This window comes from Somniosus microcephalus, unplaced genomic scaffold (assembly GCF_052327205.1).
Source record: "Somniosus microcephalus isolate GS21.2 unplaced genomic scaffold, FLI_Smic_1.0 unresolved_chr6, whole genome shotgun sequence".
In the NCBI taxonomy this organism is placed as follows: domain Eukaryota; kingdom Metazoa; phylum Chordata; class Chondrichthyes; order Squaliformes; family Somniosidae; genus Somniosus; species Somniosus microcephalus.
In genome coordinates, this window is record NW_028225184.1 from 45,285,631 (window position 1) to 45,429,809 (window position 144,179).

A 144,179-nucleotide genomic window follows, 5' to 3' on the forward strand; every position below is an offset into this window, starting at 1 on the left:
AGTGTACATTTATTTTAAGACATTTAAGCATTCAACATACATTTGGCTTGTAGCATATTAACATAAACATAACCATAATAAAGTGCATTGGCAGATGTGCAGGCTTTAGAGTTTATTTGTAGAGTTATACTTGGGAGGGAGGGTTTGTGTGGGGCCCTCTTCAGCCTGTTTTGGATACCGGACCTCTTACCCCACTTCTGCTTGCGTTCCCTTCACGGTCTGCGCCGACTTCCGGCTGGGGAAGGACACCACGCTGGTCCCGGGGGTCGGGCGATGTCTGGAGGCAGATCGATGTCGCCGAGTGTGAGCCGCACACAGTCGGCCCCGATGTCTAGGAGCGTCTGCCGGCTGTACGGTAGGTCTGCCCTCAATTCCCGTAGCAGCAGAGTCCAGAAGAGACTCAGAAGGAGGGAGAAAACGCTAATTCTCGGGAGAGACAAAGCCGCTGCGTCCGTGCATGCTGCCATTTTTCCTGTACAGGTTGAGAACATTGGATCAGTTTCTGTGTGTTCAGTCAGGTTGTGTTCAGTGTGTCAGTTTCTGTATGTTCGGACAGCTTGTGGTCAGTGGGTAGGTTTCTGTGTGTTTGGTCAGGTTGCGGTCAGTGGGGCAGGTTCTGTGCTTTCGCTTAGGTCGTGGTCAGTGGGAGAGTTTCTGCATGTTCGGACAGGTTGTGGTCATTGGATCAGTTTCTGTGTGCTCGGTCAGGTTGTGGTCAGTGGATCAGTTTCTGTGTGCTCAGTCAGGTTGTGGTCTGTGGGTCAATTTCTGTGTGTTTGGACAGGTTGTTGTCAGTTGCCAGATTTTGTGTGTTGGGTCAGGTTGTCGTCAACATGTCAGTTTCTGTGTGATCAGTCAGGTTGTGTTCAGTGGCTCAGTTTCTCTGTGTTCGTTCAGGTTGTGGTCAGTGTGTCAGTTTCTGTGTGTTCAGTCAGGTTGTGGTCAAAATGTCAGTTTCTGTGTGTTTGGTCAGCTTGTGGTCAATGGGCCAGTTTCTGTGTGTTCGTTCAGGTTGTGGCCAGTGGGACAATGGCTCAGTTCCTGTGTATTCAGTCAGGTTGTGGTCTGTTGGTCAATTCCTGTAAGATCGGTCGGGTTTTGTTCAGTGGGTCAATTTCTGTGTTTCCAATCAGCTTCTGGTCAGTGGGTCAGCTTCTGTTTTTTCGGTCAGCTTGTTTTCAGTGGGTCAGTTTCTTTGTGTTCCGTCAGCTTCCGCTCAGCTGGTCATTTTCTGCTCTGCACCAATGGACTTTTTACATGCAGTGAACAATTTATTTGCAGGTAGCACCCTCTGGTGGTGTTTATTGTGTTAGCAGTTTGTATGCTGGAAAGGTCTTCTGATCTTTCAACCTTTCTTCCTGTGTGAGGTCATTTGACCTTTGATCCTTTCTTCCTGTGAGTTGTCATTTGACCTTCGTACCTTTCTTCCTGTGTAACACAGGAAGTAGAATTCCAGGAAGAACCTGGCAGTAATGGAGGATTCCATAAGGGTTTCACAATCCAATGTAATCTGATTTCATATGTTAGGCCAAGCGCAATATCTGTGAGTATCTTTGTTCCTTAGCATAATAGCAACGGTGTCAGAGTAGTATTTTGATAACACTATGTTTATAAAAGGTTAATATTTGATAGTTATAGAAGTTAGTCCAAATGTTAGTTAGTTATACAATTACTCTATTCTACTTTTGTAAATATGTTTATATCTTATGTAATATCGAATGTATAGTACTCAGTTATGTACAAAACATACTTTGTCTTTGTTTACAGTTTCACAAATTTGTTCCAGTAAAGGCTTCAAACAGCAAACGGCTTCACGAAGAATTATTTTGAATAGAGTGTTTAACTTGCTGGATAACTAGATAGGAACACGTCTAGCGTCGCCAGTACATTTTTTTGTGTCTTTGGTCTGGTTGTGTTCAGTATGTCAGTTACTGTGTGCTCGATCTGGTTGTGGACAGTGTGTCATCTTTTGTGCTTTCGGTCAGCTTCGTCAGTTTGGTCAGTGGGTCAGCTACTGGGTGTTCAGTCAGGTTATGGTCAGTTGTTCAGCTTCTGTATGCTCGGTCTGGTTGTGGTCAGTGTGTCAGATTCTGTGTTTTCGGTCAGCTTCTAGACAGTGGGTCCGTTTCTGTGTGTTCGGTCAGGTTGTGTTCAGTGGGTCAGTTTCTGTGTGTTACATCAGGCTGAGGTCAGTGGGTCAAATACTGTGTGTTCAGTCAGGCTGTGGTCAGTGGGTCATTTTCTGTGTGTTCACTCAGGTTGTGTTCAGTTGGTCAGTTTCTGTGTTTTCGGTCAGCTTGTGGTCAGTGGGTCAGTTTCCTTGTTTTCGGTCAGGTTGTGGTCTGTGGGTCAGTTTCTCTGTGCTCAGTTTGGTTGTGGTCTGTGGGACAGTTCCTGTGTGTTCTCTCAGGTTCTGGTCAGTGGACCAGTTACTGTGTGCTCGGTCTGGTTTTGGACTGTGTGTCATTTTCTGTGTGTTCGGAGAGTTCGTGGTCAGTGGGCCAGTTTTTGTGTGTTCGGACATATTGTGTTCAGTGGGTCAGTTCCTGTGTGTTCCGTCAGGCTGTGGTCAGTGGGTTAGTCTCTGTGTGTTCGTTCAGCTTGTGCTCTGTGGGTCAGTTTCTGCGTGTTCAGTCAGGTTGTGGTCAGTGGGTCAGTTTCTGTGTGTTTGGTCAAGTTGTGTTCAGTGGGTCAGTTTCTGAGTGTTCGGTCAGGTTGTGGTCAGTGTGTCAGTTACTTTGTGATCGGTCAGGTTGTGGTCAGTGGTTCAGTTTCTGTTTGTTCTTTCAGGTTGTGTTCAGTGGGTCAGCTACTTTGTGGCCGGTCTGGTTGTGTTTAGTGGGTCGGTTTCTGTGTTTCGGTCAGGTTGTGGTCAGTGGGTCAGTTTCTGTGTGTTCGGAGAGGTTGTGGATAGTGGTTCAGTTTCTGTGTGTTCGATCAGGTTGTGGTCATTGGGTCAGTTTCTGTTTGATCGGTCAGCTTGTGGTCAGTGTGTCAGTTCATGAGTGTTCGGTCAGCTTGTGGTCAATGGGTCAGTTTCTGTTTGTTCAGTCAGGTTGTGGCCAGTGGGTCAGTTTCTGTGAGTTCAGTCAGGTTGTGGTCAGTGGACCAGTTACAGAGTGCTCGGTCTGGTTGTGGTCAGTAGGCCAGTTTCTTTGTGTTCGTACAGGTTGTGGTCAGTGGGACAGATCCTGTGTGTTCCATCAGGTTGTGGTCAGTGGGACAGATTCTGTGTCTTAGATCAGATTGTGTTCAGTGGTTCAGTTTCTCTTTATTCGGAGAGGTTGTGTTCAGTTGGTCAGCTACTGTGTGCTCGGTCTGGTTGTGTTCAGTGGGTCGGTTTCGGTGATTTCGGTCATGTTGTCGTCAGTGGGTCAGTTTCTATGTGTTCGGAGAGGTTGCGGCTGGTGGTTCAGTTCCTGTGTGTTCTGTCAGGTTGTGGTCAGTGGGTCAGTTTCTGTGTGTTCGGTCAGGTTGTGGTCAGTGGGTCAGTTTCTGTGTGTTCTGTCAGCTTGTGTTCTGCGGGTCAGTTTCTGCTTGTTCAGTCAGGTTGTGGTCAGTGGGTCAGTTACTGTGTGCTCGGTCAGGTTGTGGGCAGTGGGTCAGTTTCTGTGTGTTTGGTCAAGTTGTGTTCAGTGGGTCAGTTTCTGATTATTCGGTCAGGTTGTGGTCAGTGTGTCAATTACTTTGTGATCTCTCAGGTTGTGTTCAGTGGGTCAGTTTCTGTGTGTTCTTTCAGGTTGTGTTCATTGGTCAGCTACTGTGCGCTCGGTCTGGTTGTGTTCAGTGGGTCGTTTTCTGTTTTTTCGGTTAGCTTGTGGTCAGTGGGTCAGTTTCCGTGTGTTTGGAGAGGTTGTGGATAGTGGTTCAGTTTCTGTGTGATCGGTCAGGTTGTGGTCAGTGTGTCAGTTCCTGTGTGCTCGGTCAGCTTGTGGTCAATGGATCAGTTTCTGTGTGTTCAGTCAATTTGCGGCCAGTGGGACAGTTTCTGTGAGTTCTGTCAGGTTGTGGTCAGTGGGTCAGTTTCTGTGTGTTCGGTCAGCTTGTGGTCAATAGATCAGCTTCTGTGTGCTCAGTCAATTTGTGGCCAGTGGGTCAGTTTCTGTGAGTTCTGTCAGGTTGTGGTCAGTGGGTCAGTTTCTGTGGCTTCGGTCAGCTTGTGTTCAGTGGTCCAGTTACAGTGTGCTCGGTCTGGTTCGGGTCAGTGGGACAGTTTCTGTGTGTTTGGACAGGTGGTGGTCAGTGGGTCAGTTCCTGTGTCTTCCATCAGGTTGTGGTCAGTGGGCCAGATTCTGTGTGCTCGATCAGGCTGTGGTCAGTGGTTCAGTTTCTTTGTGTTCTTTCAAGTTGTGTTCAGTGGGTCAGCTACTATGTGCTCGGTCTGGTTGTGTTCAGTGGGTCAGTTTCTGTGTTTTCGGCCAGGTTGTGGTCAGTGGGTCAGTTTCTGTGTGTTCGGAGAGGTTGTGGATAGTGGTTCCGTTTCTGTGTGTTCGATCAGGTTGTGGTCAGTGGGTCAGTTTCTGTGTGATCGATCAGTTTGTGGTCTGTGTGTCAGTTCATGTGTGTTCGGTCAGCTTGTGGTCAATGGTTCAGTTTCTGTGTGTTCAGTCAGGTTGTGGCCAGTGGGTCAGTTTGTGTGAGTTCTCTCAGATTGTGGTCAGTGGGTCAGTTTCTGTGTGTTCGGAGAGTTTGTGGATAGTGGTTCAGTCTCTGTGTGTTCGATCAGGTTGTGGTCAGTGAGTCAGTTTCTGTGTGATCGGTCAGGTTGTGGTCAGTGTGTCAGTTCATGTATGTTCGGTCAGCATGTCGTCAATAGGTCAGTTTCTGTGTGTTCAGTCAGGTTATGGCCAGTGGGTCAGTTTCTGTGAGTTCTGTCAGGTTGTGGTCAGTTGGTCAGTTTCTGTGTGTTCGGTCATGTTGTGGTCAGTGGACCAGTTACAGTGTGCTCGGTCTGGTTGTGGTCAGTAGGCCAGTTTCATTGTGTTCGTACCGGTTGTGGTCAGTGGGTCAGTTCCTGTGTGTTCCATCAGGTTGTGGTCAGTGGGACAGATTCTGTGTCTTCGATCAGGTTGTGTTCAGTGGTTCAGTTTCTGTGTATTCGGAGAGGTTGTGTTCAGTTGGTCAGCTACTGTGTGCTCGGTTTGGTTGTGTTCAGTGGGTTGATTTCGGTGTTTTCGATCAGGTTGTGGTCAGTGGGTCAGTTTCTGTGTGTTCGGAGATTTCGTGGTCAGTGGTCCAGTTTTTGTGTATTATGACAGGTTGTGGTCAGTGGGTCAGTTCCTGTGTGTACTGTCAGGTTGTGGTCAGTGGGTCAGTTTCTGTGTGCTCGGTCAGCTTGTGTTCTGCGGGTCAGTTTCTGCATGTTCAGTCAGGTTGTGGTCAGTAGGTCAGTTACTGTGTGCTCGGTCAGGTTGTGGTCAGTGGGTCAGTTTCTGTGTGTTTGGTCAAGTTGTGTTCAGTGGGTCAGTTTCTGATTATTCGGTCAGGTTGTGGTCAGCGTGTTAATTTCTTTGTGATCTGTCAGGTTGTGTTCAGTGGTTTAGTTTCAGTGTGTTCTTTCAGGTTGTGTTCATTGGTCAGCTACCGTGCGCTCTGTCTGGTTGTGTTCAGTGGGTCGTTTTCTGTTTTTTCGGTTAGCTTGTGGTCAGTGGGTCAGTTTCTGTGTGTTCGGAGAGGTTGTGGATACTGGTTCAGTTTCTGTGTGATTGGTCAGGTTGTGGTCAGTGTGTCAGTTCCTGTGTGATCGGTCAGCTTGTGGTCAATGGATCAGTTTCTGTGTTTTCAGTCAATTTGTGGCCAGTGGGACAGTTTCTGTGAGTTCTGTCAGGTTGTGGTCAGTGGGTCAGTTTTTGTGTGTTCGGTCAGCTTTTGGTCAATGGATCAGCTTCTGTGTGCTCAGTCAATTTGTGGCCAGTGTGTCAGTTTCTGTGAGTTCTGTCAGGTTGTGGTCAGTGGGTCAGTTTCTGTGTGTTCGGTCAGCTTGTGGTCAGTGGACCAGTTACAGTGTGCTCGGTCTGGTTCGGGTCAGAGGGACAGTTTCTGTTTGTTTGGACAGGTTGTGGTCAGTGGGTCAGTTCCTGTGTGTTCCATCAGGTTGTGGTCAGTGGGCCAGATTCTGTGTGTTCGATCAGGTTGTGGTCAGTGGGTCAGTTTCTGTGTGTTCAGTCAGGTTGTGGTCACTGGCTCAGTTCCTGTGTGTAGATTCACTTTGTCACCAATGTGTCAGCTTCTGTGTGCTCGGTCGGGTTGTGGTCAGTGGGTCAGTTTCTGTGTGTTCAATAAGGTTATGGTCAGTAGTTTAGTTTCTGTGTGTTCAATCAGGTTGTGGTCAGTGGATCAGTTTCTGTGTTTTCGGTCAGGTTGTGGTCAGTGGGTCAGTTTATATGTTTTCGGTCCAGGTTGTGGTCATTGGTTCAGTTTCTGCGTGTTCGGACAGGTTGTGGTCATTGGATCAGTTTCTGTGAGTTCGGTCAGGTTGTGGTCAGTGGGTCAGTTTCTGTGTGTTCCGTCGGATCGTGGTAAGTGGGTCAGTTTCTGTGTGTTCCATCAGATTGCGGTCAGTGGGACAGTTTCTGTGCTGCGCTCAGGTAGTGGTCAGTGGGTGAGTTTCTGTGTGTTCGGTCAGGTTGTGTTCTGTGGGTCAGTTTCTGTGTTTTTGGTCAGGTTGTGGTCAGTGGATCAGTTACTGTGTGCTCAGTCAGGTTGTGGTCAGTGGGTCATTTTCCATTTGTTCGGACAGAATGTTTTCAGTGGGTCAGTTTCTGTTTGTTCGGAGAGGTTGTGGTCAGTGGGTCAGTTTCTGTGAGTTTGGTCAAGTTGTGGTCAATGTCTCAGTTTCTGTGTGTTCGGTCATTTTGTGGTCAGTGTGTCAGTTTCTGTGTGTTCGATCAGTTTGTGTCAGTGGGACAGTTTCTGATTGTTTGGTCAGATTCTGGTCAGTAGGTCAGTTTCTGTGTGTTCGGTCAGGTTGTGGTCAGTGGGTCTGTTTCTGTGTGTTAGGACATGTTGTGGTCAGTGGTTCAGTTTCTGTGTGTTCGGTCAGATTGTGGTCAGTACATCAGTTTCCGTGTGTTCGCTGAGGTTGTGGTGAGTGGGTTTATTTCTGTGTGTTTGGTCAAGTTGTGGTCATTCGATCAGTTTTTGTGTGTTCGTTCAAGTTGTGTTCAGTGGGTCAGTTACTTTACTGCCCTTGCAGCACGTTCCTATGCAGAGCTAGACAGGTAGCTAACAACTTGATATATTCCCATAAAAATCACAAGGCTTGACTTTTCTTGTATACTTTACTGGAAGATTCTTATTGCGAAACTGAAATACAATACAGAAGTGGAAGCATACATTAGGACACAAGCACATAACTGATATGCATACACAAACATGGGTAAGCATGAGCAACACAGTACATTTGGCATGTAACTCACCAAAACACATGAAAACACAGCTTACTCTGAATATACCTTTAACAGACTGAAAGGCATACTCTTACAATCACTTTAAATTAGCCCTGTACATAGTGCATCAAAATACAGCTACAAGCTAACAAGCTAGATACAGAGAGCGCGCAATTCACGGCTAGCTGTGTAGGTTTGCTTCCAGAGAAAGGTTACAAAACTAAACATTTCCTGCAAAATATAGACTACACTAATCATCTATAACATTCTCAAGTACTTATAGACAAATAGTGTCCAAGGCCGAAATGTAAGAGGAAAATAACTTGCAACACCATGTGTCCAGCTGCATGTCTTGTGATCTACAGCAATTTACTTTACAGCACTTTACTTTACCGCACTTTACTGCGCTTTACTGCACTTGCTAGGTACCAAATATCCACTAGTTGGCGGCACACAATGGGAATCGACCCAAATTAATTAAAGCACTGAATTAACTTTAAAAATAACATAAATTCATAAAGGAAGGCAGCACACTCCCCGCTTGGTATAATTCCATTGTACCACTACAGATACAAAATAAAACAGAAAGAAAACGTCCTTTGGCTAGAAACATACTCAGAATACTTTCTCTAGGTTTCTTCAGAAAGGAGGACTTTCATCTCTGAGACTGGCCTCAGAAACACTTTGACAACCCACTCCTTGACAATCTTCACTTCCACCTTGCGGACCATCTTGCCCCTGCTCGGCAGAGTTTTGACAACCAGTTCCACTGGCCATTCATTTATGTTTGCTTGGCTGTCTTTCAGCAAGACAACATCTCCCACTTTGACATTTGGCTTGTCTTCTGTCCATTTCCTACGGCTCTGTAGGGTGGACAAATACTCTCCTCTCCATCTCTTCCAAAAATGTCTGCAAGACACTGGACTTGCTTCCACTGCTGCCCGTGCAGCTCAGCCATGTCGAAGATTCCAGAGGGGGCTGAAATAGCACTCATCTTTTGAGTCAGGAGCATCGCTGAGGTGAGGACTGCAGGCATGTCTGGGTCGGTGGACACCGGCACCAGGGGTCTTGCATTCATGATCGCCATGACTTCAGCCATGAGAGTGCTCAAGACGTCGTGTGTGAGACGAGTGGGTCCCGTCTGAAGCAACATAGCGTCCAGAATACGCCTGGCAACACCGATGAGCCTCTCCCATGAATCACCCATGTGGGATGAATGCGGGGGGTTAAGCACCCACGTGCATCCTTTCTTTTGGAGGTAGCTTCTTACCGCTGCATCGTCCGTGTGGATGTCCAACTCCTTACAGGCACCCATGAAGTTAGTACCTCTGTCGGAGCGGAGAATTTTGGCTGGACCACGGATTGAGAAAAACCTCCTCAGGGCATTGATAAAGCTGTCTGTTGACATGGATTCAATCAGCTCAATGTGCACAGCTCTGGTAGACATGCATGTAAAGAGCACCGCCCAGCGCTTGCTGCCTGCGCTACCTCTTCTTGTGTATCACGTCATGATGGTCCATGGCCCAAAGACGTCAAGGCCTACGCTGGTGAATGGAGGCTCTGGAGTGAGTCTTTCGGCGGGCAAGTCTGCCATCATTTGGTCCTCTAACCTCCCTCGTAGCTTCTGGCAAGTAACACACTGGTGGATAACAGAAGAAACCAGACGCTTGCTCCTGATTATAAAGTATCCGGCTGCTCGGATAGCTCCTTCTTTTATGTGCCGGCTTGGTGAGCCACTTGCTCATGATAGTATCTATCGAGTAGTTTGGCAATATGATGGGTGCGTGGGATGATCAAAGGGTGCTTTTCTTCTCTTGACAAGTCTACGGATGATATGCGACCTCCGACCCGAAGCAAACCATCTTCATCTGTAACTGGGTTGAGCTTTTTAAGTGGACTTTGCTTGGGGAATGTCTGTCCCTCTTCAAGACATTTGAATTCATCCTTGAAGACATCATGCTGGACAGAGCGAATGTTCACACCTTTGGCTTGTGAAAGCTCACTTGTGCTGGATACTTCTTTAGAACATTTCCATCCTTTGCATTCTACGTTGTCCGAATTCCCCTTGAAGGATGCTGCAACAGGAATGAGTCTGGCTGTGATTCGACAGAGTATTCTCCAGCTTGAGAATCGCTCGAAGCGTTGTGAACCCAACTGAGATTCTGAGGCTTTGGTGACCAGGGTCGTAACTTCAGGCCGAATCTCAGTCTCAGCTTCAGGCTCCACAAGGGTGAAGAGATTGGACTCAGGATTCCCCTCTGTGTTGACATGAGACAGGAAAGAAGGGCCCGAGAACCAACTCCTTTGCTGTAGGTATGCTGCTGGTAGCATGGTCTGCAGAGTTCAGATCCGTGGGGACGTAGCACCACTGGTCAGGGTGAGTGAATCGTCTGATATGAGTCATCCGGTTGGAAACATACACATAGAACCTTCTTGTGGAGTTGTGGATGTAACCAAGTACAATCTTGCTGTCCGAGCAGAACTTGACACCGCCCACATCGATGTCAATCTCGTCTCTGATCAATTCGTACAGCTGAACAGCCAACACAGCTGCACAAAGCTCGAGACGTGGAATGTTGTGGGCGGGCCGAGGGGCCAACTTGGACTTCCCCATAACGAATCCCACATGGTATTTCCCGTCGGTGTCAGCTGCTATCAAGTAGGCCACGGCTCCTATTGCTACTGTGGAAGCGCCTGAGAAGGTGCACAGCTCCCTTCTCTGTGTTGATGACAACGAGACGGGAATGTAGCACCTCTCTATGTGCACGTCTTCGAGAGCCTTCAAGGACTCCTTCCATAGGTTCCATTTTGCTTCTTTTTCTGGGAGGAGTGGAGCATCCAACTCACTCTGATCAGTTGAGAATTCCTGTACTAATGCTTTTCCTTGCATTGTTATGGGAGCTACGAACCCCAAAGGGTCGTACAAACTGTTGACTGTGGACAGGACACCTCTCCGTGTGAATGGCCTTTCTTCACGGGACACCAGGAATGTGAAGCTGTCTGTTTCCAGTTTCCAGGAGAGCCCCAGGCTCCACTGAAGGGGGAGAGTATCTACTCCAATTTACAAATCCTTCAGATCCTTCGCACGGTCCTCTGCAGGGAAGGCTTCCATCACCTGTCCACTGTTCGATGCTACCTTGTGTAGTCTCAGGTTGGACTCTGCCAACATCGCTCTGGTTCTTGTCAGGAGATCTATTGCTTCTTCAGGTGTGGTAACCGAGGTGAGACCATCGTCAACATAGAACTGTCTCTCAACAAAATGCTTCCCATCGGAGCCATATTCTTGCTCACATTTCTGAGCGGCTCGACTCATGCAGTAGATGGCCTAAGCAGGTGAAGTGCTGTTCCCAAATACGTGGACCTTCATCCTGTACTCCACCACATTCTTGTTGATGTCATTGTCCTCATGCCAGAGGTAGGGTAGATAGTCCCTGTGGTCTTCTTGGACGACAAAGCAATAGACATTTGCTGCACATCTGCTGTCAGGGCTACAGGTTCTTTCCTGAACCGCAGAAGAACTCCCAACAAGGTGTTGTTCATGTCTGGGTCGCTGAGGAGTACATCGTTCAGAGACACTCCTTCACATTCAGCACTTGAATCGAACACGACTCGTAACTGGTCCGGCTTTTGTGGGAGATACACACCGAATGTTGGCAGGTACCAGTGTTCTTTACCTTCCTCCAGAGGTGGAGCAGGCTTGGCTTGGTCGTGGTCCAGCATCTTCTGCAGGAACTCTATGTAATGGCCCTTCATTTCTAGCCTTTTCTCTAGTGTTCTCCTGAGTGAGCAGAGGCGCTTCATAGCATGTTCCCTGTTGCTCGGAAGACGGCGTCTAGGAGATCGAAATGGTAAGTGTGCCACCCAGCTGTGTCCATCGTCCTGGTAAACCTCCTCATCCATGATGGTTGGTAAAGCTTTGTCATCCATGGATAGTGTTGGCTTGTCATCATCCTTGGATTTTCAAACACTGAGCATCCTAGGCTGTCTATGCTTACAGTGAGGCCTGCCTCTTCCTCACAGGCAGAGGATGGACCTATGATGCTGCGTCATGCAATCGTAGTCTTCCTTTACCTGGATCCTGTTTGGGCCTGGGCTGAGAAAGGATGTGCGACCGTTGTGCAACACGTTTCCTTTATACACGTTGACATCCGCTGGTTTGTGAAATGTTCTCAGGCAAAATCCACCCACGAGGACCCATCCCAGGTCAAGCCGCTGCACATAAGGAGCATTGTGGGGCCCGTTGATTTGCTCACGCACGTTGTGCACACTTAAGATGTCTTTTCCCAATAGCAGGAGGATTGGAGCGTCCGGGTCCACAGCTGGAATCTTGTTGGCAACTGGCTGTAGGTGGGGCTGATGATGTGCGACCTCTGGGGAGGAAATTTCCATCCTATCATCTGGCATCATGTCACACTCAATTAAGGTGGGGAGGGGAAGCTGTAGTTTCCCATCCATGGACTCGATCATGAAGTTGCCAACTCTCCTACCCGTAGTCTCTGTTGTCCCTGAACAGGTGTTTTAGCATGTACGGAGCTGCGCTGGCCTTGACTTCAAAGAGATTGAAGAATTCTGTCTTCACTAGAGACTTGTTACTTTGCTCATGAAGCACTGCATACATCTTGATTGCCCTCTCCTTTCTCCCTGCAGGATATGCTTTAACCAGGCAGATTTTGTAGCATGAGCGTGGGCTGCTTGCATTTCCACAAACCTCTGTACACTAAAAGGTGACTGAAGAAGGTGTTCTTTTGCTTTGCTCCCCGCTATCCTCTTTGTCAACTGCAGCACTCTCGGTGGTCGAAGGAGGAGGACCTGGATGCAGAGCTGCGATGTGTTTTTCACTTTTGCACTCGAAGCACTTGATTGTCGCCTTGCAGTCTTTTGCCATGTGCAGAGTCGACCCACAACAACTGAAGCAGATGCGATTCAATTTCAGGTATGATTTGCGCTCATCAGTAGTCTTGCCTCTAAATCTTCAACACTTTTTGAGTGGGTGAGGCTTCTTGTGTATTGGACACTGACAATCTGGGTCAACCACTTTATTCCCAGCAGAACTGGTTTGGTTGACTGAGGGTTCGGCTGGAACATTTGTTTTGTGCACGCTCACAGAGGCTTTGTTGCTGTACTTTGTGGGTTTCTCTGTTCTCGAACGGGCGTGACAGCTGGAGGTGGAGAATGTTAAACTTGGATCATTCCTCACCTTTGCCTGTTTTTGGACGAAGCTGGAGAAGAGAGAGAAGGGAGGAAGTGCCACTCCGTAGTCCTCCTTTTACATGGATCCCTTAGCTAGCCATTTATCTTGAAGGTTGTAGGGGAGCTTTTCCACTCTTCGTCTTATGCCACGAGCTGTATCCAAATACGAGAGGCCTGTCAGGTAACCTTCTCCATTAGCACACTCCAGTTCGAGGCGAATGTCACCCAGTTCGCAAAGCTCGACGTTATCTTTGTTGGTTAGCTTCGGAATCTCCTCAATCTTCTTAATCAGTGCGTGTTCAATGACTTCTGGTGTCCCATAACAGTCTTCGAGATGTTGCCAAACCATGATGAGGCCTGTTGTGGGATTGCGGACGTGCACTGAGCGAATTCTCTTCGCCTGTTCTGACGACTCAGCTCCGAGCCACTTTTTCATCAAATCTAGTTCTTCTCTGGCTGACAGATTCAAGTCCTTGGTGGTACTCAGGATCGACGCTTTCAATGACCAATAATTTTCAGGACGGTCATCAAATTCTAGAAGGCCTGAACTTAACAATTCTCGGCGAATGAGGTAACTAGCGAGGTCTTGTGCACCTTGTGGCTAAGGTAAGGATTGCTTGGCTGGATTGGCCGAGTGCTGTGGAGGTCTCTGCAGGAAGTTTTACTTGTTTCTTCTCTTTTAAGCTCAGTTTCCCCAAAAACAGGCTGTTTGTTACTGTGGTGAGTAGTTGGTTCTGCGTCGAGATACCTGGATGATTTGTGTGTGTCTGCTGGCTTGTGTTTCGATGATGCTGCCTTGAAGAACAATTTGGAGTGTTGTTGGACATACTCACTTGTACGTTGCACTGGATTGTGGGCTGTTCTAGAACATAAGATTCATGGCTGTGCTCCCCGCCTTTGTTCTCCTCACCTTCTTCATAAGCTGCAGCTTCAGCTTCAGCGGCAGCAGCAGCTCGCTGGCTTTGGAGAATGTGGAGACTGGCATCGAGGTCAGCTCTCTGCTTCATCACATTAGCATCTTTTTCAGCGAAGGACAATTGAGCCTGGGCAGCTTTTGCCTTGACATGTGCTTTGGCGGCTGCAGAAGCTGTCGAAGAAGACGGTCTGCTGGACCACCGAGATGATCTAGAGGATGCTATAGGGGACTGTGACTTGGCATCATTTGCTCGAAGAGGCTCATGCTTCTCGGTTGGCTGGTCGACGTCCTCTATGGTATATTGTCTTCCTGAGCGTAGACTCATGGTAGCTGAATGGTATCCTCTTGCGCTTGAGCCCGCTGTGCTGTTGTCTTTTCACTATTCTGCCCTTGCAGCGCGTTCTTATGCAGAGCTAGACAGGTTGTGCTGCCTTCCTTTAGGAACTTATGTTAGTTTTCAAGTTAATTCAGGGGTTTAATTAATTTGGGTCGATTCCCATTGTGTGTCGCCACCTAGTGTATATTTGGTACCTAGCAAGTGCAGTAAAGCTAGTAAAGTGCTGTAAATTAAGTGCTGTAAAGTAAATTGCCGTACATCACAAGGCCTGCAGCTCGACACATGGTCTTGGAAGTTATTTTCTTGTTACGCTTCCGCCTTGGACACTATTTGTCTGTCAGTACTTGAGAATGTTATAGATGATTAGTGTACACTATATTTTGCAGAAAATGTTTAGATTGTAACCTTTCTCTGTAAGCAAACTTACACAGCTGGCCGTGAATTGCTCGCTCTCTGCATCTAGCTGGTTAACTTGTAGCTGTATCTTGATGCACTATTTACAGGGCTAATTTAAAGTGATTGTAAGAGAATGCCTTTCAGTTTGCTAAATGGATATTCACAGTAAGCTGTGTTTTCACGTGTTTTGGTAAGTTACATGCCAAATGTACCGTGTTGCTCACGCTTACCTATGTTTGTGTATGCATATCAGTTATGTGCTTGTGTACTAATGTATGCTTCCACTTTTGTATTGCATTTCAGTTTCAGAATAAGAATCTTTCAGTAAAGTTTACAAGAAAAGTCAAGACTTGTGATTTTTAAGGGAAGATATCAAGTTGTTAGCTACCAGTCTAGCTCTGCATAGAAACGCGCTGCAAGGGCAGAACAGTGAATAGACAACAGCACAGCGGGCTCAAGCACAAGAAGATACCACCCACCTACCAGGAGTCTACGATCAGGAAGACAATAAAACATAGAGGACGTCGACCAGCCAACCGAGAAGCATGAGCCTCTTCGAGCAAATGATGCCAAGTCACAGTCCGCTAAAGCATCCTCTAGATCATCTCGGCGGTCCAGCAGACCGTCATCATCGACAGCTTCTGCAGCAGCCAAAGCACATGGCAAGGCAAAAGCTGCCCAGGCTCAATTGTCCTTCAATGAAAAACAAGCTAGCGTGATGAAGCAGAGAGCTGATCTCGACGCTAGTGTGATGAAGCAGAGAGCTGACCCCGACGCCAGTCTCCACATTCTCCAAAGCCAGAGAGCTGCCTCTGCCACTGAACCTGAAGCTGCAGCTCATGAAGAAGGTGAGGAGAGCGAAGGCGGGGAGCAAAGCCATGAACCATATGTTCCAGAACAGCCCCTCACTCCAGTGCAAGGTACAATTGAGTATGTCCAACAACACTCCAAATTGTTCTTCGAGGAATCATCCAGGCATCTCGACGCAGAACCAGCTACTCACCACAGTAACAAATGTTGTGTATGTGCCTTTAAGAGAAGAACTGATTCTATACTGCAGTACCGGCAGTGACCATCCCTTTATATAAAGCCATAGCAGGCTTCTGTATTTCAGTCTTGAATTACTCTCTATTCAGTAAATATCTGTTTTATTGTTCTCCTGCAGTCTGAGTATTATTGATTCTCGGACACTACACTGGCGATGGGCAGGTTTGAACTCACCTGCAGTACTGCATCACCTCACGGGGATCTTTTCCCTGAAGAGAAGCTTCTTGGAGGTTGAAATCAGAACGGCGGGCGTCGACCGCAGGCAACCGGCCAGTGTTCCAACGGATAGTTGCAGGGAGGCTGTGGAGAGCTGGGCCTGGCTCCCGAGTCGAGGTATTCCAGTAAGTCGTGCTGGTAGCAGGTAGTGCGCTGACCCTTCCGGACTGCGGCGGCCTCGGGCTCGGTCGATCGGCTCTGCAAAGGGGCCGTGCAGCGTCGTCGGGAGGAAGAGAGAGAGAGAGTGTGGAGCGCACAGGGCAAGGTCAGTGCTCAAGAACAGGGCAGCGTGGAGAGGATAGAACACGGGGAAGGAAAAGTGAGATGCGCCGAATCCGCGGGTCGCCGCCATTACCCTGTAGAATGCGAGGAGCAGCGTGGCAGCAAGGGGAAGAAGGAAAAGCGCGGGAGGCGCCATTTTATTCCATTGGGGAAGAAAGAAAAGCACGGGAGGCGCCATTTTAAATCACCCAAGTTGAGAGATAAAGTGCCCAATGAGCTTCATGTGGTCATCTGGGAGGGGAAAAAAAGAAGAGCCTAGCCAGGGCGTTTGTGTGGTGGCCGGGAATCGATAAAGTAATCGAGGATATGACCAAGAGATGCACAGGATTCCAGAAGGTCCAAAACGCTCCACCACAGGCCCCGCTACATCCGTGGGAGTGGCCCTCATCTCCATGGCAACGGGTACACATTGATTTTGCTGGTCCACTTATGGACTCAATGTTCCTAATCGCTGTGGACGCCCATTCGAAATGGCCAGAGGTCATCAAAATGTCCTCTACCACCACAGAGAAAACTATTGCAGTCGTACGGACCATCTTCGCCACGAATGGCTTGCCAGAACAGATTTGCTCCGACAATGGGCCACAGTTTGTGTCAGAGGATTTCCGGAGGTTTCTGAGGAATAATGGGGTGAAGCATTGCACATCTGCCCCATATCATCCAGCCACAAATGGATTGGCTGAGAGGTTTGTTCAGACCTTTAAAAAGGCCATAAAGGCAATGCATAATGTCGACATACCACTACAACACAAGGTGGATAATTTCTTGTTTGCTTAACGGAATGCGACACATGCAGTCACCAACCAAGCTCCAGCCATAATGTTCTTCAACCTAAGGCTAAGATGTCGCCTGGATTTGCTCAAACCAAACAGAAGATGAGATGTTGAGGATAAGCAATTCCAGCACATAAATGAGAAACCAACCAGGAGCTTCAAGATAGGGCAACCAGCCTTGGCCCGCGACTACCGAACAGAAAAATGGCAGCCAGGAACGATATGCACACAGCAGGGACCACTAATGTACACAGTGGACGTTGGAGAGAGCATCTTGATACGCCATGCTGACCTGATTCTAGATTCACAGGAACAAGCCAAACACATACCACGAGCAGGTGCACCTGGTAATCAACCCGAAGTACAGATTGTGTCTACCTCGGAGGCAGTGGTATTGGAAGCTGACGAACCAACCAATGACAATGAGACAGAATCAACTCCGCTGCAAGAACAGGATACTGGAGAAAGGCGCTATCGAGTCAGGGTCAGGAAGCCTCCTCACAGACTGAACTTATAAATTATTATTTCAGTTGATGTATATAGTACAGAGAAAATTGTACTGTTTATCTAAAAGGGGAGGAATTGTTGTGTATGTGCCTTTAAGAGAAGAACTGATTCTATACTGCTGTACCTGCAGTGAACACCCCTGTATGTAAAGCCATAGCAGGCTTCTGTATTTCAGTCTTCAATTACTCTCTGTTCACTAAATATCTGTTTTATTTTTGTCTTGCTGTCTGAGTATTATTGATCATCGGACACTAAAATAAAGAGCCTGTTTTCGGAGACACTGAGCTTAAAAGAGAAGAAACAAGTAATACTTACCTGCAGAGACCTCAACAGCACTCGACCAATCCAGCCAAGCATTCCTTACCGAGCCACAAGGTGCACAACACCTCGCTAGGTTGCTCACCCGCCGAGAATTGTTAAGTTCATGTCTTCTAGAATTTGATGACCGTCCTGAAAATTATTGGTCATGGAAAGCGTCCTTCCTGAGTACCACCAAGGACTTGAATCTGTCAGCCAGAGAAGAACTAGATTTGATGAAAAAGTGGCTCGGAGCTGAGTCGTCAGAACTGGCGAGGAGAATTTGCACAGTGCACATCTGCAATCGCACAGCAGGCCTCAACCTGGTTTGGCAATGTCTCGAAGACTGTTATGGGACACCAGAAGTCATTGAACACGCACTGCTTAAGAAGATTGAAGACTTTCTGAAGCTAACCAACAAAGATAATGTCGAGCTTCGAGAACTGGGTGACATTCTCCTCGAACTGGAGTGTGCTAAGGGAGAAGTTTACCGGACAGGCCTCTCGTTCTTGGATAAAGCTCGTGGGGTAAACCCAATAGTGGAAAAGCTCCACTACAACCTTCAAGAGAAATGGATAGCTAAGGGATCCAAGTAAAAGGTGGACTATGGAGTGGCATTTCCCCCTTCTCTCTCTTCTCCAGGTTCATCCAACAACAGGCAAAGGTGAGGAATGATCCAAGTTTCACTTTCTCCAACTCCATCAGTTACGCTCCTTCGAGAACAGAGAAACCCGCAAAGCACAGCAATAAAGCCTCTGTGAGCCTGCACAAAACAGATGTTCCAGCCGAACCCTCATTCAACCAATCCAGTTCAGCTGGGAATAAAGTGGTTGACCCAGATCGTCATGTGTCCAATACACAGGAATCCCCACCCACTCAAAAAGTGTCGAAGATTTAAAGGCAAGCCTATTGATGAGCGCAAATCATACCTGAAAGAGAATAGCATCTGCTTCAGGTGTTGTGGGTCGACTATGCACATGGCAAAAGACTGCAAGGCGACAATCAAGTGCTTCGAGTGCAACAGTGAGAAACAACTCACAGCCCTGCATCCAGGTCCTCCTCCTTCAAACTCCGAGAGTGCTGCGGTTGACAAAGTGGATAGCGGCGAGCAAAGCGAAAGCACATCTTCTTCAGTCACCTCCAAGTGTACAGAGGTTTGTGGAAATGCAAGCAGCCCAAGCTCATGCTCCAAATCTGCTTGGTTAAAGCGTATCCTGCAGGGAGAAAGGAGAAGGCAATCCAGATGTATGCAGTGCTTGATGAGCAAAGTAACAAGTCTCTAGCGAAGACAGAATTCTACAATCGCTTTGAAGTCAAGGCCAGCGCAGCTCCGTACACACTAAAATCCTGTTCAGGGACAACAGAGACTATGGGTAGGAGAGTTGGCAACTTCATGATCGAGTCCATGGATGGGAAACTACATCTTCCCCTCCCCACCTTAATTGAGTGTGACATGATGCCAGATGATAGGACAGAAATTCCCTCCCCAGAGGTCGGACGCCATCAGCCCCACCTACAGTCAGTTGCCAACAAGATTCCAGCTGTGGACCCGGACGCTCCAATCCTCCTGCTCTTGGGAAGAGACATCTTAAGGGTGCACAAGGTGCGTGAGCAATTCAACGGGCCCCACAATGCTCCTTATGCACAGCGGCTTGACCTTGGATGGGTCCTCGTGGGAGGAGTTTGCCTGGGAACTGTCCACAAACCAGCGGAAGTCAACGTCTATAAAGCAAACACGTTGCACAACGGTCGCACATCCTGTCTCAGCCCATGCCAATACAGGATCCAGATAAAGGAAGACTACGATGGCATGACGCAGCATCATAGGTCAACCTCCTCTGCCTGTGAGGAAGAGGCAGGCCTCACTGTGAGCACAGACAGCGCAGGATGATCAGTGTTTGAAAGGTCCAAGGATGATGACAAGCCAGCACTATCCATGGACGACAAAGCTTTCCTAACCATCAAACCCCTGACGAGGTTTTTCTCAATCCGTGGTCCAGTCAAACTCTCCGCTCCGACAGAGGGACTAACTTCGTGGGTGACTCTAAAGAGTTGGACATCCGCACGGACGATGCAGCGGTAAGAAGCTACCGCCAAAAGAAAGGATGCACGTGGGTGTTTAACCCCCGCATTCATCCCACATGGGTGGTTCATCGGAGAGGCTCATCGGTGTTGCCAGGCGTACTCTGGATGCTATGCTGCTTTGGCCGGGAGCCACTCGTCTCACAGACGACGTGTTGAGCACTCTTTGGCTGAAGTCATGGCGATCATGAATGCAAGACCACTGGTGCCAGTGTCCACCGACCCAAACATGCCTGCAGTCCTCACACCAGCGTTGCTCCTGACTCAAAAGATGAGTGCTATTTCAACCCCCTCTGGAAACTTCGACATGGCTGAGCTGCACAGGAAGCAGTGGAAGCAAGTCCAGTGTCTTGCAGACACTTTTTGGAAGAGATGGAGAGGAGAGTATTTGTCCAGCCTACAGAGCCGTTCGAAATGGACAGAAGACAAGCGAAATGTCAAAGTGGGAGATGTTGCTTGCTAAAAGAGAGCCAAGCACTCAGAAATGAATGGCCAGTGGGACTGGTTGTCAAAACACTGCCGAGCAGTGACAAGAGGTTCCGCAAGGTGGAGGTGAAGATTGACAAGGAGGGGGCTGTCAAAGTGTTTCTGAGGTTGGTCTCAGAGATCGTACTCCTCCTTTCTGAAGAAGCCTAGAGAACGGACTCTGAGTATGTTTGCAGCCAAAGGACGTTTTCTTTAGGTTTTATTTTGTATCTTTAGTGGTACAATGGAATTGTACCAAGCAGGGAGTGTGCTGCCTTCCTTTAGGAATTTATGTTAGTTTTCAAGTTATTTCAGGGGTGTAATTAATTTGGGTCGATTCCCATTGTGTGCCGCCACCTGGTGGATATTTGGTACCTAGCAACTGCAGTAAAGCACAGTAAAGTGCAGTAAAGTAGGTGCTTTAAAGTTAATTGCTGTACATCACAAGACCTGCAGCTTGACACATGGTCTTGGAATTTATTTTCTTGTTACGCTTCGGCTTTGGACACTATTTGTCTGTAAGTACTTGAGAATGTTATAGATGATTAGTGTACACTATATTTTGCAGAAAATGTTCAGTTTGTAACCTTTCTCTGTAAGCAAACTTACACAGCTAGCCGTGAATTGCTCGCTCTCTGCATCTAGCTAGTTAACTTTTAGCTGTATTTTGATGCACTATGTACAGGGCTAATTTAAAGTGAATGTAAGAGAATGCCTTACCGTTTGCTAAATGTATATTCACAGTAAGCTGTGTTTTCACGTGTTTTGTTAAGTTACATGCCAAATGTACTGTGTTTCTCATGCTTACCTAAGTTTGTGTATGCATATCAGTTGTGTGCTTATCTACTAATGTATGCTTCCACTTCTGTACTGTATTTCAGTTTCAGTAAAGTTTACAAGAAATGTCAAGCTTTGTGATTTTGATGGGGAGATATCAAGTTGTTAGCTGCATGTCTCGCTCTGCATAGGAACGCGCTGCAAGGGCAGAACACAGGTAGCTAACAACTTGATATCTTCCCATAAAAATCACAAAGCTTGACTTTTCTTGTAATCATTACTGAAAGATTCTTATAGTGAAACTGAAATACAATACAGAAATGGAAGCATACATTAGTACATAAGCACATAACTGATATGCATACACACATGTAGGTAAGCGTGAGCAACCCAGTACATTTGGCATGTAACTTACCAAAACACGTGAAAACACAGCTTGCTGTGAATATATATTTAGCAAACTGAAAGGCATTCTCTTACATTCGCTTTTAATTAGCCCTGTACATAGTGCATCAAAATACAGCTACAAGTTAACCAGCTAGATACAGAGATCGAGCAATTCACGGCTAGCTGTGTAGGTTTGCTTACAGAGAAAGGTTACAAACTAAGCATTTTCTGCAAAATATAGTGTACACCAATCATCTATAACATTCTCAAGTACTTACAGACAAATAGTGTCCAATGCCAAAGTGTAACAAGAAAATAACTGCAACACCATGTGTCCAGCTGCAGGTCTTGTGACATACAGCAATTTTACTTTACTTTACTGCACTTTACTGCGCTTTACTGCACTTGCTAGGTACCAAATATCCATTGGTGTTGGCACACAATGGGAATCGATCCAAATTAATTAAACCCCTGAATTAACTTGACAACTAACATAAATTCCTAAAGGAAGGCATCACATCCCTTGTTAGCCATGGTTCAGTCACATTTTTAGATTTATTTTAAAACCAAAATGGGGTGAACAAATAACATAGTTCATCCATGCGGTCTTTGAAAGTTTGCCATTGCATATCCACCCTCAACCCTTTGAGTGACATTGCCCAATCAATCTTACCCAACTCGTGCCTCAGACCATCGTAGTTTCCTTTATTGAAATTCAGGACCTAGTCTCTGAGTCAACTATTTCATTCTCCATCTTAATGAAGAATTCGGTCATATTATGATCGCTCCGACCAAAGGGGCCTCGTACAACAAGATTGCTAATTAATCCCTTCTCGTTACATAATACCCAGTCTAAGATGGCCTGATCGCTGGTTTGTTCCTCGACATATTGGTCCAGGAAAACTTCCCTTAAACACTCAAGAAATTCCCCCTCCACAGTATTGTTACTAATTTGGTTAGCCCAATCTATATGTAGATTAAAGTCACCCATGATGACTTCTGTGCCCTTATTTCACGCTTCTCTAATTTCCCTTTTAATGCCATCCCCCACCTCCGCATTACTGTTTAGAGGTCTATATACCATTCCCACTAACGTTTTCTGCCCCATGGTATATCTCAGTTCTACCCATACAGATTTCACATCATCAGAGTTAATATCCTTCCTTACAATTGTGTTAATCCCTTCATTAACCAGCAATGATACCCAACTCCCTTTCCTTTTTGCCTATCTTTCCTGAATATTGAATACCACTGGATTTTGAGTTCCCAGCATAGGCCACCCTGGAGCCATGTTTCCGTAATCCGAATCAAATCTATTTGTTTACCTCTTTTTGCACAGCTAATTCTTCCACCTTATTACAAATGCTCCTCGTATTAAGACACAAAGCCTTCAGGCTTGTTTTTTAACGCTCTTAAACCTACTAGAATTATTATTCAGTGTGGCCATGTTAGATTTAAACCGTTGATTTCTCTGACTGCCACTTTTGTTTTCCTCCTTCCTATCTTTTGTTTTTATCCTTGTTTACCTTTCCCCTTTCCCCAGCTCAGGTTCCCAACCTCCTGCCATTTTAGATTATCCCCTCCCCCAGAGCACCAGCAAACACTCCCCCGAGGAAATCGGTCCCAGCCCTGTCCTGGTGCAAATATTCCTGTTTGAACAGGCCCCACCACCCCCAGAACCGGTGACAATGTCCCAGGAATTTGAATCCCTCCCCCTCCCACCTTTCCTCTAGCCACGTATTCAGCTGAAATATCCTTCTATTTCTACACTGACTAGCACGTGGTACTGGTAGCAATCCTGAGATCACTACCTTTGAGGTCCTATTTTTTAATTTACCTCCTAACTCCCTATATTCATCTTTTAGGACCTCATCCCGTTTTTCATCTATATCGTTGGTACTTATATGCACCACGACAACTGGCTTTTCACCCTCCCCTTCCAAAATCTTCTGCAGCCGCTCTCAGACATCCTTGACTAGCACAAGGTACTCGAAGTAAGCCAGAGATTAGTACCTTTGAGTTCCTGCTACTTAACATCTTCCTCAGCTCCTGAAAGACCTCAACCATTTTCCTACATACTTCATTGGTTGCAACATGGAACATGAATAATGGATGTTGCCTTCCCCACTCAAAATGATCTGCAGCTGTTCAGTGACGTCCTTCAACCTGGCAGCATTGAGGCAACACACCATGTGGGACTCACGTCAGTGGTTGCTGCAACACTTGTCTGTTCCCATGTCTATTGAATCTCCGTTGACCACCGAATTTTTACACTTTGCTGTGCCCACCGTGCATTATTTTGACCCACTGTGTTGTGGATGTGCTCTGGTCTGCAGTCCCCGAGGTGTTGTCATGCTCACTTGTATTCAGCTCAGGATACCGGTTTGAGAGTGGCAGACTCCTGGAGGATTCCTGCACTGCCTGCCTCTTCCTGCCCTGACAGATCGCCACACACTTACTATCCTCCTGTACTCTCTGTAGCTGCGGGGTGCCTAGCTCTTAGACCGTGTGTTCCAGGAAATTCTCAGCCTCCCACATGCCCTGCAGTGACTCCGGCCGCTGCTCAAACTCAGAAACCCTGAACTCCAGTTCGAGCAGTTGGAGGCACTTCCTGTACACGTGGTTAGCCAGGATTGATGCGTCCTGGAGTTACCACATGACACAGGATTTGCAGGCAACGGGTCTCAGCTTTCCCATCTTTTTAATTCAAAGGCGATCAGCTTATGGTATATAAATATGTATTTTTTTCTTTTCGTATCCCCTTATTCCTACATATTGTTTAATCATTTATGTATACCAGATTTGTATTTAATGCAATTCAGAGCCCTGTTAATTTTAGTATCCTCTATTTAGTAAATTTTAAGTTATTCTCTTAAATCTAACGAAATACTCTGATAATTTTCCAATTTATTGTTACTCCTTTGTTCAAATTACTGACTTCCTCCTTCCCCCTCTGTATCAAATTTCCACCTTCCATCCTTCCTGCCTAAAACAAATCTCCTAATTTCCCCTCTGGTTCTTTTGCCAATCACCAAAAATCTGTGTTTTGTTGTTACCGACCCTTCTGCAATGGAAAAAGTTTCCCTTTATTTACTATATCAAAACGGTTCATGATTTTAAAGACCTCAATCAAATCTCCTCTTAACCTTCTCCGCTCTTAGGTGAACAACCCCAGCTTCTCCACTTAGCTGATGTCTTGCATCCCTGGTGTCTTCCGATGAATCTGCTCTGCATCATCTCCAAGGCCTGGACATCCTTGCTGAAATGTGGTGCCCAGAATTGCCCACAATACTCCATTTGTGACCTAACCAGTATTTTATAGAAGTTCAGCAAATCTTCCTTGCTTTTGTAGTCTATGCCTCGATTTAAAAAAGCCAAAGATTTCGTATGCCGTTTTAAAAGTCTTCTCAACATGGGGGTGTTTGTTCTCTTTTCCGGCACAGAAATAAAGAATAGATTGGCCTTCCAATGCTAGGCTTTATTAACTTTTAAATCAGCAGCATATCTTTCCACATCCAGTCCCAACTAAAGCTAGAAAAGGACTGAATTTAAGGTAGCCTCAACATATCATGTGATCATCAACTACCAATGAGATTACAGCACATATCCCAAGGCAGTTAACAAACAACGAATCACAATACTTTTACTAATCAAGGAATAATCACCACATTCACCCCTCCTTTTAAAATATACTCCAACCTAATAACTTTTAAAATTTACAATTAATTATTTACAACTAAACTATGCACGAGAATAAAACTATTTACATAACACAATACTAAATGAACAACAACAAATAATAACATTACGCATAAGTATTAAGTATCTCTCAACTAAAACAATATACTATAATATTTCAACAATTTTTAAAACATTACTATCAATTTAAAAGTCCATTTTCAATCGGTCGACCGGATATCTTGTTCGTGTCGACCTTCTTAACCTTGGTGAAATTCCTTGCCCCCCCACGCCAGAAGGCACAGAAGTATCTTCAACAGGAAGGCTATCCATATCCCGATTCTCAACGGTTTCCAGATTAGAAATCCCATCAGAAGATGAACTGGGACGGTCATAAACATCTATAAAAGGCTGACTAATAGAAGTATGATTATCGGCAATCGGATTGGAAATATTCGTAGTATCTGTAACAGCATCCACATTATCCGAATCATGACCATTATTAATATCCTCAGAAGAGGGCGGCCCCCACAAGGAGCCAAGTCTTTAATTGAAACAGTACTTTCTTTCCCATCTTGGAATCGAATATGAGCATATTGGGAATTTGCCTCCAACAGCTCCACCTCCTCCACCAAGGGATCATATTTTGACAATCTAACATGGCGTCGAAGCAACACAGCTCCCTGCATAGTAAGCCATGAAGGTACCGAATATCCTGTAGTAGATCTCCGTGGATAGTTAAAGAGCCTTTCATGGGGGGTCACATTAGTAGCCGTTGAAAGCAATGATCTAATGGAATGCAGGGCATCAGGCAGCACCATTTCCCACTGTGTATTCTTAAGGTTCCCGGATGTCAACGCCAACATAACTGCCTCCCAGATCACCCCATTGTATCGTTCACACTGTCCATTACCCTGGGGATTATACGGTGTAGTTTTACTAGTAGAAATTCCCCGACTCTGAAGGTATTCCTTCAACTGGGAAGACATAAAAGAACTTTCCTTAAACCGAATGGATATACGCAGGCATCCCAAAGATGACAAAAAGTTGAGTCAAACATTTAATAACTGTAGCAGCTGATACATCTGCACAAGGAAAAGCAAAAGGGAACCTTGAAAGCTCGTCCACAGCAGTAAATATATATCGGTTTTGAGTAGTTGAAGGAAGAGGTCCCTTAAAATCGACACTCAAACGTTCAAAAGGAGAAGTAGCCTTTATAAGATGAGCTCGTTGAGGCTTAAAGAAATTCGGTTTACACTGAGCACAGATAGAACATGATGAAGTCATCCGCTTGACGTCTTCAACTGAAAAAGGCAAGTTCTTACTGCGTACAAAGTGCATCATCCTCGTAACCCCAGGATGACATAAGGCATTGTGAAGATTAATAAGCGTATCTCCGTGAATCACAGAACAATAAGTCCTCGACAGTGCATCAGCAGCAACATTATCCTTCCCCGGACGATAAACTATGTCAAAATGGTAACATGCCAACTCAATCCTCCATCCCATTATTTTATCATTTTTAATCTTTCCAAAATGTTTAACATCAAACATAAAGGACACAGATTTTTGATCAGTTACCAACGTGAAATGTCGCCCCGATAAATAATGTCTCCATTTACGCAATGCTTCTACTATTGTGTATGCCTCTTTTTCTATTGAGGAATGTCTTTTTTCACTATTATTCAAAGTACGTGAGAAAAAGGCCACAGGTCTTCCATTTTGGTTCAAAGTAGCCCCAGTTGCAAAATCCGAAGCATTCGTCTCAATCACAAAGGGAACCTGCTCATCAATGGAATGCACAACTGCTCCTAAAATATCCTTTTTAAAATTCTCAAAACATGTCCTGGCCTCCCATGATAGAGGATATGTCGTAACGCGAATAAGAGGCCGGATCTTCCGTAAAAAATTTGCAATCCAATTAGAATAATAAGAAAACTGTCCAACAACTCGTTGCAAAGCCTTAGAATTAGTAGGACAAGGTGAATCGATCAATGGTCGCAGACGTTCTTGATCTTGTATAATCTTATTTCCCGAAATAATATACCCCAATAGATTTACCTCAGTAGTCGAAAAGGTACATTTCTCTTTGTTAAAAGTTAAACCAACTTTTTCCGCAGCTTGAAGGAATCTTTTTAAATTAGAATCATGCTCCACCCTTGATTTGCCACACACTGTGATGTCATCTAAGTATGAAAAGGTGTCAGAGAGGGAGTTATCACTTATAAAAGCATCCATTGCCCGTTGAAAACAAGCAACACCATTAGTAACACCAAATGGTATTCGGCAAAACTGATACAGCTTTCCACCAGCCTCAAAGGCCGTATATGGTTGATCCTTCTTAACAATAGAAATCTGATGACAAGCACACTTTAAATCAATAGTGCTAAAAACTTTATACTGAGATACTTTATTGATAAGCTCATCAATCTTAGGCAAAGGGTACGCATCTAATCGAGTATACCTATTAATAGTTTGGGAATAGTCTATCACCATTCGTTTCTTGTGTCTCTCATTAGTCGTGACAACTACCTGTGCTCGCCAAGGCGAACAACTAGGTTCAATGATACCTTCCAATAAGAGACGTTGAACTTCAGAATTAATAAATTCTCTATCCTGACGACTATATCTTCTTGACTTGGTAGCAATTGGCTTACAATCCGATATCAAATTGGAAAAAAGTGATAATGGAGGAATAGATAAAGAGGTTAATCCACAAATAGATAAAGGTGGCTTAGACCCTCCAAATGAAAGACTAAGAGACTCGTGTAACTGAAGCACTTCATGTCCAATCAAAATATCCGCACAGGGATTAGGCAAAACAGATAGGCGTATATCAGTATACGAATTACCTAGAAGAACCATTTTCACAAAGCAACAACCAGCTATTTGTGAAGTAAGGGTCGCCTGAGCCATACACACCTGATACGTAACAGGCGAAATTTTCAAATGCTTCTCCTTCGCAAACTGAAGACTTATAAAGCTCTCAGTACTGCCCGTATCTATAAGGGTCTTCACTTCCAACCCATTAACTTGAGCCGTAACTATAGCTTTGTTTAGGCAATGAGCAAATGCAGCAGAAATTGATGCAATAAACGCCCTATCTAAAGGCTGAATAGTCACAGAAGAGGTAGTGGAGGAAGACTCTCCCACACCAGGAGAAGGAAAGGTAATTGAACCTGATGATTTGCACATACGTGCATAATGACCTCTCTTGCCGCATTTACTGCACACAGCCTCCCGAGCAGGACACTTCAGACGAGGGTGCCGGATATTCCCACAAAAATAACACTTCTGAATCCTAGAGGCAACGGCCGCCGAAGTAGAAACTGTTTCAAAATCTAGTAAAGCACTCCCATTAAGTCCACATAATTCCTTTTCATCCGAAACTGCCGAAACAAAAGTCGCAGGCCGATTAAAAAAAGCATAAGAATCCGAACTTCTCTGAGCCACAACCAATGTAGAAGCTTGCTCAAAAGCACTTTTAAGATCCAGAGTCTTATTTTCTAACAACCGCTGACGAATTGATCTAGACAGTAATCCATTAATAAAAGCATCCCGTACCGATTCGTCCTTATATTCTTCAGCCGTCACAGCCTTATAATTACAGTCAACACTAAGGCACCGAAGTGCTTGTAAATAAGTATCCAAATATTCTCCCACCTGCTGCCTAAGGGCAGATAGAAGATGACGTGCAAATACCTCATTCTTTGCTTTAACAAAAATCTTTTCCAATGTAGAAATAGCCTCTTCATAAGTTTTACAGTGCAAAATATATTTATATACATCCGGGTCAAGGTAGTTGATCAGCATATTCAGCTTATTTAGAGACTCTTGATCCAACACGCCCAAAAAGTTTTTAAATGTACAATACCAATGTTTCCATTTATCATCCACTCCAGCAGAATTCGGGTCAGCCTTGAATCGTTCTGGTTGAAGATATCGCTCCATTCTAACATAAAGTTAATAAATTGAAATAAAGAATAGATTGGCCTTCCAAAGCTAGGCTTTATTAACTTTAAAATCAGCAGCATATCTTTCCACATCCAGTCCCAAATAAGCTAGAAAAGGACTGAATTTTAGGTAGCCACAACACATCATGTGATCATCAACTACCAATGAGATTACAACACATATCCCAAGGCAGTTAACAAACAACGAATCACAATACTTTTACTAATCAAGGAATAATCACCACAGGCACCAACTTTAATATTGTACTGCATAGTTTATATTGCATTTCTACGTTCATCCTACCAAAATGAATCACCTAACTCTTCAGGAGAATAGATTGAAACTATGGAAAGTCAATTTAGGATCAATATCTGTCGGAACTTTACATGAAGTTAATCAATTCAATGTAATGGAATGGAATGGAGTGGAATGAGCAGGGTCGTGGAGGCAAACAGCCTAAAATTATTGCAGAAATGTAGATGCTGTGGCTTGGGAGAGGTATTGTTAGCTCTTTCTGGATGAATGAACAAAGATCAGTGGTGGTCATTATTTCTATCTATTCGGGGTATTATCTCCTGGGGATCTCCGTTATTGACACAATGAACCAGATAACGCAACTTGTGCAAAATGACCTGGGAACAATGCTTCCCATGATTATTTCTGGCACCTCCCCATACACCAAGCACTTGCTCTTCACGGAGCCCTTATCTACTGCTGCTCTAAAGCTTGATATTCTTTCTGGGGCTGAGCACGCATTGAAGGTAAACTTCAATCATTTACCAGTGAATCGCAAGTCTCCACTTTCTCCTCTACTTTCCCAGCTTTCTTCATTCTGTTGAGCATCTTCTTTTCGACAGCTCCAGTCTGATCTAAAGTGGAATCCTTGTCACTGTCGTGGACATCCTCTGCATCAAAGTGTTTAGATTTTTGCTTCTGTGAAACTGGTAAGAAAACAAATTGTGAGGCAATCACTCTTCGTTTTGGAGCGCACAAAAAATTACAGAATTTTCTACAAAAAATGAAACTACCTCCCTCTTAATCGCAATTACTAAAGATTCTGTCTATGTGAGTTTGCGCTTGTGCGTATTGTTGCAGTGATTTCAAATCACTCTATTGGCCTCGATATTCCTTATCTGTGCAATCTCCCCAAGCCCCACATCCCTCAGAAATATCTGCGCTACTCTAATTCTGACCGCTTGGGCAGCCCCGATTTTAATTGCTCCACCATTGATTGCAGTGCCTTCAGCGGCCAAGGCCCTAAACTCTGAAATCCCCTTCCTGAACCTCTCCACCTCTCTTTCCTCCATTAAGACGCTCTTTATAACCCACCTCTTTATCCAAGCTTTTGATTATCGACCCATATGTACCTACTCCTTAAGTGGCTCGGCGTCAAGTTTTGTTCTATATCAATCTTTTTAAGCGCCATTCAACATTTTATTACGTTGAAAGCACAACTTAAGTAAAATTTGTTGTTGTTGCAGTGTGAGCAGCGTGCGTTACCAAGGCAGGGACGACACAGTGCTCCCTCTATAGGAACGGAGGTTCCTATCCGAATAATGAAGTTCGTCACAGTGAAACAAAATAACAAAGTTTATTAAACAAACGACTTAACTGATAACAATACAGGAGAGGATGCACACAGGTCTGTGCAGCCTGCCAGCTCTTCAGATACTGCTGCAAAGATCTGGAAGCTGTCGTCATGACGTCATCACGTTCCCCGCGCCAACTGGTGGTCACGTATTCGGCGTCATGACGTCATCACGCAGAAGTGCAAGAAAGTACATACAATTTAAAGCAGTAGTCCACAGTTGCACGACACGGTAGTTAAAGGGATAATTACTAATTGCCCTGAGTCTCTTAGTGGCTCTGCCACAGGCGCCCCCTCCAGAATTCTCTTTAACAGACAGTGTCAGATGAGAAGGAGGTCTGATGATCCTGCCCGAACAACTACGGACTTCACGCAGTGGAACATTGGGAGACAAGCCGTTGCTTGGCTGTGTCTGAAGCAGCGCATCCGGGGTGGAGGTAACAGTATCAGAATGTGTTGGACAGGATGAGGCAGAATCAGGCAGTTCATTGGTGGGCTGTTGCATAACTGGTCTGGCAGTCAACGCTGGTCGTCCAGAGCGAGGTGGCTGGGCGGCGACAACTGGTTCACTCCGATCTAGATGGGCTGGTTTAAGTCGGTCGATAGAGATGGTTTCGGACTTGCCCCCCGCTTCGATTGTGAAAAATGTTTCTCCCGATGAGATGACACGAAACGGTCCAGCATAAGGTGGTCTGAGTTTATCTCTATGAGTGTGCTGCCGAACAAAAACGTAAGCGGAACTCATAAGTTCTGCCGGAACATGAGGCCTCTGTAGGCTGTGATGCGAGGTTGGAATAGGCAGGAAATTCTTTGCCATCTCGTGATGCTGAAGGAGCTGCTGAGCAGTCGACCATGGTTCTGTATGTGGAGGGAGGAAAGCCCCTGGTACTCGAAGTGCTTCACCATAGGCTAACTCAGCCGATGAAGCTTGGAGGTCATCCTTGGGGGCTGTACAGAGGCCTAGCATCACCCAGGGTAGTCTGTCCACCCAGTTGGGACCATGCAAGCTGGCACGGAGGGACGCCTTGAGAGACCGATGAAACCTCTCGCATAGACCGTTCGCTTGCAGATGGTAAGCGGTGGTACGGTGCAGCTTGGTACCCAAGCCCTGTGCAACTGCATTCCACAACTCTGACGTGAATTGTGGACCTCGGTCAGTGGAGATGTCTGAAGGCACCCCAAACAGGGCCACCCACGATGAAATAAACGCCCTGGATACGTCCACTGCAGTGGTAGCAACGAAGGGAATCGGCTCTGGCCACCTGGTAGTGTGGACCGCTATTGTCAGGAGAAGCATAAAACCATGCAAAGCGGGGAGGGGACCCACTAAGTCCACATGTATGTGATCGAATCGGCGTTCTGCACCGCGAAGATGGCCAATGGAGCCTTATCATGACGATGGACCTTTGATTTATGACAGTCCACGCAATTGTTTTTCCAGTCCCGAAAGTTCGAATGCATTCCCTTCCAAACAAATTTGCGGGACATGAGCCGTTGTGAAGCTCGCATCCCCGGGTGTGATAAGCCGTGTATAGCCTGAAAAACCTTCTTACGCCATTCGACTGGCACAATGGGCCGGGGCCCTCCCATGGATGTGTCACACAAGAGCGTGGTTCCTGCTGATTGGAACATAACATCGGCTACCTGCAAACTGGAAGGCGTAGTCCGATATGCCTGAACTTCGGGATCTGCCAGTTGTTCTTCCGCCAACCGACGAAATCAATTCTCAGGTGAACTGCCTGGACTGGGGCACGTGAAAGGCAAGCAGCCACGAGATTATCTTTGCCGGACACATCTCGTAAATCCGTCGTGAATCCGGATATAAATGTTAGGTGGCGCTGTTGCCGAGCTGACCAGGGATCCGCCGTTTTGGCCATTGCGAAAGTGAGCGGCTTATGGTTCACGAATGCAGTCAACGGGCGCCCTTCTAGGAGAAAACGGAAATTCTGGATGGCCAATAACAGGGCCAGCAACTCCCTGTCAAAATTGCTATATTTTCACTCGTTCTTGCACAGTTGGCGGCTAAAAAACCAACGGCTGCCAAGTCCCATTGACACATTGTTCTTTAACCACCCCAATGGCGTAATCGGAGGCATCGGTAGTAAGGGCGATGGTCGCACCCGGGAGTGGGTGTGCAAGCATAGTTGCATCTGCCAACGCCGCCTTGGTGTCAAGGAATGCCTGGTCCATCTGTGGTGTCCAAATTATAGCATCTTTGCCTGACTTCCCTTTGAGTGCTTCGTACAGCGGCTGCATCAACTGGGATGCCTTGGGGACAAAACAATGATAAAAATTTACCATCCTCAGGAACTCCTGAAGAGATTTGAGTGTGTGAGGCCGCGGGAATGCTGTAACTCCCTCTACCTTGGTGGCCAGTGGGACAGCGCCTTCTGAGGAAATCCTATGCCCCAGAAATTCAATGCTGGTTAACTGAAACTGGCATTTGGCTAGGTTTATGATGAGGCCATGTTGGCTGAGATGGGCAAATGTGTACGCAAATGGGCCATATGCTCCTTTGTATCCTTACTAGCGATGAGAATTTCATCCAAGTAAATGAAAATGAAGGGAAGGTCCCGTAACACAGAGTCCATGAGTCGCTGAAAGGCTTGAGCCGCATTTTTCAATCCGAACGGCATTTGGAGAAACTCAAAAAGGCCAAACACTGTGATGACCGCCGTTTTGGGGATGTCTTGAGTGTGCAGAGGAACTTGGTGATATCCACGGACGAGATCTACTATGGAAAATATTGAGTTGCCAGCCAGATGGGCCGAAAAATCTTGTATATGCGGTATTGGACACCTATCTGGCATAGTGGTTTTGTTAAGGCGTCTGTAATCCCTGCAAGGCCTCCATCCGCCACCTGGTTTCGGTACAATGTGTAGTGGGGAGGACCAAGGACTATCGGAGCATCGGACAATCCCAAGGCGCTCCATGGTCTGAAACTTCGCCTTTGCAGCTGCAAGATTTCCGGGTTCCAATCTTCGTGCCGGAGCGTAAACAGGTGATATCTTCGTGGTGATGTGATGTGCCACACCGTGCCTCGCGACTGCTGCCGAAAATGTAGGCCTGGTGAGCTCCGGGAAGTCACCAAGTAGGCGCATAAACACTTCCTGCGATGGAACGGCACAGGCGACCGACCAGGAGACAACGGTGCTGCGGTGGCAAGGCACCGTGTGGAAAGTGGACGCATTAATGAGTCGACAATGTTGAACATCGACCAGAAAGCCATTGGCACAGAAAAGATCAGCCCCCAGGATGGCCTGTGAAACTTTAGCCGTTATAAACGCCTACACAAAACGCCGACCTCCGAGAGTTAAAATAACTGTCCGTTTACCAAACGTGCGAATGGCCGCACCATTGGCTGCCTCGAGGGAAGGACCATGACTGCCGGATTGCAGATCCAGCTTTGAAATTGGCAAAATACTGCAGTGCGAACCAGTGTCACACAGGAATCGGTGCCCTTTAATGGAATCCGTAATGTAGAGGAGGTGTCCCGCTGAACCGACTGCCAAGGTGAACTGAGTGTGTTTTTCAGACCATGTCCTTCTCATCGCAGCTCGCGGGCCGGCTGGAGATTTGTTTTCAGCGAAACTGAATGGAGGACGGCAGCGTCGAGCCTTGGCGCCAAAACGGGCATGGTACACACATCAGCCTGCTGAAGGAGGGCTGGGCTTCGCTCGCATAGGAGAAAAGCTCCTCGTAGCTGCACAACTCTGCTGTGTGACCGTTAAAATCTTTTATGCCTCTGCAGCGAGATCGGCACAGTCCGTAATCGCAGAAATGTCCAAGGCTGCCTGAATTTGTTCAGGTAGCTGGCAGAGGAAGAGTTCTCGAAACAAAAAACATTGAGGCTCCGAACCCAAAAGCGTGAGCATCTGGCTCATCAGTTCCGATGGTTTTGAGTCCCCGAGGCCGGGCATAGCAATAAGCCTGCGTCCACGCTCCGACTTATTTAAACCAAACACCTGTAGCAAACGAGTTTTTCGAGCTTCATAATTGCCCTCTGCTGGTGGATTGCCAAGGACGCTAAAGACTCACGAGTCCATGGTGCTGTCGAGAGCGGAGACCATGTAATAATAACAGGTCGCACCCACTGTAATCTCCCGGAGTGCGAACTGGGCTTCTGCCTGGAAAATCCATGCTGCTGGTTGCTGTGCCCAGAACTGCGGCAATTTAAGGGCGACGGCGTTTGTGTTCATTATCAATCTCTCGACGAAAGTTGTCCGATGAGCTCGGGGTCACCAATATAGGAACGGAGGTTCCTATCCAAATGATGAAGTTCGACGCAGTGAAACAAAATACCAAAGTATATTAAACAAATGACTTAACTGATAACACTACAGGAGATGATCTACACAGGTCTGTGCAGCCTGCCAGCACCTCAAAGACTGCTGCAAAGTACTGGAAGCTGACGTCATGACGTCATCACGTTCTCCGCGCCAACTGGTGGGCAAGTGATCAGCGTCATGACGTCATGTCGCAGAAATGCAAGAAAGTACATACAGTTTAAAGTTGCAGTCCACAGCTGCACTGCACGGTAGTTAAAGGGATGATTACTAATAGCCCTGAGTCTCTCAGTGGTTCCGCCACACCTCACCATTACCCTGCCAGAGTACCCCTACTTATTACCCAGTGTCAGCATCGAGCACTCCCAGGGCAGGTACAATACTGACCTCCCTCTGCATTACTGTGACACTGTACCACCACTTTATACCCAGTGTCAGCATCGAGCACTCACAGGCCAGGTACAATACATAGCTCCCGCTGCATTACCGTGAGAGTGTACCGCCACTTTATACCCAGTGTCAGCATCGAGCACTCCCAGGGCAGGTACAATACAGAGCTCCCTCTCAATTACCCTGACAGTGAATCTCCTCCACTATATATTCAATGTTAGCATCGAACACTCTCAGGACAGGTATAATACAGCGCTCCCTCTACATTGCACTGACGGTGTATCCCCACTTTATATCCAGTGTTAGCATCGAGCACACCACGGGCACGTAAAATACAGAGCTACTTCTAAATTAGCCTGACAGTGTATCCCCACGTTATACCCAGTGTCAGCATTGAGCACTCCCAGGACAGGTAAAATATAGAGCTCCCTCTATGTTACCCTGACAGTGTGCCTCCACTTTATACCCAGTGTCAGCATCGAGTGCTCCCCGGCCAGTTACAATCAATTGCTCCGTCTACTTTACCCTGACAGTTTGCCGACATTTTATACCCAGTGTCAGCATCGAGCACTCCCAGGACAGGTACAATACAGAGCTCCCTCTACATTACACTGACAGTGTACCGCCCCTTTAAACCCAGTGTTAGAATCGATCACTTGCGGAGCAGGTGCAAGACCGAGCTCTCTCTATGTTACCCTGATGGTGTATCACCACTTTATACCCAGTGTTAGCATTAAGCACTCCCAGGGTAGGCACAATACAGAGCTGCCTCTACATTGCCCTGACAGTGAACCACCTCCACTTTGTACACCATGTTATCACCGAGAACTCTCAGGGCAGGTACAATACAGCACTCCCATTACATTACACTGACAGTGTAAAGCCACTTTAAACCCAGTGCCAGAATCGGTCACTTCCAGAGCAGGTACAATACTGAGCTCTCTCTGCATTACCCTGAGTGTGTACCACCACGTTATACCCAGTGTTAGTATTGAGCACTCCCAGGGCAGGTATAATACAGAGCTGCCTCTACATTGCCCTGACAGTGAATCTCCTCCACTATATACTCAATGTTAGCATCGAACACTCTCAGGACAGGTATAATACAGCGCTCCCCCTACATTGCCCTGATGGTGTATCCCCACTTTATATCCAGTGTTAGCATCGAGCACACCACGGGCAGGTAAAATACAGAGCTACTTCTAAATTAGCCTGACAGTGTATCCCCACTTTATACCCAGTGTCAGCATTGAGCACTCCCAGGACAGGTAAAATATAGAGCTCCCTCTATGTTATCCTGACAGTGTACCTCCACTTTATACCCAGTGTCAGCATCGAGTGCTCCCCGGCCAGTTACAATCAATTGCTCCATCTGCTTTACCCTGACACTGTGCCGACACTTTATACCCAGTGTCAGCATCGAGCACTCCCAGGACAGGTACAATACAGAGCTCCCTCTACATTACCCTGACATTGTACCACCACTTTATACCCAGTGTTAGCATTGAGCACTCACAGGGCAGGTACAATACAGAGCTGCCTCTACATTGCCCTGAGAGTAAATCTCCTCCATATTGTACTCAATGTTAGCATCGAACAATCTCAGGACAGGTACAATAGAGCGCTCCCTGTACATTGGCCTGACGGTGTATCCCCACTTTATATCCAGTGTTAGCATCGAGCACTCCCAGGGCAGGTTAAATACAGATATATCTCTACATTCGCCTGAACGTTTATCAGCACTTTATACCAGTGTTAGCATCGAGCACTCCCAGGGCAGGTTAAATACAGATATATCTCTACATTCGCCTGAACGTTTATCAGCACTTTATACCAGTGTCAGCATCGAGCATTCACAGGACAGTTAAAATACAGAGCTGCCTCTAAATTACCCTGATAGTGTACCCCACTGTCAGCATCGAGCACTCAATGGGCAGGTACAATACAGAGCTACCTCTAAATTAGCCTGACAGTGTATCATCACTTTATACCCAGTGTCAGCATCGAGAAATCCCAGGGTAGCAAAAATACAGAGCTCCCTCTACAGTACCCTGAGAGCGTAGCCTCAATTTCAGCATCGAGCATTCCAAGGGCGGGCACAACACAGAGCTACTTGTACATTAGGCTGACAGTTTATCCCCGCTTTATATCCAGTGTCAGCATCAAGCACTCCCAGGGCAGATACATAAGAACATAGCAAATAGGCGCAGGAATAGGCCATTCATATCCATGAGCCTGCTCCGCCATTCCATAAGATCATGGCTGATCTGATCTTGGCCTGACCTCCACTTTCCTCTCTGTTCCGCATAGCCCTTGATTCCCCTGTTGCTCAAAAATCTGTCTGTCTCCGCCTTGAATGTATTCAATGTCTCCGCCTCTGCAGCTCTCTGGGCTAGAGAATTCCAAAGATTTACGACCCTCTGAGGGTCGAAATTCCTCCTCATCTACATTTTAAATGGACGAGCCCATATCCTGAAACTATACCCCCAGTTCTAGATTCCCCCACGAGGGGAAACATCAGCAAATACCCTGTCAAGCCCCCTCAGAATCTTCTATGTTTCAATGAGATCACCTCTCATTCTTCTAAACTCCAATGAGTATCGGCCCAATCTACTCAAACTGTCCTCATAAGACAAACCTTTCATCTCGGGATTCAATCTAGTGAACCTTCTGCGCCCTGCCTCCAAATCAATAATAGTCCACCTTAAATAAAGACACGAAAACTGCACGCAGTGCTTCAGGTATGCTCTCACCAACCCGCTGTACAGTTGCTGCAAGACATCCCTACTTATATGCTCCATCCCCCTTGCAATAGTGGCCAAAATATGAACAAATATTTTGTATCAGTCTTTAAATTAGAGGACACTAAAAGTATCCCAACGCTGGACAAACAGGGGGCTATGGGGGGGAGGAGCTAAACACGATTAAAATCACTAAGGACGTGTTACTCGGTAATTTAATGGGACTAAAGGCGGATAAATCCCCTAGACCTGATGGTTTACATCGTAGGGTCTTGAGAGAAGTAGCGGTAGGGATTGTAGATGCATTGGTGGTCATTTTCCAAAGCCCCCTGGATTCAGGAAATGTCCCAGCAGATTGGAAAACAGCTAATGTAACGCCCTTATTTAAAAAGGGAGGCAGACAAAAGGCTGGAAATTATAGACCAGTTAGCCTAACATCTGTGGTTGGTAAAATGTTGGAGTCCATTATTAAGGAAGCAGTAACAGAACATTTGGATAAGCATAATTTAATCGGACAGAGTCAGCATGGCTTTACAAAGGGGAAGTCATGTTTGACAAATTTGCTCGAATTATTTGAGGACGTAACAAACAGGGTGGATAAAGGGGAACCAGAGGATGTGGTGTATTTCGACCTTAAAAGGCATTTGACAAGGTGCCACACAAAAGATTACTGCACAAGATGAAAAATCACGGGATTGGGGGCAATATACTGGCATGGGTGGAAGATTGGCTATCTAACAGAAAACAGAGAGTTGGGATGAACGGTTCATTCTCGGGTTGGCAAACGGTAAATAGTGGTGTTCCGCAGGGGTCAGTGCTGGGACCCCAACACTTTACAATCTATATTAACGATTTGGAGGAAGGGACCGAGTGCAACATATCCAAGTTTGCCAATGATACAAAGATGGGAGGGAAAGCAGTGAGTGAGGATGACTTAAAAAACTGCAAAAAGACATAGACAGGCTAAGTGAGTGGGCAAAGATTTGGCAGATGGAATATAATGTTGGATAGTGTGAGGTTATGCACTTTGGCAGAAAAAATCAAAGAGCAAATTATTATCTAAAAGGAGAGAAAATGCAAAGTGCTACAGTACAAAGGGATCTGGGGGTCCTGGTGCATGAAACACAGAAGGTTAGTATGCAGGTACAGCAGGTGATCAGGAAGGCCAATGGAATCTTGGCTTTTATTGCAGGGGGGATGGAGTATAAAAGCAGGGAGGTCTTGCTGCAGTTATATAGGGTACTGGTGAGGCCACACCAGGAGTACACTTTTGGTTTACATATTTAAGAAAAGAAATAGTTGCTCTCGAGGCAGTTCAGAGAAGGTTCACTCGGTTGATTCCGGAGATGAGGCGGTTGACTTATGAGGAAAGGTTGAGTAGGTTGGGCCTCCACTCATTGGAGTTCAGAAGAATGAGAGGTGATCTTATCGAAACATATAAGATTGTGAGGGGGCTTGATCGGGTGGCTGCGTTGAGAATGTTTCCACTGATAGGTGAGATTAGAACTAGGGGGCATTATCTTAGAATATGGGGCTGCCCTTTCAAATCTGAGATGAGGAGAAACTTTTTCATTCAGAGGGTAGTAAATCTATGGAATTTGGTACCTGGGAGAGCTGTGGAGGCTGCGACATTAAATAAATTTAAAACGGAGATAGGCAGTTACCTAGATGATAAGTGAATAAAGGGTTACGGGGACAGTGCAGGGAAGTGGACGTGAGTCTAACTTCGGATCAGGCATGATCCTATTGAATGGTGGAGCAGGCCCGAGTGGCCGCATGGCCTTTCCTGCTCCTAATTCTTATGTTCTTAAAATTAATTTTGCCTTCATCATCACGTGCTGTATGTACATAACATTTTGTGTTTCATGTACGAGGAAGTAGCGCGGCATTCAGTCTCTCTCAATTTAAATAATATTTTGCTTATATATTCTTCCTACCAAAATGGAAAATCTCCCATTTTTCCACATTTTGCTCCAGTTGCCAATTTTTCCCACTCATGCAACATCAAACCACGGTTTCCAAGACTGTCACTGACCTCATCTCCTCCGGATATCTTCCCCCCGCGGCCGCCAACCTCATAGTCCCCCAACCCCACACAGCCCGCTTCTACCTCCTTCCAATGATCCACAAACAGGACTGCCCTGGTAGACCCATCGTTTCAGCCTGTTCTTGCCCCACCGATCTTATCTCTTCCTATCTCGACTCTATCTATTCTCCCTTTGTCCAGTCTCTTCCCACCTACATCCATGAAGCTTCTGACGCACTCTGCCACTTTAACAGTTTCCAGTTTCCTGGCTCCAACCCCCTCCTTTTCACAATGGACGTACAATCTCTCTACACCTCCATCCCCCACCAGGATGGCCTGAGGGCGCTCCACTTTTCCTTGAACAGAGGCCCAACCAGTACCCAACCACCACCATCCTCTGCCTGGCTGAACTTCTTCTCACATTGAACAACATCTCCTTTGACTCCATGCATTTCTTCCAAATTAAAGGTGTTGCTATGGGTACCCGCATGGGTCCTAGATATGCCTGCCTTTTCGTGGGGTATGTGGAACTCACTTTGTTCCAGTGCTACTCGAATCCCCTCCTTCACCTCTTTCTCTGGTACATTGATGACTGAATCTGTGCCGTTTCCTGCTCTCGACCGAACTAAACAATTTCAGTCAATTTACATCCAATTTCCTACCTTTGCTCACTTTCACATGGTCCATCTCCGACTATTCCCTTCCCGTCTTCGACTTCTCCGTCTCCATCTCTGGGGATAGGTTATGGAGCAACATTCACTCAAGCCCACTGACTCCCACAGCTACCTGAACTACACTTCCTCCCAACTCGCCTCCTGATTTCTCTGAATCTGCCGCATCTGCTCCGATGATGCCACCTTCCACACCAATGCTTCTGACATGTCCTCCTTTTTCCTCAACTGAGGATTCCCCCCTACCGTGGATGACATGGCCCTCGATAGTGTCAGGTCTATATCCCACACTTCTGCCCTCACCCCTGACCCTCCCACCCAGAACCACGATAGGGTCCCCCCCGTCCTCACATTTCACCCCACCAGCCTCCACATTCAACAGATCATCCTCCGCCATTACCGCCACCTCCAAAGTGATCCCACCACCAAATGCATCTTCCCCTCCCCTCCCCTTTCAGCATTCATTAGGGACTGCTCCCTGCGAGACACCCTAGTCCACTTCTTTATCACCCAAAGCTCCCCTTACCCTTCGCCCGGCACCTTCCCGTGGAAGTGCAGGACGTGAAACACCTGCCCTTATATCTCCCCCCTTCCCACTGGCCAGGGCCACAAACACCCCTTCCAGGTAAAACAGCGATTTACTTGTACTTCTTGCAATCTAGTATACCGTATTCGCTGCTCACGATGTCGACTCCTCTGCATTGGGGAGACCAAACGCAGATTGGGTGACCGCTTTGTTGAACACATCGGTTCAGTCCGTGAGTATTACCCCGAGATTCCGGTCGCCTGTCACGTTAACTAACCACTCCATTCACACTCAGAACTCACTGTCCGCGGCCTCTTGCATTTTTCCATGGAAGCTCAGCTTAAGATCGAGGATGAGCACCTCACCTTCCCATTAGACACTTTACAGCCTTGCAGACTCAATATCAAGTTCCAAAATTTCAGATCATTTCCTCGGCCCCTATCATATTTTTATATATTTTTTTATCCACTATTTTGGTTTGTGCCTTTTCCTTTTATTCTCTCCCACATGGCAGCTGTCTCTGATTCTGCCAGCGCATTTCACACTTCATCTAGAGCCATCCTCTGTTTCTTTACCTGTCCTATTGCCATCTCCTCTCGCCTTGAATATCTCTTGATGTCTCTTCACCTCTCAGACCTTCCCTTTTGTTATTTCATCCACTCCCCTATTTCCCAGCCCTCAAACTTGCATTTTATTCTGTTTCATTTCCGGCTTTTTTCTCAGTTCTGTCGAAGGGTCTTCGACCTGAAACGTTAACTCTGTCTCTCTCTCCACGGATGTTGCCTGGCCTGCTGAGGTTTTCCAGCGTTTTCTGTTGTTATTTCGGATTTCCAGCATCCGCAGTATGTTGCTATCATACTGCAACCATCTTCTTTTGTGCTCGATATTACTCCAGCCAGTGAAGAGTTTTGCCCCCTGATTCCCATTGACTTCAGTTCATGTCGGTTTTTCCCTCGTGTTGGTTCTCTCACCACCTGTCGCAGGCCCAGATTGGCAGCTATATCTTTCTGGACTCGGCCAGCTCGGTCAGTATTGGTGCTATCGAGCAGCTCTTGGTGATGGACATTGAAGTCCCCTACCCAGAGTACATTCTGTGCCCTTGCTACTCTCAGTGCTTTTTCCAAGTGGTGTTCAACATGGAGGAGTACTGATTCATCAGCTGAGGGAGGGTGGTAGGGGTAAATCAGCAGGAGGTTTCATTGCCCATGCTTGACCTGAACCATGAGCCATCATGGGGTCCGGGTTCAATGCTGAGGACTCCCAGGGTCACTCCTTCCCGACTTTATACCACTGTACCGCCACTACTGGTGGGTCTCTCCTGCCAGTAGACAGGACATACCCAGGGATGGTGATGGATGAGTTTGGGACATTGGCTGAAAGGTATGATTCTGTCAGTATGACTATGTGATGCAGCTGCTTGACGAATCTGTGGGACAGCTCTCCCTATTCTGGTACAAGTCCTCAGATGTTGTGAGGAGGGCATTGCAGGGTCGACTGGGCTACGTATGCCATTGCCGTGTCTGGAGCCGGTGCCGAGTTAGATGCCAGGAGTTCCGTCCGGTTTCATTCTTATTAATGTATTTTGTAGCGGTTTGTTACAACTGAGTGGCTTGCGAGGCTGCTTCAGAGGCAGTTATGAGGCAACATCATTGCTGTGTTTCTGGACATCACAAACAGGCAAGACCAGGTAAGGACAGCAGATTTCCTAAAGGACATTAGTGAACCAGATGGGTTTTTATGACAATCCGATAGTTTCTTGGTTACCATTACTGGTAATAGCTTGCAGAAAGCCGGCACGGGCTCGATGGGTCAAATGGTCTTCATCCGTGCTTTAACCCTTCTATGATTCTATGCCTTTGTGACTGGCTCGATCTCTGGAAGAAGCCTTTGTGACTGATCATGTCTCTTTTAAAACCCAATGTGTTTAAAACCCTGTATGCTTAAAATGTCTGTGTGACTTGCCCTCTCTCTATAAAAATCGTTCATGACTGATCCTGTCTCTTTATGAATCGTTTGTGGTTGGTTTAGTATCTTTAAAAAGGCAGTTTGACTGGTTCTTTCTCTTCTAAAAACCTGTGTGACTGGTCCTGTCTCTTTATAAAGCCTATGTGACTGGTCCTGTCTCTTTATAAAATCTGTGTGACGGGTCCTGTCTCTTTTTAAATCCAGTGTGACTGGTCCTGTCTCTTTAAAAAGCCTGTGTTTCTGGTCCTGTTTCTTTATAAAGCCTGTGTGACTGATCCTGTCTCTTTATAAAGCCTGTGTCTCTGGTCCTGTCTCTTTATAACGCCTGTGTGACTGATCCTGTCTCTTTATAAAGCCTGTGTGACTTATCCTCTCTCTTTATAAAGCCTGTGTCTCTGGTCCTGTCTCTTTATAAATCCTGTGTCTCTGGTTCTGTCTCTTTATAAAACCTGTGTATCTGCTCCTGTCTTTTTGAAAGCCTATGTGCCTGGTCTGTCGAGTTAGAAAGCCTGTGTGACTGGTAATTTAAAAAGACTACTGAGCACTTGGTTTCAGTATAAAACAAGGCTTTAATCAACTGTTTCACAACCATGAGATTCTCGTTACATCAAAAGTTCCTGGTTACCAAAACTTCCTGGGCAAGCTGAGCACATGCTAAAGTATTTATACTCCATGGATGGCGCATCAGCTGGCTGCACATTGTAAATTCATGAGTCATTTCTTCATGAATGAAAAGATTCATGACATTCTTCCTGCCTAAAAGATTTGGAAGTCCGGCGACTTCCTTCTAGCGGATTAGGCTGAGCACAAATAGCCGCAGTCTTTTAGATCTTTGTTTGTGGCTGGAAGGCTCTTCTCCTCTTACCGTGTCTTGGTCCCTGTGTTACCTGGTCCATACTGGTAGAGCGACAGGGCCCGTGTTGCTCTGATTGACCTGAGGGAGAAGGGAGATAGAGTCACAGAGACATAGAGTCATACAGTTATACAGCACGGATAGAGGCCCTTCGGCCCATCGTGTCCACGCCGGCCATCAAGCCCTGTCTAATCTAATCCCATATTCCAGCATTTGGTCCGTAGCCTTGTATGCTATGGCATTTCAAGTGCTCATCCAAATGCTTCTTAAATGTTGTGAGGGTTCCTGCCTCCACAACCCTTTCAGGCAGTGAGTTCTAGACTCCAACCACCCTCTGGGTGAAAAAGTTCCTTCTCAAATCCCCTCTAAACCTCCCGCCCTTTACATTGAATCTATGCCCCCTAGTTATTGACCCCTCTACTAAGGGAAAAAGCTCCTCAGCATCCATCCTATCTATGCCCCTCATAATTTTGTACACCTCAATCATGTCCCCCCTCAGCCTCCTCTGCTCCAAGGAAAACAAACCCAATCTGCCCAGTCTCTCTTCATAGCTGAAGCGCTCCAGCCCTGGTAACATCCTGGTGATCCTCCTCTGCACCCTCTCTAACACGATCACATCCTTCCTGTAGTGTGGCGACCAGAACTGCACACAGTATTCCAGCTGTGGCCTAACCAATGTTTCATACAGCTCCATCATAACCTCCTTGCTCTTATATTCAATGCCTCGGCTAATGAAGGCAAGTATCCCATATACATTTTTTACCAACTTATCCACCTGTTCCGCCGCCTTCAGGGATCTGTGTACTTGCACACCCTGATTCCTCTGACCCTCCGTCTTGCCTAGGGTCTTTCCATTCATTGTGTATTCCCTTGCCTTGTTAGTCCCCCCAAAGTGCATCACCTCGCACTTTTCCAGGTTAAATTCCATCTGCCACTGTTCCGCCCATCTGACCAACACATCTATATTGTCCTGCAGACTGAGGCTACCCTCCTCGCTATTTACCACCCTACCAATTTTTGTATCATCCGCGAACTTACTGATCATACCTTTTACATTCATATCCAAGTCATTAATGTAGACCACAAACAGCAAGGGACCCAGCACCGATCCCTGTGGTACCCCACTGTCCACAGGCTTCCAGTCACAAAAACAACCTTCGACCATCACCCTCTGCCTTCTGCCACTAAGCCAGTTTTGTATCCAATGTGCCAAGGCACCCTGGATTCCATGGGCTCTTACCTTCTTGACCAGTCTCCTGTGCGGGACTTTATCGAAGGCCTTACTGAAATCCATGTATACCACATCCACTGCATTACCCTCATCCACACACCAAGTCACCCCCTCAAAAAATTCAATCAAATTAGTCAGACATGATCTTCCCTTGACAAAGCCATGTTGACTATCCCTGATTAATCCTTGCCTCTCCAAGTGGAGACAAATTTTGTCCCGCAGAATTTTTTCCAATAACTTTCCTAGCACTGATGTTAGGCTCACTGGCCTGCAGTTCCCCGGTTTTTCCCTACTACCCTTCTTGAATAATGGTACTACATTAGCGGTTCTCCAGTTCTCTGGCACATCCCCTGTGGCCAGAGAGGTCCTGAATATATGTGTTAGAGCCCCCGCAATCTCTTCCTTTGCCTCACATAGCAGCCTGGGATACATTTCATCCGGGCCTGGGGATTTATCCATTTTTAGGCCAGCTAAAACCGCCAATACCTCCTCCCTCTGGATGGTAATATGTTCGAGCATATCACAGTCCCCCCGCCCTATTTCGATGTCTACATCGTCCTTCTCCATAATGAAAACAGATGCAAAAAAATCATTTAGAACCCCTCCTACATCTTCCGGCTCCACACACAGATTTCCACTTTTGTCCCTAATGGGCCCTATTTTTTCAATAGTTATCCTCTTACCCTTAATATACTTATAAAACATCTTAGGATTTTCCTTTATTTTGCTTGCCAGTGTTATTTCATGGCCCATCCTTGATCTCCTAATTTCTTTTTTAAGTATCCCCCTGCACTTTTTGTACTCCTCTAGGGCTTCCTCCGTCTTTAGCCTTTTGTATTTACCAAAAGCCCTCCTTTATTTCCTAATCCATTCTCGTATATCCCCTGACATCCAAGGTTCCCTGTGGTTTTTGGAACCATCCTTGACCTTTATGGGAACATGTTGCCATTGTATGATCTCCATCTCCCTTCTGAAAGCCTCCAATTGCTCCGATGCGGATTTTCCTACAAGTAGCTGATCCCAGTCCATTTTGGCCAGATCCTGCCTTATCCTATTAAAATCGGCCTTCCCCCAATTTAGAACCTTTATTTCCGGCCCATCCCTGTCCTTTTCCATCACCACCTTAAATCTTACCATATTATGGTCACTATCACCAAAGTGCTCTCCTACTGGCACTTTTTCCGCTTGGCCGGCCACATTCCCTAGAATTAGTTCCAGTACCGCCCCCTCTCTTGTAGGACTTTCTACATGCTGGCACAAAAAGCTCTCCTGGATGCACTTTAAGAATTCTACACTCTCTGAGCCTTTCAAACTCTGACTATCCCAGTTAATATTGGGGAAGTTGAAATCCCCCATTATTATTACCCTATTATTTGCACATTTCTCTGAGATTTGCCTACATATCTGTTCCTCTATCTCCCCCTGACTGTTTGGAGCCCTATAGTACACTCCCAGCAAACTGCTTGCCCACTTTTTGTTTTTAAGCTCCACCCATATGGCCTCATTAGAGGAACCTGCTAATATATCATCCCTCCTTACTGCAGTAATTGACTCCTTAATTAATATTGCGACACCCCCTCCTCTTATACCTCCCCCTCTGTCTCGCCTGAAGATTCTGTACACCGGAATATTGAGCTGCCACTCTTGCCCCTTCCTCAACCATGTCTCCGTGATAGCAACAATATCATACTCCCATGTGTTTATCAACACCTTCAGTTCATCCACCGTATTTGCAAGACTCCTTGCATTAAAATAGATGCCATCCAGCCTTGCCCTTATATATTTGCCCTGTCTACCAAGCTGACTTGTTTTTTTCTCTATAATTGGCAGCACATCACCCCCTATTTCAGCTCCCCTCTGTATCGTGACTCCGGGTGCGGGTCCCCACAGGTGTAGAGCTGGCTACATCTTGTTTGATAGCCAGGGATTGACTAACGTGCTGGCTTCGGGTGGCGATCCCATTGGGAGCCATTGGATCCCCGAGTTGTTCCGGCGGAGTAGCTTGCAGATCTCTTGATTTCCCAGGTAGTGCGTCATCCTCAAAGGGGCGCAGAGTGTCGGCAACTTTAATATAGATTCCTCTATCGGCAGGGTCCGTGTGACTGGTTGGACAGGAGCCAGATCTCGGAGTGAAATGGTGGACTTCCGGCCATCACGGTACTGCACGGGTGCATATGTGGGATTAGCATCTGTTATTTCCACCCCGTCAACGTGGGGATCATTTTTGGTTGATCGGACAAATCATCAGACCAGCACGGTGCCGGGAGCTACCAACCATGATGGTAGGGACGTCCCATGAGTGGAGCGATGCTGGAACCTGAAGATTAGCTCCTGTGGAGTGATATTGGTGGATTTCGAAAGAAGAGACCTGATGGAATGCAACACGTCAAGGAGCACAGTTTCCCACTGCTGGTCTTGTAGGTTGTGTGACCTCAGTGCAAGACGACCAGCTTTCAAAATGATATCGTTGTATCTCTCACCCTGTCCTTTACTGATGGGATGATATGGTGTCGTTTTACATGTGCTGATTCCCCGTTAGGAAAGATAACTTTTGAGTTCGCTTGACATGAAGGAGGGACACCGATCAGAGGATGAAATTGGCCGTACCACAAAGGGAAAAGACTTGTTCGAGGCATTTGATCACTGTGGAAGTAAGGATATTGGGACAGGGGAAAGCAAAGTGAAAGCGGGAATACTCGTCCACCACAGTAAGTAAGTAAGTGTTTCGTGTTGAGGAAGGCAATGGCTCTTTAAAGTCAATGCTGAGTCGCTGCATAGGCTGTAAAGCGTGTATGAGCGAGCCATCTGATGGATGGAAGTACTGTGGTTTTAATTCCGCACAAATTCTACAGGTGCAGCATATTCATTTCACATCTTCTGTAGGAAATGGACGATTTTTAGATCGCATAAAGTGCAACATACGGGTAACGCCAGGATGGAATATTCAGTATCGTCAGAGCCATTGCAATTTCCCTTTCCGAGGGGTAAATATGCTGTTTTAATTTACTGAAAGCCCGCTCACTATTGAAGCTGTTAGAGCTGTATGAGTCGGTTAGTACACTCAAAATGTATCCATTTACCGAAACCTTTATGGCTGCATGGGACAGATTTTAGGGAAAAACAGCCATGATGGGAGGAGTGGCAGTTTTACCCTTGACAGCTGTAACCTCAGTAGTGGTTATTGGGGGAGGAGCAGTCTTATAGATTGCAGCTGTAACCTTAATAGTGGCTCTTGGGGGAGGAGCAGTTTAATAGATAGTAGCTGCAATACTAACAGTGGCTCTCGACTGTTATACCTGAGAAAAGTGGCCTTTCTTCCTAACAGAGGCTCTTTACTGGCATACCATAGAAAAGTGACTTTTCTTACTGCATTGATTGCACACTGCCTTACGAACAGGACAAAATTTCCTATAGTGGAATGCATCTCCACAGAAGAAACACTTCCTTCCAGATTGCCAAGATGCCGCTAGGGCAGGGTTTTCATCAGTGAATGCTTCTAGGGTAGGGTTGTCGTCAGCCAGGTTACAGTCATCATCAGTGAGGGCTTCGGCCCGAGGCCTATCGAAGGAGTCACTAAAAGTGTTAGCTGCAGCCCATACACGTGGTGAAAGATAGGTATCTGCATTCCTTTTTGCTATGTCCAGAGAATATGCCTGGTTAAAGGCAGCCTGTAACTTGAGGGTTTTATTCTCCAGCAGACGCTGATGTAGGAAGGGAGATGCAATTCCATTAATAAAGGAATCACGAATTAACTCCTCCTGGTACTGCGCAGCAATGACAGCTTTAAGATTGCGATCCTTGCTTAGCCTGCAAAGTTTCTTTCAAATGATTCCCCGGGTTGTTGTTGAGTTGTTGTCATTAGATGCCGAGCAAAATTTTCCTTTGGGCTTTTAACATATAGTTGCTGTAGTATTTGGATTGCGGCATCATAGTCTACACATTCTTCGATATAGTCAAATACATGAGGGGATACATAATTGGCAAGCACTCGTAAATTATTAGGAACGTTCTGACCACAATCCGCAAGGAAGTTGCTGAAGGTATGATAACAGTGTTTCCATACCTTAGCAGCTGTAAGTGAATTCGGGTCCAGGTCAAGACGGGCGGTTCTGAGTAGTTTCTCCATGAAGGATCGATTAATTCATCCGAGTTCTCTTCTACAGGTTGAGTCGTAGCCGTCTATTCCCAAGACCACTCAGAGCGTGGAGCAAGTCAGTTGATTAAATTGATGGAAAAAGACTACTGAGCACTTGCTTTCAGTATAAATCAAGGCTTTAATCAACTGTTTCACAACCATGAGAGTCTAGTATAATCACTATTTCCTGGTTACGAAAACGTCCTGGGCAAGCTGGTCCCACGCCCGAGTATTTATACTCCTTGGACGCCGCCACCAGCTGGCCACCCAGTGTTACTTCATGAGTCATTTCTTCACGAATGATAAGATTCATGAAAACTGGCCCTGTATCTTTATAAAGCCTGTGTTTCTGTGCCTGTCTATTGAGAAAGCCTATATATCAGGTCATGTCTATTTAGGAAGCCTGTGTGACTGGCCCAGTCTATTAGAAAGCCTGTGTGACTGGTTCTGTCTCTTTAGAAAGCCGCTGTGTTCCTGTCTCTTCAGAAAGCCTGTTTGACTAGTCCTGTCTATTTAGAAAGCCTGTGTGACTGGTTCTGTCTCTTTATAAAGCCGGTGTGTCTGGTCCAGCCCATTTAGAAAGCCGATGGCCTAGAAATTCGGTGGAGCCCCAAATGGGGCGCCAAGCTCGCCTCGGCGCTGGAATTACCGCTGCGAACGGAGCAGTTGCGCCCACCGGAAATTTATTCGGAGCACCCCAAGAGGGATGCGGGGTGCTGCTCGAGGTGCCCCGCATCCCTCTTGGGGCACTGAAACTGAATATCGGGAGGGGCCTGCACCAGCACGATGACTGATCGCACGTGCCAGCAAAAGAGCCCGGCAGCGAGGAGAAGTGCCGGATTCTCGGGACACAGCCGGCACTGCCCGGGGGGGGGGGAGGATCAGGAGGCCGGGGATGGAGGTGCTGGCAGGCGGCCACCGAAAAAATGGCTGCCCCGAACCTCCACCTTAATTTGCGCCACTACCACCACAGCTAGGCCCCGTGAACCGTGCGTGATTTGCGATTGGCGTTACAGAGGCGGGAGCGACCAAACACCACGATCGGGGCGGTAGCGGGGTGCTGCGCACACCGATGACGTTATCATTGCTGGTGCAGTGCAACAGGCAAACGCCGCCTTTAGCGCCCCGCTAAATATCGCGGGAGGCACGGCCAGTGGCGCTAAAGCCAGTGAGTGCCCTATTTAGGCGCTAACTGGTGGCGCAGCCCCCCGAATTTCTATGCCTATGTCTTGTCCAGACTATTTAGAATGCCTGTGTCTCTGGTCCTGTCTCTTTTATGGGGGAGAAATTCAGTTGTGAGCATCAGCAATTAGTGCCAAAAGAGGCCGAGAATTGGGGCGTTACCCATTTTTTGGCCGGGCGCAGTGAACCCAGCGCCTCATATTAAGTGGGCTTTTAGTATTCGACTAAAAACAATGGCATATAAGGTAGCCAAATCCAGTGGGAGGATAGAGGATTGGGAAAACTTTAAAAGACAGCAAAAATAACAAAAAGACTGATTAAGAAAGGGAAGATAGATTATGAAAGCAAATGAGCAAAAAATATGAAAACAGATAGTAAGAGTTTTTATAGTTATATAAAAAGAAAAAGGGTGGCTAAAGTAAATGTTGGCCCCTTAGAGGATGAGTCCGGGAAATTAATGGTGGGAAACATGGAGATGGGAAAAACACTGAATGAATATTTTGTATCAGTCTTTACAGTGGAGGACACTAAGAATATCCCAACACTGGACAAACAGGGGGCTATAGGGGGGGAGGAGCTAAACACGATCAAAATCACTAAGGAAGTGGTACTCGGTAAAATAATGGGACTCAAGGCGGATAAATCACCTGGACCTGATGGCTTACATCCTTGGGTCTTGAGGGAAGTGGCGGTAGGGATTGTGGATGCATTGGTAATAATTTTCCAAAACTCCCTGGATTGAGCAAAGTTCCCGGCCGACTGGAAAACTGCTAATGTAATGCCCTTATTTAAAAAGGGCAGTAGACAGAAGGCTGTAAACTATAGACCGGTTATTCTAACATCTGTGGTAGGTAAAATAATGGAGCCCCTTATTAAGGAGACAGTAACAGGACATTTGGATAATCATAATTTATAGGACAAAAGTCAGCATGGTTTTATGAAGGGGAAGTCATGTTTGACAAATTTGCTGGAGTTCTTTGAGGAGGTAACATATAGGGTGGATAAAAGGGAACCAGTGGACGTAGTGTATTTAGACTTCCATAAGGCATTTGACAAGGTGCCACACAAAAGATTAGTGCTTAAGATAAAAAATCACGGGATTGGGGGCAATATTCTGGCATGGATAGAGGATTGGCTATCTAACAGAAGGCAGAGAGTTGAGATAAATGGTTCATTCTCAGACTGGCAATCAGTAACTAGTGGTGTTCCGCAGAGGTCAGTGCTGGGTCCCCAACTCTTTACAATCTATATTAACGCTTTGGAGGAGGGGACCGAGTGTAACATATCAAATTTTGCAGAAGATAGTAAGATGGGAGGGAAAGTAATGAGTGAGGAGGAGATAAAAAACCTGCAAGGTGACATAGACAGGCTAAGTAAGTGGGCAGAGATTTGGCAGATGGAATACAATACTAGAAAGTGTGAGGTTATGCACTTTGGCAGGAAGAATCGTAGAGCAAGTTGTTATCTTAATGACAAGAAATTGAAAGTACTGAAGTACAAGGGGATCTGGGGGTCCTGGTGCACGAAAATCAAAAGTTAGTATGCATGTGCAGCAAGTGATTAAGACGGCCAATGGAATGTTGGCTTTCATTGCTAGAGGGATAGAATATAAAAATAGGGAGGTATTGCTTCAGTTGAAAAAGGTATTGGTGAGACCGCACCTGGAATACTGCATACAGTTTTGGTGTCCATACTTAAGAAAAGACATACTTGCTCTCAAGTCAGTACAAAGAAGGTTCACTCGGTTGATCCCGGGGATGAGGGGATGGACATATGAGGAGAGGTTGAGTAGATTGGGATTCTACTCATTGGAGTTCAGAAGAATGAGAGGCGATCTTATTGAAACATATAAGATTGTGAAGGGGTTGGGTCGGGTGGATGCGGGGAGGATGTTCCCGATGATGGGTGAAACTAGATCTAGGGGCACAGTCTTTGAATAAGGGGCTGCTCTATCAAAACTGAGATGAGGAGGAACTACTTCACTCAGAGGGTGGTAGGTCCATGGAATATGCTGCTCCAAAAAGCTGTAGAAGCTACATCATCACATAAATTTAAAACAGAAATAGACAGTTTCCTAGAAGTAAAGGGAATTAAGGGTTACGGGGAGCTGGCAAGAATGGAGTGAGTGGGCCATGCCCATTGATCCCGTCATGAAGCGTTCATCGAGTAACAAGCCAGGAGAACCGGGGAAGGTCCGCATCTGTGGAGACTTCAAGATCACAGTTAATCCGGTGCTTCACAAGGTGCAATATCCACTTCCGCGGATTGAGGATATCATTGCTTCATTGTCTGGTGGGAAACACTTCACCAAGATAGACCTGGCGCAAGCATACTTACAGATGGAAGTTGAGGAAGAGTCGCGCCAATATCTCACAATCAACACGCACAGAGGCTTGTATCGATATAATAGACTGGATTTTGGAGTGGCTTCGGCTCCAGCAATTTGGCAGAGGGCCATGGAGCAGGTATTACAGGGAATTCCAAACACTCAATGTTACTTGGACGATATCCTGATTACGGGAGAGGACGATGAGGAACACCTTGCAAACTTGAAACTGGTGCTCACCAGGTTGAAGGAATATGGCCTTCGAGTTAATCGCCAGAAATGTGAGTTCTTTCAGAAACGGATCTCGTACTGTGGTCATGTCATTGACCAGGAGGGGCTGCACAAGTCACCTGACAAGATCGAAGCTGTTGTGAAGGCTCCCGCTCCGGAAAATATATCCCAGTTGAGGTCGTTCCTAGGGTTGATTAACTATTACCATAAGTTTCTGCCAAATCTATCCACGGTGCTGCACCCGCTGAATGCTCTTTTGCAGAAAGAAGTACCATGGAAGTGGAGCGAGGACTGTAAGAAGGCCTTTCACAAAAGCAAGGCATTGATCACCTCAGAGGAAGTGTTGGCTCATTTCAGCCCAACGCTACCTATTCGTTTAGCTTGTGATGCTTCTCCTTATGGTATTGGAGCAGTACTCTCACACGAGTTGCCGAATGGCTCGGAAAGGCCAGTCGCATTTGCATCCAGATCATTGACCTCCGCTGAGCGCAACTATGCTCAGATAGATAGGGAGGCTCTCAGCCTTGTGCGGGGAGTAAAGAAGTTCAATCATTACCTGCAGGGCAAGAAGTATACACTGCTGACAGACCACCAGCCGTTGGTATCCATATTCAAACCTAAAAAGGGCGTTTCCATTATGACAGCGCAAAGGCTACGGAGGTGGTCCCTTTTCCTAGGTGCACACCAATATGACATAGAATACAAAGGATCAAAACAGCATGGGAATGCTGACGGATTATCGCGCCTACCGTTGCCAACGGTAGGAGAGGCGCCTACAGTGGACCCAGTGGAGATGTTTCACTCAACCATAGTGGAATGTCTACCAGTAACAAATTATACCATTGAAAAGGAAACGAGAAATGACCCGACTCTCTCACGAGTCTACGATTTAACGGTGAAGGGATGGCCAGCACATGGCGAATCACTGTTGCCAGCATTCTCACAAAGCAGAGAACAGCTGTCAGTGTGCCGAGGAACCTTGATGTGTGGATCCAGAGTGGTGATTCCACCCAAACTCCAGAGTAAAGTGCTAAAGGAGCTTCACGAGGGGCATCTGGGTGGAGTGAAAATGAAGAATCTAGCCAGAGCGTTTGTGTGGTGGCCAGGTATCGATGGCGACATCGAAGAATTGACCAAGAGCTGTCTAGGATGCAAGAAGGTCCAAAACGCCCCACCGCCAGCCCCTCTACATCCATGGGAGTGGCTCTCATCTCCATGGCAAAGGGTACATATCGACTTTGCTGGTCCATTAATGGACTCAATATTCTTAATCGCGGTGGATGCACACTCCAAGTGGCCGGAGGTAATAAAGATGTCCTCCACCACCACGGAAAAAACCATCACATTATTAAGGACCATATTTGTCAGGAATGGGCTGCCGGAACAGATCTGTTATGATAATGGACCGCAATTTGTGTCCGAAGAATTCAGGAAGTTCTTAAAAATCAATGGGGTTAAGCACTACACATCCGCTCCATACCATCCCGCCACCAATGGATTAGCTGAAAGGTTTGTCCAGACCTTCAAGAAGGCCATAAAGGCCATGGGTAATGAAGACATAAATCTACAACATAAGGTAGATAGTTTCTTGTTGGCGTACAGGAATGCAACACATGCGGTCACAGACCAAACTCCCGCCATGATATTTTTCAATAGAAGACTAAGATGCCGGCTGGATTTGATCAAGCCAAACATCAGAAGGGACGTAGAGAACCGGCAATTTCAAGGCATGAATGAAAGGCCAACTAGAACCTTCCAGATAGGTCAACAAGTTTTGGCCCGGGACTAAAGTACCGAGAAATGGCAGCCTGGAACTATTTGCACACGACTAGGACCGCTGATGTATACCGTGGACATTGGTGAAAGCATAATAAGGTGCCATGCTGACCAGAGCATAGCGTCATCCGGAAAAGGACAACCTACACCACCACTCTATACGCCTAATGATGAAGCAGAGATACCCATAGTATCTACCTCCGATCCGGTGATCATGGAACCAGATGAACCCGACACTGGCATTCAAGCCGAATCGACCTTGCCAAAAGAACCTACTACACCACCGGAAACTACTGCACCACCGAGGCGGTATCCGGACAGAGTCAGGAAGCCTCCAGAGAGACTGAATCTGTGAACTGTTTTTACAAGAATTTGTGTATATTTGTTATGATGTGGATAAATGTGAGGTTATCCAATTTTGTGGCAAACACAGGAAGCCAGACTGTTATTTGAATGGCAGTAGATTGGGAGAACGGGAAGTGCAAAGAGACCTGGGTGCTCGTGTGCACCAGTCGATGAAGGTAAGCATGCAGGTGCAGCAGGCGGTTAAGAAGGCAAATGGTATGTTGGCCTTCGTAGCAAGAGGGTTCGAGCACAGGAACAAGGATGTCTTGCTACAGTTGTACAGGGCCTTGGTGAGACCGCACCTTGAGTATTGTGTGCAGTTTTGGTCGCCTTACCTGAGGAAAGACGTTCTTGCCATGGAAGGATTGCAGCGAAGATTCACCAGGCTGATACATGGGATGGCAGGAATGACGTATGAGGAGAGATTGTGTCGATTGGGCTTATACTCACTGGAGTTTAGAAGATTGAGAGGGGATCTCATCGAAACCTATAAAATTCTGTCAGGTCTGGACAGACTAGATGCAGGAAGGATGTCTCTGGTGGACGGAGAGTCCAGAACCAGGGTTCATAGACTAAGGATATGGGGTAAGCCATTTAGGACTGAAATGAGGAGGAATTTTTTCACCCAGGGAGTGGTGAACCTGTGGAATTCTCTGCCACAGAAGACGGTGGAGGCCAGTTCATTAAATATATTCAAGAAAGAGTTGGATATATTCCTTAAGGCTAAAGGGATCAAGGGATATGGGGAGAAGGCAGGGACAGGCTACTGAATTTGGATGATCAGCCATGATTTCATTGAATGGCGTAGCAGGCTCGAAGGGCTGAAAGGCCTACTCCTGCTCCTATCTTCTGTGTTTCTATGTTTCTATGACTTAAATGCGTTAATAATTTGTACATGAAGGCCTACATCTTAGGGTTCTAAAAGAGGTGGCTGCAGAGATAGCGGATGCATTGGTTGTGATCTTCCAAATTTCCCTGGATTCTAGAATGTTCCCAGTGGATCCGAATGTAGCAAATGTAACCTCGCTATTCAAGGAAGGAGGGAGGGAGAAAACAGGGAATTACAAGCCAGTTAGCCTGACATCAGTCGTCAGGAAAATGCTGGAATCCACTATTAGTGAACTGGTATCAGGGCACTTAGGAAATCATAATATGATTAGGCAGAGTAAACATGGTATTATGAAAGGGAGTTCGTGTTTAACAAATGTATTCGTGTGTTTTGAGGCTGATACTTTCAAGTTAGATGTAAGTCAAGTAGTGGATGTAGCATATTTGGATTTCCAAAAGGCATTCGATAAGGTGCCACATAAATGTTTGCTATTCTTGGAAACGGCTCATGGCGTTGGGATAATATATGAGCATGGATAGAGAGTTGGTTAACAGACAGAAAACAGAGAGTAGCGATAAAACGTTAATCTTCCGGTTAGCAGGCAATAACTAGTGGAGTGTCACAAGGATCAATGCTTGGGCGTCAGCTATTTACATTCTATATTAATGAATTGATGAAGGGAGCGAGTACAATGTACGCAAGTTTGCTCATGACACAAGGCTAGCTGTGAATGTAAGCTTTGAGGAGAACACAAAGTAACTGCAAAGGGATATAGACAGGTTAAGTTAGTGAACAATAATTTGGCCGATGGAGAATAATGTGAGGAAAAGTTAGGCTATTCACTTTGGCATAAAATGGAAAAACTGGATATTTTTTACATGGTGAAAAGCTATTAAATATTGATGTTCAGAGAGAATTATGTTTCCTCGTACAGAAAACACAGACATTTGCATGCAGGCAGAGAAAGCAATTAGGAAAGCAAATGGCATGTAGTCCTTTATTGCAAGGCAGTTTTAGTAGAAGAGTAACGACGTCTAAATACAATTGTACAGGGCTTTATTGAGACCACATCTGGAGTACTGCACACAGTTTTGGTCTCCTGATCTGAGAAAGAACATACACACGATAGTGGCGGTGCAACAAAGGTACACTAGATTTATTCCTGGGATGAGAGGGTTGTCCTATGATGAGAGATTGTGTAGAATGGGCCGATACTCTCTAGAATTTAGAAGAATGAGCGGTCATCTCATTGAAACATACGCGATTCTGAAGGGGATTGACAGGGTAGATGCTGGGAGGTTGTTGCTCCTGGCTGGAGAGTCTAAAACAAGGTAGCAAAGTCTCAGGGTAAGGGGAAAGCCATTTTAAACGTAAATGAGGAGGAATTTATTGATTCAGAGGGTGTTGAATCTTGGGAATTATCGACCCGAAAGGGCTGTGGATGTTGAGTCGTTGAGTATATTCATGGCAGAGGATAGATAGAGTTCTGGACACGAGGGTAATCCAGTGATATGGAGATTATTTTGCTTTGATTGTCCTTGATCAGTACCCACTTTGTTTGATTTCTAGGGCGTTTACTACTTTAACTGTAGCTCTATGAAAGCTTTTCTGTCCAGAACCTTGTGTTGCTTCTCAGCATTTTTTTAAAACTGCAGTGCCCTTCCTAATTTGAAAACATCTGTCAAATTTATCCAGTAACTTTGAGCTTCCTACGTTTTAAAATTTTGGTAAATTGACAGTGTTTACTGTCCCACCACCGATCCCCGGGATGCTCACTCAGTTCACCCCCGCCCTGGCCTAACTCCTGTAATATTTACTCGTTGTTCTCCACCATTCTGCCTCTTTGTTGTCCAGTTGATCAAAAATATTATTCCAATGTGTGACGTGTCACTTTGAAACGTTAATTCCCATAACAGTATTAACCTGGGAGTAAAGCGGCTGAGGCAACCTGTTTGTTAACATGACTGTAACTAATATCAGTTGCCCCGGGATAGAACAGTACGCTGGAGATTTCCCTGCTGTATATATATGAGCTGCTTTCAATGTATGTCTTCACAGCTTCCACCGGGCCTGCTGAATCCATCAGAACAGGAGTCATCGCTTCTTATATTGGATGGGAGTCCCGATACTTCATCAGATAGAAGCTATTTACTATCTTATTCTCGCAGCCGTTGGTGTTCCTGGTAAGTGGTTATACACAAATACTAATCGTGTACATCTGTGTTTACTACATGGCTTCTCATGCTGCATGTCTGACAAAGCAGCAGATTATCTTAATCCTCTCTTGCACAGCTGTACTGACAGTTTAACCCTAATGACCCCTGTTTAATTAATGTGCTGTCTTCTTTCCCACTCTAATGAAGTAAGCGTGCTTTTTCTGATCTGAATATATTATAATCTGGTCCCAGATCAATCGTCATTATCAAGTGCGATTTAGGGTCGTCTGAGTTAACCTCTATACCGTGTTAATAACTAACAATATATATATTAATGATTCTCTTGGTGTTGGAAGGAAAGGACGCACTACCAATCACTTTATGTCTATTTCAGCGAAATCTCTTTTGAATGATCCACAGTGACAAGTTCCCATATATCACTAGGAGTCCTAAATCAGAATGTTACTTGCAGGCGATCAGTGCCAGCAATGACTCTCCTCCTGCTCCTAGACTTTCCCAATTAGTATGTCGTGCATCTTATTATTGAATACAAATCTATCATTTAACTTCACACTGCTTCATTATTGAAACGACTCCCACTGTAGATACGAGTTCTCATTAAAAGCTCTGATCCAATATGTATGTTTTGACTTTGTTTTCAGCGTTCCGGCATCTAATTCACAACGTTATGTGTTCAAGGATAATTCTGATATTTAAACCCTTCACATTTAGGTATTGCTGCTTTTTCAGCGATGTGCAGGTGGGACTGTTCTCCGAGTTCTTCCGTTGTTGTTGCCAGCGTGCCTGCCTTAAATCAGCAAAATTAAAATTGCTGTTCATTGGACCCTTTTGGTTGCGCCTTGCTGCAAAAACAGTGACACGTGTTCAGAAATTCATTGGTGCTTTGGAATGTCCTCAGAAAGTGAAAGGTGCCATACAACAAAGTGCTGCTACTGTGCAACACATTTGGATGTTAAACGGATGTGGACTTAGCTAATTCTGTGGTTTATCAAATTACGGTCATTTCAATAGTGAAAGGCCTGACTCGTCAACATGGCAATCAATAGGAACTGAAAAAAGGCTGTATATGGATAGAGCAGTGGCTAATGCAAAGCGAAATAATTTGGATATTTTAGTGCCAACTCAGCAGATAACTGAAGGGAAAATTCATTGAAATGTCCGTGTTTAATTCTGCAGCAAATTAAGTGTTGAATTATTTGAATCGTTCAGTGTTTATTATATTGAACAATTCAGTAAATGATTCTTTTGATGTTTCGGTATTTAATTCAGTAGATATTTGAGTGGATAATTTTTTGTATATTTTAATTTAATGCGATAAACCATTTCCACCACCTCCAGAGTGTTTCCACCACCGAACACATCTTCCCCTACCCTTCCATTTCAGCAGGCTGAAATGACCACTCACTCTTCGATAACCTGGCACAATCCTCAATCACCCCCAACAAACTCCCCCCTTCCCAGGGCAACCTACAGTGCAAGTTCAGGAGATGCAACACCTGCCCTTTCGCTTGCTTACTTCAGGGCCCCGAGCACTCCTTCCATGTGAAACAGTACTTCTTGCAATTTACCAAACCATATTCAGTGCTCACGATGCGGACATCCCCCTTGCTGCTTCTTGGAAATATTGTTGCAGAGAATTATTTAAAACATACTCAAGAAATTCTCTACCTTTTTGAAGTGAGCGTGTTTGTTTATCCCAATCTGTATGAAAGTTAAAATCTCCCATTTAAACACTCTGCCTTTACTACATGCTTGTCTAATCTCTGCATTTACACAAAGTGCGACTTCACTGAAGCTGCCAGGGAGCCTATGCACATCTTCCAATAAAGTCTTAAATCATTTTCTATTTCCTAATTCTGCTAATAACCTCTCCATTGAATGCTTACCTCTCTGCATATCTCCTCTTACCAATTAAGTAATTTCATCCGTAGTCATAATGGTTACTTCTCCCCGCTGCAGCAACATTCCTGTAGGCATTTAAACCTGTTTGTCTTCAGTTCCCAGTGCTGACCATCTTGCAGCCGTCTCAGTAATGGCAAATATTTCTTATGCTCTAAGTTGAATTTGCGCAATTCATTCAATGTGTTGCTGATACTCCGTGAGGTTGTATAAGGAACGGGTATTTGTCCCACACATCCTAACCTATCCTTTTGCTCTGGTCTTGTTTTCTGGCACATTTTTGTTACTAGTTCATGGGATGCGGGCTAGGTCAGTATTTATTGCCCGTCCCTAATTGCCCTTGAGAAGGTGATGGTAAGCCACCTTCTTGAACCACTGCAGTCGATATGGTGAAGTTACTCTCAGAGTGCTGTTCGGTAGGGAGATCCAGACTTTTGACCTACATCATTAAGGAATGGCGATATATTTCCCAGCCAGGATGGTGTGTGACTTAAAGGAAATGTGCAGGTGATGGTGTTCCATCACCTCCAAACTTTTGAATTTTCCTTCACCCGCAGTGCCAAAAGCACAATTTCTAACGATTACAATAGTCTCTTCCATTTCCTTTGTTTTAGATTGATAATTTATCCTACCTTTTCCATCTGAGATCCCTTGCACCCCGACTAACCAGGGCCCCCCACCCCGCCTCCAGCATTTAATAATCGAATGCCTCTGTGACCGCCCAATTCATCCTTAATGCTGGGATGCTGTTCACAGCATTGTTCAGCTGGATACTGTCCCAAATGATCAATTTCCCGTGAAATCAAATCGCTCTTTCCCACACCACAACCTCAGCCACCTGCTCACCTACCTAAACTGCTTATGACTATGCCAGTTTACCCATTGCACCTTCAACCCTCCCAGTCCCCATCACAGCTTCAAACTTCCTACTCCCCATTGCAACTTAATACATTCCAGTCCCCATTTCAAATTCTACCCGCACAGCCCCCATTGAACATTCACCTAGCCCATTCTACATAGCAGATTCAAAATCTCTGTTGCACTGTCAACCTGCACAGTCCCATTGAACCTTCACCCTTCCCAGTCCCCATTACTCCTTCACCACGTCCAGTCCTTATTGTTTCTTAACTCTGCATTGTCCCTGTTGTAATTTTACCCCGCCCAGCCCTCATTCTAACATTGACTGGCACAAATCCCATTGCACCGTTATCCCACCCAAACTTCATTGCACCTTCACTCTGTCCGTTTCTCATTGCATATTACACCTGCTCACTCCACATTGAATGCTCGCTCACACCAGTCCCCATTTCAACCAAACGTTCCCAGTTCCCATTGCGCTTTAACTCTGACCAGTCCTCAATTCTCCTTCACATAGCCGAGACCCCATTTATCCACCAAAGTGCCCAGTCCCCATTTCTCCTTCACTCTCACCAGCAGCCATTTCTCCTTCATTTTGACTGGTCCCTATTTGTATTAAATCTGACCAGTCCCCATTGCTCCTGTACTCTGACCAGTCCCCATTGCTCCTTCACTCTGACCAGTCCCCATTGCTCCTTCACTTTGACCAGTCCCCATTGCTCCTTCACTTTGACCAGTCCCCATTGCTCCTTCACTCTGACCAGTCCATATTGCTCCTTCACTCTGACCAGTCCACATTGCTCCTTCAATCTAACCAGTTGCCACTGCTCCTTCACTGTGACCAGTGTCCATTGCTCCTCACGCTGACCAGTCTCCATTGCTCCTTCACTCTGACCAGTTCCATTGGCCCTTTATTCTGACCAGTTCCCATTGCCCCTTCACTCTGACCAGTTCCCATTGCACGTTCACTCTGAGCAGTTCTCATCTCCCCTTCATACTCACTGCTCCCAGCCGTGTTTGAACATTCTTGCTGCCCAGACTACATTGCATCTTTACCCCGCACAGTCCCCAATGATCATTTAGACAGCCCAGTCCCCATTGCAACTTCAGCTAGGGTAGTCGCCATAATACCTTTATCCCCGAGAACCCTTTTTCCATCACTCTGTCCATTACACGTTTAACTGCACTCTTCTATGTCTCCATTGCATCACCAAGACGCCCAGTCCCCATTGCACCTTCACTTGTCCAGTCCCCCTTCTACATTTACCCTGCCCAGTCGCCATTGAACAATCATCCTGCCCAGTCCACAATGTAATTTCACCGTGTATATTCCCCATTGTACCATCACCCTTCCAAGTCCCCATTGTACCTTCATCCTAACTGTAGTGTCCGTGTGTAGATAAAGACACTGAAGACAGGAGTTGGTTCATAGGTATTTACTAAGCATGTCTGGGGGGAGTTCTAAAGGATATGCACAATACACAGGCTTATATAGCCCAAGTGGCAATTACCGGCATTACGCACACCTGGGGTTCTTAAAGGCACATACACCACAATTGCTCTTAAATGCACATACACCACAATTCCTCCCCTTCTAGCTAACTAGTACATCATATTTTAAGTAATTATTAATTACATGTTATATGCAAAATAATATACATTGCGGTATTAATTAATTATAAGTTACTCTCTCAGGAGGCTTCCTGACTCGGTCCGGATAACGCCTCGGGGGTGTAGTAGTTTCTGGTGGTGTAGTAGGTTCTTCTGGCAAGGCTGATTCGGCTTGAAGGCCAGTGTCGGGTTCATCGGGTTCCAGTATCACCGGATCGGAGGTAGATATGGGTATCCCTACTTCATCGTTCGATGTATAGCGTGGTGGTGTAGGTTGTCCCTTTTCGGATGACTTGATGATTTGGTCAGCATGGCGCCTTATTATGCTTTCTCCGATGTCCACGGTATACATCAGTGGTCCTAGTCGTGTGCAGATAGTTCCAGGCTGCCATTTCGCGGTACTGTAGTCCCGGGCCAAAACCGGTTGGCCTATCTGGAAGGCCCTAGTTGGCCTTTCATTCATGCCCTGAAACTGCCGGTTCTCCACGTCCCTTCGGATGTTGGGCTTGACCAAATCCAGCCGGCATCTTAGGTTTCTATTGTAGAACATCATGGCGGGAGTTTGGTTTGTAACCATATGTGTTGCATTCCTATATGCAAATAAGAAGTTATCCACCTTGTGCTGAAGTTTTATGTCTTCATTACCCATGGCCTTTTTTGCCTTCTTAAAGGTCTGGACAAACCTTTCTGCCAAACCATTGGTGGCGGGATGGTATGGGGCGGAGGTGTAGTGCTTTACCCCATTGTTCTTTAAGAACTTTCTGAATTCTTCGGACAGAAATTGCGGTCCATTATCAGAACATATCTGTTCCGGCAGCCCATTCCTGGCAAATATGGTCCTTAATACTGTGAATGTTTTTTCCGTGGTAGTGGAGGACATCTTTATTACCTCCGGCCACTTGGAGTGTGCATCAACTGCGATTAAGAACATTGAGTCCATAAATTGACCAACAAAGTCGATGTGCACCCTTTGCCAGGGAGATGAGGGCCACTCCCATGGATGTAGAGGGGCCTGTGGCGGAGCATTTTGGACCTTCTGACATCCTTGGCAGCTCTTGGTCATGTCTTCGATGTCTCCATCGATACCTGGCCACCATAAAAACGCCCTAGCTAGGTTCTTCATTTTCACTCCACCCAGATGCCCCTCGTGAAGCTTCTTTAGCCCTTTATCCTGGAGTTTGGGTGGAATCACCACTCTGGATCCACACATCAAGGTTCCTCGGCACACTGACAGCTGTTCTCTTCTTTGCGAGAATGCTGGCAACAGTGGTTCGCCATGTGCTGGCCATCCCTTCATTGTTAAATCGTAGACCCGTGAGAGAGTAGGGTCATTTCTGGTCTCCCTTTCAATGGCAGAATTTGTCACCGGTAGACATTCCACTATGGTAGAGTGGAATATCTCTACTGGGTCTACTGTAGGTGCCTCTTCTGTCGTTGGCAATGGCAGGCGCGATAAACCGTCAGCATTCCCATGCTGTTTTGACCCTTTGTATTCAATGTTGTATTGGTGTGCCCCTAGAAAAAGGGACCACCTCTGTAGTCTTTGTGCCATCATAATGGGGACACCTTTCTTAGGGTTGAATATGGAGATGAGGGGTTGATGGTCAGTCAGCAAGGTAAATTTTTGTCCGTGTAGGTAATGGTTGAATTTCTTCACTCCCCAAACCAGGCTGAGTGCTTCCCTGTCTATCTGGGAATAGTTACGCTCAGCTGAGTTCAATGAGCGTGACGCAAAAGCTATCGGCCGTTCCGAGCCATCAGGGAATCTATGGGACAATACCGCTCCTATGCCGTAAGGTGATGCATCGCATGCCAGTCTGATTTTAATGATGGGTTGTAATGAGCCAAAACTTTCTCGGATGTGATTAAGTCTTTACATTTATGGAAGGCACGTTTACAGTCTTCGTTCCATTTCCAAATCACTCCTGTGTGTAGAAGATCATTAAGAGGGTGTAGAATAGTTGATAAGTTCGGTAAAAATTTATGATAGTAATTTATTAATCCCAGGAATGACCTCAATTGTGAAACATTTTCAGGTGCTGGGGCTTTTACAACTGCTTCAATTTTTTCAGGTGACTTATGCAACCCTTCCTTATTAATTATGTGGCCACAATATGATATCTGATTTTGGAAAAATTCGCACTTGGGGCGATTTGCTCATAGGCCCCGTTCTTTCAGCCTAGTGAGCACCTGCTCCAAAATGGCAATGTGCTCGTTGTCGTTTTCTCCTGTTATAAGGATGTCGTCTAGGTAACACTGAGTCCCCGGAATCCCTTGCAGGACTTGCTCCATAGCTCATTGCCAGATAGCTGGAGCTGATGCTACTCCAAAAACCAGTCGATTGTACTGGTACAGGCCTTTGTGTGTGTTTATTGTGAGATACTTTTTAGAGGTCTCCTCAACCTCCATCTGTAGATATGCCTGTGCCAAGTCAATTTTTATGAAACGTTTTCCTCCGGATAGTGAGGCGAAAATATCTTCTTTCCTCGGAAGAGGATACTGTACCGTGTGAAGGACCGGGTTTACAGTCACCTTAAAGTCCCCACAGATGCGAATTTTTCTCTGTTCCTCAGAGTTATTTTTCAATGCTTTTTTCATGACTGGAACGATGGGTGTTGCCCATTCGCTCCAATCTATTTTGGATAATACGCCTGCCTTTTCCAAATTCTCCAGCTCTGCCTCGACTGCCGGACGTATTGCGTATGGCACCGGTCTTGCCTTAAAAATTTTTGGAATTGCTGCATCTTCCACTTTTATTGAGGCGGTGATGCCTTTCAAGGTTCCTAGTTTCTCTTGAAACACTTCTTTGGCGTTGTCCAAGATGTCTTTTAATCGTTCAGGTATGATGTCATCATTGTTTTTTTCCTTACTGGTCACCGTCAGTGCCTGAATGGAGTGTCAGTCTAAACGTATCTTCCTTATCCATTCACGTCCCAACAACGGTGGACCACCATCTTGTAGAATGTATAAATACAACTTTTGTATTTCTTTGCCGTTGTATACCACAGGCACCTTTATTTTTCCTTTGGGTAATACTTTCTGCCCCGTATATGTTTTTAAGATAATGGATGTGTCTTTTAGAGGTATATGCGAAAATAGCCTCTCGTAATCTCGTCGATTTATTGCGGTTAGAGCTGATCCTGTATCTAGCTCCATTTTAACTGGGGACCCTGCTATTATGAGGGTAACCCAAATGGTCTGGTAATCTTCATTGGCAATTACATTATGTAATTTGAGAGAGCTTAGTCTCTTGTTCCCGGAGTCGCTATCGCTCTTCTGGTCTTTGGATCTACTGTCCGTCATCATTTGTACCTTTCTGTGCTTTTCCTTATTGATTCTTTTCCCGTTAGTGGATTTTTTATTTTCAGATCGGCATACACGTGGAATGTGTCCCATCTTTCCGCATCGCCTGCATGCTTTTTCTTTGAACCAGCAATCCCTCTGGTCATGGTTGGATCTGCTGCAGCGATAACATCTCTCGAAACCCCGTGTCATTTCAAGGGTGCCGAAGTCCTGTGGCCTTTGCTGTATCTTTGCCGCTCCTATTGCACAGAAAGCCTTGTCCAGTGTTAAATCTTTTCCAGAAGATACCTATTTTTGTGTTTCTACACTTAGGGGATCGCAGATGAATTTGTCTTGCAGAGAATCTGCCAGTCCTGCCTCGAATTGGCAGTGTAGGGTATCAACAATCTCCTCAAAATTCTTGTCCATCGGTTCGGCTGGAGTGATTAAGTTCCGTAACAGCCTGTATGTTTCTGCGCCCATTAGATCCAGAAGTACTGAAGCTTTTTTTTCATCTTCTATTCCATTTGCGGCGCAAAACACCTCCACTCTTTCTACATATGTGGTCCAATCCTCTATCTTGTTATCAAAAACATCAAAATTGCCAAAGTTAGGCTCTGTTTCGTTATCAAAAGCATCAATATTGCCAGATTTAGGCATTTCAAAAAAAAAGATATGGCGCTTCCCGCGCTTTTTTTTTCTCTCTGTAGCAACGATATAGCGCTTCCTGCGCTTTCCCGCCGCTGCTACCGATAACAACGCTGTTTTACTGTGGTTTCCGTTTATTCACTGTTGGAGACTCATTCCCGACGGAGGTCTAAACGCTGACCTGCTTGCCGCGCCGGCCGTCTCCCGAGTGCACCCTCCCAGTCCGTTATTGCTTGCCTCAGATTTCGCTGCCTGTCTCAGCTGTAGAGCCCACCGCTGGAGCCCCAGCCTGACGCCCAGGAAGGATTAGCGCAGTACCTGCCACCAGCTTTGCCAGCTGGTGAAACCACAGTTTCTATTACTTCCTTGAGTCTTCTGGACGCTGGAGGAATCGATGTCCTTGAGGTGCTGCCGAATTGCAGGTAAGTCCGTTTCCACTTCGTCGCCACTGTAGTGTCCGTGTGTAGATAAAGACACTGAAGACAGGAGTTGGTTCATAGGTATTTACTAAGCAAGTCTGGGGGGGGGTTCCAAAGGATATGCACAATACACAGGCTTATATAGCCCAAGTGGCAATTACCGGCATTACGCACGCCTGGGGTTCTTAAAGGCACATACACCACAATTGCTCTTAAAGGCACATACACCACACTAACCATTCCACATTGTATCTTCAGCCTTCCTAGCCCCCTTTGAACAATCACCATGCCCAATCAACATTCTACACTTCACCCTGTATTGCTTCTTTTCTTCCTTTGCCATGACCAGTCTACATTGAACCTACAGCCTTCCACGTCCACATGAACACTTCATTCCACCCAAACCAATTGACATAGAACTTTCACACTGCCCAGTCGACATTGCAGCTTCAAACCCGCCCAACAACCATTGAACCTTCACCGTACACTCACCATTGCAGCTTCACATCGCCCAGTCCCCATAGGTACTTCACTCTGCCAAGCCCCCATTTAACAATCACGATGCACACTCCAGTCTCCATCGATTCAGCATCCCTCCCATTTCCAAGTTCATTTCCCACGTCTTGTACACGTTGGGCCTTCACGCTGCCATGTCCTCTTTGAACCCAAAGCCAGCACAGTCTATATTCAAATTTCACACTGCCCTGTCCTCATTTGAACCTCAGCCGGCTCAGTCTGGATTGAAATTTTGCACTGCACTGTTCACATTGGACCTGCACGCCGCCCAGTGCAGTCCCAATTTACCCTTCAGCCACACACTCCCCATTGCACATTCACCCTGTGCAATACCTATTGATAAATCGCACTGCCAAATCACTTTTAAAAATTGAGAAATTAACGGGACCAAAAGTCGACAAATCCCTGGACATGATGACCAAAATCCTAGGGGTCTATAATAAGTGGCTGCAGTGATAAAGCATGCACTGCTGATGATTTTCCAAAATTCACTAGATTCTAGAACGCTCCCAGCGAATGGGAGGGTAGCAAACATCACCGCTCTATTCAAGACTGGTGGGAGAGAGAAAACAGAGCACTACAGGCCAGTTAGCCTGACTTCCATCGTCAGGAAAATGCTGGAATCCATTATTAAGGTAGCGGTATCAGGGCACTTAGAAAATCAGAATGTTATTAGCAGAGTCATCATGGTTTGTTTTATACATTCATGGGATGTGGGCATCGGTGGCAAGGCCAGCATTTATTTCCCTTCCCTAATTGCCCCTGAAAAGGTGGTGGTGACAATTGAGTGGCTTGTTAGGCCGTTTGAGAGGGCAGTTCAGAGACAAACACAGTGCTGTTGGTCTGGATTCACATGTATGCAGACCAGGTAAGGAGGGTAGACTTTCTTCTCTAGAGGGCATTAGTATATCAGATGGGTTATGATCTTATGTTATCATTCACCCGCCAGATCCAGCTTCCATTCACCCTTCACCCCTAACATTTCCCACTGCATTTTACCCTCGCCCGGTCCTAATTGGACCTTCACACTGTCCTGTCACCATTCTACCGTCATCCTGCCTATTTCCCGTTGCCCCTTTACCAAACCTTGTCACCATTCTACCTTCACCCTGCTCATTGCCCATTGTCACTTTTCTTTGCCCAGCCCCCTTTGTCGCTTTTCCCTGCCCTGTCACCAATCTACCTTTACCCTGCCCAGCCCCCTTTGTCACTTTTCCCTGCCCTGTCACCAATCTACCTTTACCCTGCCCAGCCCCCTTTGTCACTTTTCCCTGCCCTGTCACCAATCTACCTTTACCCTGCTCAGTCCCCAATGTCACTTTTCCCTGCCCTGTCACCAATCTACCTCTAACCTGCCCAGTCCCCAATGTCACTTTACCCTTCCCTGTTTCCATTCTACCCTCACGCTGCCCAGCCCGCATTTTCCCTTTACCCTGCCATGTCAGCATTCTACTGTCAACCTGCCCAGTCGCCATTATCCCTTTACCCTGCACAACACCTTTGCACATTCAGCCGTCCCAATCCCCATTGAAACATCGGTTTCCCCAATCCAATCGTCATTAAAAATTCACCCCTAGGAGTCTGCACTACCCCAGCGCCCTGCCCAGTCTCATTATACCTTCACCCAGACAGTCCCCACTGAAACAAGACTGATACAGTCTCCATTGATCCTTCTCACCTCCCAGCCCGTGCTGAATCCTCACCCCGCCTAATCCTCATTTTACCATCACGCTGCACTTGCCTCATTACACTTGCACTCTGCCCACCCTCATTGATCCTTGATCCTGCACCGTCCCCAATGCAACTTAATCTTGCCCAGTTAGCATTCGTGTTCTGATTTGTCATAGGAGGACAGGCGCCACGTGATCCATGGCAAATATTTAAGGAATCAACTCATAATTCGCAATGAATATACATTCCTTTAAGGAACAAAAACAGCATGGGAATAATGGACAACCGTGGATAACAAGAGGAATTAAAGATAGTATTCGATTAAAGGAAGCGGCTTATAAGTTGCCAAAAGCTGTAGTGATCATGAGGATTCGGAGGATTTTAGAATTGAGCAAACGAAAACCGTTATATTGAGAAAGAAAGTGCAAATAGAATGAAAGAAAACTCACGAGAGACGTAAAAAACAGCCTGTAAAAATGTATATAGGTATGTAAAAAGGAAAAGATTAGCGAAAGTAAATATGGGTCACTTACAGGCTGAAACAGCATAAAGTATAATGGGGAATAAGGAAATTGGGAGGAAAATAAACAAATACTCTGTGTCTGTCTTCAAGGCAGAAAACGCAAAAATCCTAAAAGAAATAGATTCTGGAATATTTGCCGCAGATTGGAAGGTAGGAAATGTCACCCCACTATTTCTGAAAAGAGGGAGAGAGAAAATGGGGAACTACAGACCAGTTAGCCTGAAATCAGTAGTACGAAAATGGTGGAATCTATTTTTAATGACGTGGTAACCGGGCAAGTTAAAAATAATAATAGGGCAGTTCACACAGATGCATCAAAGGAAAATCATTTTTGATGAACCTGTTATATATTTGGAGTTTGTATTAGCAGAATATATATCGGGGAACCAGTGGATGTGGTGTATTTGGATTTTCAGAAGGCATTTGATAACGTGCCACACAAGAGGTTATTAAACAAAACGAGAGCTCAGGGGATTGTGGGTAGTGTATTAGCTTGGATTGTGGATTGCTAAATGGACAGAAAACAGAGAGTAGGAATAAACGAGTTATTTTCGGGTTGGCCGGCTGTAACTAGTGGGGGACTGCAAGGATCAGTGCTTGGGCCTCAGCTAATCACAATCATGATCAATTATTTGGATGAGGGCAACAAATGTATAATATCCAAGTTTGATGAAGATAAAAAGCTAGGTGACAATATAAGTTGTGAGAAGAATGCAAAGAGGATTCACGGGGATATAGACAGGCTAAGTTAGAGGGCAAGAACATGGCAATTCGAAAATACTGGCCCAGAACTTGGTGTCGGGGGCTTGCCGCGCGTGCAAGCCCCCGATGTGCGCTCATCCTGCGCGCCAACATCTGAAACCTGGCCCGCAGTGGATTTCCTTTCACAGGCCAGGTTCTGCTGTCGGCACGCTGTGCTAGCCTCACCCAGCGGCGTCGTTAGTGCGATGTGCCGGCTGGGATCAGGTGAGCACTGTTCAGCCAATCAGGGGAGGGGAAAATTCATTCATAAGTTTGAGGTTTGAGTACGAACTCTCAAACTCATGAGAAGTACTGCACCCCAACACACTACTTAAACTTTAAATAATTTTTTTAAAAACATGCCAATCATTAAATTAAGTATAAATAAGTTTAAAAAAGTAATTTAAATAATTTTTTTTTTTTTTAAATACATTTTTAATAAAAAGGGTCTAAAACTAAACTTACATAGTAACATAGAGATAGGAACAGGAGTAGGCCATTCGGCCCTTCGAGCCTGCTCCGCCATTCAATGAGATCATGGCTGATCCTCGTCTGAGATCATAGCTGATCTTATCAGTTCAGTACCCCGTCCCCGCCTTTTCTCCGTAACCCTTAATCCCCTTAGCCTTCAGAAATATATCCAATTCTCTCTTGAAAATATTTATTGAATTAGCCTTCACAGCCCTCTGTGGCAGGGAATTCCACAGTCTCACCACTCTTTGAGTGAAGAAATTCTTCCTCATCTCTGTTTTAAATGATTTGCCCGCTATTTTTAGACTGTGGCCCCTGGTTCTGTGCTCCCTGGCCATTGGAAACATTCTCTCTGAATTCAGCCTGTCCAGGCCTGCCATAATTTTATATGTTTCGATGAGATCCCCTCTCAATCTTCTAAACTCCAGTGAGTACAAGCCCAAACTATTTAATCTCTCTTCGTAGGTCATTCCCGCCATTCCAGGTATCAGCCTGGTGAATCGCCGTTGCACTCTTTCCATGGCAAGAACATCCTTCCGCAGATGGGGCGACCAAAACTGTACACAATACACCAGATGCGGTCTCACCAGCACCTTGTACAGCTGTAGTAAGGTATCCCTATTCCTATACTCGAACCCCCTTGATATGAAGGCCAACATACCATTTGCCTTCTTAATCGCCTGTTGCACCTGCATGCTCTCCTTCAGTGACTGGTGCACAAGAACACCCAGGTCCCTCTGCACTTCCCCATCTCCCAATCTATTGCCATTTAGATAATAATCTACCCTCCTGTTTTTACCCCCAAAGTGGATAACCTCGCATTTATCCACATTATAGTGCATCTGCCACGTATCCGCCCATTCCCCCAACCTGTCCAAATCGCACTGTAGCCTCCTGACATCCTCATCAGAGCCCACCCCTCCTCCTAGTTTAGTGTCGTCAGCGAATTTGGAAATATTGCATCCAATTCCCTGATCCAGATCATTTATATATATTGTGAACAGCTGGTGTCCCAGGACAGATCCTTGCGGCACCCCGCTGGTCACTGCCTGCCACTCTGAAAACGAGCCGTTTATTCCAACTCTCTGTTTTCTATCCGCCAGCCAGTTCTCTATCCACGTTAATACTTTGCCCCCAATCCCATGAGCCTTAATTTTGCATGACAATCTTTTGTGTGGAACCTTATCGAAGGCTTTCTGGAAGTCAAGGTACACCACATCCACTGGCTCTCCCTCATCTATTTTACCAGTTACTTCCTCAAAAAATTCCAGCAGATTAGTCAAACACGATTTACCCTTTGTAAATCCATGTTGACTCTGTCCGATCCTTTCCCCATTTGTCAAGTGCTCCGCTATTTTATCCTTAATAATGGACTCTAGCATTTTGCCCACAACCGATGTAAGGCTTACTGGTCTATAATTCCCTGCTTTCTCTCTACCCCCCTTTTTAAATATTGGGGTAACATTAGCTACCCTCCAATCCACGGGTACTGTTCCCGAGTCAATGGAGTTCCGGAAGATGATCCTTAGAGCATCTGCTATCTCCAGGGCCACCTCCTTAAGTACCCTAGGATGTAGTTTATCAGGCCCCGGGGATTTGTCGGCCTTCAGTCCCCTCAACTTACCCAACACCATATCCCTAGAGATACTAATTTCTGTCAGCTCCTCCCTCTCATTAGTCCCTATGTTTGCCGATATTCCTGGGAGGTTATTTGTGTCCTCCTTTGTGAATACAGAACCAAAGTATGAGTTTAATTGGTCTGCCATTTCCTTATTCTCCATTATATATTCTCCCGAATCGGACTGCAGGGGACCGACTTGGGATTTTACCAGTCTTTTCCTCCTGATATACCGATAAAAGCTTTTGCAGTCTGTCTTTATTTTTGCTGCAAGTTTACTTTCGTATTCTGTTTTCCACTTCCTGATTAATCCCTTTGTCCTCTTCTGCTGTATCCTGTACTGCCCCCAATCTTCCGGTCTGGTGCTTTTTTTTGCCAGTTGATATGCCCTTTTTTTTGATTTTATGCTGTCCCTAATTTCCCTCGTTATCCACGGTTGAGTCACCTTTTTAGGTTTATTTTTATGCCAAACCGGTATAAACATGTTCTGGAATTCTTCCATTCTATCTTTGAATGCTTGCCATTGTCTATCCACTGTCAATCCCCCCAGAAACACCACCCAATCAATCTTACCCAATTCCCGTCTCATACCCTCGTAATTCCCTTTATTTAAGTTCTGGACCTTAGTCTCTGATTCAATTTCCTCACTCTCCATCTCGACTGAGAGCTCGATCATATTATGATCGCTCTGACCCAAGGGGCCTCGTACAAGAAGATTGGTGATAAGTCCCTTCTCATTGCACAATACCCAGTCTAAAATGGCCTGATCTCGAGTCGGCTCCTCGACATATTGGTCCAGATAACCGTCCCGAAAACATTCCAGGAATTCCTCCTCCTCAGAATTTTTACTAATTTGGGTAGTCCAATCAATATGTAAATTAAAGTCACCCATGATGACAGCTGTGCTCTTATCGCACGCTTCTCTAATTTCCCTTTTTATGCCTTCCCTCACCTCCATATTACTATTTGGAGGCCTATATATCACACCCACTAACGTTTTTCTCCCCTTGCTATTTCTCATTTCTACCCATACAGATTCCGTTTCATCCGAGTTAATATCCTTCCTTTCCATTGCATTAATCCCCTCCTTTACCAGCAATGCTACCCCACCTCCCCTACCTTTTTGCCGATCCTTCCTAAATATTGTATATCCCTGGATGTTAAGTTCCCAGCCTTGCCCACCCTGCAGCCACGTTTCTGTAATCCCAATCAAATCATACTTGTTTACCTCTATTTCCACAACTAATTCATCCACCTTGTTCCTAATGCTTCTAGCATTAAGATACAAAGCCTTCAGGCTTGCTTTTTTCACACTCTCATTATGAATTAGTTTGGCCCTTTGTGTTTCTCTCCTTTGCTTATTGCTTCTCACCTTTCTACCATCTATTTCTGACTTCATATGACTTCCCTCTTTTCCACTACTTAGGTTCCCATCCCCCTGCCAAATTAGTTTAAATCCTCCCGAACCGTCCTAGAAAATATTACCCCGAGGACATCGGCTCCCTCACAGTTCAGGTGTAGACCGTCCCCTTGGTACAGGTCACTCCTCCCCAAGAACTGGTTCCAATGCCTCAAGAATTTAAATCCCTCTCCCTTGCACCACTGCTCAAGCCACGTATTTAGCTTATCTATCTTACTCTCTCTAATCTTATTAGCTCGTGGCACTGGTAGCAATCCAGAGATTACTACCTTTGAAGTCCTACTTTTCAATTTAGCTCCTAACTCCCTAAATTCAGCTTGTAGGACCTCCTCCCTCTTTTTACCTACATCGTTGGTACCTACATGTACCACGACAACTGGCTGATCCCCCTCCCCCTTCAGAATGCTCTGCACCCGCTCCGAGACATCCTTGACCCTTGCACCAGGGAGGCAACATACCATCTTGGAGTCTCGGTCTCGGCCACAGAAACTCCTATCTATCCCCCTTACAATTGAATCCCCTATCACTATAGCCCTATCCCTCTTTTTCCCTCCGTTCTGTGCAGCAGAGCCAATCATGGTGCCCTGAACCTGGCTGCTGGTGCCTTCCCCTGGTAAGTCATCTCCCCCAACAGTACCCAAAACGGTAAACCTGTTTTGGAGGGAGATGACCACAGGTGACTCCTGCACTACCTTCCTGCCTTTACCCTTCCTTTTGGTCACCCATTTACTGTCTGAGCTAGCCTTTACCTGCGGTCCTTTACCTTATTGTAGATTCTTTAAAATAATAAACCTGTGGAAAAAAATATTCTAAATTGCACTAAAACACCACTTACCTGTAAAAATAAATACGTACGTTTGCTTTTTACAAGCGTAAAGACCGGAGGCCTTTAGACATGCGCAAATCCCCCAAAACAGAGGAAATCCAAGACGCACGTGCTGCCCCCTACAGCGCACGCGCTAGCCTCTTCAACTCTTGGGTGAGAGGAGAGGAAATGCCGGTTTTCAGTGCATGCGCTGTGCATGCTGAAAACCGGCATTTCCTCCGGCCAGAGGCATGAGTGCCCCTTCCGTACTCACGCGTTTGGGGAGGAATTTCTGTCCCAATGTGGAGAATTGTGAAGTTATCACTTTGGTAGAAAAACAGAAAAGCAGGGTATTTCTTAAATGGTGAGAGATTGGGAAATGTTGGTGTTCAGAGAGACCTGGGTGTGCTTGTATACGAATCACTGAAAGTTACCGTGCAGTTACAGCAAGCAATTGGGAAAGCAAATTCTTTGTTGGCCTTTATTACAGGAGGGTTTGAGTATAAGATTAAAGATGTATTACTGCAATTATATAGGGCCCTGGTGAGTCAACACCTGGAGTACTATGTACAGATTTGGTCTCCTTACCTAAGGAAGGATACATTTGCCACAGAGGGATTGCAGCAAAGGTTCACCAGACTATTCCCTGCGAAGGGTGATATTGTCCTATGGGAAGAGATTGAGTAGACTAGGCCGATATTCTCTAGAGTTTAGAAGAATGACGGGTGATCCCTTTGAAATGTACTTAATTCTTACAGGGCTTGACACGGTGGATGCAGGGAGAATGTCTTCTCTGTCTGGGGTTTCTTGAATCAGATGTCACTGTCTCAGAATAAGGGGTCGGCCATTTATGACTGAAAATAGGAGAACTTTCTTCACTCGGAGGGAGGTGAATATTTGGAATTGGCTGCCTAAGAGGGCAGTGGCGGCTCAGTCGATGAGTATATTAAATACAGAGCTCAATAGATTTCTGGATATTAAGGGAATCAAGGAATATGTGGATAGTACAGGAAAGTGGTGATGAGGTCAAAGATCAGCCATGATCGCATTGCATGTCGGAGCAAGCTCGAGGGTCTGAATGGCTGACTCCTGCTCGTATTTCTTATGTTCTTATGATACTGAACCACTTGCATCCCTGAGACCTGTGGACAATTACGCTGCCCTCCGCCTCGAGGCCTGACACCGCAACTCGTCGCAGACTGGGCGCTGCAGGTTATTTTGTCGTTGCTTCGAGGTTCGGAGTCAGTGTCCAGAAGCACGCCTCCAACTGCAATTTATAGGCCATTAATCCATCATCCCATGCAGTTCCCATTTAAACTTTACTCCACACAGTTCACGTTGAATGTTCACCTAGCCGATTTCCCATTGAAGCCATCACCAAACCCCGCCCTCTTTGAACATTGATACCTCACAGCCCACGTTGAATCTTCACTTTTTCCAGCCCCTTGGAAAATTTCATGCTGCCTTGTCGTCATTGTATCTGCCGCCCCGCCAGGACCCCATAGAACCTTCACACCACATAATCACCACTTTATAGACACCCCGTCCATTCCCCATTGAAACTTCAACCGTCCAGGTCCCATTGAACTTACATTCTGCCCTGTCCAGATTACAGATACACCCTGCACCTTCGCTTCGTCTAGTTGCTATTGCAAGTTCACGCCACGCTGTCCCCATTGAAAATTTACTCTGCCCAGTTTCATTGCACCTTCACCCCGCACATTCCCCATTTTAGAATCACCCCGCCCAGTCCCTTTGCACCTTCACCACGCTCAGTCACTATTGAAGCTTCAATCTGCCCATTCCAGTCCGCAATGGAACATTCACCCCTTTCCATTCTAGTCACCATTGAGTCTTCATTGTCCCTTCACCTTCAGCCCTTCATAGAGTCATAACGGCCCAGAAGATTCCATGGCAGCCCTCTGCAGAGCAATCCAGTCAGCCCCATTCCCCCGCTCTATCCCCATAGCCCTGCAAGATTATTTCCCCCAAGTGCCTATCCGGTTTCCACTTGAAAACATTGATTGTCTCCACTTACACCACTTCTGTCAGCAGCGAGTTCCAGGTCCTCAGCACTCGCTGCACAAAACATGTTTTCCCTCACATCCCCCCTGTATCGCTTTGCCAAAACCTTCAATCTGTGTCCCTTGTCCTTGTAGCATCAACTAGTGGGAACCGCTTACCCCGTCTAGCATATCAAAACCCGTCATAATCTTGTACACCTCTATCAAATCACCCCTCAACCTTCATTGTTCTAATGAAAGCAAATCCAACTCCTCCAACCTGTCCTTCTAGCTAAAATCCCCCATCCCCGAAATCATTCTATGAATCTCCCTTGCACCCTCTCAAGTGCCTTGGCATATTTTCTAAAGTGTGGTGACCAGAACTGGAAGCAATACTCCACTTGTGGCCTAACCAGCGCTTTATAAAGTTTCAGCATAACCTCTCTACTTTTGCACTCAACACCTCTATTTATGAACCCAACATCCCATATGCTTTTTAACCATTCTCTCGATATGTCCCGTCAACTTCAGGGACAAATGGTCATTATTTCCCAGATCCCTCTGTCACTGCACACTCTTTGCCACATTACAACAGTGACTCCGCTTTAAAAGTACATCGTTGGCTATAAAGCGCTTTCAGAATTCCGGTGGTCATGAAAGGCGCTTTAAAAATGCAAGTCTTCCTTTCATTCCTCTTAATACTGTGGCATTAAATGTATATTGACTCTCCCTGCTCCGTGTGCCAAAACGCATCAACATACACTTCTCTGTATTAAATACGATCTGCCACTTGTCTACCCATTCTGCTACACTTTCTATGTCCTGTTGCAGTCGATTGATATCATCATGACTGTTTGCCACACCCACAGGTTTGGTGTCCTCAGCAAATTTAGAAATTCTACTCTGTATTCCAATATCCAGGTCATTTCTATGTATCAAAAACGCAGTGGACCCAGCACTGACCCTTGGGAAACACCACTGTCTACCGTCCTCCGTTTAAAAAACAGCTACTTACCTCAACTCCCTGTTTTCTGCCCTGAAGCTAATTCCTTATCCAAGCTGCCACTGTCCCACCTATTCCATGAGCCTCAATTTTGTTAACCAGCATTCTATGTGCTACTTTGTCAAACGCCTTCTGATAATCCATGTAGGCAACATCCATTGCATTCCCTTCATCAATGCCATCTGTTGCTTCATGAAACAAAAATTAATTGGATTAGTCAAACACGATCTGCCTTTTATAAATCCATGTTGGCCCTCCTTAATTAGCTTAAACCTCTCCCAGTACCCGTTATATTTTTCGTTGATTATTGTTTCTAAAACTTTTCCCACAACTGATGTTAAACTGACCGGCCTGTATTTACTGGGAACGTCCTTACTCACTTTCCTGAACAATGCAATCATACTTGCAACGTTCCGACCCTGAGGCACTTCCCTTGCATGAAGGGAAGATTGGAAAGTTATGACAAGCCTTTCTGCTTTCTCCTCCCCCAATTCCCTTAGCAACCTGGAAGCAAACCACCTGGACCAGGCGACTTATCCACGCTAAGCATACTCAGCATTTCTATTACATCCTGTCCATCAATTTTCACCTCTTCCATTGCTTCAAATATATCCACTTCTCTTCCGTCTTCTTAGGCAGCCCCTCGGAACCGAGGATGACTTGCTTCCACGTTGAAAATTGAGTTCACATGTGACTGATGAATCAAATGCGGGACTTATAGTCTCTGTCACAGGTGGGACAGATGGTGGTTGATGGTGCGGGTGGGTGGGGTGTTTGTGTTGCCCTGCGCTCCTTGCGTTGCCTGCGCTTGGCGTCCGGTGAAGAGATTCGAGGTGTTTGGTGCCTTCTCGGATGCTTCACCTTCACTTTGTGCGGTCTTGCGCCAGGGATTCCCAGGTGTTGATGGGGATGTTACACTTTTTCAAGGAGGTTTTGAGGGTGTCGGTGAAGCACTTCCTTTGCCCACCTGGGGCTCTTTTGCCATGCCGGTGCTCCGAGTAGAGCGCTTGATTAAGGACTCTCGTATCGGGCATGCAGACAATGTTGCCCGTCCATCGGAGCTGATTCAGTGTGGTGAAAGCTTCGATGCTGGGGATGTTGGCCTGAGCAGGAACATTGACATTGGTGTGCCTATCCAGCCAATGGGTTTGCAGGATCTTGCGGAGGCAGCGTTGGTGGTATCGCTCCAGTGCTTGAGGTGCCTGCTGTACATGGTCCATGTAATTGTGACCATCTTCAAGAAAGGTGACAAGTGCGATTGCCGTAATTATAGAGGAGTTTCCCTGCTGCCTGCCACAGGGAAAGTCATCACAAGAATCCTCTTCAATCGCCTTCTCCCAATGGCAAAAGAGCTCCTCCCAAGTCGCAACATGGATTCCGCCCACTAAGGGGCACAATGGACATTATCCTCACCGCTCTTTAATTACAAGAGAAATGCAGGGAACAGCACCAATCGCTGTACATGGCCTTCTTTGAGCTCACAAAGGATTTCGACACTGTCAACCATGAGGTATTATGGAGTGTCCTCCTCAAATTCGGCTGCCCTCAAAAGTGTGTCACCATCCTCCGCCTGCTTCACGATGACATGCAAGCTGTGATCCTGACCAATGGGTCCACCACAGACCCAATTCAAGTTACCACTTCAACTGATATTTTGTCAGCATCCACCTCCTTAGTATTGAGTTGCCCCCACTGTTTGGGCCAGCGGTGCAATGGATAACGCATCTGACTACTGGATCAGATAATGTTACCTTCGACTCCTACCTGGCTGGGCCATTTTTCACACTTGGCATTATGGCTTTAAATGCCTCGCAAGGGGATGTCCTTGGTCACGCTGCCCACCTGTTTGCCCAATCCCCAATGTACTTTCACTCTTCCCAGTCCACATTGAATCTTCACACTGCTTAGCCCACTTTTGCCGTCACACAGTGCAGTCTTCTTTGATCCTTTACCTCGCACAGTTCACATTGATCCTTCCATCTCCCAGGTCGCATGAAACAGACACTCTGCCCAGTCCCCATTTCAGTACAATTTGCTGTATCCCCATTGTGCCTGCACCTTGTCAATTCCGTATTGTATCTTCACCCTGCCCATTCACCTTTGTACCTGCACCTTGCCAGTCCCAGTTTTACCTTCACCCTGCCCATTTACCATTGTACCTGCACCTTGCCAGTCTCCATTGTATCTTCATCCTGCCCATTCACCGAAGTACCTTCACGTTGCCATTCCCCATTGTACCTTGATATTGCCCATTCACTATTGTACCTGTACCTTGCCCGTCCACGTTGTTTCTTCACCCTGCAATATCACCATTGTACCTGCACCCTGCTAGTCTCCATTGCTTCTTCACCCTGCCCATTACCCATTGTGTCTGCACACTTTCCAGGCCCCAATTCAGCTTCACACCACCCATTTTCCATTGCACTCAGCCTTGCAAATTCCCATTGAACCTTCACAACAACCAGTCCAGATACCATGAAACGTGACGTCGCCGAGTCCCCATTGCATCATCTCACTGACTAATCTCACAGCACCTTCACTCGGCACAGAGATCAATGAACCTTCACCCCGCCCAGAAAACATTGAAAGATCTCCCTACTCATTCTCCTGTGAGCCTTCACCCATCCCAGTCCAGTCACCATTGCACTTTCACCCCGCCCTTTCACCATTGGATATCTCCTGGCACATTTTCCTGTGAGCCTTCACCCATCCCAGTGCAGTCCACATTGCAGCTTCACCGCCCCATTTCACCATTGAAACATCTCCCGGCAGATTCCCCTTTGAGGCTTCGGCCATTCCAGTCCAGTCCCCATTACACCTTCGTCGCTTTGTGTCTCCATTGCACCTGCGCCCTGACCAGTTTCAATGAAACCTCACCATGCACAGCCCCCATTTAACCTTCACTCTTCCCAGTCCCAATTTCTTCTACAGCCTGCCCAGTTCCCTTTGCATCTTCGTTCTGACGAGTCCCGATTAAATCTTCAACACTCCCAAAAAACATTGAACATTAACCCCGGCCAGTCCACATTGAAACTTCACTCTCCAAGGTAAACATTGAAACTTCACTCCCCAAAGTCCACATTGAAGCATTACTCCGACCAGCCACCAAATAATCTCCAGTCCCCCAGTCCCCTCTTGAACTGTCTCGCCGGCCAATCCCACTGAACCTTCACTCCGCACATTCCCCATTGTAAATTTACCCCACGAAGTGCACATTGGATCTAAACCTCGACCTGGTCCCAATGAACGTACACTCTGCCCAGCCCACATTTTATATTCGCTCCGCCGAGTCTCCATTGGACTTTCAACCCGTTCAACCCACACCTTGCCATGTGAGCTTTGCAGCTTCGGTGTTCTTGCTCAAGTTGGGATGGCATTGTGCTCATGTCAGTTTATTCCTTTATTTCGATTCTCGGATTGGCAGTTCAATTATTGCCTCTAAATTGCCCCAACTACTTTCCTGTCGGTATTGCGCTTTTTTCTTTGCCCCCAGGTGAGTCTGCCTTCTGATAATTGCATTGCATTGCTTATTATCTCTTTGACTCTCCGTAAATAATTATATTAAAACATCTCTAAATCGAAAAACAGCGCGCAGATTAAGGAATCAATCGTATTTCGCCATACTACAATCGCAAATTATCACTGAAAAACCCATTGGAGCAAGGTTTTTGTGTACTTCGTGAATAACCTTTCCTTTGTTTATATCTCTTAAAGTTAACTTGGCGGCGATTGTGATCCTGTCCCGAGGAAAGTGTGGTCTCTCCAAATGCATCACTCGCTACCTGGTAGCCATGGCAACGGCCGATCTCCTGGTCATTATCACCCACGTCATATTAACGTCGATTGTCGGTATTTATTTCCCACTCTCATTCTTGTCCATTACGCCTGTGTGCTCTCTTAATACGGTCCTGCTGTGTGCAGCTACAGTGGCCTCTGTTTGGTTCACAGTGGGATTCACCTTCGATCGATTTGTGGCCATTTGTTGTCAGAAGCTGAAAACAAAATATTGCACAGAGAAAACTGCGGCTGTTGTTATTGGAGTGGGCAGTGCGCTGAGCTGTTTAATAAGCCTTCCGAGGTATTTTATGTTTGACCCGGAATATATAATAGACAATGTACCCTGGGGTTGCGCCATGAAACCGACGTTTTTTACTTCACCATCGTGGGCTGCATTTGACTCGTTTGAACTTACTTTAACCCCGTGTGTCCCGTTCTTGCTGATGTTGCTATTCAATTCTCTGACTGTCAGATATATTTTAGCGGTCAGTAGAGTGCGCAAGGAGCTCCGGGGCAGTAGCAATGGGGAGAATCACAATGACCCAGAGATGGAGAGCCGAAGGAAATCCATCGTGTTACTCTTCAGTATATCTGGCAGTTTTATATTGTTATGGAGCACAGTCGTTGTATATTTTGTATCTCTCCATGTACCAAATGCCCAGCAATATATGACCATTGAATTTGAATCAGTCGCATTCATGCTTCAAATTCTCAGTTCCTGCACAAACACGTTCATTTATGCAGTGACACAGACTAAGTTCAGAGCGGAGCTGATCAACGGCGTGAAATTCCCACTCAATCAAATTGTTAAATTAGTTAAATGTTAGAAACTGCTGAAGTCTTTTCATCCGAATTGAAATAAAAACCTCAGTTCGAGTAGACGTTCACTTACTTAAGTAGTCTAAAATGTGCCGCCGTATTTCGCTACCAGTGACGTCAATTAGTTCATTAAATTAACTGATATCTGTCCAAAATTTTATTAAGTTTGGAAATTCCAGAAATAAATTGTATTTTGCTCGAACTATGCCTTGTTGTGAAATGAGCCAAGATATTCAAATATGACCAGCTTTGTTTGCTATTAAACTTGAAATAAACATCATTAAAATCTATTTACGGCCAGTGACTGTTTCCTGACTCACTCAATGCTGCAGGGAATCACAGAATCACAGAAACCCCACAGTGCAGATAGAGACCATTTCGGCCCATCGAGCCTGCACCGACACATATCCCACCCGATCCCCTTAACCCCTACACCAACACATATCACACGCTATCCCCGTAACCCCACGTATTTAATCTCCCTAACACTAAGGTCAATTTATCATAGCCAATCAAACTAACCTGCACATATTTGGACTGTGGGAGGAAACCGGAGCACCCGGAGGAAACGCACGCAAACACGGGGAGAATGTGCAAACTCCACACAGACAGTCACCCGAGGCCGGATTCGAACCCGGGTCTCTGGCACTGTGAGGCAACAGTGCTAACCACTATGCCACCGGGCAGCACGGTGGCATAGTGGTTAGCACTGTTGCCTCACAGTGCCAGGGACCCGGGTTCGAATCTGGCCTCGGGTGACTGTCTGTGGGAGTTTGCACATTCTCCCTGTGTTTGCGTGGGTTTTCTCCAGGTGCTCCGGTTTCTCCCACAGTCCAAAGATGTGCGGGTTAGGATGATTGGCTATGATAAATTGACCCTTACTGTTAGGGGGATTTAATACGCGGGGATAGGGTGGGATATGTGTTGGTGTAGGGGTTACGGGGATCGGGTGGGATATGTGTCGGTGCAGGCTCGATGGGCCGGAATGGCCTCTACCTGCACTGTGGGGTTTCTGTGATTCTGTGAATTAATCTCAATAATTCCATTTTAATTCACGTCAATATATTATTAAATAAACACAATACAAAACATGAAAATTAAAACAGCATAAAACCTGTTGATACATACCAGCAAATTAATCATCATTCCTTGTCTGCCTTCAGCTATTTTAACAAATGACAGTAAAAATGTTGAATCTAACTGCAGAAAAAAAAAAATTTCAGTGAAAGACATCTTTAACACTCTTATCAAAAAGTGAAAAGAGAACAGAGCTTCACACAGCTTGTGGGCTCCTAACCATTCCAACAGGCTTTTTTAAAGAGAAATTGGTTGAAAACAAAATACCTCCTACAAGCTGTGACAGTAGAAAAGGGATAGATTCGTTCCATATTCTCCTTCTTTATTCCAGCATAAATTAACATAGATTTTTTCTCTCAACACAAATTAAAATTTATGATTACTTCTGAATTGGAAAAAACTTAGTGGTAGGAAAAAAATATATAATTCCAATTGTAGTTCCTGGAATTGCATTAATAGAGACCGGAATTTTAATTTCGAGGCGGGTAGGGAACGTAAGGGGTGATTTTCAAACGTTCAAATTAATTTAATTTATAACTTCGCCTTTTTAAAAAATGTCTAAGGCAATAAGAGATTTTTTTTAACTCTAACCCAATTTAAAACAAGTGTTTTGAAGAGTTCAAATTGATTTCCTATCAGACATCATAGCAAACATAACCTTAAAGCTGAAACTTAATTTTTAAAACAAAATCATTGGAGCATTTTACTGCGGATGTTGGAAATCCGAAATATCAACAGAAAATGCTGGATAAACTCAGCAGGTCAGGCAACATCCATGGACAGAAATTCCAGTTGACGTTTCGGGTCGACCCCTTCTTCAAAACTGGAAAGAAAAGATAGATCGGAGGCAGGGATGCGATCAGACAAAAGAGTAAAAGAAACAAAAGTAGTAAAAAAGAGACAATAAAAGGTGTTAGAAGCTAGACGAGATGGTAATAGGCTGAGATTGGGTGTAAAGTGTACTGGCAGGGCAAGGGATAGCTGCCAGGTGTGAGAGCGAAACAAAAGGAAAGGGGGGGGGAATGGAGTTGATAAATTACAAGAAAAAATGAATGGGGCCGAGGTTATGATCTGAAATTGTTGAACTCGATATTGAGTCCGGAAGGCTGCAGAGTGCCTAATCGGAAGATGAGGTGCTGTTCCTCGAGTTTACGTTGAGCTTCCATGGAACAATACAAGAGGCCAAGGATGGTGAGGTCCGAGTGGGAATGGAGCATTGAATTAAAATGACAGGCGACCGGAAACTCGGGGTCAGCCTTACGGACTGAACGGAGGTGTTCCGCAAAGCGATCACCCAATCTGCGTTTGGTCTCCCCAATGTAGAGGAGACCGTATCGTGAGCAGCGAATACAGTATACTAGATTGCGAGAAGTACAAGTAAATCGCTGTTTCACCTGGAAGGGGTGTTTGGGGCCTTGGACAGTGGGAAGGGGGGAGGTATAGGGGCAGGTGTTACATGTCCTCTGCTTGCACGGGAAGGTGCCAGGCGAAGGGGAAGGGCTGTTTGGGGTGATAGAGGAGTGGACTAGGTTGTCTCAGAGGGAGCGGTCCCTGCGGAATGCTGAAAGGGGAGGGGAGGGGAAGATACGTTTAGTGGTGGGATCACTTTGGAGGTAGCGGAAATGCCGGAGGATGATCCGTTGAATGTGAAGGCTGGTGGGGTGAAAGGTGAGGACAAGGGGAACCTTATCGTGGTTCCGGGAGGGAGAGGCAGGGGTGAGGGCAGAAGTGCGGGAGGTAGAACTGACACGGTCGAGGGCAGTGTCAATCACGGTGGAGTGGAATCCTCGCTTACAGAAAAAGGAAGACATGTCTGAAGCACTGGTGTGGAAGGTGGCATCGTCGGAGCAGATACGGCGGAGATGGAGAAACTGGGAGAATGGAATAGAGTCCTTACAGGAAGTGGGGTGGGAGGAAGTGTAGTCCAAGTAGCTGTGGGAGTCAGTGGGCATGTACTGAATATTGGTCGATAACCTATCCCCAGAGATGGAGACGGAGAAGTCGAGGAAGGGAAGGGAAGAGTCAGAGATGGATCATGTGAATGTGAGGGAAGGGTGGAAATTGGAGCCAAAGTGAATGAAATTGTCAAGTTCGGGACGAGAGCAGGAAACGGCACCGATACAGTCATCAATGTATCAGAAAAAGAGGTGAGGGAGGGGACCCGAGTAGGACTGGAACAAAGATTGTTCCACATAGCCCACGAAAAGGCAGGCATAGCTAGGGCCCATGCAGCTACCCATGGAAACACCTTTGATTTGGAGGAAATGAGTGGAGTTAAAGGAGAAGTTGTTCAATGTGAGAACAAGTTCAGTCAGGTGGAGGAGGGTGGTGGTGGATGGGTACTGGTCGGGTCTCTGTTCAAGGAAGAAGCGGAGCGCCCTCAGGCCATCCGGGTGGGGGATGGAGGTGTAGAGAGATTGTACGTCCATGGTGAAAAGGAAGCGGTTGGGGCCAGGATACTGGAAACTGTTAAAGTGGCAGAGGCTGTCCGAAGAGTCGCGGATGTAAGTGGGAAGAAACTGGACAAGGGGAGAAAAGATGGTGTCAATATAGAAAGAGATAAGTTCCGTGGGGCAAGAACAGGCTGAAAAGATGGGTCTAGCAGGGCAGTCCTGTTTGGGGATCTTGGGAAGGAGGTAGAACATTTCATCGTTGCACAAGTAAATCTTAGTCAACATTCTGCCCTTGCAGCGCATTCCTATGCAGTGCTAGACAGGTATCTAACAACTTGTTATCTTCCCATAAAAATCACAAGGCTTGACTTTTCTTGTAAAGTTTACTGAAAGATTTTTACTGTGAAACTGAAATCCAATACAGAAGTGGAAGCATACATTAGCACACAAACACATAACTGATATGCATACACAAACATGGGTAAGCATGAGCAACACAGTACGTTTGGCATGTAACTTAACAGAACACGTGAAAACACAGCTTACTGTGAATATACATTTAGCAAACTGAAAGGCATTCTCTTACATTCGCTTTGAATTAGTCCTGTATGTAGTGCATCAAAATACAGCTACAAGTTAACCAGCTAGACACAGAGTGCGAGCAATTCACGGCTAGCTGTGCAGGTTTGCTTACAGAGAAAGGTTACAAAACTAAACTTTTTCTGCAAAATATAGTGTACTCTAATCATCTATAGCGTTCTCAAGTACTTACAGACAAATAGTGTCCAAGGCCGAAACGTAACAGGAAAATTACTTCCAACACCATGTGTTGAGCTGCAGGTCTTGTGATATACAGCAATTTACTTTACAGCACCTACTTTACTGCACTTTACTGCGCTTTACTGCACCTGCTAGGTACCAAATATCCACCAGGTGGTGGCACACAATGGGAATCGACGCAAATTAATTAAACCCCTGAATTAACTTGAAAACTAACATAAATGCCTAAAGGAAGGCAGCACACTCCCCGCTTGGTACAATTCCTTTATACCAATACAGATACAAAATAAAACCTAAAGGAAACATCCTTTAGCTGCAACGATACTTAGAATCCTTTCTCTAGGTTTCTGCAGAAAGGAGGACTATGATCGCTGAGACTGGCCTCAGAAAGACTTTGATGGTCCCATCCTTGACAATCTTCACCTCCACCTCTTGTCCCTGCTCGGCAGAGTTTTGACAACCAGTCCCACTGGCCATTTATTTCTGTCTGCTTGGCTGTCTTTCAGCAAGACAACATCTCCCACTTTGACATTTGGCTTGTCTTCTGTCCATTTCCTCCGTCTCTGTAGGGTGGGCAAATCCTCTCCTTTCCATCTCTTCCAAAAAGTGTCTGCAAGACACTGGACTTGCTTCCACTGCTTCCCGTGCAGCTCAGCCATGTCGAAGTTTCCAGAGGGGGTGGAAATAGCACTCATTCTTTGAGTCAGGAGCATCACTGGGGTAAGGACTGCAGGCATGCCTGGGTCGGTGGACACCGGCACCAGGGGTCTTGCATTCATGATCGCCATGACTTCAGCCATGAGAGTGCACACGACGTCGTGTGTGAGACGAGTGGGTCCCGTCCGAAACAGCATAGCGTCCAGAATACACCTGGCAACACCCATGAGCCTTTCCCATGAACCACCCATGTGGGATGAATGCACGGGGTTCAACACCCACGTGCATCCTTTCTTTTGCAGGTCTTCGAGAGCCTTCAAGGACTCCTTCCGTAGTTTAAATGTTGCTTCTCTTTCTGGGAGGAGTGGAGCATCCCACTCACTCTGATCAGATGAGAGCTCCCGTACTAATGCTTTTCCTTGCATTGTTATGGGAGCTACGAACACCAGAGGGTCGTACGAACTGTTGACTGTGGACAGGACACCTCTGAATGGCCTTTCTTCACGGGACACCAGGAATGTGAAGCTCTCTGTTTCCAGGTTCCAGGAGAGCCCCAGGCTCCGTTGAAGGGAGAGAGGATCCACTCCAAGGTGCAAATCCTTCAGATCCTTAGCACGGTCCTCTGCAGGGAAGGCTTCCATCACCTGCCCACTGTTCGATGCTACCTTGCGTAGTCTCTGGTTGGACTCTGCCAACATCTCTCTGCTTCTTGTCAGGAGATCTATTGCTTCTTAAGGTGTGGTAACGGAGGTGAGACCATCGTCAACATAGAACTGTCTCTCAACAAAATGCTTTGCATCGGAGCCATATTCATGCTCACCTTTCTGAGCGGCTCGCCTCCTGCAGTAGATGGCCACAGCAGGTGAAGGGCTGTTTCCAAACACGTGGACCTTCATCCTCTACTCCACTACATTCTTGTTGATGTCGTTGTCCTCATGCCAGAGCTAGCGGAGATAGTCCCTGTGGTCTTCTGGGCCGACAAAGCAATAAAACATTTGCTGCACATCTGCAGTCAGGGCTCCAGGTTCTTTGCACAACAGCAGAAGAACTCCCAACAAGGTGCTGTCCAATTCTGGGCTGCTGAGGATTACATGGTTCAGAGACACTCCTTCACATTCAGCACTTGAATCGAACACAACTCGTAACTGGTCCGGCTTTTGTGGGTGATACACACCGAATTTTGGCAGGAACCAGTGTTATTTACCTTCCTCCAGAGGTGGAGCAGGCTCGGCTTGGTCGTTGTCCAGCATCTTCTGCATGAACTCTATGTAATGTCCCTTCATTGCTATCCTTTTCTCCAGTGTTCTCCTGAGTGAGCAGAGGTGCTTCATAGCTTGTTCCCTGTTGCTCGGAAGACGGCGTCTAGGAGAGCGAAATGGTAAGGGTGCCACCCAGCTGTGTCCATCGTCCTGGTAAACCTCCTCATCCATGATGGTTAGGAAAGCTTTGTCATCCATGGATAGTGCTGGTTTGTCATCATCCTTGGACCTTTCAAACACTGAGCATCCTAGGCTGTCTATGCTCAAAGTGAGGCCTGCCTCTTCCTCACAGGCAGAGGAGGTTGACCTATGATGCTGCGTCATGCCATCGTAGTCTTCCTTTACCTGGGTTACGTTTGGGCATGGGCTGAGACAGGATGTGCGACCGTTGTGCAACACGTTTGCTTTATAGACGTTGACATCCGCTGGTTTGTGGACTGTACCCAGGCAAGCTCCACCCACGAGGATCCATCCCAGGTCAAGCCACTGCGCATAAGGAGCACTGTGCACCCTTAAGATGTCTCTTCCCAAGAGCAGGAGGATTGGAGCGTCCGGGTCCACAGCTGGAATCTTGTTGGCAACTGGCTGTACGTGGGGCTGATGGCGTGCGACATCTGCGGAGGGAATTTCCGTCCTATCATCTGGCATCATGTCACATTCAATTAAGGTGGGGAGGGGAAGCTGTAGGTTCCCATCCATGGACTCGATCATGAAGTTGCCAACTCTCCTACCCATAGTCTCTGTTGTCCCTGAAGATATTTTTAGCGTGTACGGAGCTGCGCTGGACTTGACTTCAAAGAGATTGAAGAATTCTGTCTTCGCTAGAGACTTGTTACATTGCTCATCAAGCACTGCATACATCTTGATTGCCTTCTCCTTTCTCCCTGCAGGATATGCTTTAACCAAGCAGGTTTTGGAGCATGAGCAAGGGCTGCTTGTATTTCCAGAAACCTCTGTACACTTGGAGGTGGCTGAAGAAGATTGGCTTTTGCTTTGCTCCCCGCTATCCTCTTTGTCAACCGCAGCACTCTTGGTGGTCGAAGGAGGAGGGCCTGGATGCAGGGCTGCGCTGTGTTTTTCACTTTTGCGCTCGAAGCACTTCATTGTCGCCTTGCAGTCTTTTGCCATGTGCAGAGTCGACCCACAACACCTGAAGCAGATGCGATTCTCTTTCAGGTATGATTTGCGCTCATCAATAGGCTTGCCTCGAAAGCTTTGACACTTTTTGAGTGGGTGGGGCTTCTTGTGTATTCGACACTGACGATCTGGCTCATCCAGTTTATTCCCAGCAGAACTGGATTCATTGACTGAGGGTTCGGCTGGAACATCTGTTTTTGCACGCTCACAGAGGCTTTGTTGCTGTACTTTGTGGGTTTCTCTGTTCTCGAAGGACCGTGACTGCTGGAGGTGGAGAAAGTGAAACTTGGATCATTCTTCACCTTTGCCTGTTGTTGGACGAACCTGGAGAAGAGAGAGAAGGGGGAAAAATGCCATTCCATTGTCCTCCTTGCATTTGGACCCCTTAGCTATCCATTTCTCTTGATGGTTGTAGGGGAGCATTTCCACTGTTGGATTTACCCCACGAGCTGTTTCCAAATACCAGAGGCCTGTCAGGTAAACTTCTCCCTTAGCACACTCCAGTTCGAGAAGAATGTCACCCAGTTCCCGAAGCTCGACATTATCTTTGTTGGTTAGCTTCGGAAAGTCCCCAATCTTCTTAAGCAGTGCATGTTCAATGACTTCTGGTGTCCCATAACAGTCTTCGAGACGTTGACAAACAATGTTGAGGCCTGCTGTGGGATTGCGGATGTGCACTGAGAGAATTCTCCTCGCCTGTTCTGACGACTCAGCTCCAAGCTACTTTTTCATCGAATCTAGTTCTTCTCTGGCTGACAGATTCAAGTCCTTGGTGGTACTCAGGAAGGACGCTTTCCATGACCAATAATTTTCAGGACGGTCATCAAATCCTAGATGACCTTAACTTAACAATTCTCAGTGGATGAGGTACCTAGCGAGGTCTTGTGCACCTTGTGGTTCGGGTAAGGACTGCTTGGCTGGATTGGCCGAATGCTGTGGAGGTCTCTGCAGGTAAGTCTTACTTTCTTCTTCTCTTTTAATCTCAGTGTCTCCGAAAACAGGCTGTTTGTTATTGTGGTGAGTAGTTGGTTCTGCGTCGAGATAACTGGGTGTTTTGTGTGAGTCTGCTGGCTTGTGTTTCGATGATGCTTCCTTGAAGAACAATTTGGAGTGTTGTTGGACATACTCACTTGTACTTTGAACTGGACTGTGGGGCTGTTCTAGAACATATGGTTCATGGCTGTGCTCGCTGCCTTCGTTCTCCTCACCTACTTCATAAGCTGCAGCTTCAACTTCAGCGGCAGCAGCAGCTCTCTGGCTTTGGAGAATGTGGAGTCTGGCTTCAAGGTTAGCTCTCTGCTTCATCACACTAGCGCCGAGGTCAGCTCTCTGCTTCATCACACTAGCCTCTTTTTCAGCGAAGGACAATTGAGACTGGGCAGCTTTTCCCTTGGCATGTGCGTTGGCGGCTGCAGAAGCTGTCGATGACGAATGTCTGCTGGACCGCCGAGATGATCTAGAGGATGCTTCAGAGGACTGTGACTTGGCATTATTTGCTCGAAGAGGCTCAAGCTTCTCGGTTGGCTGGTCGACGTCATCTATGATATATTGTCTTCCTGAGCGTAGACTCTTGGTAGCTGGGTGGTATCTTCCTGTGCTTGAGCCCGGTGTGCTGTTGTCTTTTCACTATTCTGCCCTTGCAGCGCGTTCCTATGCAGAGCTAGACAGCTAGCTAACAACTTGATATCTTCCCTTAAAAATCACAAGGCTTGACTTTTCTTGTAAACTTTACTGAAAGATTCTTATTGTGAAACTGAAATACAATACAGAAGTGGAAGCATACATTAGTATATAAACACATAACTGATATGCATACACAAACTTTGGTAAGCATGAGCAACACAGTACATGTTGCATGTAACTTAAAGCACGTGAAAACTCAGCTTACTGTGAATATACATTTAGCAAACTGAAAGGCATTCTCTTACATTCACTTTCAATTAGTCCTGTACATAGTGCATCAAAATACAGCTACAAGTTAACCAGCTAGACACAGAGAGCGAGCAATTCACGGCTAGCTGTGCAGGTTTGCTTACAGAGAAAGGTTACAAAACTAAACATTTTCTGCAAAATATAGTGTACACTAATCATCTATAACATTCTAAAGTACTTACAGAGAAATAGTGTCCAAGGCCGAAACGTAACAGGAAAATAACTTCCAACGCCATGTGTTGAGCTGCAGGTCTTGTGATATACAGCCATTTACTTTACAGCACTTACTTTACTGCACTTTACTGCGCTTTACTGCACTTGCTAGGTACCAAATATCCACTAGGTGGCGGCACACAATGGGAATCGACCCAAATTAATTAAACCCCTGAATTAACTAGAAAACTAACTTAAATTCCTAAAGGAAGGCAGCACAGTCAATGTTAATGCAAAGAAGCGACTCCAACTTAAATTATAATTCAAAGTGTTCTTCAATTCTGGGAGCATAAGCCTCAATAGAAATGAACAACCACAGCAATCATGGACACACTTTCATGCACCTTAGAAGTATTGATCTCTGTGATGGATTATGAACTCAAAGTGCCAACATTTTGTAATATTCCCTGGTCGTGAGCTCAAGGAACAGTCACGCACACTGTTTGAAATTGATTCATTATTTAAATAAATACAAAGAACATGCAGAGAACGCTGATCCTATTTCATTCTCACAGCAACTTTAACTTTAGCTTTATAAGGTTTTCTCTTTTTCCTAAACCTTTCGTGACACATCAAGTCTTCAACCCAAGGGGTTTTATTAGCTGATATTTGCACTATTATCATCACACAGTTGGCCTGTCTCGTTTTGTTATGTTTTTCATTGGTATTACGATTAATACACTTCATTGTAAATGCGCCACGATGGTAATTGCTGTTCCCCTACACTACTTCTAGAAGTAACTTCCGGCTCACACCCGCCATGATAGGATTGTTTTATCATTGCTTTTCAGTTTAAATTTTTCTACAGCTTTCCACGTTTTGCCCTGTCCTTCCTGGACTCGGCCACTATTGAAAGTGATCAGTCTCCATTCTTTCCGCCTTTACAACAATCTTCCCTTTCTATAAGGCCTATGGAGCTTAAGGTCGCTATGACTAGTGCAGTTGTGTCCCGCCCACTGTCACATGAAATCACCATATAACCTGGTATCAGCTCTACTCCCTTAACACACTGATCACTACTCACACGTGTGCATTATTTACCCATGGCTTGCTGCTTCGTGGTCGCTGTGGGTGGCCAACGGTAGAAGTAGTCTTCCTCCTGTCCTCGGCCTCATCCGAATTTCAGATTCAGGTGTCACTTCAGTCCAGTGTCGAGCTTCCCCGCTTTCCGGGTCCATTTTTGTCTCGCCAGAATATTATTTTTGTTAACGTACGCTTTTCAGTTAAGCAGTAAGAAAAAACAGCTGGTGGTTCTGGTTACAATCAATTTGTTATTTATTCTAGCATAAAAAGCAATTTACAAGCTGATTATTATCAGCAGACAGAACACCATTTAATGTCGGCATTCGTTCTTCTGATTGCACTTCGTAAGAGAAAAATATTCCTTTTTGTTCACTTCATTTTTAGAAATCCTGAATGTTTTCCCTTCTTTCCCATGATTTTTCGCTTTAGTTCTTGGGCACCTTTGAATACACTAACTAAACACATTATATCGCCTGGTTGCTGGGTTAATCTCTAACTTCTCTCTCTCTCTTATGCATCAAATGTCTGGGACAAAATATTACATTGATGGACTGGAATCGCTAGGACCCGCCTCTGAGCTGTGCTTAATTGTCTGATTCTTAATTAGTTGAATAATTGAGTAACTGGATATTTCACCGCGCTCTTCACTTCCTCTCTGAAATTGGACTGGGTCACCCCATAAATAAATGCATTTGTACAGCAACTTAAACTCCGCAGCATTAATCCGAGTTGTTTAATTATATATAAAAAATAACTGTCATTGTGGTTATTTTTTTCTCAAATTATATAATATACGAAATCGATATCATCTATTAACCACGGTAGTATGAAGCTGCCAGATATGCTTTCTGCCCTCCATCTCTGGGTCGCTGCGATTCTCTCCCTTGCTCTCACCCATTTGTCACTTATGGATCCGACTGGCCACTAAAATGTGTCTGACTGTCAGCGAATTGAGCAACAATATTAAAGTGAATGAGAACAATGGGGATATAACTGTATCAAACCAGTTCAATGCCAAGCATCCGGGTTCAGAATAATAGTTTGGCTTTACCTTACAGAACCAATGTATAATCTCGATTATCCATCTAGGTTCATATATAAAGTAAAAGGGAACTTTTTTGTAACAGATCAGAATGCTGGTTGTGGCTAGCCCCACAGCCGCAGTTTTTTCAGTGCAATATTTTGTTTTCAGCTTCTGGCAACAAATGACCACAAATCGTTCAAAGTTGAAAATGATGTTGAACCAGACAGAACTGTCTGCGGCTGCATAAACCAGGACAAAATAACACTGCACACCGAGAGAAAGATTGCTCTACACACAGGGGTGATGGCCAGGAAAGATCCAGGGTAAAAGTAATAATGTGTCTACCACAGAAAGTCCTCAGTGATAATGAACAGTAGATCCGTCGCTGCCACGGCCATCAGGTAGTGAATGGTGCAGGTGGAGAGCCCGCACTTTCCCCGGGACAGGATCACAATCACCACTAAATTCACTGTAAACAGAGTATGGAACATATTTTTGAAATTACTGATCAAACATTCTCTGTGTCTGAGCCCAGAATATCAGGACTGGATTTTAATATCAGTAACACATGGGTTGGTGTCGGGTGTAGAGGTTAGAATTGTTGTATCTGTGTGTTAATGGAGACACGGAATGCAGGAGTTTGTTTCACAGGTGTTTACTGAACAAAGTCTGGAGGTGAACTAACAGAGACAAGACACTATACAGGCTTATATAACCGAGTGGCCATTACCAGCATTACAGTAGACAGGGGGGCTCTTAAAGGCACATACACCACAATTCCTCCCCTTTTAGACAACCAGTACATAACATTTTAAGTAATTATTAATTAACATGTTACAAGAACAATAATCTACATATTTGCTGCAGTTAATTAATTAGAAGTCAGTCTCTCTGGAGGCTTCCTGACTCGGTCCGGATAACGCCTCGGTGGTGTAATAGTTTTTGGTGGTGTAGTCGGTTCTTTTGGCAAGGTCGATTCGGCTTGAATACCAGTGTCGGGTTCATCTGGTTCCAGTATCACCGGATCGGAGGTAGATACTATGGATATCTCTGCTTCATCATCAGGCGTATAGAGTTGTGGTGTAGGTTGTCCCTTTTCGGATGGCTCGTTGATCTGGTCAGCATGGCGCCTTATTATGCTTTCTCCAATGTCCACGGTATACATCAGCGGTCCTAATCGTGTGCAAATAGTTCCAGGCTGCCATTTCTTGGTACAGTAGCCCTGGTCCAAAACTTGTTGACCTATCTGGAAGGTTCTAGTTGGCCTTTCATTCATGCCTTGAAATTTTCGGTTCTCCACGTCCCTTCTGATGTTTGGCTTGATCAAATCCAGCAGGCATCTTAGGCTTCTATTGAAGAACATCATGGCGGGAGTTTGGTTTGTAACCACAAGTGTTGCATTCCTGTATGCAAACAAGAAGTTATCTACCTTATGCTGCAGGTTTATGTCTTCATTACCCATGGCCTTTATGGCCTTCTTGAAGGGCTGGACAAACCTTTCAGCCAATCCATTGGTGGCGGGATGGTATGGGGCGGAAGTGTAGTGCTTAATCCCATTGTTTTTTAAGAACTTCCTCAATTCTTCGGACACAAATTGCGGTCCATTATCAGAACAGATCTGTTCAGGCAGCCCATTCCTGGCAAATATGGTCCTTAATACTGTGATGGTTTTTTCCCTGGTGGTGGAGGACATCTTTAATACCTCAAGCCACTTGGAGTGTGCATCAACCGCGATTGTGAATATTGAGTCCATAAATGGACCAGCAAAGTCGATGTGTACCCTTTGCCATGGAGATGAGGGCCACTCCCATGGATGTAGAGGGGCTTGTGATGGGGCGGTTTGGACCTTCTGGCATCCTAGGCAGCTCTTGATCATTTCTTCGATGTCTCCATCGATACCTGGCCACCACACTAAAGCTCTGGCTAGGTTCTTCATTTTCACTCCACCCGATGCCCCTCGTGAAGCTCCTTTAGCACTTTATCCTGGAGTTTGGGTGGAATCACCACTCTGGATCCACACATCAAAGTTCCTCGGCACACTGAGAGCTGTTCTCTTCTTTGCGAGAATGCTGGCAACAGTGGTTCGCCATGTGCTGGCCATCCCTTCACCGTTAACTCATAGACTCGTGAGAGAGTCGGGTCATTTCTCGTTTCCTTTTCAATGGCAGAATTTGTTACTGGTAGACATTCCACTATAGTTGAGTGGAACATCTCCACTGGGTGCACTGTAGGTGCCTCTTCTACCGTTGGCAACGGTAGGCGCGATAAACCGTCAGCATTCCCATGCTGTTTTGATCCTTTGTATTCTATGTCATATTGGTGTGCCCCGAGGAAAAAGGACCACCTCTGTAGCCTTTGCGCAGTCATAATGGGAACACCCTTTTTAGGGTTGAATATGGAGACGAGGAGTTGATGATCAGTCAAAAAGGTAAATTTTTGTCCGTGTAGGTAAAGGTTAAATCTCTTCACTTCCCTAACCAGGCTGAGTGCTTCCCTGTCGATCTGGGCATAGTTACACTCAGCTGAGTTCAATGAGCGTGACGCAAAAGCTGTCGGCCGCTCCGAGCCATCAGGGAATCTATGCGATAATACCGCTCCTACACTGTAAGTGGATGAATTGCACGCCAGTCTGATTGGCAGTGATGGGTTGCAATGAGCTAAAACTTCCTTGGACGTGATCAATCCTTTCCATTTATGGAAGGCACGTGTACAGTCTTCGCTCCATTTCCAAATTACTCCCGTTTGTAGCAGTTCGTTGAGAGGGTGCAGAAGAGCTGACAAGTTCGGTAAAAATTTATGATAGTAATTTATCAATCCCAGGAACGACCTTTTTGTGAGACATTTTCAGGCGCTGGGGCTTTTATGACCGCTTCAATTTTTTCAGGTGACTTATGCAACCCTTCTTCGTTAATTATATGGCCACAATATGATATTTGTTTCTGGAAAAATTCGCACTTGGGGCGATTTGCTCGTAGGCCCCGTTCTCTCAGCCGAGTGAGCACCTGCTCCAAATTGGCAAGGTGCTCGTTGTCATTTTCTCCTGTTACAAGGATGTCGTCTCGGTAGCATTGAGTCCCCGGAATCCCTTGCAGGACTTGCTCCATAGCTCTTTGCCTGATAGCTGGAGTGGATGCTGCTCCGATAACCAGTCGATTGTACTGGTACAGGCCTTTGTGTGGGTTTATCGTGAGATACTTTTTAGAGGCCTCCTCAACATCCATCTGTAGATATGCCTGTGCCAATTCAATTTTGGTGAAACGTTTCCCTCCGGATAGTGAGGCGAAAATATCTTCTATCGTTGGGAGAGGATACTGTACCGTGTGAAGGACCGGGTTTACAGTCACCTTGAAGTTCCCACAGATGCGAATTTTTCTTTCTTCTTCAGATTTATCATTATTCAACGTTTTCTTCATTACCGGGACGATGGGTGTTGCCCACTCGCTCCAATCTACCTTTGATAACACGCCTGCCTTTTCCAAATTCTCCAGCTCTGCCTCGACTGCTGGACGAATTGCGTATGGCACCCGCCTTGCCTTAAAAAACTTGGGAATTGCCGCATCTTACACTTTTATTGAGGCGGTGACCCCTTTCAAGGTTCCTAGTTCTGTTAAAACACTTCTCTGGCGTTGGCCAAGATGTCTTTTAATCGTTCAGGTATGACATCATCACATTTTTTTTCTTACTGGTCACCGTCGTTGCCTGAATGGAGTGCAAGTCTAAACGTATATTCCTGATCCATTCACGACACAACAGCGGTGGACCACCATCTTGCAGAACGTATAAATACAACTTCTGTATTTCCTTGGCGTTGTATACAACAGGCACCCTTATTTTCCCTCTGGGGTATACTTTCCCCATATATGTCTTCAAGATAATGGATGTGCGTTTCAAAGGTATATGCGAAAATAGCCGCGCGTAATCCCATTGACTTATGATGGTCAGAGCTGATCCTGTATCTAGCTCCATTTTAAATGGGGACCCCGCTATCGTGAGGGTAACCCAAATGGTCTGGTAATCTTCTTTGGCAATTACATTATGTAATTTGAGACAGCTTAGTCTCTTGTTTCCGGAGTCGCTATTGCTCTTCTGGTCTTCGGAGCTACTGTCCGTCATCATTTGTACCTTTCTGTACTTTTCCTTATTGATTTTTTTTCTGTCAGTGGATTTTTTGTTTCCAGATCGGCATACACGTGCAATGTGTCCCATCGTTCCGCATTGCCTGCATGCTTTGTCCTTGAACCAGCAGTCCCTCTGGTCTTGGGTGGTTCTGCCGCAGCGATAACATCTCTCGAAACTCCGTGTCATTTCATGGGTGCCGTAGTCATGTGGCTTTTGCTGTATCTCTGCAGATCCTCTTGCTGCTGCTTCGTATGATACAGCCACACTGAAAGCCTTGTCCAGTGTCAAATCTTTCTCAGAAAGTAGCCTTTTCTGTGTTCCTTCACTTAGGAGGCCGCAGACGAATTTGTCTCGTAGAGAATCTGCCAGTCCTGCCCCGAATTGGCAGTGCTTTGACAGCTTTCTTAATTCGGTGAGGTAATCAGCATTACTTTCATTCTTGTGCTGATTCCTCCTGAAGAATTTGAATCGTTCTGCTATCAGCAGCGGTGTTGGGTTTAAGTGCTCCTGTAGGGTATCAACAATCTCCTTAAAATTCTTGTCCATCGGTTTGGCAGGAGTGATTAAGTTTCGTAACAGCCCGTATGTCCTTGCGCCCATCAGATTTAGAAGTACCGATGCCTTTTTATCATCATCTACTCCATTCGCTGTGCAATATACCTCCACTCTTTCCACATGTGTGGTCCAATCCTTTATATCACTATCGAAAGCAGTAATATTGCCAGTCTTAAGTATCCTGAAAATCAAAAATTGGCGCTTCCCGCGCTTTCCTTCCCTCCCTGCCGAGAAAAAATGGCGCCTCCCACGCTTTCCCGCCGCTGCCGCTGCTGACAACGCTGTTCTCCGTGGTTTTTATTTACACAGATATTTTTAATAGTTGGAGAATCGTTCCCGCCGGACTCTCTCGGACTTTTCCCTCCCTCTGCTTGGTCCGAACGCCGACCTGCTTTGCAGCACCGGCCGTCTCCCGACTGCTCCACCCTCCGTCTCTGTTTGCCTCCACCTTCTGACTCACTGCTCGGCCCCGCTGCAGAGCCACCCGATCGAGCCCCAGCCCGCCGCCCAGGAAGGATTAGTGCAGTACCTGCCACCAGCCCGGCTAGCTGGTGAAACAACAGTTTTTTTTTTTCTTTTTCCTCCTTCTGAGGAATCGATCTCCTTGAGGTGCTGCCGAATTGCAGGTAAGTCCGTTTCCAATTCGTCGCCACTGTTGTATCCAAGTGTTAAAGGAGACACGGAAAGCAGGAGTTGGTTTAACAGATGTTTACTGAGCAAAGTCTGGAGGTAAACTAAATGATACAAGACACTGTACAGGCTTATATAGCTCGAGTGGTTACTACCGGTATTACAGTACACTGGGGCTCTTAAAGGTACATACACTACATTAGGCATCCTTAAAAAATGGCGCCTCACGCGCTTTCCCGCCGCTGACACTGCTGACAACGCTGTTCTCCGCGGTTTCTATTTATGTAGGTATTTTTAATAGGTGGAGACTCGTTCCTGCCGGACTCTCTGGGACTTTTCCCTCCCTCTGCTTGGTCCAAACGCCGACCTGCTTTGTAGCACCGGCCGTATCCTGAGTGCTCCACCCTCTGTCTCTGTTTGCCTCCGCCTTCGCTGCTCGGCCCCGCTGCAGAGCCAGCCGATGGAGCACCAGCCCGCCGCCCAGGAAGGATTATTGCAGTACCTGCCACCAGCTCGGCTAGCTGGTGGAACCACAGTTTTTTTTTCTTTCTTGTTTTTCTTCGACTTTCGTCTGAGGAATCGATCTCCTTGAGGTGCTGCCGAATTGCAGGTAAGTCAGTTTCCAAGTCGCCGCCACTGATGTATCCATGTGTTAATGGAGACACGGAATGCAGGAGTTCGTTTCACAGGTGTTTACTGAGCAAAGTCTGGAGGGGAACTAACAGATACAAGACACTATACAGGCTTATATAGCCCGAGTGGCCATTACCGGCATTACAGTACACAGGGGGCTCTTAAAGGCACATACACCACAAAATTTTAAAAGATCTCAACCCCAACCCGCCCACTTCCGGTTTTAACTGAGGTGGGACAGGAGGCGGGTTGGCAATTTTAATGTTATAATGTGGCTGGAAACTTCAGATTGACCCTGTTTTACAGGATTAGCTGTGGACAGCCGAATTTCCCAGACCTCGTTAAAACTCCACAGCCTATGGAATTCCGGGTTCACCGAACGAAATTCCAACCCACGCCTACGTAACCCGCCCCTGTTGATATCAAGGACTAAGTATTTGAGCAAAATCAAACTGAGGGGAAGGGAAGCTTGGAAAAAATGGCAAAGAGCAAAAGCCTCCCCTGACACTGGAATGTGATGGAGAAATGTGGTAGACCAGGAGGAGTGGGCCTGACCACCAGCCATGTACAGAGAGCGGATCCCCACCACAAGCACCAGCCCACAGCTCCTGCACTTCCACTGGCTATAGTGTAGTCATCCTCCATTACAAGCACATGCCAGCTGAGAAAATGGGAGACGTGGTTTTAAGCAGAATGTTTTAAGCTCAGTGCTGAGTCCAGATGCAAAGAAGTGCCTAAACGAAAAATAAGATGCTGTTCCTCAATGAGCTTAAAAGTGGAACAATGTAGAAGGCTGAGGATAGACAGGGCAAAGTGTGTGTGGGACATAGAATTAGTGTGGCAAGCGACCTGGAGCTCAAAATCATGCTTGTGGAATAAACAGAGTTGTTCAGACAATAAATAACTCAATCTGTATTTATTCCTCCTCAATTTAGCGGAGACTGCATCATGAGCAGAGAATATGGTTTACAAATTTGGAAGAAGTACAATTAAGTCGCCTTTTCCCATGGATGAGAGTTTCGATCCTTGGATAGTGGGAAGCAAGGAAGTGAAAGGGCAAGTGCCACAGATCCTGCGCTTGCATAATGTGCTGTTGGAAGGGGATCAGATGGTGCTGGTGATGGAGGAGTGGACCAGGGTGTCATGAGGTGCGAGTGGACAGGATGTGTTTGGTGGTGGCCTTAGCTGGAGGTGGCAGAAATGTCGGAGGAGGATCCGTTGCATGTGGAGGTGGGTGAGTGCAAGGTGTGAACAAGGGGGACCCTATCTTGCTTCTGTCAGGAAGGCAAATTGTAGATTGCAGTAACGCGGGAAATGGGAATCACATGGTGGAGTGCCCTGTCAACCACAGTAGAGGGGAATCCTCAGCTGAGGAAGAATGAAGATATGTAGGAAGCACTTGTGCAAAAACTGACATAATCGGAACAGATGCAGTGGATGCGGAGAAACTGGGAGAATCGAATAGAGTCCTTCCAGAAAGCTGCGTGGGAGGAACTATAATCAAGGTAGCGTTTAGAGTCGTGGGGCTTTCCCAGTTAATGGGGCAAAGCCTATCCACTGAAATATAGACCGAGAAGTCGAGGAATGCGAGGGAAATGTCAGAGATTGAAGATGAAAATACGAGGCAGGGGCGTAAATTGGAAGCAGAGAATGTTCCACGTTTTCCACTAAAAATAAGCCTAGTTCGGACTCAAAGGGGCTCCCATAGCGATACCATTTGAGTGTGGGAATATGCCAGTATTTACACTCCCGACCCAAGTGAGGATATAGAATGCAAAATATGGTAACAAAATCTAAAATGGAGGATCCTGTCAGCATAAAATGGTGGTGAAATGTCGACATCACTGAGTCACTTGCATATTGTAAGAAATGATCATGTTAACTCAAGAAACTGTGAAGGCAGCAGGAAGTAAAATAAAAGAAGCTAAACTGATCTGTGGCTGCTAATATGGCTGGCACCCACGATGTCACACCTTGCTGGTGTAAACAGTGTAGGGCAGAGTGCAGAGGTTATACAGACAATAGGCGATCAGAAAACACATTACCATGATTGCAAACGCATTACCATAATGATTAGGTGATCGTGAAACCATTACCAGGATATTTACTTAACTATAAACAATTCAGTGAAATGTGACTTCTTTGTTTCATACTGCCAGGCCAGGAAATCAAATTAAATGTATACGTGTACAGCTCGGGATTGGTGCAGACTGTACGATGTGTTAATGTCTTCTCAAATGCAAGTATAATAATGTGGCACACTGTATGAAAGATTGCTTGCTCTGGTTTAACCTGTCGGGACTCTTCTGGAGTCAGGACTGTGCTGTATCAGAGTAAGTCTCCCGGGATCACGGAATAAAAACTGTTGAACTCAACCAGTATTCGACTCAGTGTTTGTACTGAACCAGATTGAGGACCAAAAGAATCCGTTTCAACATAACTGCTGCCGATGCTGTGTTCCAACACAGGCCCACTCTAGTCGGGCTGCTCCTGACTCACTGCCGCCGGTGTAAATGCCGCCGATGCTGTGTTCCCACAAGGCCCGCTCCAGTCGGGCTGCTCCTGACTCATTGCCGCCGGTGTAATTGCCGCCGATGCTGTGTTCCCACAAGGCCCGCTCCAGTCGGGCTGCTCCTGACTCATTGCCGCCGGTGTAACTGCCGCCGATGCTGTGTTCCCAAACAGACCCGCTATTGTCGGGCTGCTCCTGACTCACTGCTGCCGGTGCAACTGCCGCCAGTGCTGTGTTCCCACAAGGAACGCTCTAGTCCGGCTGCTCCTAACTCACTGCCGCCGGTGTAACTGCCCCCGATGCTGTGTTCCCACACAGGCCCGTTCTAGTCGGGCTGCTCCTGACTCACTGCCACCGGTGTAACTGCCGCCGATGCTGTGTTGCCACACAAGGCCCGCTCTAGTCGGGCTGCTCCTAACTCACTGCCGCCGGTGTAACTGCCCCCGGTGCTGTGTTCCCACACAGGCCCGTTCTAGTCGGGCTGCTCCTGACTCACTGCCACCGGTGTAACTGCCGCCGATGCTGTGTTCCCACACAAGGCCCGCTCTAGTCGGGCTGCTCCTGACTCACTGCCACCGGTGTAACTGCCCCCGATGCTGTGTTCCCACACAGGCCCGCTCTAGTCAGGCTGCTCCTGGCTCACTGCCGCCGGTGTAACTGCCCCCGGTGCTGTGTTCCCACACAGGCCCGCTCTAGTCGGGCTGCTCCTGACTCACTGCCGCCGGTGTAACTGCCGCCGATGCTGTGTTCCCACAAGGCCCGCTCTAGTCATGCTGCTCCTGACTCACTGCCGCCGGTGTAACTGCCCCCGATGCTGTGTTCCCACACAGGCCCGCTCTAGTCAGGCTGCTCCTGGCTCACTGCCGCCGGTGTAACTGCCCCCGGTGCTGTGTTCCCACACAGGCCCGCTCTAGTCGGGCTGCTCCTGACTCACTGCCGCCGGTGTAACTGCCGCCGATGCTGTGTTCCCACAAGGCCCGCTCTAGTCGGGCTGCTCCTGACTCACTGCCGCCGGTGTAACTGCCGCCGATGCTGTGTTCCCACAAGGCCCGCTCTAGTCGGGCTGCTCCTGGCTCACTGCCGCCGGTGTAACTGCCGCCGATGCTGTGTTCCCACAAGGCCCGCTCTAGTCGGGCTGCTCCTGACTCACTGCCACCGGTGTAACTGCCCCCGATGCTGTGTTCCCACACAGGGCCGCTCTAGTCATGCTGCTCCTGACTCACTGCCGCCGGTGTAACTGCCGCCGATGCTGTGTTCCCACATAGGCCCGCTCTAGTCAGGCTGCTCCTGGCTCACTGCCGCCGGTGTAACTGCCCCCGGTGCTGTGTTCCCACACAGGCCCGCTCTAGTCGGGCTGCTCCTGACTCACTGCCGCCGGTGTAACTGCCGCCGATGCTGTGTTCCCACAAGGCCCGCTCTAGTCATGCTGCTCCTGACTCACTGCCACCGGTGTAACTGCCCCCGATGCTGTGTTCCCACACAGGCCCGCTCTAGTCAGGCTGCTCCTGGCTCACTGCCGCCGGTGTAACTGCCCCCGGTGCTGTGTTCCCACACAGGCCCGCTCTAGTCGGGCTGCTCCTGACTCACTGCCGCCGGTGTAACTGCCGCCGATGCTGTGTTCCCACAAGGCCCGCTCTAGTCATGCTGCTCCTGACTCACTGCCGCCGGTGTAACTGCCGCCGATGCTGTGTTCCCACAAGGCCCGCTCTAGTCGGGCTGCTCCTGACTCACTGCCGCCGGTGTAACTGCCGCCGATGCTGTGTTCCCACATAGGCCCGCTCTAGTCTGGCTGCTCCTGACTCAATGCCGCCGGTGTAACTGCCGCCGATGCTGTGTTCCCACACAGGCCCGCTCTAGTCGGGCTGCTCCTGACTCACTGCCGCCGGTGTAACTGCCGCCGATGCTGTGTTCCCACACAGGGCCGCTCTAGTCGGGCTGCTCCTGACTCACTGCTGCCGGTGTAACTGCTGCCGCTGCTGTGTTCCCACACAGGGCCGCTCTAGTCGGGCTGCTCCTGACTCACTGCTGCCGGTGTAACTGCTGCCGCTGCTGTGTTCCCACAAGGCCCGCTCTATTCGGGCTGCTCCTGACTCACTGCCGCCGGTGTAACTGCCCCCGATGCTGTGTTCCCACACAGGCCCGCTCTAGTCGGGCTGCTCCTGACTCACTGCCGCTGGTATAAATGCCGCCGATGCTGTGTTCCCACAAGGCCCGTTCTGGTCAGGCTGCTCCTGACGCACTGGGGCATAGATAGGATGGATGCTGAGGAGCTTTTTCCTTTAGCCAGCCTTGTTCTTTTTATATAGCTGTAGAAACTCTTGCTATCTGTTTTTATATTTTTTGCTAGCTTACTTTCATAATCTATCTTCACTTTGTAATTAATCTTTTAGTTATTTGTTGTTGGCTTTTAAATGCTTCCCAATCATCTATCCTCCCACTAGATTTGGCTACTTTATATGCCCTTGTTTTCAGTCGGATACTATCACTTATTACTTTAATAAGCCACGGATGGCTGTCTTTTCTTTTACTCCTCTTGATCCTCAGTGGAATATATTTATCTTGAAAGATGCAAAATCTCTCCTTGAATGTAGACCACTGCTGTTGTACTATCTTACACTTTAATGTCTTTTCCCAGTCCACTTTAGTCAATTCTACTCTCATACCTTCATAGTCTCCTTTATTTAAGCTCAGTACGTTGGTTTGAGATCCAAATCTCTCACCCTCAAACTGAATTTGGAAATCAACCATATTATGGTCACTCATTCCAAGGGGATCCTTTACTAGCACATTTTTTTATTAATTCTGTCTCATTACACAGGACCAGGTCTGTGATTCTGTGAAGATTGCCTGCACCCTGGTTGATTCAGTTACATACTGCTCAAGGAACCCGTCCTTAATACACTCTATGAACTCTTCCTCAAGGCTGCCATGCCCAATTTGATTTATCCTGTCAATATGAAAGTTATAATCCCCCATGATTATAGCTGTTCCCTTATTACAAGCCCCAACTATTTCCTGATTTATACTGCGACCAACAGCGTTGCAACTGTTAGGAGGCCTATAGACTACGCCCAGTAATGACTTTTTCCCGTTATTATTCCTTATCTCCACTCAAAGTGTTTCTCTATCCTGATCCTTTGATACAATATCATTTCTGACTATTGCAGTGATTCCATCCTTGATTAACATAGCAACCCCATCTCCCCTTCCTTCCTGTCTCTCCTTGCTAATTGTCAAATACCCTTGTATGTTTAATTCCCGGTCAAGATCATCTTGCAGCCATGTTTCCGTAATGGTCACCAGATCATACCCATGTGTATTTATTTGTACTGTCAACTCGTCTATTTTGTTACCAATGCTGCGTGCATTCAGATAAAGAACTTTCAAATATGTTTGATCATCATTTGCAATGAAATATCACTTTGCATTATAAAAGTCATTGCAATGCAATGGAACTTTGCTTTGGATTATCAGTTTGCAGCATAATTGTCATTTGCAATGCAATAGAAAATTTCAATGGAATGTCACTGCTGTATAATCGTCATTTTTAATGCAATAGAGCATTGCAATTAAATATCAACCTGCAATATAATAGTCACCTGCTTTGCATTTGTACATTGCAATGGAATATCACTGAAAAATAATTGTCATTTTCAATGCAATAGAACATTGCAATGGGTATCACCTTGCAATATAATAGTGGCAATGCAATAGCACATTGAAATGGAATATTGCCCTGCAATGTGCTCGTCATTTGCAATGCAACAGAACATTGCAATGCATTATCACTGCAATTTATTTGACAATTGTAGTGAAGTAGCAGATTGCAATGGAACATTGCTTTGCAATATGACCATCATTTGCAATGCAAAATACATTGCAATGGAATACCACTTTGCAATACAATATCCATTTGCATTGCAGTACCAGATTGCAATGGAATATCACTTCGCAATATAATAGTCATTTGAATTGCAATAGTGAATTGCAATGGAATATCGCCTTGCAAAATGATTGTCATTTGCATTGCACTAAAATATTGCAACGGAATATCACTTTGCAATAAAGTACTCATTTGCAATGCAATATAAAATTGCAATGGAATATCACTCCAATATAATCGTCATTTACAATGCAGTAGGTTATTGCAATGTAATATTATTTTGCAATATAATCATTGCAATGCAATTGTGCATTGCAATGGATTATCACTCTGCAATCTGATATGCATTTTCAATGCAATAGCATATTGAAATGCGACATCATCTTGTAATATGATCGTCATTTGCAATACAATATAAAATTGCATTGGAATATCACTTTGCGATACAATAGTCATTTGCAATGTAATGGAACATTGCGGTGGAATATTAGCTCGAAATATAAAACTCATTTGCAATGCAATAGCACATTGAAAAGGGAAATCGACTTGCAATAAGATCGTCATTTGCAATGCACTTTATAATTGCATTGGCCTATAACTTTGCAGCATACTAGTCATTTCCAATGCAATAGAGCATTGCAAAGGAATGCTGCTTTGCAATATCAACTTGCAATATTAATTTAATTTGCAATGCAATACAACATTGCAATAGAATATCGCTGCAACATAATCATCATTTGCAATGCAATAGAACACTGCAATGAAATATCACTCTGCAATATAATAGTCATTTGCCATGCAATTGTACATTGCAATGGAATATGACTGCAAAATAATCATCATTTTCAATATAATAGTAATAAATCACACAACACCAGGTTATAGTCCAACAGATTTATTTGCAATCACAAGCTTTCGGAGCGCTGCTCCTTTGTCAGGTGAAGTGGAGAGATGCACAGAAACACAACTTATATAGTCAAAGAATAATGTCAGATGTTTACAGGTAATCTTTCTAACTGCCATTTATCACACCTCGGCAGAGAGATAATCACAGCAATCAAAGGTGTAAATGGTGTCCAAACAGGTCGGTCAGGAAAACATTACATCAAAGAACAATGAGCTGGGGTCACAAGGGATCAAATGTTGCAGATGCTGGGGTCTGTATGAAAAACAAAAAAACAGACAAAAAACATTTTTTTGCTGGAAATTACAGCAGGTCCGGCCGCATCTGTGTGGAGAGAACAAGCCAATGATGATTAGTGTCTGGACAACCATCAATACAATAGAACATTGCAATCGAATATCACCTTGCAATATAATAGTCAGCTGAAATGCAATAGCACATTGCAATAGGAATATTGCCCTGCAATGTGATCGTCATTTGCAATGCAATAGAACAATGCAATGGATTATTACTGCAATACATTTGACATTTGAAGTGCAATGGTGCATTGCAATGGAATATTGATTTGCAATATGATCATTATTTGCAATGCAAAAGACACTGCAATGGAATATCACTTTGCAACATAGTAGTCATTTTCAATGCAACAGAACATTGCAAAGGATAAATGCTTTGCAATACAATAGTCAATTGCAATGCAATAGAAAATGGCAATGCAATAGAACATTGCAATGGAATATCACTTTGCAATACAATAGTCATTTGCAGTGCAGCACATTGCAATGGAATATCACTTCGCATTATATTAGTCATTTGAATTGAAATAGCGAATTGCAATGGAATATCGCATTGCAAAATGATCTTCATTTGCATTGCAATAAGATATTGCAACGGAATAACACTTTGCAATATAGTACTCATTTGCAATGCAATAGAAAAATGCAATGGAATATCACTCCAATATAATCATCATTTGCAATGCAATAGGATATTGCAATGGAATATTAGTTTGCTATATAAACATAGAAACATAGAAGATAGGAGCAGCAGTAGGCTATTCGGCCCCTCGAGCCCGCTCCGCCATCCAAATTAAGTACCCGGTCCCTGCTTTCTCCCCATACCCCTTGATCCCTTTAGCCTTAAGAAATATATCCAACTCCTTCTTGAATATATTTAATGAATTGGCCTCTACTGCCTTCTGTGGTAGAGAATTCCACTGGTTCATCACTGTCTGGGTGAAGAAATTCCTCCTCATTTCTGTCCTAAATGGCATATCCTTTATCCTTAGACCGTGACCCCTGGTTCTGGACTCCCCGACCATCGAGAACATCCTTCCTGCATCTAGTCTGTCCAGTCCTGTCAGAATTTTATAAGTTTCAATGAGATCTCCTCTCAGTCTTCTAAACTCCAGCGAGTACAGGCCCAATCGACTCAATCTCTCCTCATACTTCATTCCTCCCATCCCTGGTATCAGCCTGGTGAATCTTCACTGAACTCCTACCATGGCAAGAACATCCTTCCTCATATAAGGCGACCAAAACTGCACACAATACTCAAGATGTGGTCTCACCAAGGCCCTGTACAACTGCAGCAAGACATCCTTGTTCCTTTACTCAAAGCCACTCGCTACAAAGGCCAACATAACATTTGCCTTCTTAACCGCCTGCTGCACCTGCATGCTTACGTTCAGTGACTGGTGCACAAGGACACCCAGGTCTCTTTGCACTTCCCCTTCGCCCAATCTATTGCCATTCAGATAATAATCTGCCTTCCTGTTTTTGCCACCAAAGTGGATAACCTCACATTTATCCACGTTATATTGCATCTGCCATGCTTCTGCCCAATCACCCAACCTGTCCAAATCATCCTGGAGTTCTCAGCATCCTCCTCGCAGCACACATGCCCACCCAGCTTTGTGTCATCTGCAAATTTGGAGATGTTAAATCTAATCCCCTTGTCTAGATCATTAATATATATTGTGAATAGCTGGGTTCCAAGCACCGATCCCTGCGGTACCGCACTAGTCACTGCCTGCCACTCAGAAAAAGATTGTGCATTGCAATGGATTATCACTTTGCAATATGATATTCATTTTCAATGTAATAGCACATTGGAATGGACTATTAACTTCCAGTATAATATTCACTTGAAATGCAATAGAACATTGCAGCTGAATATAGCTTTGCAATACAGTACTCCGTGCAATGCAGTAGAGCACTGCAATGGAATATTGCTGCAAAAACATCGTGGTTTGCAATGCAATAGAACATTGCAATGGAATATCGCTTTGTAATATGATTGTCATTTGCAATGCGATAGAACATTGAAGTGGAATATCACTTTGCAATGTAATAGTCATTTGCAATGCAATAGCACTTTGCAATGGAATATCAGTTTGCAATATGATAGTGATTTGCAATGCAATAGCAAATTGAAATGGAATGTCACCTTGTAAGATGATCGTCATTTGCAATACAATATAAAATTGCATTGGAATCTCACTTTGCGATACAATAGTAATTTGCAATTTAATGGAACATTGCAGTGGAATATTACCTCGAAATATAATACTCATTTGCAATGGATAATCGACTTGCTATAAGACCGTCATTTGCAATGCACTTTATAATTGCATTGGCATATAACTTTGCAATATACTGGTCATTTCCAATGGAATAGAACATTGCAAAGGAATGTCGCTTTGCAATGTCAACTTGCAATATTAATTTAATTTGCAATGCAATACCACATTGCAGTAGAATAATGCTAAAATGTAAACGTCATTTCCAATGCAATAGAACATTGCAATGGAACATCACTTTGCAATATTGTAGTCTGTTGCAATGCAATTGCACATTGCAATCGAGTTTTACCTTGAAATGTGATCGTTATTTGCATTGCAATAGAACATTGCAATGCAATATCACTTTGTAATATGATCGTCATTTGGAATGCAATAGAAGATTGCAATGGTATTTTAAGTTGCAGTAATATATTCATTTGCAATGCAATAGCATTTTGTGTTGGAATAGCACTTTGCAACATAGTAGGTATTTGCACTGCAGCAGAATATTACAATTGAATATCAATGCAAAACAATCGGCATTTGAAATGCAGTAGGACATTAGAATAGAATATTTCTTTACAACAGAAGTCATTGCAGTGCAATGGAACATTGCAATGGAATATCAGTTTGCAACAAAAATGTAATTTGCAATGAAATTGCACGTTGCAATAGAAAAATACTTTGCAATATAATAGTCATTTACACTGCACTAGCACAATGAAATGGAATATCGCCTTGCAATGTGATCGTCATTTACAATGAACAAAACATTGCAGTGGAAAATCACTTTGCAACATAATAGGAATTTGCAATGCAATTGCATAATGCAATGGAATATCATTTTGCAATATAATAGTCATTTGCAATGCAATAGAACATTGCAATGGAATATCACTTTGCATATAATAGTCATTTGAAATGCAATTGCATAATGCAATGGAATACCGTTTTGCAATATGATCACCATTTGCAATGTAGTAGAACATTGCAATGGAATATCACTTTGCAATATAAAAGTCATTTGCAATGCAAGAGAACATGGCAATGGAATATCACTTTCCAATATAATATTCATTTGCAATGCAATAGACATTGCAATGGAATTTTAACTTGCAATATTATTGACATAATAAAACTCACTACGCAGTTGGTTTGAGCATAAAGCAAGGCTTTAATCAATTTGTTTCAGAACAACGAAATCTAGTTGTATTCCACTAGCTCCTTGTATTACTAAATGTCGCTGGAAAGCTGGGGCCAACGACCGAGTATTTATACTCCTTGGACGGCTCCAGCAGCTGGCCGTCCAGCGTTATTTCATAAGTAGTTGCTTCATGATGAGATTTATAACATTCTTCCTGCCTAAAAGATTTGGAAGTCCGAAGACTTCCTGTTAATGGAGTAGGTGGACCACGAATAGCCGCAGTCTTTTAGATTTTTGTTTATGGCCAGAAGGCACATCTCCTCGGACTGTGTCTTGGTCCCTGGGCCACTTGATACATGCCGCTGGATCTACAGGGCCCATGTTGCTCTGATCGACCCGAGGGAGGCTGGGGAGATCGTGACTCTGGGTGTGGGTCCCCACAGGCACAGAAATGGCTTCGTCCCAATTGTTAGCTGGAGATTGACCAGCTTCCTAGCCCGGGGTGGCCATCCCACGGGGAATGCTCGGCTCCCCGTGTGGATCCAGCGGGGCAGCCGGCAGAATCCTCGATGTCCCAAGTAGGGCATCATCCTCGGGTGTGCACACAGTGTCGGCCTCATCTCTGCAGGACCCTCCATCAGTCAGGTCTGCAGAACTGGCCGGACAGGGCACCAGGTCCCGGAGTGACACGGTGAATACCCAGCAATCCAGATACCACACTTGGGCTTACGTGGGGTTTACATCCGTAAGTTCTATCTCGTCGACTAGTGGATCGGTTTCCAATGATCATACAAATCTTCAGAGCAGCACGGGGCCAGGAGCTGCCAAACATGACGTTAGAGATGTCCCATGGGTGGAGCGATGATTGAAGCTGAATAATCGCTCATGAGGTGAGTCATTGGTAGAAGTAGAAAGGAGAGACCTGATGGAATGCAACGCGTCTGGGAGCATAGTTTCCCACTGCTGGTCTGGTAGATTGCGTGACCTCAGCACAAGTCGGACAGCATTCCAAATGACAGCGTTGTATCTCTCAACTAGTCCGTTAACAATGGGATAGTACGGTGTTGTTTTACTTGTGGCAATTCCTCGTTCGTAGAGATAACTTCTGAGTTCACTTGACATGAAGGAGGGACCCCGATCAGAGTGGATGAAATTGCCTGAACCGCAAAGGGAACAGACTTGGTCAAGGCATTTGATCACTGTGGAAGTACGCATGTTGGTACAGGGGAAAGCAAAGGGAAAGCATGAATATTCGTCCACCATAGTCAGTAAGTAGGTGTTCCACGTCGTGGAAGGCAATGGCCCTTTAAAGTGAATGCTGAGTCACTGCATAGGCTGCATAGTGTGTATGAGTGAGCCATCAGATGGACGGAAGAATTGCTGTTTTAACTCCGCACAAATTTTACAGCAGGTGCACGTTCTTTTCACATCTTCTGTAGAAAATGGGAGATTTTTAGATTACACAAAGTGCAACATACTGGTAACGCCAGGATGGCATAAGTCAGTATGAAAATCTGCCAGATTCGAAGTTGAAAGAGAGGAGCAGAATGCCCGCGTGAGGGTATCCGGGGCCACATTCTCTTTTCCGGGTCGATAATGTATGGTGTATCCAAAGGCAGCCAATTCCATCCTCCAGAGATGTATTTTGTTATTCTTGATCTTAGTGCATTTCCGGTTATCCAGCATAAAGGCCATGGAGCGCTGATCGGTTATAAGTGAGAAATGGCGACGTGCGAGAAAATGACTCCATTTACATACCGCTTCGATAATGGCCATAGCCTCCTTCTCGGCAGGAGGATAATGGAGATCGCTACCCTGCAAAGTTCTGGACAGAAATGCAATGGGTCAACCACCTTCATTCAAGGTAGCCGAGATCGCCACATATGATATATCGCACTCGAACACAAAAGGAAGATTTTCGTCAATGGAACGAAGCATGGCTTTTTCCAATTGTCGCTTGAGGAGGTTGAAAGCTGAAATAGCCATTGCCTCCAATGGAAAAGACTTTGCGTGAAGCAGGGGCTGGATCTTTTTGGAGAAGTGGGGCATCCATTTTGCATAATAGGTGAACATGCCGAGTGCCCGACGAAGAGAGCCGAGATTGTTAGGGGGAGGGAGCTCCAGAAGCGGACGAAGTCGCTCCGGATCTGGTTTGATGACACCATTGCCCACCCAGTAGCCAAGGATGTTGACTGATGGTACTGATTTCACAGATTTGGACTCACTTAAGGTTAAGTTGCGACGACGGAGAATGTCAAAAAATTTCTGGAGGTTGGCATCTTTCTCCTTCTGGTCACGACAAGCAATGGTGATATTATCCAGATATGGAAAAGTCTCCGTTAAGTTCTCCTGTTTGACTAGGCTATCCATTACCCATTGAAAGACGGCCACCCCATTGGTGACCTCAAATGGAAGGTGACAATTTTGTTAAAGCCAACCATTGGCCTCAATGGCTGTATACATTTTGTCAGAGTCCTTTAATGGTACTTGATGATATGCGCTCTTTAAATCAAAAGTTGAAATACCTTTTAGTTGGTAATATTATTGACCATGTCATCGATGCGTGGTAGTGGGTAGGCACGCAGGTCGGTATACTGGTTAATATTTTGTGAGTAATCAATGCAAAGATTGTTCTTGTGTTGCTTCAGAGGATTTTTAACAATGATGACTTGAGCCCACCAGGAAGATGAACATGGCTCAATTATACCGTCAGCGAGAAGGCGAGAGATTTCTGCCTCGATAAAGGCTCGATCATCTTGGCTGAAACGTCGTGATTTAGTGACTATGGGCTTACATCGGGGGGAAAGATGAGCAAAGAAGGAGGGCTCGTCGAGCGAAGCTGCCGAAAGTGCAGAATACGGTACTTTGGAAATAGTAAGCTCCGCATTTGACCCGCCAAACTCGAATGTGAGTCTTTTGTGTTGTTTCTGTAAATCCTGCCCCAGGAGCACATCACTGCATAGATTCTTGAGCACCCTGAGCTGGGTGGAGAAATAAGTGCAGCCATTGAGAATAAGGTGGACAAGACAAAAGCCAGAAGAATTGGTGGTCAGAGTCGGCAGAGCCATTGCAATTTCCCTGTCTGAGCGGTAAATACGCAGTTTTAACTTACTGACAGCCCGCTCACTAATAAAGCTGTCAGATCTGCATGAGTGGATTAGTGCTCTCAAAATGTTTCCATTTACCGAAACCTTCGTGGCTGCATGGGGCAAACTTTGGGGAAAAACAGCTGTGATGGGAGGAGGGGCAGTTTTACCCTTGACAGCTGTAACCTTAGTAGTGATTCTTGGGGTGGAGCAGTTTTATAGATTGCAGCTGTAACCATAGTAGTGGCTCTTGGGGGAGGAGCAGTTTTATAGATAGTAGCTGCAAAACTAACAGGAGCTCTCGACCTGTATACCTTAGAAAAGTGGCCTTTCTTACTAACAGCGGCTCTTGACTAGGCAAAACATAGAAAAGTGACCTTTCTTGCTGCAATGATTGCAGGTCGCATTATGAGCAGGACAATATTTGCTATAATGGAATACACCTCTACAGAAGGAACACTTCCTTCCAGATTGCCAAGATGCTGCTAGGGCAGGGTCCTCATCAGTGTAGGTGTCTAGGGTAGGGTTGTCATCAGCTGGGTTGAAGTCGTCATCCGTGAGGGCTTCTGCCCGAGGCCTATTGAAAGAGTCACCAAAAGAGATAGCAGCAGCCCGTGCACGTGGTGAAGGATAGGTGTCTACATTCCTCTTTGTTAAGTCCAGAGAACATGCCTGGTCATAGGCAACCTGTAATTGCGGGTTTTATTCTCCAACAGATGCTGACGTATGAAGCGAGACACAATCCCATTAATAAAGGAATCACAAATTAACTCCTCCTGGTACTGCTCAGCTGTAACAGCTTTAAGATTACAATCCTTGCTGGGCCTGCAAAGTTTCTGAAGGAATTCATCAAGTGATTCCCTGGGTTGTTGTTGAGTTGTGGCCAATAGATGCCAAGAAACAATTTCATTTGGGGACTTGACAAATAGCTGCTGTAGTAGTTGTATAGCGGCATCATAGTTGACACAGTCTTCGATATAGTCAAACACATGAGGGGATACATAATTAGCAAGTATCTCTAATTTATCAGGAACATTTTCACCACACACCCTGAGGAAGTTTCTGAAAGTACGATACCAATGTTTCGATACCTTAGCAGCTGTAAGTGAATTCGGGTCCAGGTCAAGACGGGCGGGGCTGAGTAGTTCCTGCATGATGGACCGATTACTTGTCTGAGTTATCTTTTACGGTTCGAGTCGTAGCTGGCTGATCCCAAAATCACCCAACGCGTGGAGTCGATATCAAGTTGATTAAATTGAGGTAATGAAACTCACTACGCACTTGGTTTGAGCATAAAGCGAGGCTTTAATCAACTTGTTTCAGAACATGGAAGTCTAGTTGTATCCAGTAGCTCCTTGTCTTTACAAAATGTCCCCGGAAAGCTGAGTCCAACGACCGAGTATTTATACTCCTTGGACGGCGCCACCAGCTGGCCGTCCAGCGTTATTTCATAAGTAGTTTCTTGAGGATGAGATTTATAACAATTATGTTCATTTGCAATGCAACAGCACATTGCAATGAAATTGCAGTTTGCAACATAGTAATCATTTGCGCTGAAACAGAACATTGCAATGGAATATCATTGCAATACAATCATCATGTGCAATGCAATAGAATAATGCAATAGAATATTTCTTTGTAACAGAATAGCCATTGCAGTGAAATTCAACATTGCAATGGAATATCAGTTTGCATTATGAATGTCATTTGCAATTCAATGGAACATTGCAATGAAATATCACTTTGCAATATAATAGTCAATTGCAATGCAATTGCACATTGCAATGGAATAACACTTAGCACTAAAATAGACATTTGCAATACAATAGCAGATAACAATTGAATATCGCTTTGCAATATGATCGTCATTTGCTATGCAAAAGCACATTGCAATGGAATATCGCTTGGAAATATGATCGTCATTTGCAATGCAATACGACTTTGCAATGGAATATCACTTTGCAACACAATAGTGATTTGCAATACAATAGAACATTGAAATGGAATATCGTCTTGCAATATGATCGTCATTTGCAATGAAGAAAACATTGCAATGGAATTTCACTTTGCAATGTAATAGGAATTTGCAATGCAATAGAGCATTGCAATGAAATTTCCCTGCAATATTATCGTCAGTTGCAGTGCAATAGCTCATTGCAATGGTGTGAGATTCGAATTTGGAGGAACCCGAGACAGAGACCGAATTGAGATCAAGTTGAGAATTTATGAAAACAACCAAATGACGTGTGCAAAAGGGAGAGCCACCCAGCATCCTCAAGCTAGGTGTGCACTCTCGAGGGACAAGTTGCGGTTCATTCAAGTTATGCAATTCTATAAGCAACACCCACCTACTAAAGAATGGGGGCATTCATATACAAACAGTGTCACAGCAGTTACTCTTTATTGGTTTATGTGGTTAGTCACTCAAATGTTGGGCCCACCCCTTGAACTCGGGTACCCTCTGACCAACATCCGCAGTATGTTGCTATTACACAGTGTCAGGGTTGCTGTTGCGGGGCCGTGTACTCACGGGGCCGTGCTGTCCGGGCGAGGCTGGTTCTGGACCCAAGTGCAGATAGACAAGGCAAGAAGCAGATATGCAGTCTTACATAACAGTACGTTGCTAGAATCAAACAGGTAATATAGTGGTATGGATACCCAAGGGGGGAAAATACTTAAAAGGCTCAAACTTGATGAATCCGAAGTCCCAGTCACACGTGTACAACAGTAGCCAGCCATACACCCTCCTGGGCATTTAGAACTAGAAGTCAAACATGAAAAAGTCTGCATTAGTACACATAGCGAATTTTCTTGGCTTTTCAAGCAATGATCTTTCCCATTTCAACTGATCATGAACTGCAGATGTTCAGAAATCTCAAGACAAAATCATCCTCCTCATCCACTAGCGGCAGGTGCATGTCATGGCGATCATATGATCATAATCTTTGTAAGCGAGCCATCGTTTTCCAGAGTTAGCACGCTCAATGGATTATATTCCAAAGGGATGCAAGAAGGGCGAGGAAAGCACCTTAATGGACGAGAATAGAACGAAATTCCTCCATCGCTGCTATATCCATACTGGCTCAGTCCTACTGTCAGGGTTGCTGTCGCAGGGCCGTGTAAACATCGGGCCGTGCTGTCCGGGCAAGGCTGATTCTGGACCCAAGTGCAGACAGATGAGGCGAGAAGCAGATATGCAGTCTTAAATAACAGTACTTTACTAAAATCACACAGGTAAACAGTTACGAAACATTGGAGCTCAAGACAAGCTGTCACATAGGCAAACGGCTTGTCAAGATAGGAACTCAGGACAAGCTACCATGAGGCAACCGGCTTGTTAAGACTGAGCTCAAGACAAGCTACCACAGGGCAACCGGCTTGTCCAAACTGAGCATCTTGTCAAGATTAAGCAACTTGTCAGCACCTTGTCAAGACCGAAATCAAAGGGAAGAAACCACAGAACTTAAATACAAACAAAAACAGGTGAAACCATTTAACCAGATGAAAGACAGTTAAGTAATAAACAGGAGAAACAAGTAACAATTAACAAAGGGAAACAAACAAGTGAAGGTGCCATCTAGGCATTACTGAAGGAACTGACCGTCACCCTCTCACACAGATGTTACTAGTTTCATCCTACTCCCCACAGTCCTGCTGTTATCTCTTCCCCGGTTTCGGCATAGTTTATAGTTTGAGAAAGCATATTTTAGCCTTAACTGTCGAACAAGCAGGATGGCTACAAGGCCGCAGTAATGCGTGTACCCTGTGACTGGAATAATGTTCGATGTTAATTGTACCATTATCTCCTGGGAAGACAGGCCGTGTTCAGACAATGGCTCTACTGAGGCTGTGAACACACACATTCCGAAGTTTGATAAGTAAATGGTGTCTTCCAGTCTGCCAATGTGCTTCAGTCAGCTAAACCTAAACTATGGCTAAATAGGGTCTTAACACAGTCAAGTATCCCAGCATTCATTGGGAACAAGCTGGACCTTTCAGTCCCCCCTTCCAAACCCCGGAAAGGACCCTTAAAGCGGGGTTGGAGGGTGTGATCTCTATGCTAGGACAGTGTGATAAGCTGGTGGGTTTATAGTATGTCAGAAATGCATATACGATTTCCCAAATAAAATAGCACGAATGATGAAGGTTTTCCTATAATATCCCCCATTTGTTCTATACTACCACCACCCCCCCAGGCCTTTGGCTATTCCAAGTAGGCCGCACAATTGTTGCATATGGTCTGGTGTGAATCCTATCGGGGTGGCCACCCGTCGAAGCACCAGATATGCATAAGATGAGTAAAGCGAATATTTAGGCAACCCCTGATTGATTATACGATTGCTTCATTATTCATACAAATCATTTTTCCAACAACTTGTTAAAGTCATCACCTGAAACGCTTGGAGTCATAGAGTCATAGAGTTATACAGCACAGAAAGAGGCCTTAGGCCCATCGCGTCCGAGCCGTCCATCAAGCGCTGTCTAATCTAATCCCATTTTCCAGCATTTGGTCCGTAGCCTTGTAAACCTCCTGCCCCTTACGTTTAATCTATGCCCCCTTGTTAGTGACCCCACTACTAAGGGTAAAAGTTCCTTTCTATCTACCATAGCTATGCCGCTCATAATTTTGTACGCCTCAATCAGGTCCCCGCTCAGCCTTCTCTGCTCCAAGGAAAACAACCCCAGCCTGTACAGACTTTCTTCATAGCTGAATCGCTCCAGCACAGGCAACATCCTGGTGAATCTCATCTGCACCCTCTCCAAAGCAATCACATCCTTCCTATAGTCTGGCGGCCAGAGCTGCACACAGTATTCCAGCTCTGACCTAAACAGCGTTTTGCATAGCTCCATCATAACCACCCTGCACTTATATTCTATGCCTCAGCTATTGAAGGAAAGTATCCCATATGCCTTTTTAACCACCTTATCCAATTGTTCTGCTGCCTTCAGAGATCTATGTACATGCACACCAAGGTCCGTCTGATCCTCTGTCTTTCCTAGGGTCTTACCATTCATTGTGTATCCCTTGCCTTTTTAGTACCTCCAAAATGCATCATCTCACACTTTTCATGGTTAAATTGCATTTGCCACTGTTCCACCCATCTGACCAACCCATCTATATCGTCCTGCAGGCTGATGCTACCCTCCTCGCTATTTACCACACCACAAATTTTCCTGTCAGCTGCGAACTTACAGATCATTCATTTTACATTCACATCCAAATCATTAATGTAGACCACAAACAGCAAGGGACCCAGCACCAATTCCTGCGGTACCCCACTGGACACAGGCTTCCAGTTAGAAAAACCACCTTCGACCATCACCCTCTGCCTTCTGCCACTTAGCCAGTTTTGGATCCAATGTGCCAAGGCACCAGGGATCCCATGGGCTCTTACCTCCTTGACCAGTCTCCTATGCGGGACTTTATCGAAAGCCTTACTGAAATCCATGTATACCACATCCACTGCACTACCCTCATCCACACACCTAGTCACCCCATCGAATAATTCAATCAAATTGGTCAGACATGATCTTTCCTTAACAAAGCCATGCTGACTATCCCTGACTAATCCTTGCCTCTCCAAGTGGAGACTAATTCTGTCCCTCAGAATTATTTCCAATAATTTCCCTACCACTGATGTTAGGCTCACTGGCCTGTAATTCCCAGGTTTATCCCTACTACCCTTCTTGAATAATGGTACTACGTTAGCTGGTCTCCAGTCCTCTGGCACATCCCCTGTGCCCAGAGAGGTTCTGAAAATTTGTGTCAGAGCACGTGTAATCTCCTCCTTTGCCTCACACAGCAGCCTGGGATACGTCTCGTCCGGGCCTGGGGATTTATCCACTTTTAAGCCTGCTAAAACCGTTAGTACCTCCTCCCTCTGGATGCTAATTTGTTCAAGTATATCACGGTCCCCCTGCCTGATTTCTATGTCTATATCGTCCTTCTCCATAGTGAAAACAGATGCAAAAATTCATTTAAAACCCCACCTACATCTTCTGGCTCCACACACAGATTGCCACTTTGGTCCCTAATGGGCCCTTCTCTTTCCCTAGTTATCTTCTTGCCCTTAATATAATTATAAAACACCTTAGGATTTTCCTTTACTTTGCTCGCCAGTGTTATTTCATGGCTCCTCCTCGCTCTCCTAATTTCTTTCTTAATATCCTCCAGCACTTTTTATACTCCTCTAGGGCTTCCTCTGTCTTTAGTCCTTTGTATCTGCCAAAAGCCGCCCTTTTTCTGAATGCATTCTCGTATATCCCTTGACATCCATGGTTCCCTGGGCTTGTTGGCCCCACCCTTGACCTTTACGGGAACATGTTGCCATTGTACTCTCTCAATTTCCTTTCTGAAAGACTCCCATTGCTCCGATGTGGATCTTCCTACAAGGAGCTGATCCCAGTCCACTTTGGCCAGATCCTGCCTTATCATATTAAAATCGAACTTCCCCCAATTTAGAACCTTTATCTCTGGTCCATCTCTGTCCTTTTCCATGACTACCTTAAATCTCACCGAATTATGGAGTAGGAGCAGTACAAACATTAGCAGTTTTAACTTTTGGTTTAGCAATTTGTTTCGCCTGAGTCCACTTACATTTCCTGCGTGTCATAAATAACAAGGTCAGGACAATTACGAACTGCACCACGACTAATACATGTGATTTCAGTCGGATCCAAGGATGCATCTGTATATTTATTCCCAACTGTCATCTACCCATGTGCTCACTTTGTTCGCATCGATGTCTTTCTTCATATCCATGTTCCTTTGTTGCAGAGTATAGTACACCTTTTGGGAGAGCTGTATCTCTTTCCGTAACTGCCTCAGGTGTTCGGGCAGTGGGGGCATAGAATACTCAAATGTGTTGATGTAGTTCCACAATCCATACTTGATGTCTTGAGACACTTGAAGGGAGGCAATATTAAACTGGTGTGTGTCCACCAACTCCTCGTGTCCAATCCGTACCAGAACTGCTGGTGTGAAGCAGAATGCTTACTGGGGATGTCGCAAGTTAGATTGGCATGTTCAAATGTCCCCAAGTTTGTCATGACACAGTATTCGCCTTTACCAGCGTCTGTCACCTAGGTGGGCTATGAGGCTGCGTCCAATGCCTCCATGGTGCAGTAAAACTCCATGCCAGTGTTAATTAAAACACATTGAGCTTGCGGGCTTTGGCTGATTGCATGCGGGCACATGATGATGGCATGTCTGGTGACACATCCTTCCAGCTTGGTACCCATCCAGTTTCCTTTCACCATCACTGCGTAAGGTAACATATTGTGGTAAGATATATGTATGCCATCTTTGTATACCTATATTTTGTACCTGATATACCTCCCGCCCTTGTGTCTCCACGGCCATCACCTGGATGACCAAAACTAAACCCAGGAACCCCCCGCGTCTGGGTTGCATTTGACATGCGTGGGGTATATCCATACCATGGCTCGGAATTGACAAACTGTCATATTGAGGCTACATAAGAGAAATTTAGGCATACCCGCCCCAGCATGTCCGTGAGTCAGTGTCCCTTTTAACTGTTGGTTGGTAATCCACAGGGATACCTCCCCTGCCTGTATCTGTTCCAAGTTTTCTCGGGTTTGTTCCACTCTCCAATTCCCATATGTACTGCAAGCATCGTTTGCTGCTGCCTGCTGTGAGGCATTGTATTCCTCTTTAATTATCGTATTTATAGTCTGCGCGTGTGTTTCTAACACAGTAGCTATATCCTGGAGGTTTAGAGTTGATATCTGGTCCTCCTTTAACTCTTGGCCCACATTCTTATTCTGCTCTTGTAAGATGGCTTTAATGTGGGAACCCAGAACCCGGACCTTCTGATCTATGGTAGACAGATCAGTGGTGTTAACAACCGATGTGCCGGTGTTAAAGACCGTCGCTGCATCATTAACTAAAGACCTCTTATGTCACCAAACCCGCCGGCTTTTCTGTCTGTATCTGCCTCTGCTATGATCCACGACTTGTTTCAATACCTGTGTTAGAAGGCGCTGGTATAACTGTTGAGTTTTTGGTGAACAGTAAGCAGGCAGGGCGGTGTTGATCAGGTTCAGCACCACTGACACTAATTCATGACGCAAGTTATCATACAATATAGCCCCAGTCCGTGTGAACACCAGCCCACTAGCAGGTCCCTCCGTCATGGGGGAGGGGCAGGTGAGTGGTTCTCACTCCGGGGAGGATGGTGTCATGGAAAACACTGGGGGCGTGTGTGTGGTGGGGTCACCCCAGTAGCAGCCAATCATAGGTGGTAGCCCGGGCCCCTCGTATTGTTCTGTAATCCCGAAAGTTTGACATCTCTTTAGGTTAGGTGTACATAAGGGGTCCCAATGCCCTGCATCATTCTGCCAGCATATCCTGTCCTTCCTTCCTGTGATTTTACTGGTACAGACGCCCTTGTGTGTTTTGTGTGGACCAGTGGTCATCTCACAAAGAAAGGGAGTTCCTGGCTGGTCAACGCAGAACCTCAGCGCCGTGGTAGGTGTTTTTATTCGCTAAACAGTAACCTTATCTTTCCCAAGATAAGCCACCCCATCGTTAATCTACACCACCGCCAGGCTAAAGGAGTCCAGTTCCTTTACGAGTCTTGGCACTAGTTTGTGGTAACTAACAGGCTCTCTCTCTCTCTCCCTCTGACCCTCTGTCTGTCTCCGACCCCCTTTCAGTGTGTCCTGCTATTAGCAGTGTGTGCAAGGATTGCAGCGGGGTTAAGGCTACTTCATTCATGGCATTGAGCTGGAGGCGGTGGCCTTGTGACAGTGGCTCAATGTGACTTAGCTGACTTAACTTAATCCGGTGAGGGTTATCAGCCGTCGTATGGGAATGTGTGAAGACAGGTTGCACTGTCCTCCTTCAGAGGTAGGAGGGCCTATAAAAGGGGGTGGATATCCCGCCGGGAAGATCCTCCAGTCCCGAAACCAATGGTTCCCAAAGAGCAGCTGTGTCTCAGAACCGGTCTATCTCCTCTGCACAAAGTAGGGTAAATAAAAGATTCTGTCTTCTGTTGGGATGTAGAACGAGGGGTCCGGTAGTCCAACCACAAAAGGGAGATAATCGGAACACTAGAGTCAAGGGGTGAGTCCCCCAGGAAGGTTAGGGTCGTATAGTAGTGAGAGTTCACAGGATCTCTGGTTAAGTCGAGAAACCGGACCATCGAAAGATCGACATCCCCGGAAGTGGTGGCAGTACTGATGTTGGGCCCGCACATCTGTAAGAAAGAGACAGTTAAAATAGCGACTCGAATAATTGACTTAGTTCTTCGAAGTCCGGTCCTGATCAAATATAGGAGAGAAAATAGAGTCATAGAATCATAGAGTCATAGAGTTGTACAGCACAGAAAGAGGCGCTTGGCCCATCGCGTTCGCACCGGCCATCAAGCCCTATCTAATCTAATCCCATTTTCCAGCCTTTGGTCCGTAGCCTTGTATGCTATGGCATTTCAAAAGCTCGTCCAAATGCTTCTTGAATGTTGTGAGGATTCCTGCCTCTACCTTCCTTTCAGGCATTGAGTTCCAGATTCCAACCAACCTCTGGGTGAAAAAGATTTTCCTCAAATCCCCTCTAAACCTCCTGCCCCTTACCTTTAATCTATGCCCCCTTGTTATTGACCCCTCTACTAAGGGGAAAAGTTCCTTTCTATCCATCCTATCTATGCCACTCATAATTTTGTATACCTCAATCAGGTCCTCCCTGAACCTTCTCTGCTCCAAGGTAAACAACCACAGCCTGTCCAGTGTTTTTCACAGCTGAAGCGCTCCAACCCAGGTATCATCCTGGTAAATCTGGTCTGCACCCTCTCCAAAGCAATCACATCCTTCCTATAGTGTGGCGACCAGAACTGCAAACAGTACTCCAGCTGTGGCCTAACCAGCGTTTTGTACAGCTCCATCAGAACCTCCCTGCTCTTATATTCTATGCCTCGGCTAATGAAGGCAATTATCCCATATCCCTTTTTAACCACCTTATCCACCTGTTCTGCTGCCTTCAGGGATCTATGTACATGCACACCAAGGTCCCTCTGATCCTTTGTCTTTCCTAGGGTCTTACCATTCATTGTGTATTCCCTTGCCTTGTTAGTCCGTCCAAAATGCATCACCTCACACTTTTCAGGGTTAAATTCCATTTGCCACTGTTCTGCCCATCTGACCAACCCATAATTATCGTCCTGCTGCCTGAGGCTTCCCGCCTCGTTATTTACCACCCCACTAATTTTCGTGTCATCTGCGAACTTATTGATCATACCTTTTACATTCACATCCAAGTTATTAAAAGACAGGGTATTATTTCGTTATTATTTCCTTTTAATCATAGGGTCCCCAAGAGATGGGGAAATCTCTTCCCCGGGCTCCATCACATGCTTGGTCTGGCTCCAGTGTCTCCATCTTATATCTAATTTTTCCTGTAGGCAAACGGAGGTTCCTGTATTTAGGAGGACCTGGAAGGTCCCAGCTCACCGGGGCTCATATGTACCTCGAACTGGTCGCTGAACCATCACACACTGTCCTACCGGAGGGGGCTCTTCCCAAATTCCCCTTTGTCTTTTGGCATCATGTGCCTCCTGTAAGTGCTGAACCCGAAAGTGTTTGGCCTGATTGGCCTCACTGATCAGGCGTAGTTATGTCAGGAGAGTTGTCTGGAGTTGTGACGTGTCCCCTCTACCCTTGGGGTAACATCATAGCTCGTCCAGGCATTAGTTCAAATGGGGTTAAGCCAGTGCCTTTGGCCGGCGTGGCCCGTATGCCCCAAAGAATGGCGGGTAGGACTACGTGCCACCTTTTTGCGGTCTGTAAAATGGCCTTGGTCACAGACTGTTTTACAGTACGGCTCATCCGTTGCACCATTCCTGAGGATTGTGGATGGAAAATGATTTGGAAGCGTTGTCGAACCCCCAGGAAGGCTAAAGCCAGTTTCATGGCCTTGCCGGTGAAGGGGGTTCCCTGGTCGGAATCTATCTGGTAAGGCACCCCCCATCGGGTAATGACTTCCATCGCTCGGATTTTTGCAGCTGCTGCGGCTGTATTCCTCCTAGTGGGGTAGGCCTCGACCCAACGGGTAAAAAGGTCGATGACTACAAAGACATGGTTATACCCGCCGTTGGGGGGTAAGGATCCTGTGAAATCCATTTGTAATTGCGTCCAGGGTCACCTTGGCCGCCGGGCGTGCCCTATACATAATCATATGTGACCCCCAATTCCCGTATGGAGGCAAGGTAGACATAGTCGCCCATACTCGTGGATCTCTCTGGCCATGCTGGGCCAGCACCAGGTGTCAGCTATAATGTAATATAGCTTATAACCTCCCAAATGCGCGGGCTCGTGGTAAGATTGTATCAATGAATGTCGAATGGACGTCGGAACCACGTACTGGGTGGTGTGATGCCAAAACCCACTAGGGTCTTTGTACACTCCCTCACGCACCCAAAACTGTATATTCTCAGGGTCTCAGAGAGGTACGCGGTTAGGAGCATATCGTTTGGTAAATCATCGGCCAGGGAAGCCTCTTCAGTTCGTATTACTTCCTTAGGACTAAGAGCCATCACAGGGCGAGCCAACACGGCCAGTCGGGCGGACAATTCGGCGGCTCGGTTACCCTGGATTTCTGGGGTCTCCCCTGCCTGGTGGGAGCGAATCTTGACTACCGCCCCCAGCGTGGGGCCGTCCGCTGCCCGAAGGCGTTCAGCGATCACGGACGCATGTTTAATAGTGTTGCCTAAAGTAGTCAAATAACCCTACCGCTTCCACAGGCCGCAGTAATCGGGGACGACGGAGTAGGCATATTGGCTGACTCTATAGATATTTGTGGTTGTTCCTTCTGCCAATTGAAGGGCTCTAGTGAGGGTAGTGATTTCCACCAGCTGGGCCCCTTGGGTGAGGGTCTGTCCTGATGGACCTACTACTGCCTTTCTGGCGACATGTCAGCCCTCATGGTAATAACTGGGCCCATCCACGTACATCTCTAGGCAGGCGTAGGCTATGGGTTCGGTTAGGAGGGGTCCCTGACTATCGAGATGTAAGATAGTGGTGCAATCATGGAGGGTCCCTTCGTCGATAATGAAGGATGCTGGATTCCTTCGAGTGTCTGTTAAAACCTCTATCCGAATACCCCTACCCAATAAACAAGTCTCCCATTTCGCACGTCTCAGTTTGGAAATAGTATTCAGGCTACCTGCATGAAGTTTCATGAGGCTGTGACGGGTGTGAAAGATTACCTTCCCGGGACCTACCATAGACACTATTGCTTCTATCGCCCAGGCTGCACAATCAGTGGGCGCCAGGCACGGGGCCTGTCCCGACATGGAGGACGGCACCGGGCACGAGTAATACCCTGCTGGTCGTATTCATTCATTCCGGGATTGCCCCAGTACCACAGTATACGCCGGATTGCCCACCCAATTCCACAGGTGGAATGGTTTAGCTGGGACCGGAGACCTAGGGCAGGTGCGTTGGCCAAAGTGATTTTGACCATCTCAATGGCTTCGACTGCCTCTGGTATCCAAGTCAGCCTTGCCTCTCCCGGGGCCCTCCCTTTAGGAGGTTGTTTAGTGGGCTTGCCAATTAGGTGAAGTCGGTTACGTAGGTGCAGCAATAGTTAAACAATACCATCATGCTTCGCAGGCCAGAGACAGTAACGGGTCACGGCATCTGCAAGAATGCTTGAACCCTCTCGGGGGTCAGGGTCCTACCCTCTGGGGAGATGATCTGACAAGGTAGGTAACCCGAGGAAGCCCAATTTGTGCTTTGATCGGATTCAGTTTGAACCCCCCTTGAACTAAAGTCTCCAGGATACACGTCAGGGCGTCCAGATGAGCTGAGGGCGAGGGATTGCCAATTCTCATGTCATCTACATATTGAAGACAGGCAGAATCTTGCATTCGGGAATCTGCTAATGCCGGCTGGAGAGCCTTTTCCAGGCTCTCATGAAAAATAGTAGTGGCATTGTGAAATCCCTGAGGCAACCGCGTCCAAGTATACTGGGTGGACCGGACAGTGAAAGTGAAGCGCTTTTGGGATCCGGGATCCAAAGGACATGTCCTAAGTCCGTTTTGGATGTCCAGTGCCGTGAATATTGACAGGGCTGTGTGGAGGCCGTTTAAAATAACAGCGGGTTTCGCCACTAAGACATGGATCTTGGTAGTGACCCAATTCAGTGCCGTATAATCAATGGTCATTCTCCAGGATCCATCTGGTTTCTGCACTGGCCATACCGCGGAGTTGGTACGGGAGCTGGTCTTTTTCACTATACCGGTTTCTAATAAGTCTACTACTATGTGCTTCTGATTGGAGGAGGTATTGTCGGTGGGCTCGTGGTAGGGACCGTGGACCCTCACTGGGTCCATCTCCGCTCTACCACAGTCTAATTTGTGGGTGGCCCATGCAAGAGGATGAGCCTTCCAAACTCTCCCCCATGGTCCTTTCCCCATCCATGCGCGCTTTACCGGGCCGAGGGCTTGTACTCTGCATTTTCGGGATTTATATCTCTGGAAGGGAAATCTCCTCCCTCAGGGCCCCCCTAAGTCTAAAGATGATCCCTTAGGAGCATATTTGCCTCTATCAATTGGAGAATATCCATACCTAAGAGCAGGCCCTCACCGTTGGGATCGACCCACAGGGTGATCCACCAGGTATGACCTCCTGGTGACAGCTGCAGGGAAGTGGAACACTCCGATGGAAGACCACCCTTTCTCCACTAACACTGGTTATCTGAATGCTTTGATATAAGGTGGGAAATTCTGTGTCAGTTATCGACACCGAGGCTCCCGTGTCCAAAGGGGCACAGTACTGTCGGCCTCCAAACTGTACATTTAGAGACGGGCCTTTGGACCCCGGCTCCCCGACCACGGAGACTGGCTCATCCTGGTAGCTGGCGAGGAAGGCTCGGAGCGCCTCCATCTCTTGGATTGACAAGCCTCTCTTGGTTTGTCGCTGAGGGCCTGAAGCGGGTTGGGTCGGTCCCTGCCCCTCTTCACCTCCACCCTGTTCGTAGCAGTCGGCCTGTAGATGCCCTGTCCGGCCGCAATTGGTACACTTAACTCTCGGATGTGTGCAATCCTTTGCCAGGTGGCCCGGTGCGTTACAATTGTAACAGAGTCGAGCCTCTTATATGACTGCTACAGGCTCTGTTTTAATGCCCGGGGCCGCTATGGTGGACCACGGCAGAGAATTTGGGGTGGGACCTTCACTGGTGGGATAAAGGTCCGCCTGGTGGAGCCTAAAACGTCGACCAGCCCACTTCCGGATTCCAGCTTCCATGGCCTGGGTGCTGGCCCCCATTCGGAGGGCAGTTTGGTAGGGCATTTCCAATCCCTGGAGTAGACTCTCTACAAACCGTGGGTAGTCATGATTAGCGGGAATGTCATTTGTCTGGCCCCAGTGTTCATACTACTCGATTACTCGATCAATGTACACATTGGGGTTTCCCCCGGGACTCTGGAGCAGGGCGGTGAGCCCCATCCAGGTAGCGGTGCCGTTGCCTATTCTGATCTGAACCTATCTTTTCAAACCATCGAATTGGATCTCATGCTCCGCCACTGTGGCAGGGGCATTTAGGGCATGGTGTCCCAACGACCCATAAACCATAGAGGGGCATTTCACCTCGATAATAGCTTTTATGTCTTCTTGGACAAATTAAAGTGCCGAGTAGCACTTCGTATTTTTGCCAATACTTCTACATTAGGATTGTGTCTTTTGAGGCCGGGAATGAGAGAGATGACGCTGGATCTCTGGGGCGTAAAAGACTGTGCCTCGCCCATCGTACCTCATCCACTGATCTCCTGCTGCCTCATTAACTCGGACGGGTGCCACGGAATTGGATTTTTGAGCCCCAGACTGAAGCAGTAAGGAGGGGGTAAATACGACTGTATTCGGGAGCTCACGTGGTTGTGTGGCCTCGACTCGTTGAAACTCTATGATCCCCGACCGGGGCACGGGATGTAAGGTCGACATGTCTCGAGTCTCCTTTTGTAGAGCCTCAACAATTTCACCTCAGCTTTTTATGTCGTCCAAATTCTCAGTCCCTGGTGGCTTGAGGTGCAGGAGACTACTGAATTGGACTATAGTCTCCTGCACGGGTCTCAAGAATTCTTGTAACGGGGTGAGACTCCCCCCCTTTTCCATGATTATGGGTCCCATCTGTTCCATCCAACTAGCAAAGAAAACCGCCCCATAATTAGCTTTTTTGCCGTCCATTGTTCCTCCCACCACTTTATTTGGTTAACTACTGGGCTTGTTTCGTTCCACCCGTTTTTAATCATCTCACTTTGAAATTTCAAATTAGCCTCTCGGACCCGTTGTACGACAGTGACACTGGTGGCCATAGCTGGAATGTTCGGTGAAAGAAGTCTACCCTCGTCATACATTTGACCCGTATTAATTGTTACATATATTGTTATAATCTATCTTATATTTTATCAGCACAAAGGTATCACCTTATAATCTAAATTGGAAATACACACTTATGTCTAATCAATTCCGTCAGTCCGTGGTCTCCATGAGGAATAATTTACTATGTGGGTAATTTAATACTGACTGGCCCATACATGGTTTTAGCCACACTGGTGAACGAGCGAGTCCTTGTTCCTCCTAAAATACTTACTGTGGCTTCTTCCCTCAGGACACGACACGGTTCTCGCCTCAGCCGTCAATTCCAGTGTTGGAATTCCCATAGTCCTTACCTGCAGTATCCCACTTCCGACACCAACTATTAGATTCTAATTTGTAGAAACTCCAGACGGAGACAGAATTGAGGACAAGTACAGAATTTATTAAAACAACCAAAAGACTTGCGCACAATGGAGATCCACTCAGCTTCCTCAAGCTTGGGGTGCACGCTCGGCAGACAAGGAGTTGTTCATTCAAGTTGTACAATTATTTAAGCAATGACCACCTACTACAGAATGGGGCGTACACGTAGAAAGAGTGTCACAACAGCTATTCTTTATTGGTTTATGTGGTTAGTCACTCAACTGTCGAGCCTACCCCTTGAACTCAGGCACCCTCTGACCATGCCAGTCACAGATGTTAGTCGTTTCACTCTACTCCCCACATTCCTGCTGTGATCTCTTCCCCGTTGTCGGCATAGTTTATAGTTTGAGAAAACTTGTTTATCCTTAACTGTTGACCAAGCAGGATGGCTACAAGGCCGCAGTGATTCATGTACCCTGTAACTGGAACAATGTTGGTGGTTAATTGTACCCTCATCTCCTGGGAGGGCAGGCCGCGCTTAGAAAATGGTTCAACAGAGGCTGTGAAAAAAAGCATTACAAAGTTTGTTAAGTAAAGTGGCGTCTAGCAGTCTGCAAATGAGCTTCAGTCAGCTAAACCTACACTATGGGTAAAGAGGTGATACCATAGTCAAGTATCCCAGAATTCATTGCGAACAAGCTGGCTCTTTCAACTCTATCAGTTCCACTGAATACCGTGAATACTTCAATCAAATCATCACTTAAACTTTTAAAATGCTACCTATCTTTTTTGTCATGGTCAAACTTAGAATATATCTCCCATTCAAATCAAGTAAGTCGTTAATAAAATCGGTGAATAGTTGAGGCCCCAAAAGTGATCCCGCAGAGACACCATACGTCATATGCTGCCAATTAATGTACTTGACCATTATCTGTAAATGGTCTCTCCTTTCGAGCAATCAACTTCCTAACCAGGTCAATAACTTGCGTTCACTTACATGAGTTTCCAATTTAGCAAAAAGTTCTTTATGCCGGACTTTATCAATTGTCTATTGCTCCATGTCTACTAGCTAATAATGATTTTTAAACTGGGACTCATAAACCTCTTTGCTCCTCAACAGTTAATAGCTTTGCATTATTTAGAAAATACTCAGCACTCTCTTACTTTGTTCCACAGTGGATGGTGTCACACTTGCGCACAGTGAATTCGATTTCCTTTTGTTTTGCAGGCTTACTTCATCTGTCTCTGTCCCATTGGTTACCTCCCTTTCCCATTTGCACTATGAATGGACCGCCTAACTTAGTGCGATCTTGAAAATTCGATCTACAGCGCTCTATTGCTCCATTCAAGTCAATCATAAATACGGAGAAAAGTTGAAGATCTAATACAGATATCTGGGCGACGGCTCTTGTCACATCTGATGTCACTGCTAAAGAGTATGTCGTCTGTGGGAGGGATAATATTTCTGAACTGATGGCGGATTGAGGCAGACATTCTGGATTTGTGGGAGAAATGCGCTCTACAAGCAGGATTATTGACAAGAGAATTGACTTTGTAGGAGGTGCAATGATGCACTGCTCCCAATGAAATTACTTTTGTGAGATTCAATTAGCAAGAGCCTGGATAGCTCAGTCGGTAGAGCATCTTGCATTTAATCTGAGGGTCCAGTGTCCAAATCCCTGTTTGGGCGTTGCTTTTAAATCACGATACTCATCTCTGCATTCGTGCTATGGTCCTTTAACAATGAGAATAACAACAGGAGTCGGCATTTTAAACCCTCGAGCCTTTTCGCCATTCAATTTAATCTGTGATCGAACTCAATTTGCATCTCTTTGCTCCAGATCCCTTAAAACCTTCGGATAAAAAACATCTATCAATCCCTAGTTTAAAATTGAGAATTGATCCAGCTTTAACTGCTGGTTGTGGAAGTGTGTTACACATTTCTGCCACACTAACTTCTCCCTGGAAAGGCTTGAATCTTAAGCTTCTAAATTCCAGGGAATAAAAGCATAGTTTGTGCAGTCTCCCATTGTAATTTATCTCTTGGTCTCTATGTATCCTTCTGGTAAATCTACGCTTCACTTTTTATATCTAATACTACATTCCTAAGATGTGATTCCAAGAACTGAACACAGTACCGCAGGTGTGGTCTAACCAGTGCTTTGTATAGCTGTGGCATAAAGTCTCCCTCTTATATTGTAATCCTACAGATATAAGTATCACCTTTCAATTAGCGTTTTTGAATCATTGCTGTACCAATCCATGACCATTTAATGATATATGTACAGGGACCCTTAAGTCTATTTGGATCTCAACTGTTTCTGGCTTAACATTATATGGAGTGTATTCTTAATACCCCTATTTAGATCCGTAGTGGATGAAGTCACACTTGCTAATATTTAAATCAATTTGCCAAATATTTGCCCATTCAATTAATCTATGAATATTTGGTCAAATTTCTTGCTTCCATCTAAACTACTTATAAACCTGCCAATATTTTTTGTCATCGTCAAACGTGGATGACTGTCTCTCAATCCCATCAAGGAAGTCGTTAATGAAATTGGTGATTAGTTGAGGCCCCAAAAGTGATCTCTCAGAGACACCACTCGTCATATGCTGCCAATTAATGTACCTGATCTTTAGCCATAAACTTTGTCTCCTGTCGCACAGCCAATTTCCCCATCAGGTCAATAATTTGCCTTAACTTAAATACGGTTCAAATTTAGCTATATGTCTCTTATGCGGGACTTCATCAAATGTTTTTTGCTCCATGTCTACCAGCTAATAAAGATTTGTGAACTGGGACTCATGAGCCTCTTTGCTCCTCAACAGTTAATAGATTCCAATTATTTAAAAAATACTCAGAACTATCTTACTTTGTTCGAAAGTGGATGGTGTCACACTCTCGAGGAATTATTTGAATGAGTGGTTAGCTGGCTGGATAACCAGATAGGAGCACGTCTAGCGAGACCAGTACAGTGAAAAGGCAGCAATACAGCTAGCTGTGAAGAGGTGAGCAGCAGGAACTCAGAGTAGGCCATCACGACAGAGCCAGCTTAAGACTTCATCTTGTACACCACACTTACCTCACATCAACATGTCAGAAGATAATACCGAAAATGCTATTCAGCGAGTAGAAGACCTTAAACAGTTAGATGAAACTGTAGAATGTGACAATCGGTCTATAAGCTCCGGTTACTACATATCGCAAGCTGGTTCACAGTCATCAGCTGGTTCACGGTCATCAGCTGTTTCTAGATCGCAAGCTGGTTCACAGTCATCAGGTGGTTCTACGGTAAGCATGGCCATTGCCAAAGCACGGGCTAAGCTAGAAGCAGCTCAAGCCAGAGCTGCGCATGCCGACAGAGAAATAGAAATAAAAGTAGAAGAGGCCCTCCTCAAAGCTGAACTCCAAGCTGAGCAGGCCCGTCTCCAAGCTGAACAGGCCCGTTGCCAAGCTGAACAGGCCCGTTGCCAAGCTGAACAGGCCCGTTGCCAAGCTGAACAGGCCCGTTTCCAAGCTAAACTCCTAGCTGACCAGGCCTGGCAACAGGTTGGACGCCAGGCTGAACAGGACCGTCTGCAAGCCACATTAGAGGCACTGCAGCAAGTAAAAGAGATAGATGCTGCATTAGCTGAGGCACAAGAAATCGAGGCAATTTTAGAGGAAGCTGATCCCGAGACAGCTAACCAACGTTTAAATCCTGTTCCATGGCAGAGTCCACGACTGCACACCACAGATTACGTGAGTGACGAAGCCGACATACAGTTTACGGGAGAGAGGGATGAAGACCCGCACATCTCTATAGACGCAATCACTTCATATAACATGCCCCAAGTCGCCAACTAATGTCAAAATAGACAGCGTGCCTCAAGGCACAGGATCCTCCCCTGCAAAACCGAAGACGCAGTGCAGAGGAATAGAACGCTGAAGAGAGAAAGTCAGCAGCAAATCCCCTTTCATTTCTGTAGTGTATGTGCCTTTAAGAGCCCCCTGTGTACTGTAATACCGGTATTGGCCACTCGGGCTATATAAGCCCGTATATTGTGTTGTATCAGTTAGTTCACCTCCAGACTTTGTTCAGTAAACACCTGTGAAACGGATGCATGGTGGCATAGTGGTTAGCACTGTTGCCTCACAGCGCCAGGGACCCGGGTTCAAATCCGGCCTCGGGTGACTGTCTGTGTGGAGTTTGCACATTCTCCCCGTGTTTGTGTGGGTTTCCTCCGAGTGCTCCGGTTTCCTCCCACAGTCTAAAGATGTGTGGGTTAGGTTGATTGGCTATGATAAATTGACCCTTAGTGCTAGGGGGATTAAATACGTGGGGTTACGGGGATAGGGTGGGATATGTGTTGGTGTAGGGGTTACAGGGACCGGGTGGGATATGTGTCGGTGCAGGCTCAATGGGCCGAAATGGCCTCTATCTGCACTGTGGGGTTTCTGTGATTCTGTGAAACCAATTCCTGCCTTCAGTGTCTCTATTAACACACGGACACAACAGTGGCGACGAATTGGAAACGGACTTACCTGCAATTCGGCAGCACCTCAAGGAGATCGATTCCTCAGACGTCCAAAGTCGAAGAAAAGCAAGAAAAAAAAAAGGCTTTGGTTTCTCCAACAAGCCGAGCTGGTGGCAGGTACTGCAATAATCCTTCCTGGGCGGCGGGCTGGGGCTCCATCGGCTGGCTCTGCAGCGAGGCCAAGCAGCGAAGGCGGAGGCAAGCAGAAACAGAGCGGGGGAGTACACGGGAGACGGCCGGCGCTGCAAGCAGGTCGGCGTTCGGACCTAGCAGAGAGAGTCCGGCGGGAACGAGTCTCCACCTGTAAATAATTTTTTTTTTAAAACGCGGAAAACAGCATTGTCATCAGCAGCAGTGGCAGGAAAGCGCGGGAAGCACCATATCTTTTCTGCAGGAAAGGAAGAAAAGCACGGGAAGTGCCATTTTTTTTCCAGGATGCCTAAGTCTGGCAATATTGATGCTTTTGATAACGATATAGAGGATTGGACCAGATATGTGAAAAGAATAGAGGTATATTGCACCGCAAATGATATAGATAATGATAAAAAGCCGTCAGTACTTCTAAATCTAATGGGCGCAAAGACATACGGGCTGTTACGAAACTTAATCACTCCAGCCAAACCAAAGGACAAGAATTTTAAGGAAATTGTTGATACCCTACAGGAGCACTTAAACAGAACACCGCTGCTGATAGCGGAACGATTCAAATTCTTCAAGCGGAATCAACACAAGAATGAAAGTAACACTGATTACACACCGAATTAAGAAAGCTATCAAAGCACTGTCAATTCGGGGCAGGACTGGAAGATTATATTCGAGACAAATTCGTCTGTGGTCCCCTAAGTGAAGGAACACAGAAAAGGCTGCTTTCTGAGATAGATTTGACACTGGACAAGGCTTTCAGCATGGCTGTATCATACGAAGCAGCCGCAAGAGGTGCTGCAGAGATACAGCAAAAGACACAGGACTTCAGCACCCATGAAATGACACAGGGTTTCGAGAGATGTTATCACTGTGGCAGATCCACCCATGACCAGATGGACTGCTGGCTCAAGGACAAAGCATGCAGGCAATGCGGAAAGATTGGACACATTGCACGGGTATGCCGATCTGGACAATAAAAAATCCACGGACAGGAAAGAAAAAATCAATAAAGAAAAGTACAGAAAGGTACAAATGATGACGGACAGTAGCTCCGAAGACCAGAAGAGCAATAGCGACTCCGGAAACAAGAGACTAAGCTGTCTCAAATTACATAATGTAATTGCCAAAGAAGATTACCAGACTATTTGGGTTACCCTCACGATAGCAGGGTCCCCAGTTAAAATGGAGCTAGATACAGGATCAGCTCTGACCGTCATAAATCGACGGGATTATGAGCGGCTACTTCCGCATATACCTTTAAAAGACACATCCATTATCTTGAAAACATATACGGGGCAGAAAGTATATCCCAAAGGAAAAATAAGGGTGCCTGTTGTATACAACGGCAAGGAAATACAGAAGTTGTATTTATACATTCTACAAGATGGTGGTCCACCGCTGTTGGGACGTGAATGGATCAGGAAGATACGTTTAGACCGGCACTCCATTCAGGCACTGACGGTGACCAGTAAGAAAAAAAATGAGGATGACTTCATACCTGAACGATTAAAAGACATCTTGGCCAACGCCAAGGAAGTGTTTCAAGAGAAACGAGGAACCTTGAAACGCATCACCACCTCAATAAAAGTGGAAGATGCGGCAATTCCCAAGTTTTTTAAGGCAAGGCCGGTGCCATATGCAATTCGTCCAGCAGTCGAGGCAGAGCTGGAGAATTTGGAAAAGGCAGGCGTATTATCCAAGATAGATTGGAGCGAGTGGGCAACACCCATCATCCCGGTCATGAAGAAAACGTTGAATAATGATAAATCCGAAGAACAGAGAAAAATTCGCATCTGTGGAGACTTCAAGGTGACTGTAAACCCGGTCCTTCACACGGTGTAGTTTCCTCTTCCGAGGATAGAAGATATTTTTGCCTCACTATCCGGAGGGAAACGTTTCACCTAAATTGACTTGGCACAGGCGTATCTACAGATGGAGGTTGAAGAGGCCTCTAAAAAGTATCTCACGATAAATACACACAAAGGCCTGCACCAGTACAATCGACTGGTTTTCGGAGTAGCATCAGCTCCAGCTATCTGGCAAAGAGCTATGGAGCAAGTCCTCCAAGGTATTCCGGGGACTCAATGCTACCAAGAAGACATCCTTGTAACAGGAGAAAACGACAACGAGCACCTTGCCAATTTGGAGCAGGTGCTCACTAGGCTGAGAGAACGGGGCCGACGAGCAAATCGACCCAAGTGCGAATTTTTCCAGAATCAAATATCATATTGTGGCCACATAATTAATAAGGAAAGGTTGCATAAGTCACCTGAAAAATTGAAGCGGTCATAAAAGCCAGAGCACCTGAAAATGTTTCACAATTAAGGTCGTTCCTGGGATTAATAAATTACTATCATAAATTTTTATCGAACTTATCAACTCTTCTGCACCCTCTTAATGAACTGCTACAAACAGGAGTAATTTGGAAATGGAGAGAAGACTGTAAACGTGCCTTCCATAAATGCAAAGACTTAATCACGTCCAAGGAAGTTTTGGCTCATTACAACCCATCACTGCCAATCAGACTGGCGTGCGATGCATCCCCTTACGGTGTAGGAGCAGTTTTATCACATAGATTCCCTGATGGCTCGGAACGGCCGATAGCTTTTGCGTCATGCTCATTCAACTCAGCTGAGCGTAACTATGCCGAAATCGACAGGGAAGCACTCAGCCTGGTATGGGGAGTGAAGAAATTCAACCATTACCTACACAGACAAAAATTTACATTTTTGACTGACCATCCACCCCTCATATCCATATTCAACCCAAAAAAGGGTATTCCCATTATGACAGCGCAAAGGCTGCAGAGGTGGTCCCTTTTTCTAGGGGCACACCAATATAACATAGAATACAAAGGATCAAAACAGCATCGGAATGCTAATGGATTATCGCGCCTACTGTTTCCAATGGTAGAAGAGGCACCTACAGTAGACCCAGTGGAGATGTTCCAATGTATCATAGTCGAATGTCTACCAGTAACAAATTCTGCCATTGAAAGGGAAATGAGAAATGACCCGACTCTCTTACGAGTCTACGATTTAACAGTGAAGTGACGGCCAGCACATGGCGAACCACTGTTGCCAGCAGTGTGCCGAGGAACCTTGATGTGTGGATCCAGAGTGGTGATTCCACCCAAACTCCAGGATAAAGTTCTAAAGGAGCTTCACGAGGGGCATCTGGGTGGAGTGAAAATGAAGAACCTAGCCAGGGCGTTTGTATGGTGGCCAGGTATCTATGGAGACATCGAAGAAATGACCAAGAGCTGCCTAGGATGCCAGAAGGTCCAAAACGCTCCACCACAAGCCCCACTACATCCATGGGAGAGGCCCTCATCTCCATGGCTAAGGGTACACATCGACTTTGCTGGTCCATTTATGGACTCAATGTTGTTAATCGCGGTTGATACACACTCCAAGTGGCCGGAGGTAATAAAGATGTCCTCCACCACCACGGGAAAAACCATCACAGCATTAAGGACCATATTTGCCAGGAATGGGCTGCCTGAACATATCTGTTCTGATAATGGACCGCAATTTGTGTCCGAAGAATTCAGGAAGTTCTTAAAAAACAATAGGGTTAAGCACTACACGTCCGCCACATACCATCCCGCCAGCAATGGATTGGCTGAAAGGTTTGTCCAGACCTTCAAGAAGGCCATAAAGGCCATGGGTAATGAAGAAATAAATCTTAGGCATAAGGTGGATAACTTCTTCTTTGCATACAGGAATGCAACACATGTGGTTACAAACCAAACTCCCGCCATGGTGTTCTTCAATAGAAGCCTAAGATGCCGGCTGGATTTGATCAAGCCAAACATCAGGATGGACGTGGAGAACCGGCAATTTCAGGGCATGAACGAAAGGCCAACTAGAACCTTCCAGATAGGTCAACAAGTTTTGGCCCGGGACTACCGTACCGAGGAATGGCAGCCTGCAACTATCTGCACACGACTAGGACCGGTGATGTATACCGTGGACATTGGAGAAGCATAGTAAGGTGCCATGCTGACCAAATCATAGAGTCATCCGAAAAGGGACAACCTACTCCAGAACTCTATACGCCTAATGATGAAGTAGAGATACCCATAGTATCTACCTCCGATCCGGTGATACTGGAACCAGATGAACCCGACACTGGCATTCAAGCCGAATCAGCCTTGCCAAAAGAACCTATGACACCACCAGAAACTAATACACCACCGAGGTGTTATCCGGACCGAGTCAGGAAGACTCCAGAGAGACTGACTTATAATTGATTAACTGCAGCAATGTGTAGATTATTGTTCTTGTAACAGGTAATTAATGATTACTTAAAATATTATGTACTGGTTGGCTAAAAGGGGAGGAATTGTAGTGTATGTGCCTTTAAGAGCCCCCTATGTACTTTCATACTGGTAATGGCCCGTATATTGTGTTGTATCAGTTAGTTCACCTCCAGACTTTGTTCAGTAAACACCTGTGAAACCAACTCCTGCCTTCAGTGTCTCTATTAGCACACGGATGCAACAATTTCCTTGAGACCCCCATCAGAGCCCCTATTCACGGCAAACCTGGCACAGGTCCCACCACCTACGACCTTGCCAAATACCTTGCACGCAGCCAGCTGGTGACTACAGGATTAGCAACGTTTGATGACAGGCCAGAGAATTATCGGGCTTGGAAGTCCTCCTTCAACGGTGCCATTTCGTGCTCAGACCTGTCTGCAGGAGAAGAGCTCGAGCTCTTATCAAATGGCTCAGCCCAGAGTCCGCCGGACAGGCACGTAGGATAAAAGCGGTCAATGTGGGGCATCCGCCAGCGGGGTTGAAGACCGCTTGGGCGAGGCTGGAAGAAAGCTATGGTTCACCTGAATCCATTGAAAGGGCTCTCTTTGACAGGTCGGAGAACTTTCCAAATTTGACAAATAAGGAACCCCAGAAGCTCCGCAACCTTGGAGATCTGCTGTCGGAACTCGAAGCGGCAAAGAAGGACGGCTATCTACCCGGCCTATCGTACTTAGACACTTCCAAAGGGGTAAGTCCCATCATTGAGTAGGTTCCATTCAATCTGCAGGAGAAGTGGATATCGTTCGGGTCAGAGTTCAAGCTAAAGCACGAGCTTACCTTCCCCCATTCTCCGTGTTTGACAACTTCATCCATAAAGAAGCCAAAGCCAGGAACGACTCCAGCTTCAGCCTCTGCTCCTCCCACACAGCACTTGCCAGATGAGACAAGTTTGACAGACATGGAAAGACACCAATATCTGTACACAAAATGCAAGTGTCTTCAACCGAGAACACAAGGGATCAGAAGATATCTGAGGATATGAGCAAACAATGCTCCATCCACAACAAGCCCCATCCATTAAAGACGTGCGGAGGCTTCAGGGAGATGTCCCTGTAAGATCGCAAACAGTACCTCAAAGAGAACTCTATATGTTTCAAGCGCTGCTCTTCCACGGACCATCTCGCCAAAAACTGCAAGGTGGATGCAAAATGCACAGAATGTGAAATTGATCGGCACATTTCAGCACTCCACCCAGGCCCAGCTCCTTGGAAGTCAGGGTCGTCTCCTCCCGCCTCAGAGCACGGCGGGGAGAGAGAGGGAGCTGCCGGTCCGGAGATTACATCCAAGTGCACCGAGGTGTGTGGAGAAGGAGTGAGCGCAAGAGCATGCTCCAAGATATGCCTCGTTAATGTGTACCCTGTATGTCGTCGCCAACCATCTGAAAAGATGTATGCCATTCTAAAAGAACAAAGCAATCGTTTTCTAGCAAGATCCGAGTTCTTCGACATCTTCAAGGTCAAAGGAAGTCCGTCGCTTTACACGTTGAAGACGTGTGCTGGACGTTCAGAGACAGCCGGCAGGAGGGCCTGTGGTTATGTTGTTGAGTCAGCCCACGGGAAAATTAGCCTCCCCCTTCCGTCACACACATCGAATGTAATCAAGTCCCCGACAACCGTTCTGAGATTCACAATCTGAATGCAGCTCATCACGACCGTCATCTGAGACGCATTGCAGACGAGATCCCAGCTCTTGATGCAGACGCAGACATAATTCTGTTGTTGGTAATGGACATCCTGATGGCACATAAGATATAGAAACAGATAAACGGTCCACAAGATGCCCCTTTCGCCGAAACGCTAGACATTGGCTGGGTCGTTGTTGGAGATGTGTTCCTCAAGGGTGCCCACAAGTCTACTCAGGTGAGCACACTCAAGACTTCCATCTTGGAGAATGGTCGTCCAAGCTACCTTACCCCATGCAGTAGTCAGATCCGAGTGACAGAGAAGTTCAGTCATACGGCCCAGCCTCAGAACCCCCCAGCGCTGATCTCCACAGACAGCACACAGATGATGCTCACTGGAGAGAACCCGGGTCAGTTAGTCCTCTGTCGCACCGCCAATGACCACAAACTTCCTCCATTGATCGACGACATGAGATTCCTCCAGATTATGGATAATGAGGTCTCTCGTAACAGCTCTAACAGATGGGTTGCACCCTTACCCTTCCACAAACCCAGACGATGGCTGCCGAACAACAGGGAGTGTGCCTATAATTGTCTTAACTCACTTCGTCGCACACTAGGGAAGAAGCCGAAGATTAAAGCACACTTCCTACAGTTTGTCAAGTAAATGCTTGTCAACGATCATGCAGAGATAGCTCCTCCACTCCAGGAAGGCCAAGAGTGTTGGTACCTCCATTCCTTCGGAGTCTATCACCCCAAAAACAGGAACAGATCCGCGTTGTGTTTGACTACAGTGCACCATATCAGGGAGTCTCTCTCAATGATGTACTCCTCACAGGTCCCGATCTCAACAACAGCCTCTTGGGGGTACTCATGAGATTCAGGAAAGAGCCCCTCGCCATCACTGCCGATATCCAGCACATGTTTGACTGCTTTGTGGTGTGTGAAGCCCACAGAGACTTCCTCCGCTTCCTGTGGTATCGCACCAACGACCCCAACAGAGACATTATAGACTACAGAATGCGTGTCCATGTCTTCGGGAATAGCCCGGCCCCTGCTGTCGCCATATAAGGACTAAGGAGGGCTGCCAAGGAAGAAGAAGACGACTTTGGCAGTGATGTGAGAGGGTTCCTCGAACGAGAGTTCCACGTCGAAGATGCACTGAAGTCATTCCCGATCGAAGCAGAGGACATCAGTACCCTTGGGCGAGCTCAGGAACTACTTGCACTTTTCAACCTCAGGCTGCACAAGACAGTCTCTAACAGATCAGCAGTGATGGAGGCATTCCCCCCTGAAGGTCGTCTTATGGACGTCAATAACTAGACCTCTTCACTGATGACCTCCCCCTACATCGTAGCCTAGAAGTGTCTTGGAACATAGCAACAGATTCGTTCACGTTCCAAGCCTTAGATGACAAGAAACCCTTCACACATAGAGGAGTGCTCTCTGCAGTCAACAGCCTATATGACCCTCTCGGCTTCTTAGCCCCTGTCACCATACCAGGCATGCTGCTCCTCAGGGAACTCTCCACACACGCTGAAGAGTGGGATTTACCCCTCCCTGAAAAGATGGAAGCAGAGTGGGACAGATGGAGAGACTCACTCCAAGACTTACAAGAGATCCGAGTACCTCGCTCCTATACGTCCTTCTCTCCATCAAGTGCCCAATTCAAAGAGCTTTGTGTCTTTGCAGGGGCAATCGCTAAGGCCATTGCAGGTGTGGCTTATCTGAAGGTCATCACTCAAGATGGACAAAGCAAAGTCGACTTCGTCTTTGGTAAGGCCAAGTTGGCACCCCAGCAGGAGGTCACCATACCCAGATTGGAACTGTGCACAACAGTATTAGCAGTTCAGATTGCGGAGTTCATAGTAGAGGAGATTGATCTGAAGTTCGACAGCATCACATATTATATAGACTGCAAAGTGGTGCGAGGATATATCCATAACCAAAGTAGTTGGTTCTACGTATACGTGAACAACAGGGTCCAACTTATTCGACGGTCCACATCCCCGACCAGTGGAGGTACGTCCCCACAGACTTGAACCCAGCTGACCATGGGTCTAGATCTGTAACAGCGTCCCTTCTCAGCAGCACGACTTGGCTGTCAGGACCTGCTTTTCTTCAGAGTCAGTCCCTGCACTCCTCCATACTCAATGTGTCATTCGAACTCCTCCTCCCTGTTTCTGACTCCGAGATACGCCAAAAGGTCACAGCGAACGTTACTCAAATATCTAAGGACCTGATGAGCACCAAACGCTTCGAGCGTTTCTCCAAATGGAACACTCTCATAAAGAGAGTAGCATGCCGAACCCACATAGCTCGTACCTTCTCCCAGTCTACACAAGAGAGGAGCTGCCATGGGTGGCACATCTGTCGTAAGAGTCCCTCTGAGGAGGAGCTCAAGAGAGCCAAAATCCTTGTGATTATGAGTGTCCAACACGAGTGTTACTCAGAAGGGTTGAAGTGCATAGCAGCAGAAAGCAACCTATACCCTCACAGAAGAATACGGAAGCTGCATCCTATCGTCAACACTGATGGACTTCTCAGAGGTGGCCCTTCTTTTGTCGCTAAAGGCCTCCAGCGACAAGTAAAGTTAGGATTATGTGGAGTCGCTAACGACCCCAGATGGGGATTGTTCTGGACTCATTACATGCAGATAGCACCCTCTAGTTGTAGTTAGTGTATAGCAATGTTAGTCTACTGCAATAGGTCATTTGACCTTGTTCCTGTTTTAACCCGGAAGTAGTATTCCAGGAAGAACATGGCAGAGACCTCACCAATCTACCAGTTGCAGATGCATCTGTCCATGACAGCATTGTTGGAAGTGACCACCGCACAGGCCTTGTGGAGACGAAGTCCCGTCTTAATGTTGAGGATACCCTCTACCGTGTTGTGTGGCACTACAACCGTGCTAAATGGGACAGATTTCGAACAGATCTGGCAACACAAATCTGGGCATCCATGAGGCGCTGTGGGTCATCAGCAGCAGCAGAATTGTATTCAACCACAATCTGTAACTTCAAGGCCCGGCATATCCCTCACTCTAACATTACCATCAAGCTGGGAGGTCAACCCTGGTTTAATGAAGAGTGCAGGAGAGCATGCCGGGAACAGCACCAGGCATACCGAAAAATGAGATGTCAACCTGGTGAGGCTACAACACAGGACAACTTGCATGCCAAACAACGGAAGCAAAATGCGATAGACAGAGCTAAGCGATCTCACAACCATCGGATCAAATCGAAGCTCCGCAGTCCTGCCAAATCCAGTCGTGAGTGGTGGTGGACAATTAAACAGTTAACAGGAGTAGGAGGCTCCAAAAAAATCCCCATCCTCAATGATGGTGGAGCCCAGCACGTGAGTGCAAAAGACAAGGCTGAAGCATTTGCAAATATCTTCGGCCAGAAGTGCCGAGTGGATGATCCATCTCGGCCTCCTCCTGAGGTCCCCAACATCACAGATGCCAGTCTTCAGCCCATTCAATTCACTCCACGTGATGTCAAGAAACGGCTGAAGACACTGGATACTGCAAAGGCTATGGGCCCTGAAAACATTCCGTCAATAGTACTGAAGACTTGTACTCCAGAACTAGCTGCGCCCCTAGCCAAGCTCTTCCAGTACAGCTACAACACTGGCATCTACCCGGCAATGCGGGAAATTGCCCAAGTACGTCCGGTCTACAAAAAGCAGGACAAATCCGACCCGGCCAATTACCGTCCCATCAGTCTACTCTCAATCATCAGCAGATTGATGGAAGGTGTCGTCGACAGTGCTATCAAGCGGCACTTACTTAGCAATAAACTGCTAACTGAGGCCCTGTATGGGTTCCGCAGGGCCACTCAGCTCCTGACCTCATTACAGCCTTGGTCCAAACATGGACAAAAGAGCTGAACTCAAGAGGTGAGGTGAGAGTGACTGCCATTGACATCAAGGCAGCATTTGATCGAGTGTGGCATGAAGGATCCCTAGCAAAACTGAAGTCAATGGGAATCAAGGGGAAAATTCTACATTGGTTGGAATCATACCTAGCACAAAGGAAGTTGGCTGTGGTTGTTGGAGGTCGTTCATCTCAATCACATGACATCACTGCAGGAGTTCCTCAGGGCAGTGTCCTAGGCCCAACCATCTACAGCTATTTCATCAATGACCTTCCCTCCATCATAAGGTCAGAAGTGGGGATGTTCGCTGAAGATTGCACACTATTCAGCACCATTCAAGACTCGTCAGATACTGCCGCAGTCCGTGTCCATATGCAGCAAGAGCTGGACAACATTCAGAATTCGGCTGACAATTTGCAA